Here is a 144,179-nt window from a genome sequence, read left to right as displayed (position 1 = left end):
GACAGGTTGAAACAAATAACTGATGTCGCTAACCAAGTCGTAAATATCGAGAACGAACGCTATGAGTCACAGCAAGTGAAAATTCGGAAACTTATTCTACTTTCCAACATAAATATGCTACAAGAAAAATTGGATGTCATAGAAGACGCTATACTGTTAGCTAAACACGGGATTCCGAGCAGTAACCCAAATAGCCAAATTATCTTAAGCAGCCAATTTCAGCACGCTAAAGATCGCTGATCTAGTACGTCTTTTGCAGTAGATAAGCAGCGTCATAGTTCGACGTACCTTTAACCGGGCCTTAAGTAGCTTTCGTATTTCAAACCGTTAAAGAAAGTTTTTATGTGCTTTTTATTTTCAAGCAAATCGTCTGTTTCGAGATAACCGCAAAAATAAAAACAAGCAAAATGGTAAAAAATGTGATTTTCTGGGTAGTTAGTTATGTTGCTTGTATGGTTGTGTGCTATCGTTGAGATGTTATCAGATATTTTTTATATCGTGTGTCAGGTAGTTCTGTTAGTAGTGTGAGTGACTGACTGTATTAGGGTACTGCATCTTTTATAAACGTCCCTATGATAGAGAATTGAACATGGTATTTCCTGCGTGAAGAGTGCTGCCTTTGTCGTTTGAACCAATTGTTATGTCGTTGCTCATTATGCTCTACCTAGATAAAAAGAAGTCAACCAGCAATCAACGAACATACGAAGCGGTTAGGTTTTGTTCCATGAGTAATTGTTGTACACTGCTGCTTTTTTTCTAATTTTTCTTTTCTGAGGGTTGCTCATCGATGTTATGCACATTTGTATCATGCGTACCGAAGCGACAGCGACAAAAAATCCAACAAACTTTATTTGGCCTTTGGAACCAGTCTTAGCATGCACAAACATGGTGTCGATCGCTGGATCAATAAGGAGTGAAGGGAAGCGAGCGGTGAGAATATAAGAGGAACACAGAATGAAATGGCACAACAATAGAGAATTTTGGCAAGTGGAGAAAATCGTAAACAAAAAAACCCGGATAGGAAAGCCTTTGCACCCAACACCATTAGATTGGGTGTACCGTACAAATAGAATTCTTCATTTCGCGACCAGCTCTTAATCCGAGTAGATGCAAAAAGTGTAAGGTATCTAATAATCGCAGATATATTTGAAAACCTTCGTTATTATTAATTTTTATAATTTATCTATATCTTACAGAAATTTCATTAGAAAACTTAAAAGATGCCGTTCAATATTGAAGAAACAGTAGAAAGCAGAGGGCATAAGGAGCTGTTAGCGGTTCCTGAACCTTGGGTCCAGGGAACGAGCAAAGGAACGACGAATTTGTTGTGGCCGAATATACAACAAAAGGATCGGTTGAATAAACTGAACATGTGTAGAGGAAATTCACGAAAACATTTACGACGTGTATAGAAGTGTCTTCAAAGAAAGGCCGGTAGAGTGTGTGGACAGTGAATGGATGGACGAACTGATTTGCATCATCTGGCTGGTGAATCTGCTATTATTGCTCGAGGGTTGATGCTTATGTTTGTTCCACAGATGTTTATTCCGGTATGCAATATAGATTTTATTTTGGATTGTTCGTTGTTTCATTTTGCTCATCATCTTCCGAACTGGAACTGTCGGATATTTGTAAACCGCACGATCAAAGTTTGTTGATTCTAAAAGAAGAAATAGAATATAAAAACATAGTCTCATAAAGTAAATTACTACACTGACGAACCTATATTATCGATTATTTCGCAGTCGTCTCCGTTCTCAAACAGCTCACGCATAATTTTAGCACGCTTTCTATATAAGTTTTCCGATTTTTTGTATGGAATACATCTTTCCACACAATGTTTTTTTTTTTCTTCTGATGACGCTTAATGACAGATAGCAATGTTCTATTGACATAATCCTGTAAACAAACAACTTGAAGGACCATCTTTAACTCTTAAATGGGCATAGAGTTCTATGAAGTACCGTATGCTTCTTAACAAGCCGCATAGTTCGGGTGAAGACTATTCGTCGTTTGTTAATAAGCCTCATAGTTCCATCGAGTTCCAAGTGAAGGTAGAAAAGCTTCATAGTTCCATCAAGTTCCACGGTCTTTTTAACTTGCTTCAAGGTTCAGCGCTGGTACGTTTTTTCCTTAAGCAGCCCTCAAGCAGCACGATAGTTCGATTTCTTTAATTTTGGCTATTTGAGAAGCTACTATTCCTTGAGGATCTGACATCAATAGAACAGTTTCTTGAGAAGAATAACATTAAATACAACACACCGGAAGAATTGCTAAGGCAATCAACTGCCCAAGTTGCAGTAAATGAACCTCATATACTATACATGCTAAAGTTTCCCAAACTATCTTCAAAAATCTACGAGTACGACTATATCGACTCGATAAAACAACACGATGCACGTATAATCGTCACACAAAACTTTATATTACAAAATCAAACCCACGTATATTCCATGACAGAGAAGTGTCAACAACAAGATGTTTATATATGTACGCAAATCGGCATACAACAACCCACAACATGCATTCAACAAATTGTGAAAAGAGAAGATTCACAATGTAACTACGAAAAGATTTACAGTCGATTCATAAAAAGAATCAAAGAAGACACAATACTAATCAACGACGTAATAGCAGAAATCGCATCAAACTGCAGCAAAATGAACCAAGTACTGAATGGTTTCTACGACATACAATTCGAAAATTGTAATATTATCATTAATGGAGAAATTTATTCAAACAACGAAGTCACCATTCCTGGTAAACCATTCAAATCAACAGCACGAATCAACATCGATAAGGGTGAAATCGAACATAAACCGCCTCTCCAACTCATACAAAAACTCACCATAGAACATAGAGAAAACTACAAAGTATTAACTTGCAGAATGAGTCTCTAAGATGGAAAATTAATGTATTCGGAGGAACTTTTGCATTCATATGCCTATGCGCATTTATAATCTGTTTATTCTTCCACTTCAAGAGCACGACGATAAAAGTAAACATGACTCAAGCGAAACGACCCGAAACCTTCGTTAGCAGACTTCAACTTCATTCCACGCGGCAACGAGACTTTGAGGGCAAAGTCATTTAAGAGGGGAGGAGTTACGACAGCGCAGCACGAGAAAAGCAACGCAGCAGAACGCGCCACCGATAAACAAACAAACCACAGAGCAGCGCACACAACATTATCTGCAACGCAGCATAATTCAGCACGGACCAGCGCACCAGCATCCATCCAAACCAGTTAGTTGATATTCAGAGGCTAATCCGAACGGTACCTAACTCCGCCGGTCAATGGTAATAAAGTTAAGTTTTTTTTTAAACACTTCTCCCGGACACCGTGTGTTAACTTTCGTGTTTTGATAAATTTTACCAGCATTACCTTTTGATCATTTGGAGTAATCCAAATTGTTAAGATTCTCTTTTGATCCATCATATGTTTGAACAAGTTCATGATGTTGCAATTTTAATATCGAAATGCGCCATTTTTTCTATTTGAGAATCGTTCAGTCTTGTCATTTGATAATTGTTCATACGAAACTCAATCGCGGAAAAGCATTCGTTGGTTTCACTGTTAATTTTGACCAAATTATTGATATTATAATATTATAATATTATAATATTATAATATTATAATATTATAATATTATTAATATTCTTCACTTATGGTTTCTTCGAGCTCTATCAAATCCGATTGTATGGATGTTAATAATTCTCTAGCCAAAATGTTATATTTACTTATAGTACATACTCTAAAATTCTTTGGTAAATACTCTAATTTATGTTCTATTAATCTTAACTGGAATACTCTGTCGTTTAAGTTACTCATTAAATTCGATCCTTGAAATAATAATGACAATCATAATAAATAACAAAAATAATTTTTATTAACCTTTAAGTCCAATAAAATTATTTCGCAAAAACTATAATTGTTCCCTTTTTTATTATTATTATTGTAAACTTTCCAAAAATAAACTAAATAACACAAGACGCCGAAATGTGCGTGTTTCTCCTTTGTCTTCTCTACGGAAAATTGAATTCTATATTTCATAATTCACCAGATTGCATCCCAACTGACATCTGTTATACAAAAAAGGCTAAATTTCAAAAAAAAATTGCCCGATCCTCGCCATAACTGCTCGCTTCATGCGCGAATGTTCGTTACGCTCTTAGAGCAGCTCAGCACCATACCAGTTTGCCGTAGGAACGAGCAGCACAGCACACAACCGTTCGCTCTCGCGTGCAGTGGCGCTCAAACATTTTCTCACTTCCCGCAATGTGCCGTGCACTGCTCGAACCATGATCCTCCGCTTGAGAGCCCCTGAGTGCGAGAGAGCGAACACACGTGTGCAGGGGCGCTCGAACTGTTTCTCGCGCGCCGTTTTGGTACTGGAATGCAGCGCGCATTTTAAAACCGTCTGGACACCCCTGCAAATTTCTGCTTCTCTCTTTCCTTATTCGCTCTGCCCTGAGCACGCTGAGCGACAGTCGTGTTCTGAATGTGATGGCGGGAGGATGTCGCACGCGCACGGATAAGCCGAAGCGCATGACCCGGTGTTTGAATGCAGATGGTGTTAGGATTAATCGTGTATTTGCGTGTAGGTGAGCTGCGGTAGCCTGGAGTTTCACTCGGTGATGATCGATTCGTGTTTGCCGCTTCCCGTAACATGTTTTCTGCGAGAGATGAGGTATGGTTCAGCATCTCATGTACGGCGAAGAGCATCATTTCTCAACTCACAGTCTTGTTTTTTCCCCCTAAAGGAACACTGGCGAACACGAGGAGTGCAACGGAGAGAAAGAAACATGACGGGTTTGTTGAATAAATAAAAAATCATCATTCATATCACAATCTAATCCGAGTGTTATTGTTTGTTTTGTTTTGATTTGCGCTGCCATACCCAAGTTATCTGTTGCCCCTGTTTTCGTAAATGTTTTGGTAAATACATTCGTTAACGAAATATCGTCGAAAAGATTTACGAAATTCCAAATTATTTCGAGGATAATTTGTTGTTGTTCTGATTCTGTTTGTTTACATTTTGAATGAACTCTGTCATAAAATGAACCGGAACATTAATGTTCATCGAATGTAAATAAACAAAAGTTCACTATCCTCGAAAAATCTATGTATTGATAAATTTTTCGAGGATAGCCATGCAAAATGTAAACTAATATTCGAGGATAAGTTTTTATCAATGTATTGTGTATTTGTCGTGTCTCGTCATGTGTGTTCGAGAGTTCCTCTATTCTTGTATTTACTCTTTTCTCTCCTGATTTTGCTTTGCTTCTCTTCATGTCCGTAGACTCTTCGCGTTGTGTGGTGGTATTATGTTTGTGTGTAACAACGGAACTTTCGCTGCAAGGTTGGAGGGAGGGGGTGGGCGTCGAGTGTGTTGTTTATCAGCTGTGATCTGTGCGTGTGAAACTTTTTCGGTGTGCTGAAACGGGTGAGTGAGAGTAAGATTATAAACAGAATGCCGTGTGCATGTATACCACAGCCTGAAGACTGAACCACCAGACTTGCTCAGAGCAGGAATGATGTACACGTAATATAAATTGGAGCGTGGTACGCTTGCGCGTCATGGTGTAGTTAAGAAGAAAAAAAGAAGCAGTGCTACAGTCGTACTAGACTCTGGAATGACTTGTATTGGTTGAACTTTTCTTATTTTTCAGATTCAAAAATCTGTTTGCTCTACAAAGTCGATGAGTGCAATCAGGTAAATATAATTATATGATTTTATCTCAGATATCTGGCTTATAGTTTTTTTTGCCTTTTAGTTCTGCAGCCCCATGGTGAACGTTGGGAGGTGTTGGCACGGAAGACGGAGCGGGAAAAGGTTCACGACAACTATGCGGTGAGGAGGATATCCAAAGTGAGTTGAGAGGAGGTGCCGTAAAAAGCCCGTTTTGACACATGGAAAGAAGTAGAAGACCAGCACCAGTTTGACGTTTACTTGACCGCATTGAATCAGCTGGTTATATGTGTTGTTTATCATTCTCGAAGCAATAACATCATTATATGATTTGTTTTCTTCCATTCTGCTGTTCAATATCGTTCGGAAAGCTTAGATCAAGTGAAGAAATCAGGATATTGTAGTGTGTCAGTGCTATCTGAGGTGATTCTGTAGTATATTTATAACTGTTTTTGGTGGTAACGATTCTGTGCCTATATGGACAGGGCAGCTGACTGTATCGGCGTCATAGACGGAGCCGGTTTGCATCCCCGAACTATTGGAAGATCCGAGATATAGGATCATTTCACACTTTTTTGCCGATCTGCAAGCAAAAAATCATCAAGAGCACAGCAGATCGAGCTTCATCAATGTATGCTAGAGATCGCTTGCTTGACCAACAAAGAATGCTTGACCGCAGATTGTTTACATTTCAGTCAAGTAAACGTCAAAATTTTTTTCAAGATGTCCGACCAAAAAATCGCTATTCCGACACCTCCTCTCAACTCACTTTGAGGATATCAATGGATTTTGCATTTACAGTTAGCGGGTGAGCCCACGCTGTACCTCGTAGGAGAACCTGGCCATGGGTATCGGAGAATGCATATCGTATGCCAGGAACGTGCTTGGCCTTGAACACTGACTCTGCTCGATCACGGGTTCCAAATTGGTCATTACGTTACCGGCGGCTTGCCAGCAATCAGCATTGGGTGTTCTTTTTCCGTTCAGTTCTTCCTACCGTCCTTCTGTGTATAAAGTGCCTTCCATTAACAGTAAGTTTGATCAATCATCATTCTACACAAATTTGTTTGCTTTTATTTAAGATCAATTTTGCATCTTTTAGTCTCCCGACAACAAGTTGGAGCTGCTTCTAGCACGGATTATGATGGTGCTGTTGCTGAAGAGGAATGTTGTGTTGCCTGGTTGCACTGGACAGGATGGTTCACACAGTGTAGTCGATCTCCTGTTGGTGTCGATTGTTCCCTTCGAGCCGGAGGCCCATCCCGACCGCTCAGTGCGATAGTGTTAGGTGCTAGAAATACAAGATGTAAATATAAAATGATTACTTTACATGTTAATACAGAAGAGGTGATTATATAGGTTATAGAATTACGGCTTTTACTTACTAATAAAAACATGAACGAGCGAAATGCATCACGTACATATTGCGCAGCTGAACCAGGCAAAGAAATGCTCCAGTGTCGTCCCCATTTTTGTCCGGAACATGGTCGTCGTGAAGGTTAATGTAGTAACGGTATTTGAAGGCATATCCTGAGCCGATCCCTGTGACGATCGAAAGATCCGCAGCATCCTTTCTTATTGACGAAATCATTGCCTGCATAAATTGCTCAAAACAAATCGCACGACTTGAAACCTAATAAAATTTTCCGCAACATTTATTGGCGGAAAAGAGATTTGGATCAACAATCACACAGTGAATAGAACGAAGACGATCGGCTTCGTTAACCTCTCCCTCTCTTCTAATCAAATCACGCATGAACTCTTACCCCTTCTCCATGAGCAGCCAGACCAAAAATCAGCGATCAAAGATACAGGGCTCGCCTATTCACTTTGCGATGCGAACGGCATATTTTGTACAAAGTGTTTCAATTTGTTATATACATTTTTTCGACAAAACCTACCGTCTTGACAAAAAATCATATCGAAAACCATGTGAAAGAGATCGATGAACTAAAAACACTCTGGGATTAAATGAAAATACTCAAACGAACTGTAAAAACAATAATGACGGTATAATATATACCGATCGTATCGTAAAGTAACGAGACTAACCCTGTACGAGTGCACACATGCCCATACACATATTCACCCAAACAAGGTGAATAGGCGTAAACGAGATGGGTATAATAATAAAAGGAGAGCAAAATGTAAACATTTAGGTCATCATGAACCAAACTCGAGTGTGTGACACATCATCCATGAGTGCGAACGGAAGAGGTGTATAAATAGAAAGAGAGGGGGATATTTATCCTCGAGAATTTCCCCTTGGGTAGCGCCTCTGGCCTATGACAGCTTGGATCCGAAGGAAATGGGTGAAAAAACTACGTGAAACCACGCGTTCGAACTGTTATAATTAGCTAAATCTGCTGCTCTCTAAGGCAAGATTAAGCATCGAGATTTAGCTAAAAGAACTCGAAAAACGCTATAAGCCTGCTATAAAATGTCAGTTGGGATCCCAACTGACATCTGTTATACAAAAAAGGCTAAATTTCAAAAAAAAATTGCCCGATCCTCGCCATAACTGCTCGCTTCATGCGCGAATGCTCGTTACGCTCTTAGAGCAGCTCAGCACCATACCAGTTCGCCGTTGGAACGAGCAGCACAGCACACACCCGTTTGCTCTCGCGTGCAGAGGCGCTCAAACATTTTCTCACTTCCCGCAATGTGCCGTGCACTGCTCGAACCATGATCTTCCGTTTGAGAGCCCCTGAGTGCGAGAGAGCGAACACACGTGTGCAGGGGCGCTCGAACTGTTTCTCGCGCCCCGTTTTGGTACTGGCATGCAGCGCGCATTATAAAACCGTCTGGACACCCCTGCAAATATCTGCTTCTCTCTTTCCTTATTGGCTCTGCCCTGAGCACGCTGAGCGACAGTCGTGTTATGAATGTGATGGGGGGAGGACGTCGCACGCGCACGGATAAGCCGAGGCGCATGACCCGGTGTTTCAATGCAGATGGTGTTAGGATTGTTCGTGTGTGAGCTGCGGTAGCCTGGAGCTTCACTTTGTGACCCGTAACATGTTTTCTGCGAGAGCGTAGGTATGGTGCAGCATCTCATGTACGACGAAGAGCACCATGAGTTGAGACTCACCGTCTTGTTTTTTCCCCCTAAAGGAACACTGGCGAACACGAGGAGTGCAACGGAGAGAAAGAAACATGAACGGGTTTGTTAAATAAATAAAAAATCATTCATTCATATCACAAACTAATCCGTGTGTTATTGTTTGCTTTGTTTTGATTTGCGCTGCCATAGCGCCTCTGGCCTATGACAGCTTGGATCCGAAGGAAATGGGTGAAAAAACTACGTGAAACCACGCGTTCGAACTGTTATAATTAGCTAAATCTGCTGCTCTCTAAGGCAAGATTAAGCATCGAGATTTAGCTAAAAGAACTCGAAAAACGCTATAAGCCTGCTATAAAATGTCAGTTGGGTCGAAAAGCTCAAATGTCAAAGTTTGACAGTTGGTGATGTGATCCCAACTGACATTTTATAGCAGGCTTATAGCGGTTTTCGAGTTCTTTTAGCTAAATCTCGATGCTTAATCTTGCCTTAGAGAGCAGCAGATTTAGCTAATTATAACAGTTCGAACGCGTGGTTTCACGTAGTTTTTTCACCCATTTCCTTCGGATCCAAGCTGTCATAGGCCAGAGGCGCTATGGCAGCGCAAATCAAAACAAAGCAAACAATAACACTCGGATTAGAATGTGATATGAATGAATGATTTTTTATTTATTCAACAAACCCGTTCATGTTTCTTTCTCTCCGTTGCACTCCTCGTGTTCGCCAGTGTTCCTTTAGGGGGAAAAAACAAGACGGTGAGTTGAGAAATGATGCTCTTCGCCGTACATGAGATGCTGAACCATACCTCATCTCTCGCAGAAAACATGTTTCGGGAAGCGGCAAACACGAATCGATCGTCAACTGAACTGAATCTCCAGGCTACCGCAGCTCACCTACACGCAAATACACGATTAATCCTAAAACCATCTGCATTCAAACACCGGGTCATGCGCCTCGGCTTATCCGTGCGCGTGCGACATCCTCCCCCCATCACATTCAGAACACGACTGTCGCTCAGCGTGCTCAGGGCAGAGCCAATAAGGAAAGAGAGAAGCAGAAATTTGCAGGGGTTTCCAGACGGTTTTAAAATGCGCGCTGCATGCCAGTACCAAAACGGCGCGCGAGAAACAGTTCGAGCGCCCCTGCACACGTGTGTTCGCTCTCTCGCACTCAGGGGCTCTCAAGCGAAAGATCATGGTTCGAGCAGTGAACGGCACATTGCGGGAAGTGAGAAAATGTTTGAGCGCCTCTGCACGCGAGAGCAAACGGGTGTGTGCTGTGCTGCTCGTTCCAACGGCAAACTGGCATGGTGCTGAGCTGCTCTAAGAGCGTAACGAGCATTCGCGCATGAAGCGAGCAGTTATGGCGAGGATCGGGCAATTTTTTTTTTGAAATTTTGCCTTTTATGTATAACAGATGTCAGTTGGGGAATAAATACACGTTTACAGCTCGGCCATCCTGACTATCTAATTGCCCTCAATTAGCTATCGCTATCGTCAAAGACAAGATCTGCTGCTGGTGAAATCCACTCCCTTAATTTGTCAGCTTCTAGCACACCGTCGTACGGGATTTGAGTGTGTTGCATACCGTCAATGTCCCGAACTACATATCTATCATTCGGAAGCCGTTTGTGGATTATGTACGGACCCTTTTATCTAGCTATCAATTTCTTATTTACATTTGTGCTATTGTCTACGTTGCGGATGACTACAAAATCCCCTACTTGGAACTGAATAGCTGGGCGATGTTTTTTACTAAATTGTTCCTCATTAATTATTTGTGATTGCAAGATATTATCTGACGCTTTTTGACGTATAATTGCTAGATTGGCCTGAACAGGATTTGTCTTTTCTTTGAGAAATTCCGTTAGCTCATCGACCTGGGGACCGCGTTGGTCTGTTCCGAAAAGCAGGGTTGAAGGAGTAAAACGTGTTGAAGAATGCACTGTGTTGTTTAACGCGTATTCTAATGAGCGGAGTTTCAAGCTCCAATCCGAGTGATCATTTGGATCGGTCGTTTTACTCAGCATTGGTCGTATTACCCGATTCACCCTTTCTACCTGTCCATTTGCTTGTGGTGATGAAGTTGCCGTAAATATATGATCAATACCACGACTCGACAAGAACTTGCTAAATTCGCTTGATGTGAAACACGTGCCTCTATCACTAATGATTCTTTTCGGGCGACTGTAGTACGAAAAGTACTGCTCTAGAGCGTTACATACACCTCTGCTACTGGTTGACGTTGCTGCATAAAGCTTTGTAAATTTGGTAAATGCATCTATCACGACCAAAATATACTTTTTCTGCGATGATATTGACGGCAGAGGTCCTAAGTGATCGATATGCACGGTGTCGAAAGGGAGTTCTTCTTTTGGTATGCGATGTAGATTTCGCTGGTTTTTACGTGCAGGCGCAGAATAAAATAAACATTTTAAACAGTTTCGTACAAAATTTTCAACGCGTGTCTTCATCGTTGGGAACAATACTGGTTCCCAACGATGAAGACACGTGTTGAAAATTGAAGTGCAACACTTGTCTACACCTAAATGACCGATTTTTTCATGTATGCTACGAATGACGTTATTTACCATTTCTCGGGGGACTAACAATTGTAATTTACCAGTAGAAGGTTGCCTGTATACTACGTTATCTTTTATCACATACCCATCGATCACGTTGGTTTCTATTTTTTCTTTCAAGTCTATTATATATGATTCGCGAGATTGGGCGATCTGTAATTGCCAGTCAATATCTTTGTCGTCTATTACTGTCGATATTTGTTTACGACTAAGCGCGTCGACATGGCTCATTGAACTACCTGGTCTATGTGTGATGGAATAGTCGTAGTTCTCTAAAAACAATGACCAACGTGCGATCTTCGCAGAAGTGTTCCTATTTTTTAGCGTTTCTACTAGAGAATTGCAGTCGGTGACACTCTTCAGTGGTATTCCATGAACATAGGTATGGAAACGTTTCAAAGCATAAATTATGGATAAAGTTTCTAGCTCATAGCTATGTAATTTTGCTTCGTCTGCAGATGCTGTCTTTGAGAAATACGCGATTGGGTGAGGTTTTCCATCTTCTTGCTTTTGTAGCAGAACTGCCCCAAAGCCTATTGAACAGGCGTCACAGTGCAGTTCTGTTTCTCTTGAAGGATCGTATATAGACAATAAAGGCGCCTCAACTAGTTTTTTCTTTAGAATCTCAAATGCTTCGATGCATTGTTTATCAAAATGAAAAATAGCTTTATCTTTCAGCAAGTTAGTTAGGGGTTTGGCCAGTATAGAAAATGAAGGAACAAATCTACGAAAAAAGGAAAATAATCCCAGGCACTGTTGCACTTGCTTCTTATTTTTTGTTTGTGGATAATTGGTTATAGCTTTGATATGTTGATCGCTAGGACGTATGCCGGAAGCATTTATTTGCACGATAACCTAAATAATCCAATTCACTATGTGCAAATTTACTATTGTCTAAACGTAGTTCTAAACCATTTCTTTGCAGTGTTTTTAGAACGTCTTTGATAATCTCGTAATGTTCATAAAAATCAGCTGAAGCTATAATTATATCGTCGATGTATACAACTAGTTTGCCCTTTTCGATAAAACCTCTCAATACATTGTTTATAAACCTTTTAAATTCCGCCGGTGCATTTTTCAGCCCGAATGGCATACGTAAATATTCATGTTGTCCGTCAGGCGTAACGAACGCTGTATATTGGATGGAATTCTCATCCATTTTAACCTGATGAAATCCGCTTTTCAAATCAAGTAAAGTGAAGTAACGCTTGTTCCCCAAATGTTCGAGACATGTTTCAATCAGTGGCAAAGGGTAGTTATCGCGAATCGTGATCTTGTTCAAAGGCCGATAATCTACACACTTTCAGATTTATTTATTTATTTATTTATTTATTTTCGATTATGACGGCTTGACGCCGTATGGTCAGTACCGCATGTGCTGACGAAGTACAAAATTCCATGACACAAAAAATTACCAAGGCATTTCCTCCCTGATATTTCGCCTTATCCCGGGCGTGCTCGGTTGTAGATGTGTGGAGGTTGTGGTGAGTTTGTCCAGTTCTATTGTTGGTCCGGGTCTATTGCTGTGTAGAGTGTGTTGGTGGTTGAGATGTGTACACACGGGACTCCATCCTTCCGTGTAACGGATCTGGACTGAAACAAAACAGAAGGAAAACAACAATTGTGACAGCACAAACATTTGCCTGTGAACAATGGACCTCAATCTGCCCAGCAGTGATAGCCCGAGCTCGATCAAGCCAGCACCGAATTCAGAAGCTATCGGCGAGTTCCATCCCGTAACAGCAGGGTCTCTGCTAATTACGAGGTTGAACCCGCCGACCACCTCCGAACCCAACGCCAGCAAGACCGCACTCGCTCCATCAAGGCTAGACAGAGATGAAGGACACTGTTACAGAAAAATTCTGCCTCTCTTCTTACGACAGTGACGTCTTTGACCCCGGATGCTGTTGCTTCGTCAGCGGATCACCCGTGGCACTACAACAAAAAAAAACTTAACACTTAAGACAAAGACAACACAACGAATAACAAAAAAGGAGTGGCGGATGTGGATTGGAAGGATAATAGGGATGCGGAATCAAAGGATGAGACCGTTGTCTCTGGCGAATCGAAAGATGAGCCTCATGTATGCGAGGTCTCTAGTCGCCAACATTTCCCTTATTTCTATACCCGGTCGTCTGCCGATGCTCTCGACTGCGCTTAACAAGGAGGTTCTTGCAGTTTCAAACTCCACGCAGGACCACAGAAGGTGATCCACATCGTGAAATCCGTCACCACAGCCACACACCTTCGTCTGAGCCAGAGTTATACGCTGCAGATGAGCGTTCAACGCGAAATGATTCGACATAAGTCGAGACATCATGCGTATGAACGCCCGGTCTACAGAGAGCCCACCGAACCAAGGCCGCAGGGACACTTGCGGAGAGATCGAGAAAAGGAATCGCCCGAGATCGTCCGCCTCCCACATGCTCTGCCAGCGAGACAGGAAAAGTTGCTGTGGTAGGCGAAGAAACTCTCGGGCCGAGATCGGACGGTCGTAAAATGCGCCTTGTTGGACGCCTGTTTTGGCCAGTGAGTCTGCCTTCTCGTTGCCGGGAATTCCACAATGAGCAGGTACCCAAATTAGCGAAATCCTGAACGCCTTGTCGAACATGGAGCCAAGCAATTCAATGATTTTAATGACAAGGAAATCCTGACTCTTAACAGCCTTCGGGGACCTTAGTGCTTCGATAGCGCTAAGGCTATCTGTAAAAATGAAGTACTGATCCGAAGGTCTCGCTGCTATAATCAATAGTGCGTACAAGATTGCGGCTAGTTCTGCGGTGTAGACACTACACGGCTCCCGCAATTTGAAAAATGCTTCGGCGGACTCACTAAAAACGCCGAAGCCGGTGCCTTCCTTAGAGGATGATCCGTCAGTGTAATACTGGCTACTTTGGTCTAAATGGCCATACTTATCCCTGAAAATGCCCGGATCTACCATCGGGCGAAGATCATTCGGTATGGTCTTAATTTCCTCGTGCAACGAGGAATCTGTTGTTAAAAGGGAACTGTAGGTCTCAGGAAGGGCAGCACGGTTTAATGCCTGTGGAGCGCTAGGATGCACTTGTAGGGCAACAAAATCTTCATAGATCTTCAAGATTTTGCTCTTAGAACCTGTCTCTAAAAGCGCTTTAAAATTTTCTTCGATCAAGGGATTTGATACTGAAGAACGGACTAGAAGGCGAAGCGACAGCATTTCAAAACGTAGTTTTAGCGGCATCACTCCGGTCATCACTTCTAGGGACATGTTGTGTGTTGATTTCATGCTCCCTAGTGCGAGTCTAAGACAACGATACTGTAGCCTCTCTAATTTGAGGATATGCGTGTTGGATGCCCAATGAAAACATATGCTTCCATATTCCAACACGGATAGTACCGTTGTCTTATACAGTCGTAGGACGTCTGATGGATGTGCGCCCCACCAGAATCCTGTGACTGTCCTTAGAAAGTTGATTCTTTTACTGCATTTTTGCGCCAGATGGGTGATATGTGTACTCCAGTTTAGCCTTGAATTGAACCAAACACCAAGGTATCGAAAATTGTCGGTAGTTGATATCTTTTCACCGTACAAAAAGACATCAATTTTCGGGTCAAATAGTCTTTTCTCCCTGTTTTTTGTCGTGTCGCTGAAGGGAGAAAAGACTACCATCTCAGTTTTCTTTGCAGAGAACTTGATACCAAGGTTTTCAGACCACTCGGCAAGGTTGTCCAAAGTGGTTTGTAAAGCCAGTTGGATTTCGACGTCGTCCCTGCTTGCAAAAGATATGACGCCGTCGTCTGCTAATTGTCTAATGCTGCAGTTCGGAGCTAGGCAAGAATCTATTTCACTGACATAGAAGTTATATAACAGGGGGCTCAAGCAGGACCCTTGCGCTAGTCCATGGAAACTGGTCCGCTTTAGTTGCACATGACCATTGTTGAAACTCATAGCTTTTTCCGACAAAAGGTTGAACAGAAAGTTGTTCAACTTTGGACCCAGCCCCACATTTTCTAATTTTTGACTCAGCTTGTATGGTGATACTGAGTCAAATCCAGGAAAATAGATCCCATGTTCTGCTTGCGTGCACGAGCAAGCTCTATTTCTGTTACCAGAAGGGCTAAGCAGTCATTAGTACCCCTGGCTTTACGAAAACCAAACTGGGTATTCGAGAGAAGGTTGTTTGATTCCAACCATTCTTCTAACCGAAAAAGAATCATTCTTTCAAGGAGTTTCCTCAGACACGACAGTAACGATGTTGGACGATAAGAATCGTGTCTTGATGGCGGTTTGCCAGGCTTCAAGATAGTGACAACTTTCACCTCTCTCCACTCTTGCGGAACGCTGTTGACCTCCACCATATTGTTGAAGATGCGTAACAGACGCTTCCTCCCTATGTCAGGCAGATTTTGAAGCAATTTGCTACCAATCTGATCCAGACCTGGGGAGGAATTTTTGCTTGATAGGAGAGCAAGTGACAGCTCTACCATTGTGAACGGTGAATCCATCCTAGGGTCACTACCAGGCGCATGTTGTGTAAAGCTTTGCGCAGGAACGAAATCGGGGCAAAGCTTGTGGGCAAATTCATACAGCCACTCGCCAGAAAAGCTTTCGCTCTCATTGATGTTGTTGCTGTTTCGCATCCTTCTAGCCATTCTCCAAAGCGAATTAAGTGAAGTGGTGGGGTTTAGATTATTGACGTATCTACGCCAATAACCCTTTTTCTTCGCCTTCAACAGGTTTTTGCACGTTCTCTCCAGTCCTTTATATTTTTCATATAAGGACCTCGAGCCCGTGTCCCGGAAGGCTTTAAATGCCTCACGCTTCTTGGTGAAAGCCGCTTGGCAATCCTTGTCCCACCAAGGAGTGGGAGGTTTTTTAAATGTCCTTGCTTGGTGGGAGCGCCTTGTTTGGGCCTCAAGGGCGCACTTGTTTATCAGTGAAACAAGTTTTTCATACTCCTTGACAGGAGACAAATCTTCCAAGTCAAGTGAAAGCGAAGCGGCTATTAATTCGCCGTATCTCGTCCAGTCGATGTTCCTCGTTAAGTCACATTTAACGGGGATTCCTTCTACTGGACATCCTCCCTTGATGTAGGAAATTTCTATCGGCAAGTGGTCACTGCCGATAGGGTCCTGGATCACCTTCCAACTAAAATCCAGGGCCATTGCTGATGGACTTAGAGACAGGTCCAGTGCACTCGCCCTACTTAGAGGTGTCTGCATCCTAGTTGCCTCTCCTGAGTTTAGAATCGAAAAACCAAATCTGTCGCAGAAATCTCGGATGATAGGAGTGCGAATGTCATACTTATCGCACCCCCAGTCGATTCCATGGGAGTTAAAGTCTCCCAGGATCAAAAGCGGTCCAGGCAAGACCGCTGCTAAATTTCCAAGATGCTCTTTGAACTTTTCAATTTTTTCTTTTTCATTATTGGCTATCGGGGGGATATAAATGGATGCAATTGTCACGTCCCAGTTTTGCCTTAACTGCGACAGTTTCTATCATTTCTTGTCTAGGGGTAGGTATTCTGGTGAAAGTGTGACTCTTTCGAACACCAATCAGTACCCCCCCACCCCTAGTAACGCGATCTTCACGGATTATATTATATCCCGGGAAGGTTAATTTAATTTCATCCGATAGCCAAGTTTCACAGAGGGCAAACACATCGCAGTTGTGTTCGCCCACTAATGCTTTAAAGGAGTTTAGCTTGCCAAGCAAACTCCTACAGTTCCACTGTATGATAGTAGCCGTAGGAGCCATTAATCATCCAAACGGACCATCATACTTAAGCATGGCCATTGAGCCAGCCACTGTTTGATCATTCCCTTCAGGAAAGGAAGGGCCCAAGTAGCGATCATGTGCAGATGCTGCGGGAGGTTAAGGGTCATTAGGAGGGACTCAAGGATCTCGGAAAGGGACGGGGTGGGAGTTCTCGGGAAGCTCGTGGGCTCCGTCGGAAAAGCCAGGCTTTCCACCGGAGCTACGGTCCGAGAAGATCGCTTCTTCTTGGGCTGCTTCCTGGCAATTTGGGGGGCTGGAGTTTTGGGATCAGCGTCACGTTTTGGACCGGGGGAAGAAACTTTAGCGTGGCGCTGTGGTGCCAAAGGTTTATTTTTCGTCTTTAAGACCTTCCGTTGTACCTTTTTGTAGGGCACTCTCATGATCTTTACCGATCTCAGTGGCACCTGTTCGGGTGCAGTCGGACTAGGCTCGCCATTTGCAGTTGTACCCAAAACTGCAAAAGGGTTCGATGCGTTTGCTCCCTTGAGAGCATCGCTGTACGAGCCGCGTGCCCGCTCGGCTACCGTTTTGGTCTGCTCCTTTTGCAGTTTCCGGTACACAGGGCACAATGCAACCTCATGCCACTCCTCCCGACAATGCGAACATTTTTGGGATGGGGCTTTGCACTCCTCGGTAGCGTGAGCCCCTCTGCATTTTCCGCAGCAAATCTTGCGAGTGCAGAACGGATCGGCATGTCCAATCCGGCTGCACTTCGAACAGGTGGCCACCCTTGGCACGTATGGCCGGTCGATGGGTATCCGGAGGCCTTCTAAAATGAGGGCCTGCGGAAGTACCGTTCCCTCAAACGTGATCCGGAGGGAGGTGGTCGGGATATATTTTTTTTCATTTTTCGATGAGGCATCAAGCTTAAAAAGCTTTTTTGCCTCAAGGACTCTTACCTTCGGCGTGTCTGGTGCATGAAATGCACCTACGCCGAATTTAATCACCTCCTCCTCCGGATAATCGAAGTCTTCGATCACGCCGGTAACTTCCACCAGACTACCGTGAATATAAACCCGGTAGTGCTCCGTATAATCTGGATCAGCCGCAATGACGTTGGCTTGAGCCCGGTCCTTTGCGGTTACCCTGATCTTGTTTGGGCGCATCCGAAACACATCGGCAACACCCGGGTATTTTTTAAACAAAACAGCCGCGATCGTCCTTACATCGAGCTGCTTGGTACGTGGCATAAAATAAACTAATGGCTTACCCTCCCACGACACCGGGTAAGCACGAGCTCGATGTTCAGATGGCTGATTAGTTTTTGTCAGCGGGGCACAAAAACTATTTGCCGGTGGGGCACTCGACGCCTTCGAGGAAGACGGTCTCTCTTCCAATGCCACCTTTTTAGTGGCAGGAGCGGCCTTAGGGCGACCTGGTTTACGCTTTACATTGGGCTCAATCTCCCTTTCCGAGTCAGAATTATCTGACCCCATGCCAGGACCGAAGACAACGGGAGAGGTGGGACAGGACAAAACTTACCGTCACACATGATAGACAGCACACGCGCAAAGGTACACACACAAACTCACACACACTGGACTGATCACGATCGATGCGACGATGCAGCGTGGATACGCTTGCTTATCGCAACGATCAACAGATACACACACTCACAGCACTAAGAACACACGTTGATCGGGGCTAGGCACCACTCGATCGATAAACACAAACTCCGAGCGAAAGCCGGAGAAAGGCGGAGACACCGATTAGTGCGATACGGGTAATCACGTTGATTACGCTATCGCACACGAGGACAATGACCACTATCTGCCGTACGCAAATGACCCGTTTGACGCTCCACAGCGAAACACGTCTTATCGCCACGGAAGCTGGAGGCAGAATGGCACTTTCAGATTTCCCCGTTCTTTTTTCTTACCAATACAAGTGGCGAGGCATAAGGTGAATTACAAGGACGGATTATGTTTTTCTCGAGCAAATTTCTAATAATTTCTCTAACTTGATTTCGTTCAGCGTAAGACAAACATCTCGGCTTGCAAAATATTGGAGTGTTGTGAATCAAACTTATTTTCATTCCTTGCTCCGGTGGTAATATTTGTTCTGAAGGAAATTTACAGTAACATTCTTCAACAGCTCTAGCTGCCAAAGAGATCTGTTCCTTTAGAAGATCCTTGCCTATATCAAATGAGGGATCGGTAATGGAAGAATTGTCTATAGCGCACATTTCCAGGAAAGTATTCATTGCGCAATTATCTTGAGGAAACGTCAATAATTTGGCTGGTTGTCCTTTATCTACCTGTACATCGCCCCGCGATTCTTTCAGAATGCCTAAATCTCTGAGCTTCTTCACCACGTGTGTTTTCAGGGAAGGTATTTTTGATTTCAATTTATGCTTTAATAAGGCGCTTTCATCGTAAGTGTGACGTTTGAATATGGCTAGAGAAATGTTTAGTTTCAGTATAAGGTCCCTACCTATAATAAAAGGCCATGACATACAATTTTTCGGTAAGATAATAAACTCATGTATTATTTCATTCTTTTGATGTTTAATTCGACAATCAGTTTGTCCAAGCGATAGTAGCCCACTGTTACCTAAACCGCAATATCCTGAATTTTCCGGTTGTTTCAAGAGGCATGGAGGAACCAAATTTTCATTTATAAAACTTCTGGGGCTTCCTGAATCGAAAAGAGATAACTCACGTGGAAGGAAACTGTTCGGCCCGCTTAAAGCTAAAAACGTAACACATACCTCCTGCATGGCTTGAATTTGTTGTAAATTGCCCGAGTCCTCGTTTGTTGGATTAACAGCGACGGCTGGCATTTTACTACGGCTTGGACATTCTCGATGTTAATGGCCCATCTGTGAACACCGAAGGCACGATCCATAGGGACGTTGAGGTCGTTGACATTGGCTCTGATAATGCCCTAGCTGCAGACAGTTGTAGCACTTTACAACAGGGTTTTCGAGAAGAACTAACGATGTGCTAACTAACATTTAGTATTGCTCGCTGTTACCCGATGCGTTGCGAACATATCGTTTATCCGTTGGTGCAGATGGTGATGGATGGCGTGATCGTATTTCTTCATATCTCTTAAGCATAGGTAGGAGATCATCCATTCGACGAGCGGCGAAACGCATAGCGGCAGTATTGACCGGATGTCAATCAGTTCACCTTCAGGGATTTTTGCTTTTCTAGCAATGCTCTTCATATCGATGAAGTATTTGATGATCGATTCTGATGTAGACAGGCGGCGGCAACGTAACTGGTGATACACACTTTCAACAGAGTATGTTTGTTGAAAAGTGTCGATGAGCGTTTGTTTCAGGGAGCTGTAGTCGAATAGTCCCGACGAACGAGCAATTTCTTGAGCTGTCCCAGAAAGCAGTCGAAGAGTTGTTACCAGCTTCTGTTTTTCGTCAACGCTGAGCAATCCAAAAACTCTTTCCAGTTCTTCAAACCACATCACAATATCGACGCCATTTTGTCCTCTGAACGGGGGAACCAAACTCTCGATCGTCTTAAAATCAGGTTCGTTTTTCTCTGCTTTGCTCTGTAGTTTCATCTCCGAAACTTCCTTTTGTAAGACCAGCAGCTTTTTCTCTAGCTCTAGCTGATCTATTTTTTCTTGAAGTGCGATATTTGCCACACTGTTGTCCTCGGCACGTTTTTCTTCACTACCGTTTGATGGTGTTTTCTTCGTATTCCCCGAATCCATTTCGATTTCTTCAGTTTTCGCCGGCATCACGGCTTCGTATAGGTTTCGGATTTGGCCAAGTGTAGCAGTAGCTGGGTATTCTACACCCGCATCAGATAACACACATATCATCTGATCCTTTGTAGGCATTTTAATGAGTAAATCCCACTTCTGAGTTGTAAACTTTCCAAAAATAAACTAAATAACACAAGACGCCGAAATGTGCGTGTTTCTCCTTTATCTTCTCAACGAAAAATTGAATTCTATATTTCATTGCATCACCAGATTGCATCCCAACTGACATCTGTTATACAAAAAAGGCTAAATTTCAAAAAAAAATTGCCCGATCCTCGCCATAACTGCTCGCTTCATGCGCGAATGCTCGTTACGCTCTTAGAGCAGCTCAGCACCATGCCAGTTTGCCGTTGGAACGAGCAGCACAGCACACACCCGTTCGCTCTCGCGTGCAGTGGCGCTCAAACATTTTCTCGCTTTCCCTCTAAAGGAACCCTGGCGGACACGAGGAGTGCAACGGAGTGAAAGAAACATGAACGGGTTTGTTGAATAAATAAAAAATCATTCATTCATATCATATTCTAATCCGAGTGTTATTGTTTGCTTTGTTTTGATTTGCGCTGCCATAGCGCCTCTGGCCTATGACAGCTTGGATCCGAAGAAAATGGAAGAAAAAACTACGTGAAACCACGCGTTCGAACTGTTATAATTACCTAAATCTGCTGCTCTCTAAGGCAAGATTTAGCATCGAGATTAAGGTAAAAGAACTCGAAAACCGCTATAAGCCTGCTATAAAATGTCAGTTGGGATCCCAACTGACATTTTATAGCAGGCTTATAGCGGTTTTCGAGTTCTTTTACCTTAATCTCGATGCTAAATCTTGCCTTAGAGAGCAGCAGATTTAGGTAATTATAACAGTTCGAACGCGTGGTTTCACGTAGTTTTTTCTTCCATTTTCTTCGGATCCAAGCTGTCATAGGCCAGAGGCGCTATGGCAGCGCAAATAAAAACAAAGCAAACAATAACACTCGGATTAGAATGTGATATGAATGAATGATTTTTTATTTATCCAACAAACCCGTTCATGTTTCTTTCTCTCCGTTGCACTCCTCGTGTTCGCCAGTGTTCCTTTAGGGGGAAAAAACAAGACGGTGAGTTGAGAAATGATGCTCTTCGCCGTACATGAGATGCTGAACCATACCTCATCTCTCGCAGAAAACATGTTTCGGGAAGCGGCAAACACGAATCGATCATCCCCGAGTGAAACTCCAGGCTACCGCAGCTCACCTACACGCAAATACACGAACAATCCTTGCACCATCTGCATTCAAACACCCGGTCATGCGCTTCGGCTTATCCGTGCGCGTGCGACATCCTCCCTCCATCACATTCAGAACACAACTGTCGCTCAGCGTGCTCAGGGCAGAGCGCGTAAAGAAAGAGAGAAGCAAAAATTTGCAGGGGTGCCAGACGGTTTTATAATGCGCGCTGCATGCCAGTACCAAAACGGCGCGCGAGAAGCAGTTCGAGCGCCCCTGCACACGTGTGTTCGCTCTCTTGCACTCAGGGGCTCTCGGGTGTGTGCTGTGCTGCTCGTTCCAACGGCAAACTGGTATGGTGCTGAGCTGCTCTAAGAGCGTAACGAGCATTCGCGCATGAAGCGAGCAGTTATGGTGAGGATCGGGCAATTTTTTTTGAAATTTAGCCTTTTTTGTATAACAGATGTCAGTTGGGATCCCAACCCAACTGACATTTTATAGCAGGCTTATAGCGGTTTTCGAGTTCTTTTAGCTAAATCTCGATGCTTAATCTTGCCTTAGAGAGCAGCAGATTTAGCTAATTATAACAGTTCGAACGCGTGGTTTCACGTAGTTTTTTCACCCATTTCCTTCGGATCCAAGCTGTCATAGGCCAGAGGCGCTATGGCAGCGCAAATCAAAACAAAGCAAACAATAACACTCGGATTAGAATGTGATATGAATGAATGATTTTTTATTTATTCAACAAACCCGTTCATGTTTCTTTCTCTCCGTTGCACTCCTCGTGTTCGCCAGGGTTCCTTTAGGGGGAAAAAACAAGACGGTGAGTCTCAACTCATGGTGCTCTTCGTCGTACATGAGATGCTGCACCATACCTACGCTCTCGCAGAAAACATGTTACGGGAAGCGGCAAACACGAATCGATCGTCACAAAGTGAAGAAACTCCAGGCTACCGCAGCTCACCTACACGCAAATACACGAACAATTCCAACACCATCTGCATTCAAACACCGGGTCATGCGCCTCGGCTTATCCGTGCGCGTGCGGCATCCTCCCTCCATCACATTCAGAACACGACTGTCGCTCAGCGTGCTCAGGGCAGAGCCAATAAGGAAAGAGAGAAGCAGAAATTTGCAGGGGTGTCCAGACGGTTTTAAAATGCGCGCTGCATGCCAGTACCAAAGCGGCGCGCGAGAAACAGTTCGAGCGCCCCTGCACACGTGTGTTCGCTCTCTCGCACTCAGGGGCTCTCAAGCGGAAGATCATGGTTCGAGCAGTGCACGGCACATTGCGGGAAGTGAGAAAATGTTTGAGCGCCTCTGCACGCGAGAGCAAACGGGTGTGTGCTGTGCTGCTCGTTCCAACGGCAAACTGGCATGGTGCTGAGCTGCTCTAAGAGCGTAACGAGCATTCGCGCATGAAGCGAGCAGTTATGGCGAGGATCGGGCAATTTTTTTTTGAAATTTAGCCTTTTTTGTATAACAGATGTCAGTTGGGAACTGACATCTGTTATACAAAAAAGGCTAAATTTCAAAAAAAATTTGCCCGATCCCCGCCATAACTGCTCGCTTCATGCGCGAATGCTCGTTACGCTCTTAGAGCAGCTCAGTACCATACCAGTTTGCCGTTGGAACGAGCAGCACAGCACACACCCGTTCGCTCTCGCGTGCAGTGGCGCTCAAACATTTTCTCGCTTTCCGCAATGTGCCGTGCACTGCTCGAACCATGATCCTCCGCTTCAGAGCCCCTGAGTGGGAGAGAGCGAACACACGTGTGCAGGGGCGCTCGAACTGTTTCTCGCGCGCCGTTTTAGTACTGGCATGCAGCGCGCATGTTAAAACCGTCTGGACACCCCTGCAAATTTTTGCTTCTCTCTTTCCTTATTCGCTCTGCCCTGAGCACGCTGAGCGACAGTCGTGTTCTGAATGTGATGAAGGAAGGATGTCGCACGTGCACGGATAAGCCGAAGCGCATGACCGGGTGTTTGAATGCAGATGGATTGTTCGTGTTTTGCGTGTAGGTGAGCTGCGGTAGCCTGGAGTTTCCCTTTGTGACGATCGATTCGTGTTTGCCGCTTCCCGAAACATGTTTTCTGCGAGAGATGATGGTTCAGCATATCATGTACGGCGAAGAGCATCATTTCTCAACTCACAGTCTTGTTTTTTCCCCCTAAAGGAACACTGGCGAACACGAGGAGTGCAACGGAGAGAAAGAAACATGAACGGGTTTGTTAAATAAATAAAAAATCATTCATTCATATCACAATCTAATCCGAGTGTTATTGTTTGTTTTGTTTTCATTTGCGCTGCCATAGCGCCTCTGGCCTATGACAGCTTGGATCCGAAGGAAATGGGTGAAAAAACTACGTGAAACCACGCGTTCGAACTGTTATAATTAGCTAAATCTGCTGCTCTCTAAGGCAAGATTAAGCATCGAGATTTAGCTAAAAGAACTCGAAAAACGCTATAAGCCTGCTATAAAATGTCAGTTGGGATCACATCACCAACTGTCAAACTTTGACATTTGAGCTTTTCGAATAAATGCACGTTTAAATTATTTTTTTTTACTTCATATAGGGTAACTGCTCCAGTTTTCGGCAATGTACCTATTTTCGGCAGGTGAACCAAAAGAGCATAATAATGTAATAAAGCCTGATAGAAATATTCTTTCAACAATTTTTATCGAAAGAAATCAATATTTACTCTCCTAATACAAATCTTGAGAGCATTTACATCGATATTTACAGAAATATTAAAATATTTGTGCACAGCTTCTAGCATTTCGTCAGATATGCTGTCAGTCAACAGTTCGGCAGATTTTGTGAATAAGCAAACTAAAGCATTTTAAAATGTTAAGTGTGATTTTTCTGACCAATCAAATTGTTTAATAATTTATTCAAAGCTCACTGAATTTTAAAAACCCCGATGAATAGTTTATTTTTCGTTTTAAAGACTGCCGAAAATAGGTACACGATAAATGTTGATTTTTGACAGCTCAATGCTGTGGGCAGTGCCAGCCTCAAATGTCAAATCGTGTAGGTGGAAATACCGAAGAAAAAGAAGAAGAATCATAAAAGCAAATTCAGCGCCGACGAGTTACAACAGTTTTAAAGTGATCTTCCTGAAGTTATCAAAAATGCCGAAAAAAACGAAACTTTACGACGAGAATGCGATTCGTGAATGTATTCATTTAATCGAGCATTCAAACGTGAAGTTATCTGATGCCTGCAAGCGATTTAAAGTGCCGTGAACAACAATTCAATATCGTTTAAGTTCTCGGTGGCAGTTAGGAACGTGTAATGGACCGAAAACTACTTAAGCTCCGAGGAGGAACATCTTATTTCAATGTGGATAGTGCAAATGCAACAAAGTGGTTTTCCAGTAACAAGAAACCATTTGTTGCGGAAAATAGCGGACTACATTGCGCTCAATGGAAAAACGACGCCATTCAAGGATAACCAACCAGGTAGTGCTTTTTGTTCAATGTGTTGTGTTTGTGCACTGGTACTTATTTTTATTTCACTTAAAACACAATTAAAACGAACATTAAAACAAAACGTAAAATACGAGGCCGCGCGCGAGCCACGTCTGTCCCGGAACCGTGATGAGCAGAGAGTCCCCCAGGATCCGCATGATCCTTACTCACGAACTTCTACGCTCTTAAAGCGCATCCCCGATCGTTGCTAGAGCGAGACAGCCATATCCGCTACACATCGGATGCTGTCAGTTCCCAGACGGCATAGAGCGTACGGTTAGGCTACGTTCTAATCAGGATGCAACACAATGGATAATGCATCGTATTTACAACTTATACATTTCTATTTCACAGGACGGAAATGGCTTGAGGCGTTTTTAAGGCAAAATTCTACAATTTCATTTCGCAAACCTGAATCAGTGTCATCTGCAAATAGTAGAGTTAGCGAATGTGATATTAGAGGATGGTTTACATCAGTTTATAAGTGGCTTAATGATAATGACTTGTGTGATATTTTAAAAGACCCGACAAGAGTGTTTAATGGAGATGAAACGTCGTTTTACATGCATTCAAAAACAAAAGAAGTGCTTGCCCAAAAAGGATCCCGTAATGTGTATGAAATCGAAAAAGCACTAGCCAAGCAAAACATTACCGTTATGATTTCCTTCAACGCCTGTGGATTTGTAGTGGATCCACATGTTATCTTTCCGGGACAGCGATTAAAACGAGACATTTTACAAGGATTTCCTTCAACATGGGGTGTGGGGCATAGTGAACGTGGATGGAAGGATTCTAAAAATTTCCGACTGTACATAGAAAAAGTGTTTCATCCGTGTTTAGTGAAGAAAGGTGTAACTTTTCCTGTTATTTTATTTGTAGATGGCCATATATCTCATAAGTCAATAGAAGTTGCCGATGTTTGCCAATCACTTTGAATTATTTTAATAGCTTTATATCCCAACACAACCCACATTACCCAACCGGCAGACGTTGCAGTTTTCAAACCACTGAAAGATGCATGGAGAGGTGCATTAGAGCAATGGCGTTTTGAAAATGCAAATCAAAATTTCACCTTTTTTTCGAAATGCTACAAAAAGCTTTGCAACAGGGCGTAAAAACAAATAGCATAAAAAGTGGATTCCGTGCTTGTGGGTTATATCCGTTTACCCCAGAAAACGTAGACTATACCAAATGTTTAAACAAATTGCCTTCCCACTCTAGTCAAAACAGTCATGAATCATCGGTTCAAAATGCTTCCCTTAATATAGAAGATTGCACCTCGGCAATACCTGTGCTCAATACCCCATTACCTGTAGAACGGCAACACGCTCCTAAATTAGATAAAAATGTGCATCAATTCCGTTGGACAAATTATGTCACGCATTAGACATGATTGGGGAAGAAACATTAAATAGGATTACCATAAAAGACATAACAAAACTGTCCCGCCTGGAAAGATGCATTAAATATTTTTACACGGAGTGCATCAAGCCATATGTATCGATAGAGTCCGAAATCAAAGATAATGGTTCAAATATATTAAATCCAGAAAATGTAACTCATTTTGAAATAGAATCATCTGAATCACAGAATCATTCACCAGATAATTTCATTACCTGTTCAATCGAAGAAGATTTTCCATGCGAACCAGTATCCAACTATCAAAACTTCCAATGCTTCGTAAGTGAAGATCTTATAATCGAACCCGTTGATGCAGATTGTCCCACCGAAGTAAGCACCCAACAAAACAGTCAACATTTAATAACAGAACACATCATCATCGATCCAAGTGAGCAGTAAAATCAGTACAACCTTTCAAATGAAGATTAAAGCATCGAGCGCCTGGAAGAAGAATATATTGCCGAACCTGATCTGGAAGAAAATGACGATACTAATAAGGAAAATGTGCAATTTACAAAAGTATTTGATTTACCATGTACACCTCATCGAAGCCAGAAACACCGAAACTACAAATCACGTTTCTACCCTGTTTTGACTGCCGGAGAACGATTGCAAGAAATGAATTTCAAAGAGGAGGAAAAAAATCGGCAGCAGGAAGAACGGAAACGAAAGGCTGTGGAACGTCAAGAAGCCAAAGAACTTCGTGAAACGGAACAAAAAGCTAAAAAAGAGGCCCGATTGAAGAAAAAACTCGAAAGTGATAAGAAAAAACTGTGCAATAAGCGTCTTAAATTACTTTAGTCAAGTGCAATAAATGTTATTATGTTCCTTATAAAATTTTTGGTTTTTATAAATTGGTAGTTGGAATGCTTTGTAATTTTACAGATAGGAGAGTGCCATCAATTCTACATGCGTTTTAGGCGCTCCAAAACATATTTTGTCGACTTGTTTGTTAAAATAGGTCAATGATTCATTTTGATATTAAATATTAACTTTTGAATTATTTTTTTATCTTGATCAAGTTTGATTTATCACATTTCGTCAGCCAATGAGGTTGACGAAAACGTGACCAATTTTTCATATCCATTAAGCTGTGAGTTTTGATGAATGACATACACTGACAGCACTCTGTCAAAATCTGCCAGCATTGACGACGAAATCAATCAACATAAAATTAATTATTTAACTACTTTCTATCAACAATTTTGGCAAAGTAAGAGTAGAAAATTGTTTAAAATATTTTTCTTTAACTAATTACACCTTTTCGAGTGTTATAAGAACACAGCCTGCCCAAAATAGGAGCATTCTGCCCAAAATAGGAGCAAAACCAATGTTTGCATTTTTGCTAATATTTATTAAAAACTGATTTAAATCAATAAATCATGTATGCTGAAACATACTTTGATAGTTTTACAACCAAAATAATACTACCTTCAATCAAAATTATTGAGTTTAATAATTGTATTTGTATTTTCTTATGATCAGCTGCAATAACGTGCCCAAAACTGGTACAGTTACCCTATATCCCTAAGTGTTAATTTTACAATACCTGACTTAACGAAACTTATCGTTTGCGTGTCATACGGCATACACGATGTGAAGTTTGCCAGCTACTTGATGTGTATACTGCGATGGCGTAGTTGACTGCTTTCTAGACGTTCTTAACGCTTTCCTCGTGTTGTTCGTTGTGGAAATGCTACTGCTGTTGCGATTATATCGGATTGTTCAGTTCAGTTTGGTTTCACTTAGTGCACTTAGTTTCACACTTTCTCGTGCACTATTCTGATTGGTATTCGTTTCGGTATTTATGTGTCCCTGCATGTGTAATTTTGTTGCTTTTTATTCACTTATGATTTTATTTTTAGCACTTTATTGGTGATTTTTCGGGATATTTTGCACTTACTTCTTTTTTTTTTTTGAGGTGAGTTTTTCACAGTAGTTTCCGAGCTGTATGACGGAACTAATTTGTATTGGTGTCACTGCACATTACTGCATCTCACTTTACGACGAGTTTCTGCATCTATGCCGAATTCTTTAGTGTTTGTGAGCTTAGTGTATATGTAATGTGCATAATAGTGTTTATGACGGATTTGCAATCGCGATTGTTGCGATATCTTTTACACATACTTTCGTCCGTTTTTCGCACTATGGTATTTTTGTTTTCGAAGTATAAATTTTACCATAGTGTTTACATACTTTGTCCTACGGGATTTTTGTAACCTGCAGTCTTTCGTTATGCTTACTTCAGTGTTTTGTTCGTATTCCTTTGCTTTGGCTCTGTGTCACGGTCGCCATGTAGTAAACTCGTCATCATGTAGTGCCATTCCTGAGACTTAGACGGGATGTATTTGCACTCTAGTATAAACTCACTTTATTTGCCACTTTTCTTATACTTAAACAGTGTGGTTGGCTTGAACCTATTTGGACGGCGCGGCAAGATTGAACTTTGTTATTTTATTTTATTTTTAACTGATACAAAAACTGATCTCTAGCTCTGCGCGTGCTCCTTTTATATGAAATAATTACATTGCGCTTATGAGCACATTTAGCTTATCCGCTCCGTTATGCATGATTACGATTAATTAACCTGCTCCATTTCCTGCATTATGCGTACGCGACTTTTTGCGTACATTAGGTAATATCGTCCTTCCATGTGTAATATCCTACTGCGCAATTGGATGAACTCTATTAAATTTTCCCTATTTAACCAGTTGGTTCGGATTAGAACATATTGCACTTTTATGTCTAATATTCGTGTGCATCTAATTACAGTAATTTATGTTCTGATAATGTTTTATCTAAAATTTTATGCTTGTAAAAACTATTTCTTTTGAGTGTGTTGGTGAATACGATCACCCACATAACCTCCCACATAACCTCCTTACGACCACAAAGTCTGATATAAGTCGGTAGGTTTTAGCTTGTACTGACTATCCGACTTTGTGGTCTTAAAGGAAAATTGGTTCCGAGACGTGCTATTTTATCTCATGTCGGTAAAAAAAAATTATGGGAGAAAAATAAATTGTTGAAATATTTCTGAAATGACTGGAAATGTTTCCCTTTTAACTGATTTGTGAATGATTTCATCAGCTTTGAGATTTTTTTCAAAATTCGTTCAGTTGCTTGCCATTTTGATTCATCGAAGAATGCTTTGACAAATTTTGCTTCGTCAATTGACAATTGTAGGCGTGCATTGGTGCATATTGCGTGGTGTAGGTTTTGTTGTTGAAAAAGAATGGCATTTTGTATAGAAGCAAAAGGCAATTAGCAGCACTCGGAGAACAGTGCGATTCTGTCGGAGTGTCAACCTTTGACCACACTGTTCATGGGAAGTTTTAGTCCTTCTTCTATTTGTCCTCTAGGATTAGATGAAATTGTGATTCATGTGCTGATATTCTCATTAATTTTTAGATGTGGTTGAATCTGCCATCGACGATACATCTGCCATCGACGTAGAAGACCATATCGCTTCTTCTTCTAGTTCTAGTCGGTGAAAATTACCATGAAATGTAGGTAATGTTTTTTATTCTTTCGACGGTGTCTTGCCCGCGCAACGAGTGTAAGAAGGAGAAAAAGCATAGCTTCGATGTGTTCGATGGTTGTGTCAAAAAACTTATCGAAAGTCAACGAATAAAAGTCAAAAAAAATTTGAACGAATAATTTAAATTGTTGATTTATTTCATTTAAAAAGTGGTTGGTTGAAACGTTTCAAAACTCCGCTGAAAATTTTCAGGACCGTGAATGAAACATTTCACATTTATGGATTGTTTGTTATAATTATGGCACGCTTTTTTTTTCATCCACGAAGTCTGTTAATTACTGCTGTAAGTGTACATATAAGTCTACATATACGACTCCGTATATAGGTCGTAGTAAGGTCGGATATCGCTTTTTGGTTATGTGGGCTCCTTACGACCACAAAGTCTGATATAAGTCGGTAGGTTTTAGCTTGTACTGACTATCCGACTTTGTGGTCTTAAAGGTCTTAAATTGGTTCCGAGACGTGCTATTTTATCTCATGTCGGTAAAAAAAAATTATGGGAGGAAAATAAATTGTTGAAATATTTCTGAAATTACTGGAAATGTTTCACCTTTTAACTGATTTGTGAATGATTTCATCAGCTTTGAGATTTTTTTCAAAATTCGTTCAGTTGCTTGCCATTTTGATTCATCGAAGAATGCTTTGACAAATTTTGCTTCGTCAATTGACAATTGTAGGCGTGCATTGGTGCATATTGCGTGGTGTAGGTTTTGTTGTTGAAAAAGAATGGCATTTTGTATAGAAGCAAAAGGCAATTAGCAGCACTCGGAGAACAGTGCGATTCTGTCGGAGTGTCAACCTTTGACCACACTGTTCATGGGAAGTTTTAGTCTTTCTTCTATTTGTCCTCTAGGATTAGATGAAATTGTGATTCATGTGCTGATATTCTCATTAATTTTTAGATGTGGTTGAATCTGCTATCGACGATACATCTGCCATCGACGTAGAAGACCATATCGCTTCTTCTTCTAGTTCTAGTCGGTGAAAATTACCATGAAATGTAGGTATTGTTTTTATTCTTTCGACGGTGTCTTGCCCGCGCAACGAGTGTAAGAAGGAGAAAAAGCATAGCTTCGATGTGTTCGATTGTTGTGTCAAAAAACTTATCGAAAGTCAACGAATAAAAGTCAAAAAAAATTTGAACGAATAATTTAAATTGTTGATTTATTTCATTTAAAAAGTGGTTGGTTGAAACGTTTCAAAACTCCGCTGAAAATTGTCAGGACCGTGAATGAAACATTTCACATTTATGGTTTGTTTGTTATAATTATGGCACGCTTTTTTTCATCCACGAAGTCTGTTAATTACTGCTGTAAGTGTACATATAAGTCTACATATACGACTCCGTATATAGGTCGTAGTAAGGTCGGATATCGCTTTTTGGTTAAGTGGGCACGCTACTTTTCATGCTATTTCATTACCCAACTGACATTTTATAGCAGGCTTATAGCGGTTTTCGAGTTCTTTTATCTAAATCTCTTACCTTTATCTTGCCTTAGCGAGCAGCAGATTTAGGTAATTATAACAGTTCGAACGCGTGGTTTCACGTAGTTTTTTCTTCCATTTTCTTCGGATCCAAGCTGTCATAGGCCAGAGGCGCTATGGCAGCGCAAATCAAAACAAAGCAAACAATAAAACTCAGATTAGATTGTGATATGAATTAATGATTTTTTATTTATTTCACAAACCCGTTCATGTTTCTCACTCTCCGTTGTACTCCTCGTGTTCGCCAATGTTCCTTTAGGGGAAAAAACAAGACGGTGAGTTGAGAAATGGTGCTCTTGGTCGTACATGAGATGCTGAACCATACCTCAACTCTCGCCGAAAACATGTTTCGGGAAGCGGCAAACACGAATCGATCGTCACAAAGGCAAACTCCAGACTACCGTAGCTCACCTACACGCAAATACACGAACAATCATAACACCATCTGCATTCAAACACCGGGTCATGCGCTTCGGCTTGTCCGTGCGCGTGCGGCATCCTCCCTCCATCACATTCAGAACACGACTGTCGCTCAGCGTGCTCAGGGCAGAGCGAATAAAGAAAGAGAGAAGCAAAAATTTGCAGGGGTGTTCACACGGTTTTATAATGCGCGCTGCATGCCAGTACCAAAACGGCGCGCGAGGAACAGTTCGAGCGCCCCTGCACACGTGTGTTCGCTCTCTCGCACTCAGGGGCTCTCAAGCGGAAGATCATGGTACGAGCAGTGCACGGCACATTGCGGAAAGCGAGAAAATGTTTGAGCGCCACTGCACGCGAGAGCGAACGGATGTGTGCTGTGCTGCTCGTTCCAACGGCAAACTGGTATGGTGCTGAGCTGCTCTAAGAGCTTAACGAGCATTCGCGCATGAAGCGAGCAGTTATGGCGAAGATCGCGCAATTTTTTTAAATTTAAGTGTTTTTGTATTACAAATGTCAGTTGGGCATCGAATCAGCTGGTTATATGTGTTGTTTATTATTCTCGATGCAATAACATTATTTTATGATTTGTTTTCTTCTATTCTGCTGGTCAATATCGTTCGGAAAGCTTATATAAAGTGACGAAATCAGGATATTGTAGTGTGTCAGTGCTATCTGAGGTGATTCTGTTTTATATTTATTACTGTTTGTGGTGGTAACGATTCAGCACCTCTATGAACAGCGTAGCTTTGACTGTATCGGCGTCACAGGCGGTGCCGGCTTGCATCCCCGAACTATTGGTTGATCCGAGATATAGGACCGTTACACTTTTATGCCGATCTGCAAGCAAAAAACAATTCCAGATTTTGCTGCAAAGGATGCCATATGTGCTGGATATCTCGCACGCGGAATGGGTGCAGCTGTTCATGAAGTTTGTGCAGAACGAATAAAGCAGTACTGGATTTGACGGAATCGTTTTGTGCATCACCGTGCTCCGTCTTGGTCACTATCCAATGGGATTGTGTGTGTTATATGTTCGATTAAACACATTAATGATTAATTGTCATCAAGAGCACAGCAGATCGAGCTCAAGGTGTATGTATTTAGAAGGTGAATTTTTGTCGATTTGACAGGGCGACATTTTAGTCGAGTTATGTTAGAGTTTGTTTACAAAAACATATGGTATGGTGCTACAAACATGAACAAACAGCCTCGATTCTCAGTCGCTAATTTATGGGTCATCTTCGCATATTAAGTTAAGAGTTGTCCCACAGAGGATTGACGATATTTGGTTGCATTTTTCGTCAAAAAATCGCAAGCGATACCTCCACCGGCACCTTCTACGACGCTTCTATCACTCTTCTCAATACCCTTCCCCTTGATGACCAAGGAACTGTTATGTCAGGTCGCGAAATGTCAATTTGCTCTAAACAACTCTACCTCCTATATCCATATACCTTGTGTCCGACCGAGAAATCGCTACTCCGACACCTCCTCTCAACTCACTTTGTAAATACTGATCGAGAAGTTACGCTATCTGTCAAATTGGCTGTCAAATCTCTGGTTTGTTTGCAAATAGCAACACAAGATTGTTACTGCTAGAGGGAAAAGTTTGTTTAAAAACGCTGAATGCATTATTTTTCACGGATGATGGTATGATGATCATACAAATCTTGCAGCATACAGAAGGGGCATTTGTTACCAGGCATTTTGAATTACCAGATAAAGCGTAAGTGAAAACATGTGTGGTGGAAGTGACCATCGATTGCATTAATACGTGGAAGGATGCTAAGAGGTGTACACCCTGAAGACGGGCAGTGGTTTACAGTATGGCTAGTCAGGTGGTTGCTGGCTCTAGTTGCCGGAGAAGCGCATACTGCACTTTGATGAAGAGCCTTCCGAAGGGTGTCGCAGAGAGCGTGTCGCATGTCGGCTTCGCGCGTGGCCCGGTATTAGGAGATTGAGTGTTCCGTTGGTCATAACTTAAATTATGCGTGTTGTGTACTAATCCTTGTTAGATCAACAGCCGTTGCCTATTTTTATAGGTTTTCATGATTTTAAGTTGTCCAATATTATTACATTACATGTTGATTGTTTAGATTTATTCAAAATTCGAAATTCATTTTGAAATTCTCTTCAAAATCATGATAAATATAATTTTCAGACAATTTTTGTTTCTTTTACGGCCTAATAAAATCGTTAGATTTACTTGAAATGGTTTGAGTTTTTTTGAATTATATGTAAAACAAGTTAAGAAATATGTTTATATTTTGATTTGTAACGGGCATGACAGTTGTTACCATCATTTTACGGGTTGACAAATTTGTTGCGTTGCGATACCATTCCGCCATGATAGTCGGTACATCGATCGATATATTTATCGACTGATGGTTAATTTGGTTCACGATAGGTGTCAATTATTGGTAAAGTGCATGTAACAACGGTGGTTTTGTCGGTGCTAGCAGAAACACCTGCACACTCCTGACAACGAACACCTACCGCACACTCGACCAAGTCAACATTCCAGATCGAGCAATAGTGCTGCTCGTGATGGTCCCGGAAGCACGGTGAAATATTATTTGTTTATTTAAAACATTATAATTCAAGCAATTATTTAATTTCAGCTTCAAGCACCGCTGTTCATTGCAGCATGTCGACGCAGAAAAAACAAAACAAATCTTGAAAAGCAACTATCGGCTGATGTACTTTGTGCCGGATCACCATTCCACGTCGGAAAACGTTGCTAGAACTATTCAACAAAGCACACGGACGTGATCTCAGGGATCAACAAGCAGCAAGGGGAAGGAGGGTGTCCATCTAGAGTCTTTTACCGATAATATTATTTAAAAAAAAATTATTTCTTGCTTTTCTTTGTGATTATTTATTCAAGTTTGCCTAAGTTTATATTTTTATTGCATCGCAAGAAATCAAAAATAGAAGAGTTGCACAATTGGTTAAATTAGTTTTTTTGCAATGAAGTACCGTCTCAAATATAACACTTGCCATGTAGCGAGACCTAATAGGCAACTCATACTAAAAATGCTAAAGAAAAGCACCCGACTGTTCGTTGATTCTGTAAAATGGTAATAAAAATTACGAAACATGAAATTTAAAAAAGCAGCAAAAAACATAATTCTAGTTCGTTACTCACCATTCGTATCACGCATTTCTTCCTCCCGTTTTCGCATTAACGCAAAATCCTGCACAATAGCATCCGACAGATCCTCAAGCCGTTTTAGGTCAACTTCCAAAGGTTTTAATTTTGCTGCCTCGCCGATCTAAAAATAAACGACGAATGTCAATATATTAACATCACTCCATAATGTAATTACATTAATGTTAGTCCATTTATTTGAATTGCCAAGAGTGACATAAATGTGCTAGAATTAAGGGGGTATCTTCTAGCAATACGGCCAGGCCGTTCTTTATGAATAAAAAAAGGGGGTATCTTCCAGTATTACGTTTGGTTATGATACGAGGGGTTTTTTTTACACGCAATCTCGTACAGCCTAAAATAGATAAATATCATTAATGGACACAAATATGCAAACCGAGTGGATGAATCATTCCTTCAAGCATAACGAGTGAAGTGGAATAAGCTTCGAAGAAATTTAGCTGTACAAAATTTGAAGAACATTCTAATCTTGGAAGCAATCCTGTGCTTAAAAAATGTTGAGCACAGTCTGGTCTTCTTCTTACTCTTGGCGAAGCTTAGACAATGCCTACCATTTCTGACTTACTACACTTATTGATACCATATAGTTAGATAGCCAGTCCTCATTAAGTAGGTAAACCCATATGACATTTGAGCCCTGCTCCTGCCGTGTGAAGACTGGCCCGTCCTATAAAAAGTACGGGTTATTATTAAAGAAATAGGGAAGCAATGATGCTGTTTACACATAAATGAACATATGTGTGTAATCCGTCTGTTCCGTTGCGGGCGGAAGAAAATAAGCAAGAAGGTGGGAAAAAAGACAGTCTGCATCAGTAGGAGTGTAATGAGAGTAAAGGATCATTCGTTTTTTCAATAGTGTTGGTAAGAGCGATCGGCTGAAGGAAGAGACGAAGATCACTGCTCTAGGAGAACGGGCAAGCTTATAAAAGCGACTCAAGGAGGAATTTGATTGTAAAAATAAAGTGTATGAAAAAAGGAGATTAATCTAACCAGTCCACTACTCGTCCTGTGCAACATATCCACCGGCCGTATTCGGATTCTGTAAAAATAAGTACAAACTCTCTGCCGTGTGTAGTCAATCTCAGGTAATGCGTTTACTTCATTAAGACTTTAAGTATAAGAATCAAGATAGCGAATCTTACGGACAACAGGGTAAAGAAGCAAATAATATTATAATTCTACACCAGAACATTTCTTTAGAACAACGTTAACAAAGTGTTGTACCGGATCAATGACGTATAATTCAACATCAAAAAAGAATTTTGCCTTTGTTAATATAAGCTATTTAACGTCTAGCTCATTCTTTGGCTATCCCAGATCATGCCCGTACGAATTGATGTATGCTGGTGCATGCAGCATTGGTACAACATTTTGAAGAGGAGTGCTAAATTTATAGACTTACAATTTCGATTTAAAAAATAAACCAATATAGGCATAGTAGTAATTCAATGTTCCGGAATTACAAAAAATCAGTTAACATCAACGAATGGAATGATCAAATATGAGCAATATTATTGCAGTTAGGGGTTTTTTTTTACGTTTAGGATTGTGGATTGTTATTCGGGTCTTCTAAACTTTACTCCTGAAAACAGTCGAACTTGGTTTTGTTCTTTTTTTTGTTTAATATTCTTCTACATGTATAAACGACGGGTTTTTTTCTGGATTTGCTAGGGATTGGATAAGAGTGACTGGTTTGGAAAAGTACCGTTGTTTACTTTCAACATTCTTGGTGGAGACTTGGTTAAGGTTGAATTTGTCAGTTGAGCTAAGTGGTGGACAAAAAGTAAAGGAACAAGGAAAATAGAAATGCAAATGCAAATAGAGAATGCTTGGAAAAACGTTTGTCCATCACTTTGAGTCAGTGCATTCGTACAATGACGATGATGGAGTTGTTTTCCTCGTTGATATCGATTATTCAGATTACTGTGTATTATCATTAAAAAAATCTTTTATTTTCCCGGGTCATCTGAACGAAATGCTTCACTTCGTTTCCATCTGGGGCAGATTTAATCGTCCTATGAGTGCCCATCCCGAAGGTGACACCAAGCGTGCACGCGAAAATCAGTTCAATCCAAAATCGTGAGAGTGGCAGACGTATTGTACCGTACTTACACCGAATAATTTGAGCCCAATCAAAAATGGAACATAATTGTCCTTTGAATAAAGTAGTGAAACTTCCTAACAAGGTACGATATAATTAATTGTTTGCTTTTGCTTTGATATAATGCAACTATACTGGTGACATTATAAATGATTAAAAAACATTATGCACCATACCATCTGAGCTACGTTTTCACGGCTGGAAAATCGCACTGTTAAAGTCCATGCAGGCTATAGGAATTTTTCCCACCACGTCAGTAGTCCAGTTGGTAAAAGATTCGAGAAGGCCCCCCCCCCCCCCCTGACAAAATTTGGGTAAAAGACTCGAGAAGGCCCCCCCTAGAATCTTTTGTGTGCAGCACTGTGGCCAGTCATTTTTATAGCACAAAGGGATTTTTGTATGGTCAAAACTCGTTTGATAACAACATTGTGCATTGTTCCTTAATACTGTTACTGGCCAGCGAGTAGAGCATGATAATATACATTGTAAGAAGTGATTTGAAATGTTATTATTCTTATTTTTCCTCCTTTTCTGAATATCTATGCCCGTGACAAGTATCCATCGAACCTATGTTCCGCTACAGTCCGGGAACACCGTATATGTTTTAAGCCTGCTTGGTCACTCCTAGCGTGACAAAAAATTATTACGTAGCTCCTGTAATCCAATATAAATGGTCAGGATAGAGGGAGGGGGATTTAATCGAATAATAAGCAATATTTCATTCGAATTTTTTCAACCATTTTTGACCACACTGAAAGCACATGGTGAAGCTTTCGCAACGTGTACTGCGGTTTGCATACTGTTAGGCGTAAAACGTATAGTGACGAACAAATTTTGTCAGGGGGGGGCCTTCTCGAGTCTTTTACCAAAATTTGTTAGGCACTATCGGATATACGCCTAAAGGTATGCAATCCGCAGTACACGTTGCGAGAGCTTCACAGTGTGCTTTCAGTGTGCTTTCAGTGTGGTCAAAATTGGTTGAAGAAAGTCGAATAAAATATCTTATTATTTGATTAAAACCCCCTCTCCGCTAACCCTACCATTCATTTTGGCTTACAGGGGCTTCGTACTAAATTTCGGTTGCACTAGGGGTGAACAATCGGGCCTAAAACATGCACGACGTTCTCGGACGGTAACGGAACAGTAAAACGATGAATACTTGTTACCGGGCATAGATATTCAGGAAAGGATGAAAAATAAGATTATCAGCATTTCAAATCGCATGGTACAATGTATATTATCATGTTCTACTCGCTGTCTATTATCAGTATTAAGGAACAATGCACAATGTTTACATCAAGTGGGTTTTGACCATATAGAAATCCCACTGTACAACAAAAATGACAGGCCACAGTGCTGCACACAAAAGATTCTAGGGGGGGGCCTTCTCGAGTCTTTTACCATTTTATAATTACATACAAGCTAAGTTGTAATTTAAGCATTCTCTTTCAATTAATATCCTTAAAAAAAATTGGTAAAAGACTCGAGAAGCCCCCCCCCCCTGACAAAATTTGTTCGTCACTATACGTTTTACGCCTAACAGTATGCAAACCGCAGTACACGTTGCAAAAGTTTCACCATGTGCTTTCAGTGTGGTCAAAAATGGTTGAATAAAGTCGAATGACATATTGCTTATTATTCGATTAAATCCCCCTCCCTCTATCCTGAACATTTATATTGGCTTAGAGGAGCTACGTAATAATTTTTGGTCACGCTGGGAGGGATCAATCAGGCTTACAACATACACAGTGTTCCCGGACTGTAGCGGAACATTGGTTCGATGGATACTTGTTAACGGGCATAGATATTCAGAAAAGGAGGAAATATAAGAATAATAACATTTCAAAACACTTCTTACAATGTATATTATCTTGCTCTACTCGCTGTCCAGTAACAGTATTAGGGAACAATGCACAATGTTTATATGAAACTTGTTATGACCATACCAAAACCCCACTGTGCAATAAAAATGACAGGCCACAGTGCTGCGCACAAAAGATTCTAGGGGGGCCTTCCCTAGTCTTTTACCCATTAATTACAAAAAAATATGTTTTTTATCGGTTATTTTTTAATATTTTTCAAGCGTTACCCCAAACCTTTGCGAACGCTTCAGCAATCGTTTCAAATTTGACATTTCAGTTCAACCTGGCCATCCTCCACATCAACCTAGCCTGTGCCTAGCTCAACTTGACCATAGTCCAGAAAGGGCAACAGATTGCCAGTTCTTCCTGGCAATGGTTTACTTCATCCTGACCATTGCCCAGAAATGGCTCGCACATCGTTAGTTCTTCTCAGAAACCCTGTAATGTAAATAATGGATATTACCAAAAAAAAACAATTCCACCATCTTCAATATTCCTGCGTCCAGAAAGTGACCATGTTTGGTTGGGCCGTATTGCCCGTCGAACCATTTGTTCTGCACGTACGACCGCGAAAATATTCATTAATACTGAAATGATTGATAAATAATCACAAAATGGATAAAACTCGAAAATCAAAGAATTTATAGCGTATTTTGCTTGAAGCTAAAAGCTTTGTTGGTCAATACGGCGACAAGCCGTCATACTAGAAATATAAGAAAATAAAATATTTGTTTTCCTTCACTAACTCCCCCGTTGACTCCGCTCCTGGTATGGAATCAAATGCGTTTGACTCGGAAAGGGAGATTGAGCCACATGTGAAGCGTAAACCTGGTTGCCCTAGGGCCGCTCTTGCCCGCTTTGCCGATCCGTTCTGCACTCGCAAGATTTGCTGCGGAAAATGCAGAGGTGCTCACGCTACCGAGGAGTGCAAAGCCCCATCCCTAAAATGTTCGCATTGTCGGGAGGAGTGGCATGAGGTTGCATTGTGCCCTGTGTACCGGAAACTGCAAAAGGAGCAGACCAAAACGGTAGCCGAGCGGGCACGCGACTCATACAGCGGTGCTCTCATGGGAGCAAACGCAACGAATCCTTTTGCAGTTTTGGGTACAACTGAAAATGGCGAGCCTAATTCGACTGCACCTGAACAGGGGCCACTGGGATCGTCAAAGATCACGAGAGTGCCTTACAAGAAGGTAAAAACGAAGATAAAAAAAATAACCTTTGGCACCACAGCGCCACACTAAAGATTCTAATCCCGTCCCGAGACTCTACGCTGATCCCTCAACTTCCACTCCACAAATTGCCAGGAAGCAGCTCAAGAAGAAGCGATCTTCTCGGACCGAAACTCGCTACATCACACAGTGGAGCTGTAGGAGTTGGCATGCTAAACTCATTCAAAGCATTAGTGGGCGAACACAACTGCGATGTGTTTGCCCTCTGTGAAACTTGGCTATCGAATGACATTAAACTAACCTTCTCGGGATATAACATAATCCGTGAAAATTGCGTTACTATGGGTGGGAGGGGGGGGGGTACTGATTGGTGTTCGAAAGAGTCACACTTTCACCAGAATACCCACCCCTAGACAAGAAATTGTTGAAACTGTCGCAGTTAAGGTAAAACTGGGCATCCTTCACGTGACAATTGCATCTATTCATATCCCCCCGATAGCCAACAATGAAAAGGAAAAAATTGAAAAGTTCAAAGAGGATCTTGGAAATTTAGCAGTGGTTTTGCCTGGACCGCTTTTCATCCTGGGAGACTTTAACTCCCATGGAATCGACTGGGGGTGCGATAAGGATGACTTTTGAACTCTTATCATCTGAGATATCTGCGACAGATTTGGTTTTTCGATTCTCAACTCAGGAGAGGTAACTAGGAGCAGTGACCACTTGCCGATAGAAATTTCCTACATCAAGGGAGGATGTCCAGTAGAAGGAATCCCCGTTAAATGTGACTTAACGAGGAACATCGACTGGACGAGATACGGCGAATTAATAGCCGCTTCGCTTTCACTTGACTTGGAAGATTTGTCTCCTGTCAAGGAGTACAAAAAACTTGTTTCATTTATAAACAAGTGCGCCCCTAAGGCCCAAACAAGGCGCTCCCACCAAGCAAGGACATTTAAAAAACCTCCCACTCCTTGGTGGGACAAGGATTGCCAAGCGGTTTTTTCCAAGAAGCGTGAGGCATTTAAAGCCTTCCGGGACACGGGCTCGAGGTCCTCATATGAAAAATATAAAGTACAAGAGAGAACGTGCAAAAACCTGTGGAAGGCGAAGAAAAAGGGTTATTGGCGTAAATACGTCAATAATCTAGACCCTGCCACTTCACTTAATTCGCTTTGGAGAAGGGCTAGAAGCATGCGAAACAGCAACAACATCAATAAGAGCGAAAGCTTTTCTGGCGAGTGGCTGTATGAATTTGCTCACAAGCTTTGCCCCGATTTCGTTCCTGCGCAAAGCTTTACACAACATGCGCCTGGTAGTAACCCTAGGATGGATTCACCGTTCACAATGGTAGAGCTGTCACTTGCTCTCCTATCAAGCAAAATTCCTCCCCAGGTCTGGATCAGATTGGTAGCAAATTGCTTCAAAATTTGCCCGACATAGGGAGGAAATGTCTGTTAAGCATCTTTAACAATATGTTGGAGGTCAACAGCGTCCCGCAAGAGTGGAGAGGAGTGAAGGTTGTCACTATCTTGAAGCCTGGCAAACCGCCATCAAGACACGACTCGTATCGGCCAATATCGTTACTGTCGTGTCTGAGGAAACTCCTTGAAAGGATGATTCTTTTTCGGTTAGAAGAATGGTTGGAATCAAACAACCTTCTCTAGAATACCCAGTTTGGTTTTCGTAAAGCCAGGGGTACTAATGACTGCTTAGCCCTTCTGGTTACAGAAATAGAGCTTGCTCGTGCACGCAAGCAGAACATGGGATCTATTTTCCTAGATATACAGGGGGCATTTGACACAGTATTACCATACAAGCTGAGTCAAAAAAAAAAGCTAAGGGCTTGGTCCAAAGTTGAATAACTTTCTATTCAACCTTTAGTCGGAGAAAGCTATGTATTTCAACAATGGTCATGTTCAGCTAAAGCGGACTAGTTTCCATGGACTAGCACAAGGGTCCTGCTTGAGCCCCCTGTTATATAACTTCTATGTCAGTGAAATAGATGCTTGTCTAGCACCCAACTGCGGCATTAGACAATGGGCTGACGACGGCGTAATATCATTTGCAAGCAGGGACGCCGTCGAAATGCAACTGGCTTTACAAAGCACTTTGGACAACCTTGCCGAGTGGTCTGAAAACCTTGGTTTCAAGTTCTCTGCAACGAAAACTGAGATGGTAGTCTTTTCTCCTTTTAGCGACACGACAAAAAACAGAGAGAAAAGACTATTTGACACGAAAATTGATGTCTTTTTGTACGGTGAAAAGATATCAACTTTCGACCATTTTCGATACCTTGGTGTTTTGTTCAATTCAAGGCTAAACTGGAGAACACATATCACCCACCTGGTGTAAAAATGCAGTAAAAGAATCAATTTTCTAAGTTCAGTCACAGGTTCTGGTGGGGCGCACATCCATCAGACGTCCTGCGACTGTATAAGACAACGGTACTATCCGTGTTGGAATATGGAAGCATATGCTTCCATTGGGCATCCAACACGCATATCCTCAAACTAGAGAGGCTACCGTATCGTTGTCTTAGACTCGCACTAGGGAGCATGAAATCAACACACAACATGTCCCTAGAAGTGATGACCGGAGTGATGCCGCTGAAACTACGTTTTGAAATGCTGTCGCTTCGCCTTCTAGTCCGTTCTTCGGTATCAAATCCACTGATCGAAGAAAATTTTAAAGCGCTTCTAGAGACAGGTTCTAAGAGCAAGATCTTGAAAATCTACGAAGATTTTGTTGCCCTACAAGTGCATCCTAGCGCTCCACAGGCATTAAACCGTGCTGCCCTTCCTGAGACCTACAGTTCCCTTTTAACACAACAGATTCCTCGTTGCACGAGGAAATTAAGACCATACCGAATGATCTTCGCCCGATGGTAGATCCGGGCATTTTCAGGGATAAGTATGGTTATTTAGACCAATTGAGCCAGTATTATACTGATGGATCATCCTCTAAGGAGGGCACCGGCTTCGGCGTTTTTATTGAGTCCGCCGAAGCATTTTTCAAATTGCGGGAGCCGTGTAATGTCTACACCGCAGAACTAGCCGCAATCTTGTACGCACTATTGATTATAGCAGCGAGACCTTCGGATCATTACTTCATTTTTACAGATAACCTTAGCGCTATCGAAGCACTACGATCCCCGAAGGCTGTTAAGAGTCAGGATTACCTTACCATCAAAATCATAGAACTGCTTGACTCCATGTTTGACAAGGCGTTCAGGATTTCGCTAATTTGGGTACTTTCTCATTGTGGAATTCCCGGCAACGAGAAGACAGACTCACTGGCCAAAACAGGCGTCCAACAAGGCGCATTTTACGACCGTCCAATCTCGGCCCGAGAGTTTCTTCGCCTACCACAGCAACTTTTCCTGTCTCACTGGCAGAGCATGTGGGAGGCGGATGATCTCGGGCGATTCCTTTTCTCGATCTCTCCGCAAGTGTCCCTGCGGCCTTGGTAAGGTGGGCTCTCTGTAGACCGGGCATTCATACGCATGATGTCTCGACTTATGTCGAATCATTTCGCGTTGAATGCACATCTGCAGCGTATAACTCTGGCTCAGACGAAGGTGTGTGACTGCGGTGACGGATTTCACGATGTGGATCACCTTCTGTGGTCCTGCGTGGAGTTTGAAACTGCAAGACCCTCCTTGATGGGCGCAGTCGAGAGCATCGGCAGACGATCGGGTATAGAAATAAGAGAAGTGTTGGCGACCAGAGACCTCGCATACATCTTCCAATTCGCCAGAGACAACGCTCTTATCCTTTGATTCCGCATCCTCATTATCCTTCCAATCCATATCCGCCATTCCTTTTTTGTTATTTGTTGTGTTGTCTCTGTCTTGTGTCTTGTTTTATGTTGTGCAACGTGGAATACGTTAATGGAGCAATTGCATTCGAGGGCAATTTTCATACTGCCGTTAAAAGGAGGCAGGTTTGTGTTTTTTTTTTTTTTTTGTCTGTAGTCGTTACTCTGTTAATGGGGTAGGAACCGAGGCTCCTCTCGAGGTTACATAGGCTCTCCTACCCAACTCGTATTCCGTCGCGTCCTCGTCGTACAGAGTGGTAACTTTCCCCACCACATATCCAAGCTAGGGTACACGGGCCTGTCTCAACCCCTTGGGCGGATGGTGGAGAAAGGCTAAACAGGAGGGGGTGGGCAGGCCAGGCAACTGGTCTATCTGTACGTCGGGGGGGTAACCAGACGTAAAAACCGAACTGCCACGAGGCCCTCCAGAGGTACCTGGGGGCTTGAGCGCAGGGCCAGTCACCCTGCCTCAAGTAACCTACCGACTAGAGAAAGCTTAAGCAATTATACGATATCCGGATTTCACGATAACATACCCCCGCACCGTCCAAAAAATAATATTCTTATGGGCTCATGGAACGTACGCACTCTCTACAGAGCCGGAGCCTTGAAGCAACTTGATGACGCCCTAGCCATACTGAACATGGACCTCGTAGCTCTACAAGAGATCCGTTGGTTAGGGAATGGTGTGCATAACAGGTGTGGCAGTAACCGCTACGACATTTAATTCAGCTGCCACGACCGCCACCATATGCTCGGAACGGGTTTCGCCGTCGGTCCGCGGCTGAAATCCGAAATCATCGGCTTCAAGGCTATCAATGATAGGCTATGCACCCTGCGCATGCGAGGCAGATTCTTTAACATCAGCCTCATCAACGTTCACGCCCCTACCGAAGACAAGGATGAAGAGGAGAAGGACCTGTTCTACGGCCGCCTCACAAAAATCATTGACCAGTGTACCAGGCACGATGTTAAAATCCTCCTGGGGGACTTCAATGCAAAAGTCGGTAGGGAGCCAATGTACCGCCAATACATTGGAAGTCACAGACTACATGAGCACAGTAACGACAATGGTAGTAGATTGGTCCAGTTTGCAGCTGCAAACAATCTGGTTGTGGGAAGTACCAAGTTTGCGCGCCGAGACTTTCACAAAGCTTCGTGGGTGTCTCCGGATGGAGCCACTTCCAATCAGATAGACCATGTGTTGATTAGCCGCCGAAGACAGTCGAGCTTGTTGAACGTCAGAATGTATCGAGGGGCCAACATCGATTCCGATCACTTGTTGGTTGGCTTAGTGATTTGTTGCAGAATCGCCCGTCCCCGCGTCAATGGGGGCGAAGTTAACACTCAGGCTCGGTTCAACACGGACTCCCTAAAGGACAGTCACGTCCAACAGGCATTCAAATCCGCTTTAGGTGAGGCTCTACTACCAGAAAACGAATATGAAAATACGAGCGAACTGTGAAGCAACACCAGATCTGACTGGTTCGACGAAGAATGTAGACAAGTGACAGAACGTAAAAACTGCGCATACTTAGTAATGCAGCAGCGGCATAGAACGCGGGCATGCGCAGAGGAATACTCACGGCTCAGGAGAGAAGAGAAAAGAGTTCACCGCATCAAAAAACAACTTTGGGAAGAGCAGCAGGTGCGGGAACTACAAGATATCAGAGTGCGTTACGGACCAGGAAGAAAGTTTTACCAGGAGATAGCAGGTCGCCGAAATAACTTTAGACCTAAGGTGACCTGCGGTCGGAATAAGGATGGGGATCTGGTCAGTTACCAGCCAGAGGTCCTCTCGCGATGGGCTCAGTACTTTGATGAATTGATAAATGATCAGTTCGACGAACAGCTAGAGGCTCCACTAGCAGATGATATCATGCCACTGCCACCTATCATTGATGAAACATGAATGGCCATCCGACGGCTCAAGAACAACAAGGCACCAGGCACCGACGGAATAGTAGCCGAACTGATCAAAAACGGTGGTGCAGCACTCGAACAGGAAATTCATCAAATTATTACTTAGGTATGGTACGGTAGGTACGGTGTTGAATACCGTCTACAAGATCTCCTCCCTAATCTTACAAGATCGACTTGTCCCATTCGTCGAAGAGATAGCCGAAAAGTATCAGAGGATTCCGAAACAGAAAATCAACCACTGCCCAGATCTTCACGATGCTGCAAATCTTGGAGAAGATGGCGGAGCAGCGGCTCTACTCCTACCATCTCTTCATTGATTTTAAAGCCGCATATGACAGCATAGCCAGGGTAAAACTGTACCAAGCAATGAGCTCCTTTGGAACCCAGGCCAAGCTTACCAGGCTTGTAAGAATGATAATGGCCAACATCACATGCCAGGTGAAGGTGGATGGAAAACTCTCAGGACCCTTTGCTACCACCAAGGGCTTGCGCCAGGGAGATGGGCTTGCCAGTCTCCTCTTCAATCTGGCGCTAGAGAGAGCCATCCGCGAATCGGAGGTGGTAACTTCGGGGATCATCTTCTATAAGTCAATGCAGAACATGGCATACGCTGATGACGTAGACATCATTGGTTTGAGGCTCTCATATGTAGCAGAAGCTTATCAAAGGATCGAGCGTGCGGCACAGAACCTCGGGTTGGAGAATAACGAGACGAAAACCAAAACGATGGTGGCACCACCAGCGGCCCTTCTAACAAACACTGATTTACGCAGGGTGATGTACAGATAGGTGACCGCACTTTCGAAGTCGTCCAAAACTTCACCTATCTGGGGTCAAAAGTCAGCACCGACAACAACATTCATGTTGAGTTACGCGCAAGGGTGCTGGCTGCCAATCGGTCATACTACAGCCTGAGGAAACTTCTCTACTCTAAATACCTGTCGCGACGGACGAAGCTGGGACTGTACAGAACATTTCACATACGCCTCTGAGACATGGACTCTGTCCAAAACTGACTAAGCCCGCGTTGGCGTTGATGCGTCCGCCAGAACGGCCGGAATAACGGATTGGCAGACGACAGCGGTAAACCGTGCGCGGGATCGAGGATTGTTGCAGAAGGCCAAGACCGCAAAGCGGTTGTAGCGCCTGATAAGTAAGTTGTCTTTGTCTTAAGGGTTTTTTGTAGCACCATGAGTGATCCGTTTGACGGAGCAACAGTAACTGGGGCCAAAGTCGACACTGTCGTAAGAAGGGAGGCAGACTTTTCTGTAGCAGAGTTCTTCATCTCTGCCTGTGTCTTGCTGGCGTTGGGTTGGGAGGTTGTCGGCGGGTCCAACCCCGTGATTAGCAGAGACCCTGCAGTTGCGGGATAGAACTCGCCGATAGCTTTTAGTTCGGTGCTGGCCTGGTCGAGCTTGGGCTATCAGTGCTGAGCATTTTGAGAAACACTGTGCTCTGGCAAAGGTTTGTGCTGTCCATATCGCTGTTTGTTTGTTTGGTTTTTTTTTTTTCATCACATTCCAGAACCGATACACGGAAGCAAGTTCCGCTCCATACACTATACTACCATCAACAAATCAATAGAAATCAATAGACCCGGATCAAATCATTGATACAATTTTTACAATAGAGCTTGATATCCACACTGCAATCGCCACACACCCACAACCGAGCATGCCCGGGATAAAGCAAAATAACAGGGAGGAAATGCCTTGTTAACGTTTGTGAACTTGTTGTCGTAAACATATTCGGTGTTGACAATACGGCGTCAAGCCGTCTTATTAAAATTATAACTAAAATAAAAAAACCTTTTTTACTTAACACTAACTACTGAATTGGTCTAATTGCAAAAATCCCGTCACGATTATCTTTCAATATCAGTCATTTTTCTGTTCTGTTTTCAGTCTCGTTCTGTTTAGTCTTTTTTTTTGTGCGTTTAGTAGGATACATAAATTTTGTTCCATAAAATGTTCCGTCTCGAGGTGTCAAAAGTGAAGCATGCAATAATTAAAAATCAACAAAAATTTGACTTACCCCTTCATAGCTTTTGGTCTCGATTCCTTTCTTTACATCTAGAGCAACCTCTTGTTCTATTCCTCGATAGCCTGTAAAGTAAAGATTTGTCGTAGAATAAGATTCATAATCGATTCAAAAATATGCAATGCGTAACACTCGTATTGGATATTGTCCGGTGGTATATATATTGGCACCACGATATTTTAATTCAACAATTAATATTTATTGTTTGTCTGATTTGTTTTGCTAATTCCTGCTTGAAAATCAATCCCCCAAAAGCAAAAGCAGTTTGTAGCTCTCGTAGATACCATTGCCAACTAGTTGAGGCACACTGATTATAAAATTCAGCAAAAAAATTCTTGCTGAGCATCATCAAAGAAGTGAATAACTATTTGACAAAATGAACTATGATCAACGTCTCGCACCGTTCGAAGTCGCGGGGGAACGGTCCGGGAGCGATATTACATCGATCCTGTCGTATGAAGATCCTCGCCATTGTCGTCTTCACCAACGGGCCGCCCTGGTTAATATAAGCTTTGCCAGTGCCAGTGTAACAAAATTTATAGCACATTTCCTCCTTGCTATTTTTGCCATATCCCGGACATGCTCGGTTGCGAATGGTTAATGCGTGCTTATTGTCCAGATCTATTGTGGTTGTATTACGTATTGTCAGGTTTTTGGTTCGGTGCAATCGTTATATAGCGTCGATGGTAGGTCTCGCTTGACAGAGAATCACCCATTTTGATGCCTTCCGCCAGTCCTGACCCACACTTTCGAGCGATCGTGCGACAAACTCGCGCTCTACTCTCCCACTCCATGCCTGAACGCTTCCACCATTTTGATGTTAGTTTGTGCTGAAATTAAGCTACACGCACACTTCACCATGGTACCACCTTCCCCCACCGTTCCAGAACGCTTCATCGCTTGAGCTGTTTGTAAATTTCGCCTTGCACACAGTACACTCATTCGCACTCTCACATAGTCCATCACCCTACCCTACGCCTAAATGTTCTGTCGTTCTAAGTGTTGGTAGAAATTCCCTCGAAGTGTGAAGCGCCATTTCACAGATTGCGTTTGCTCAAACGCTTGTATAAAAATGAAAATACCGACTTCGCCATAAGTATAAAACAAATTTGTTTTCATTAACTATATAATTAAACTAAACTAAAACCAAAATATTTCATCTTTTAATCTCACGTGTTCTGAGAAATAAGCCTTTAAAGTATAAACTTTTTTTCTGTTCACCAAAATATGTGATGATTTTGACAAAATTTATACTACTGTATTTAACTAACTAGGATCCTACATTTGAAAATAATACATTTTTTGCGAACTTGAAACTTGTAACTCAAAATAATCAAAAAATATTATTACTATATTTTAAAAAAATATGACGAAGTGGAACTTTCTATAATTTGTTTTAATAATTTGATTTTGCCTTTGAATCAAATATGTTTTGGACTCGAGATAACTCCGGAGGTACAGGTTGCAGCAGTTCGGATTAACACTTGTTTTTTTTTTTTTATTCATAAAGAACGGCCTGGCCGTATTGCTCGGATTAACACTTATGTGTTATGATTTCGAACTGTGGTACATGTCAACAACAAAGTTTGTTTATGCGGATATTTTGTCGAGGCTGATCAATACTACCATCAAGGTAGAAGAAGAATACGTAATCGCTTCAGTCCAACTGGAAGAAGAGATCACAGCAGTACTTCAACATTCTACCGACAAACTACTAATTACATTCAACAGGGTAGCTCGAGCAACAAAACATGACCAAGTTTTAAAGCGTATTACATCATATATACGAAACGGATGGCCAAACAGCGCTAAAGAATGCCAACAGCAAGAAGATGCTGCCTTTTACCGTCGTTAAGAAAGCCTGTCTTTAGTACAAGCAACAGTCAGGAACGGTAGTAACAGCACCTCAACCAGAATTGATTCAAATTCCGATACGACAGTGGACATCCCATTCGCGAACCATCCGAATACCAGCACGATTCCAGCTCTACGTGCTGTCTTAAAGGAGGGAGCTGTTAGATCCGCAGTTGTCAGTCTTAGATCCGCAGATCCGCAACACAACCGTGCAGGGTATCAAGCACGGACGACGCGAACGAGACGAAAGTGTTAGAATAGTAATCTATGCATTGTAGTAACTTTTGATTGATCATACATGTTCATTCAATGTTCTGTTATTGAATATATCAGACGTACTTTTCAATAGGTTATGGGCCCAGGATACGGCTCTGTTAGTTTGAAATTAAAAGATTGAGAGCAGTTTTGTGAAGAATAGCGAATTCGAAACTAGCAGCATCTTTTTCCCTGCCTTTGCGAGAAATTCTTCGAGGATCAGAAAACTACAGCTGTTGGTTTTTCGTCATCAAGATGGTTTTGATTAAGCAGAAAGTCTGGTGTGCAGTGATGGAACCAGCTGAAGGTGAACCGGCAGTGAGCTAAGAAACATCCATGCAAAAGCATTGGCGACGATATGTTTGAGTATAGATTCTAGCATATACGGACTCGTGAGAGATGCCAAAAATGCGAAAGAGACGTGGGATAACCTTCGAAATACGTACGAGCATAGTGGATCAACCAGGAAAATTGGTCTGCTGCGACGGCTGACAGGTATTCCTTTGGTTGGAGCTGAACGAGACGAAGATATCATTTGCCAGACGACTCAACAGTATGTGAACGACTTATTCACAACAAATCATTGGTTAGCAAAAGTTGGGTTCAAAGTCGATGACGCTTGGTTGGCCAATTTACTTATTAAAGGTCTACCGAAGCAGTATGACCCAATGATCCTTGGTTTGGAATCATCTGGAATCCAGTTGACTGCGGATAAAGTGAAAGCGAAAATTTTGCAAAATTTTGCAGTGTCAAGCGAGAATCAAGCTGTGGAAGCGTTCCTTGGCAATTCAATGCTACCGGTGCAAAAAAATGGGTCACTTTGCTTCTCAATGTTTGAATCAGTTTTCTGACAAGAAACAGGAGAAAAGCAAGAACAGTGGTCACGCTACATTTTTCGCGATTTTCAATGCATCAATGCAGACATCAACAGCGACAGAAGAAGAATGGATTTTTGATTCCGGAGCAACTTCTCATTTGTGCTGAAACACAAATTCCTTCCGTCATCAGCGTCCGTCATACGGACGCTGTTAAAATGGTCGGTTGGGTTACTATCACTCGAATAAATTAAATACATAAAGTATTTTTTTTATTCATATAGAACGGCTTGGCCGTATTGCTGAGTATTTATTATAATCCAATAGCATTGAAAGTTGTATTGCAAAAACAAAAAAAGAAATAATCATATTAAATCTAATTCTGTTAATTGATGCCTTAACAGATCATGCGTCATAGTGTATCTTATTTACACAATAATTTAAATACAGTTATTAAACTTGCACGAAATATTCCCATATACAAGTTACAAATTTCAACCAACGCCAGCAACTCGAGTAAAATATGCTGATATAAACCATATTTAGTATTTTAAAGGATAGGCCTACTTTAATAAAATACTTTATTGTAATGCATTTTGAATTGAGTGACAAAATCGCTTCCATTTACGATATTAAAGCATTGCGATTTTACTGACAGATGATGATGCCAGTTCATGAGCCGTAACAAGAAGCTTTGCAGCAAGCCAAGACCTCGGTACGCCTTACATCTTCGTGACTGAACGACCGTATGGTCATACCAGCCATCTAATGGCTTAATACCACGTAGTTGGTCAGTCAATCTTCGCTACGAGTTAACGACCCGGATGGGATTAGAGGCCTGGTTCGGCCGTGTGAAGACTTGCACCGTCATCGCCTTGGCCACCGGACAGCCCATAGATATGCCGTTAGGCATTTGACACACTTGTTCCGGAAACGACCCGATGTTATACAAAACGGCCATAATTTTGTTTCTGCCTAAGAGAGCAGAACAGAACCGACATTAGTGAACACATCTAACACTCTTAATCTGTCTTTCACGGGTTCGCTTTCGCAGCGCTCCATTAAATTAGAAGTAGAGCGGGGTTCAAATCCCATCCAGAGTGCCTCCCTCCCGGTAAGTAGGGCTGACTACTTTACTGCGGGTAAAATTAAGTCACTGAAGCCATAAATGGCAGGCCGAGACATCTCGAGGTTGTAGTGCCAAGGAAGAAGAAAAATAAGTAAATAGTTCGATAGTAAATAGATTGATGCACTCGTTCTGATAAGCCATTTCAGTTGCGCTCATGATTGGTTCGACTGAAATCGGTTCTTCAGAACAACGCCAATTTCCCATATCACAAGTGTGTCATTTGCCTTCCAGCGCTATGTATCTATAACAGGCCATTATAGAATAAGCCACTAACATTACAAATAAGCAACATGATTTTTTTTAAAAATGTGTAAAGCGTTGATTGAAGTGGATTCGTGGCTTAAAAAGGCTTAAAATTCTATCTTTCTAAAGGAGTTTCTAAATTAAAACCAAATAACGATTGGAAATGTGACTGCAACAAATTAAAAAAAAACATAACAGAGTTGAAATGCGTCTCTCTTGAACCCCTTAAAGCCGGCGTGGCATTTAATATGTATAGGTGTATACACAAAAGATAGAAAAAAAATATTTTATGTTGCTATTATTTCACCGAAATATTTGCATAACTTATATGTGTAGTGTAATTTACTTACTTGGTGGTACTTGAGAAATAAAGCATATCTCAAATGTGTCGTAAACTTCCGAAGTAAATGAGAATTTTCCTTTAGAGATGTCTTCTTTTTGTGCCAAAATGTGTCCTTTCGTGTCTCTCACCTGTATTATTCACTATTAGTATTGAACTTTATATTCAATAAACTATACATACCACATAGTCAATCTTTTGTCCCGGTGCGTTTGTTATTTCATATTCACCAGCTACAATTTGATTGCCTTGCATTTCATCTCTCAAACATTTTTGCGTATTTGGTGCTAACCGGAACATGATTGCGTTTGTACGAGGAAACGATAATCCAACTATTATGGTTAAAATCCCTAACAACAACATTTTGAAACCGTTATAACTGTTATTTCAACAATAAATCGTGATCTGGATGTATCGTATGGCGTAGATGAAAGTATTTTTTTTTTGGAAAATGAAGAACAAAATACTTTAGCGACACCTAAACAAATAACACTTTCTCGCCGAAAGATGTCACGAAATTCGTTGAATCGATGAGCTGGCCAGAAAAATGACACATATAGCCTATGAAAAAACTACATATAGTATTTGTATGCCATAATCAAGGTATATGGATATACGAGGTAGAGTTGTTTAGAGAAAATTGACATTTCCCAACCTGACATAAAAGCCAGGCTACATGATGCGAGATGCCAAAAAGATTTCGTTATGCGAAATCTATCCGTTAAAAAGATTTCGCCTCCTCGAGCAGAAATCTCGGAAAGATTTCGCTTCTCTCTAGCCCTCTCTGTCAATTGCCCTGCGTTGCCATGGTAGCTTTCGGTTGAAGAGAGAGATAGCATGAAGTGCTCTAAACAACGTGGTTAGATGAACCAAGATGATTTTGACGGAAAAAATCTGATCGGACCAAGGTATATGGATATAGGAGGTAGAGTTGTTTAGAGCAAATTGACATTTCTCGACCTGACAAAACAGTTCTCTGGTCATCGAGGGGAAGGGTTTTGATAAGAGTGATGCAAGCGTTGGAGAAAGCGCCGGTGGTGGTATCACTTGCGATTTTTTTAAGAAAAATGCAACCAAATGTTTTCAATCCTCTGTGGGACTACATGTGATATGCGAAGATGACCCATAAACTAGCGAAATTGCTCAAGGGACTGAGAATCGAGGCTGTTTGTTCGTGATGGTAGCCCCATACCATATGATATTGTAAACAAACTTCGAAATATCTCGAATAAAATGGTGGGCTGTCAAATCGACAAAAAATCACCTTCTAAATATATACACCTTGGGCAAGTGAGGCTTCCTCCTATTTCCATAAACCTTGATCGAGCGCGCGCGATTTCCGTGTGACCAGAAAGTAAACAATCAATGATATTGTAAGTAATGTAAACTCGATATATGCCATTTTGACAGATACCCCTTGACGTGTCGTGCTGATTATTCAACAGAAAATTAGGTTGTGTGATGAGATAGAATAACATGCACTGAATCGAAGAGTGTAAATCACGCATTGCACTAAACCGAGACAAAATGAGCTGGTTTGATACAACAGGCATAGCCAATTTAGCCAAAAATGCGTTGAAAGAAGCTCAAAAACAGATTGATAAAGCGCTTGATATCAAAGATGAAGATGAAACGGCAATTTTTAATGTATCAAACGAACCTGCAGGAAAAAGTGTTAATGAAATGGTAAGAAACAGCATAACCCTGCCCGACTTTTCTACCCCTCCCTCGGTTGCAATCAACAACACAATAAGCTCCAACACGTTAAATGCGTCTTTTGAGGCTTGTGACGGTAAGCCATTGAACATATATGCGTGATAACAATAATGCTTCTAGCCTTTGGTTTTTTTTTTTACAGATTCGTTTTTTGACCAACCAATAAACAATTCTAGCACCGTTACTAAACCACCATCCAGCTTAAAGCCCTTGAGGAGTTTTGAAAAATCGAAAAATGAAAATATTGTAGATTTGCCGGGTGCTGAAGTAGATAGTTCTGAATCAATAGAGGTGCTTACGCCTGTTACGATTTCCGGTTCAACCGTCACGTCGCTCAGCCAACGATCGTCTTCTTTGGTCATGATACAAGACGATGAAGAATCTGAATCAGTTGACGTTCTTGGTATCATCAGAACCGTGCCTGATTCTACAACAGTATGCAATGAATTACCAAAGCATGGTGAAAAAAACGAAGATGAAATTAGTGTCGTAGATGATTGTATTGCCAACACGTTGGCGGAACAGCCGATAACTATTCTGGAAACAGAGCTATTACCAATTACGGTGGCACCAAGCCGCAGTAAGCATAAGTATTCAGTGTCCAGTGCTCCGTCCGTAAACTTCATAAATGATGGTTGTAAAGCACTAAAGAAATCGGTAGAAGAAAGTAAAGATGTGGTTGTTCCTTCGAGATCATCATCTAACAATATACATATTGTTTCGGAACTTACTACAAGTTATTCAGTTGAAAGGCCTGTTACGGAAATATACCACTATAAATATTCTGGCGATGGATTTCATTTGAAACAAGCAACGAAACCAGAAGAGGAATTGGATCAAAGCTATGAAAGTATAGAATTGCAAACACAAACATCTGACATGGCGCACAGTTTTGTGGAAATAAAGCCTGGAAGCAACGATACATCAGATCATTTAACTACAAAAAATGCCACTGAAAAAATTGAATATTCTGCGAAATTTTCTGATACAGTTTTTGGATCCCCAGTTGGTCCAGGAGGCAGTCAAAGTTTATTTCAGAGTTTAGGTGATGATGAGATTGAAACAACCACTTCGTCAGATATAGAAATTATCTCCAGTCCGAATGGAGGCGATTCGAGTAGTACTCATAGTGGTGTATATCGTACAAGTCCAATGAAAATTACCGATGGAAAAAGTGCAAATTTTGATATGCTTCTCACTAAAAAACGACGTGGACATACGCGCGAATCATCTGAAATTTCAATGAATAGTGGTAATAGTGACGATTCGGTACATTTGTCTGAAACGGAACGCCTGATGCGACGATTAGTAGAGGTATCAGAAAAGCTTGAACAACGAGATTATCGGTTGGTGGAACTTGGGAGACAAAACGCAGAACTTAATGAACAAATTGTTCAGTTGACTGCTCAGCTTGAAAATAAAGCTAAGCGTGAGGGAGCATCTGATCTAGATGGATATATGCAACGACTATCTGCATTAGAGCGAAAGTTTCAGCAATCGATTCGAGAGAAAGAGGATCTTAAAGGCAAACTTGAAGCCCTTATAGCAGAGGCCCAAGAAAAAGTTGCCAAAAGCGATATGGAGAAAGCATTAGTCGAGCGTGATTTTATGATAAATGAACTACAAAAGGAAGGTGAAAGTCTATCGAAACAAATATTGCAACACTCAAACATAATAAAAAAATTACGCGTAAAAGAAAAGGAAAGTGATGCGTTAATAAGAAGACAGTGCAATGAAATTAACGAATTAACCCAAGAGACGGAACGACTGAAGCGGTCGTTATCAGCAAAGGATGAAGTTGAGCATGCACAAATAGTGGCCGTGCACAAATTAACATCTGAAAAGAGTAAACTAGAACGTGAATGTGCTACTCTCAACAGCAATTTAGATGATCAAACACAAAAATATGAAAGTCTCCGCAAGTCTTTCGAATTTGCTCGTAAAGAGCTTAATGAAAAGGCAGAATTATGTGAAGATTTACAGAATCGCTTGACTAAGCTACAAAATTGTGAATCAGATTTTCAATCTTTTCAAAAAACAAATAAAATGCTTATGGATCAGATAGAAGAGTTACGTGGACAACTACGCCGATCCGAGCATGATAACGGGCAACGGTTGATTCGTGTGAAGAATGAACATGTTGAACTTTTGCGACGTTTAGAAGCATCAGAAACTCGAGCTGAAGAAGAAAAAAATGCATCTGTTCTTCTAACAGCACCATTGATGAAGCAACTTGAATCACTGCAGTGCATTATAAGGCATAAAGAAAGACTTTGGGAACAACGAGATACTTCTTTTACACAACAATTGGTAGAAACTTTAGAACGAGTCAAGATTATTACCGAGAAAGAAGCGGCACAAAAAAATATGATAACTACAATGCAGGATCGTATCACTACTCTAGAAGAGCGTTTAACAGCTGCCCTTGTCCAAACGGAAGAAACATTGATAAACATAAAACAGAAAACTCAAGAAACTGAAAATCTTGAACGGAAATATCAAAAAAGTTTGACAGAACATGAAAGTTTACAAAATTACAAAACTTCTGAATTCCAACGAGCATCATCGTTATCAAATAGCGATTGTATAGATAAACCTACATCTTGCGAAAACAAAATACTAGAAATTCCTAATGATATGAAATTACAAGTAGATATTAATACTACGTTACTGACTGAATTTGACACGAGACTTTCAGGAATCTCGCCTACTCATAGCATTGGAAACCTATCTCTGCCTGAATCACTTAACAGTATTCCATGGAATGCATCCGAGGATAACCTCGGTGTAAACTCCGTTGGAAAGAATACAGCACCTGCTGATAGTTTAAGTGATGTCGGTTATAATTTATCAATAATGTTCAACAATACATCACTCTTGGAAACTTTACAATCAACGCTAAAGCAACGGGATGGCGAGGTGTACCAACTGCAATGGGAAGTTTCTCGATTTCAACAAGAACGCAATATACTTAGTTCGGAAATTTCAAATCTTACAATGGAACTAGACAATGTATGTCTAATTGGAAGATATTTTACGAATGCATTTTTAATCACATTTTTTCATCCTACGCAGGTTCGGGAACGTTTTGAGCGGAGCATCCGTTTGGAGGCGGAACATAAAGATTTGCAAAATCGGTACGATGCACTGCTACAAATGTACGGAGAATCAGTAGAAAAAACTGAAGAATTGCAGCTTGACCTGGCAGACGTAAAAGAAATGTATAAAATACAGATCGATGATCTGCTCCAACGACAGCGTGATTTAATTGCTTCTATGAGCCATCACTCTTCACTATTATCATCACCTGGGAACAATTGCTGAGTTGAAAAAATTCTTCATTCCTTTATTTTAAAATGATTGTTTTTACTTATAGAGATAATTTTAAATCTTGTCCTTACTCGTCTTTATTCATGGCAGTTTTGCCCAAGCGTGGATTAACAATCGTTAACAACAATACATGAAAAATTTGTGTAAATTACATTAAAAGATATAGTATACCATGACTTAATGTTCAAATGTTCGTGAAATACAGCTGCAATTGAGATTAAAAGATGTGTAATTTTTCTTTGTAGCTTCAAAGCAATTTCTTAGTCAAAATAAACAAGTATAAAATCTTAAGAGTTTCTGTTCATTTTACGCATATTCGTCTTCTTGGTTTTACGACCTTCTAGGTCATGGCTGGCTTACTAGAATTATTGATACCACGTAGCCAGAAAGTCAGTCGTTGCTTCGGGGGGACGTTCCGAAGGGGAATTTATTTCCGGTCCTGTCGTGTGAAAACCGGCACTGAAACCAGATCTGCACAAGATCACCTTGAGCTGTTATTTAAAAAAAAATATTACAATTAAGAAAACATGAAATAAACTGTTGATGCGTTTTGTTTTTAAGTGGGTTGGGTATACAGTACCGATTTAAACCCCAATGGGTTACTTTTAAGTGTCATTAAAAATTATTACGTTATTGCTTATTTTTGCGGGATGGAACATTGGTGCATGGTGCATTAAACTATATCATTTCAGTAAGATTTGTTATCTCGTACCATGCGAAGGGTAAGGGTATCTAAACTCGATGCAACGTAAACTTGAAATTCATTAGAAATTTACCGGTAAAGTGAGAGCAGTAACTAAAATATTGCTCTTTATTACTATACTTGTATTTTGTATCTCTTTATTCAATCAAGTTGACAATCACAATCTTAGTTTGTTTACTACACATGAATAAAATTAACAAAATGCCGATCCCGGAGAGAAATTATTCATTATTTAAAACTGTGTGTTGATTTGTGCTTACGAAAATACATCATAAATGTGAAGTTTGATACTCGCATGGTTAACTATGAAGTCATGTTCTGATGCATTTCATGAGCCATGGAACTATCTAGCCATCAATTTGATAATATAATGTTTGTTTTATTAGAGTTCGTTTTTCAAACGCAGTTTAAGTGTTTTCCTTATGATAGCAATTCAATTAAGGAAATTCGCAAAACAAAACAGTTTTTTCAAGTCAAAAATTATGCGTTTACTGTCATTTACACTTACGCATAAAAACAAGCTTTTTTGTTTTTATTTTTTTATAGGAATGATTATAATCCAACAAAAAATATTTAATGTTTTGTCTTCCGTCTGTGAACTTCAATACAGAAATAATATTATCAGAGCAGCAGAAGATGTAATTCAAATTGATGCTATTGGTTTCCTGCTAAAGTGTACGTGTGTCTGTTTACCATTTTTTTTTATGCTCATCCATCGAAACGCCACCCGGCCCGAGCGAGACAATCATTAATAAGCCACCAATGACAGAGAGCGTCTGAAAGAAATCGTACTTCAAAAAATCGCGCAGAGGTTTATATGCTGGTATGGTCCACCATGCATTATGGTAAAGATTTAGGATTGTTAACAATGCAACTAAAATAAGAGATGAGAGCTTAGTTTTATAACCAATCGTTACTAAAACCATTAATATGGATCCGACGATATCTTGTAGGATTTGCAAGAAACTTAATTCAAAGCGTATTAGTGTAATGAACATGAAAGCAAGAAGAACACGCCCGGCCAGCTGCATGAAACTCTTCGGTTTGTTCTCTCCGAGCGATGGAACGCCTGCGAAAAGTGATCGTGCTTCTCCCCGGGATTCCGCAAGAACGAGTAGAAGAGCGCCAATAAGGGCAAGATTACGTAACAGGAACTGTATATCCCACAGGACCGAATACGCGATGGTTTGCAGAACGACTATGCCAAACAATATCCAACAAGCGATGCTCACTTTCAAACGTCCTAACACCATGACACAACCTCCTATCTGCCCTAATAGATTGATAAGAACGAAAGTCGTGGCCAAAAATTTGCCACATCCCCAGTTCATATCCATATATTCACGTTGTTCATTCCATTGCACCCACATGCGGATACCATCCTCCAGAAATGTTGCTATCAGGCACAATCGCGCGACGTGTGGTAGGACATATTTTCCCTTTCTTATTACCTAAAATATAGAAAAAAGTAGAGTAAACTTTTTCTTACCGTTCAACAAGTAACCAACATTAAAGCGTATATTCAGCTAATATAATCAGATTTAAAACAAGTTCAAAATAAAAAGCGATTCCATATTGTTAAATTAAGTATATGGCCTGATAAAAGAGCATGAGAAAATTAACAATAAAGTAGCAGTACGGCAAAGCTGTTCTGTTTTGTCAGAAAAAATAGCAATAACAATATACTTAAATTCTTCCTAATGCTAGATTTGATGGTGTATGAAGATAAACAGTCACAACAATATTGTATGTATTAAAAATATATTCAATATTGTTTCCACACTGCAACACATATTATTTAAGTACCTCACTCATATATTAAATCATTTTAAGTATGCCAGACCTTTTTTTTATTTCGTATTTGGTTCGTTGAATTTTCTTTGTTTGGCATTGCAGTCTAAAAAGCGCGCTGTCTACTATTGCTGGCTAGCTTGAATTAATTTAACCGTAACAGGATACGAAAACGATTCCCGTATTTCTATTGAATATCAAAAATCAAGGATTTTTAGACCTGGTTTTCTTTTATCGAACAAATACAGAATGCAAATATTAGGTACCTAGCATTATGTTAAAACTACGATGATGACGTTGTCAAAATATGTTGGAATTGCTATTCTTCTAGTTTTATAGTAGATCATACAAAACATACCTGATCAGCAACTTCTTCTGTTTTTTCTAGATATTGATTGGGTATATTCATAGTTGATGGTCGTTAAGCTATAAATATTCCTTTAATAAAAAAAATACAATTAGAGATCAGTTATGGAAAGGCTACGAATGTAGACTGACAATCAATTACTTTTGTTGATGATATAGCACGAAACAACGCCAATGAGTTTGAAGATGATCGATCCTTGTATAAAGAAGCTATTCTATTGAATTTTACCAGCATAAGTTAGTTTTGGGGCTATATTGGAAGAAATCCGGAAAACATATTAACGCATTGCAACAGCAATATGAACATATCTGGTTATTTCATGTTTCAGATGTATGTGTAACTTACCAACACGAGGCAAAAATAACGAGAACCAAGCCTAAGAACAGACGTGCATTACATGAAAACCTTTTCTATTTGTGTACAAACCAAAAGATTGAAATTAAATTAAAACGCGGTATGAACAAATCTCCGCTAATGCTTAAGTTGCACGAACTTTAGTAGAAAAAACGAGAATTGCGGATAGGGATGTGTGGCCAAAAGAGTGTTGATGTGTAATTATTGCAGTTGTAGCAGATTATAAACAGTTTTTGACGTTCCCCGAAAACAGCTAAAAAACTAAGTCCACGGCTACACTCCCAGAAGTCATAATTACCACAGCCTGGTGAGAAAAATAATCTTATATTACCCTTAATTTACCCTTAATTTACCGGCTAAATAAATGAATAAATTAGTATTTCTGGTAAAAGACTCGAGAAGCCCCCTACCCCCTTGACGAAATTTGTTAAGCACTATAAGATATAAAACTAAATGTATGCAATGCGCTGTACTCGTTACGAAAGCTGCATAGTGTGCTTTCAGTGTAGTCAAAAATGGATTAATAAAGACGAATAAAATATAGCTTACTTTTCGATTAAAACCGCCTCCCCCTATCTTGACCATTAATTTTGGCTTACAAGGGCTACGTTATAATTTTCGGTCGCACTAGGGGTGGCAGTCGGGCTTATAACATACAAGACGTTCCCGCCCAAATAGCCAAAAATAATGAAATCGATCTATCGTGCTGCTTGAGGGCTACTTACCCAGCCTGCAATCGACACGCGAACGTGCAGCTCTATTTTAATAAAATAGTCAAAGTCTATTTACACTACTAGGTTGACGAGTTCACTAGCTTTTTAATCATATTTCTTATTGAAAATAAGTTAAAAATCCATCAGAAACTAATTTAAATACCAACTTATTAATTTATTACGTACGGTTTTATAACATTCTTTTGTTTATTCCTTAGTTTTATGGTTTGTATCAAAAACCGTGTTCATTAATATTGTTATAGTTGGTACCAAAGTGAGTTGAGAGGAGGTGTCGTAAAAAGCCCGTTTTGACACATGGAAAGAAGTAGAAGACCAGCACCAGTTTGTCGTTTACTTGACCGCATCGAATCAGCTGGTTATATGTGTTGTTTATTATTCTCGACGCAATAACATTATTTTATGATTTGTTTTCTTCTATTTTGCTGTTCAATATCGTTCGGAAAGCTTAGATCAAGTGAAGAAATCTGGATTGTAGCATGTCAGTTCTATCTGAGGTGATTCTGTATTATATTTATTACTGTTTGAGGTGGTAACGATTCAGCGCCTATATGGACAGAGTAGCTTTGACTGTATTGGCGTCACAGGCGGTGCCGGCTTGCATCCCCGAACTATTGGTTGATCCGAGATATAAGATCGTTCCACTTTTTTGCCAATCTGCAAGCAAAAAATAGAATCCAGATACATGCTGGATATCTCGCACGCGGAATGGGTGCAGCTGTTCATGAAGTTTGTGCAGAACGAATAAAGCCGTACTGGATTTGACGGAATCGTTTTGTGCATCACCGTGCTCCGTCTTGGTCACTATCTATTGGGATTGTGAGTGTTGTATGTTCGATTAAACACATTAATGATTAATTTCCATCAAGAGGACAGCAGATCGAGCTTCATCAATGTATGCTAGAGCTCGCTTGACCAACAAAGAATGCTTGACCGCAGCTTGTTTACATTTCAGTCAACTAAACGTCAATTTTTTTTCAAGATGTCCGACCGAGAAATCGCTATTCCGACATCTCCTCTCAACTCACTTTGCCCGCATACATCGGGTTACGTCCCACATAACCAAAAAGCGATATCTGACCTTACTACGACCTATATACGAAGTCGTATATGTAGACTTATATATATACTTACAGCAGTAATTAACAGACTTCGTGGATGAAAAAAAAGCGGGCCATAATTATAACAAACAAACCATAAATATTAAATGTTTCATTCACGGTCCTGAAAATTTTCAGCGGAGTTTTGAAAAGTTTCAACCCACCACTTTTGAAATGAAATAAATCAACAATTAAAATTATTCGTTCAAAATTTTTTAGACTTTTATTCGTTGACTTTCGATAAGTTTTTTGACACAACAATCGAACACATCGAAGCTATGCTTTTTCTCCTTCTTACATACGTTGCGCGGGCAAGACACCGTCGAAAGAATAAAAATCAATACCTACATTTCATGGTAATTTTCACCGACTAGAACTAGAAGAAGAAGCGATATGGTCTTCCACGTCGATGGCAGATTCAACCACTTCTGCCACATTTACCACATCTAAAAATTAATGAGAATATCAGCACATGAATCACAATTTCATCTAATCCTAGAGGAAAAATAGAAGAAGGACTAAAACTTCCCATGAACAGTGTGGTCAAAGGTTGACACTCCTACAGAATCGCACTGTTCCCTGAGTGCTGCTAATTGCCTTTTCCTTCTATAAAAAAACCACTTTATTTCAAGTAACGTGCCTTATTTTCGTGTGACATTTCACTACAACAAATTGAAAAACAAGATCATAGTTAATTAAGTCAAAAATGCGCTTTGATAAACAACAAAACCTACACCACGCAATATGCACCCCCAAGTTATCTGTTCCCCCTGTTTTCGTAAATGTTTTGGTAAATACATTCGTTAACGAAATTTCCTCGAAAAGATTTACGAAATTCCAAATTATTTCGAGGATAATTTGTTTTTGTCTTGATTCTGTTTGATTACATTTTGCATGAACCCTGTCATAAAATGAACCGGAACCATGTTCATCGAATGTAAATAAACAAAAGTTCACTATACTCGAAAAAGCTATGTTTCGATAAATTTTTCGAGGATAGCCATGCAAAATGTAAACAAAGATTCGAGGATAACTTTTTGTCAATATATTGTGTATTGTCGTGTCTCGTCATGTGTTTTCGGGAGTTCCTCTATTCCTGTATTTGCTCTTTTCTCTCTTGATTTTGCTTTGCTTCTCTACATGTCCGTAGACTCTTCGCGTTGTGTGGTGGTATTATGTTTGTGTGTAACAACGGAACTTTCGCTGCAAGGTTGGAGGGAGGGGGTGGGCGTCGAGTGTGTTGTTTATCAGCTGTGATCTGTGCGTGTGAAACTTTTTCATTGTGCTGAAACGGGTGAGTAAGAGTAAGATTAGAAACAGAATGCCGTGTGCATGTATACCACAGCCTGAAGACTGAACCACCAGACTTGCTCAGAGCAGGAATGAAGTACACGTAATATAAATTGGAGCGTGGTACGCTTGCGCGTAGCAGATCATGGTGTAGTTAAGAAGAAAAAAAAAGCAATGCTACAGTCGTACTAGACACTGGAATGGCTTGTATTGGTTGAACTTTTCTTATTTTTCAGATTCAAAAATCTGTTTGCTCTACAAAGTCGATGAGTGCATCTAATCAGGTAAATATAATTATATGCTTTTATCCCAGATATCTGGCTTATAGTTTTTTGCCTTTTAGTTCTGCAGCGCCATGGTGAACGTTGGGAGGTGTTGGCACGGAAGACGGAGCGGGAAAAGGATCACGATAACTATGAGGTGAGGAGGATATCAACGGATTGTGCATTTACAGTTAGCGGGTGAGCCCACGCTGTATCTCGTAGGAGAACCTGGCCATGGGTATCGGAGAATGCATATCATATGCCGGAGACGTGCTTGGCCTTAAACACTGACTCTGCTCGATCACGGATTCCAAATTGGTCATTACGTTACCGGCGGCTTGTCAGCAATCAGCATTGGGTGTTCTTTTTCCGTTCAGTTCTTCCTGCCGTCCTTCTGTGTATAAAGTGCCTTCCATTAACAGTAAGTTTGATCAATCATCATTCTACACAAATTTGTTTGCTTTTTTTTTTAAATCAATTTTGCATCTTTTAGTCTCCCGACAACAAGTTGGAGTTGCTTCTAGCACGGATTATGATGGTGCTGTTGCTGAAGAGGAATGTTTTGTTGCCTGGTTGCACTGGACAAGATGGTTCACACAGTGTAGTCGATCTCCTGTTGGTGTCGATTGTATACCGTTTCAGAGGTTTGAAGAGGAGTGAGGAGCTTCCTTACTACAAAGTTCTTTATATAAGGTGAAAAAGTGTACAAGGGCCAACCATTTGGTGTTTGTACTCGATGATCCCTTCGAGCCGGAGGCCCATCCCGACCGCTCAGTGCGATAGTGTTAGGTGCTAGAAATACAAGATGTAAATATAAAATGGTTACTTTACATGTTAATACAGAAGAGGTATTATTTATTTATTTATTTATTTTCGATTATGACGGCTTGACGCCGTATGGTCAGAAGAGGTATTATATAGGTTATAAAATTACGGCTTTTACTTACCAATAAAAACATGAACGAGCGCAATGCATCACGTACATATTGCCCAGCTGAACCAGGCAAAGAAATGCTCCAGTGTCGTCCCCATTTATGTCCGGAACATGGTCGTCGTGAAGGTTAATGTAGTAACGGTATTTGAAGGCATATCCTGAGCCGATCCCTATGACGATCGAAAGATCCGCAGCATCCTTTCTTATTGACGAAAACACTGCCTGCACAAATTGCTCAAAACAAATCGCACGACTTGAAACCGAATAAAATTTTCCGCAACATTTATTGGCGGAGAAGATAGAACGAAGACGATCGGCTTTGTCAACCTCTCCCTCTCTTCTAATCAAATCACGCATGAACTCTTACCCCTTCTCCATGAGCAGCCAGACCAAAAATCAGCGATCAAAGATACAGGGCTCGCCTATTCACTTTGCGATGCGAACGGCATATTTTGTACAAAGTGTTTCAATTTGTTATATACATATTTTCGACAAAAGCTACCGTCTTGACAATAAAATCATATCGTAAACCATGTGAAAGAAATTGAAGAACTAAAAACACTTCAGGATTGAATGAAAATACTCGAACGAATTGAAAAAACAATAATGACGGTATAATATATGCCGCTCATATCGTAAGGTAACGAGACAAACCCTGTACGAGTGCACACATGCCCATACACATATTCAACCAAACAAGGTGAATCTATAGGCGTAAGCGAGATGGGTATAATAATAAAAGGAGAGCAAAATGTAAACATTTAGGTCATCATGAACCAAACTCGAGTGTGTGACAAATCATCCATGAGTGCGAGCGGAAGAGGTGTATAAATAGAAAGAGAGGGAGATATTTATCCTCTAAAATTTCCCCTTGGGATGGGGCTACAAACATGAACAAACAGCCTCGATTCTCAGTCCCTTGAGCAATTTCGCTAATTTATGGGTCATCTTCACATATCAAATGTTGTCCTACAGAGGATTTACGATATTTGGTTGCATTTTTCGTCAAAAAATCGCAAGCGATACCACCACCGGCGCCTCCTTCGACGCTTCCATCACTCTTCTCAATACCCTTCCCCTCGATGACCACAGAACTGTTATGTCAGGTCGAGAAATGTCAATTTGCTCTTAACAACTCTACCTTCTATATCCATATACCTTGACTGGTGCGGAGCAGTTACCCTAGTTGTCAAGCACTAAAAACAAACATGGAGCTGCTTTGCCATTGTGAACTGAACTTTTCACACGCTACTGTCAAATTGGTGTGCTATCATGCATAAATGGGTATGCGTTCTCAAATTGTCCGTAGAAAAACTCAGTGAAATTTATGCTGTGTTTCTACTTGAAACTAGTAGATTATTTCTTTTCGAGTGTAATTCAATCCATAACCATAAAGTGAATTATAGTGGTGTTTGTTGTTTGGCTCAAGCAAATTTCGGGAAATAAAAATAACACACAACACTCTCAACTCAGCAATACGATTGCTAGAAACAAAGCAACGATGCGCCGTCAACAAAATGCCGTACTTCATTGGTTTGGTTTTGCATTATTGCTTGCTACAATTTGCTTAAGTTTATGCGCCTCCAATGATCCCTACACAATCCTAGGTGTACATAAACGAGCATCTATGCAGGATATTCGTCGTGCTTATAAACAATTGGCCAAGGAATGGTAAGTGTCATTGAAAAATCGATTCTTTCCTAGAACTGTGTCAGCTTAATAATATTTTTATACATTATTTGTTAAATTTATTAATGTTTCCCACAGGCATCCTGATAAATCTAAACACCCAGAAGCAGAAACCAAATTTGTAGAAATCAAGCAAGCCTACGAATTATTGTCTGATACCGACCGTAGGCGAGCTTACGATCAGTACGGAATAACGAATGAAGATGCAGTACTGGATCGAAACCGGCCTGATAATAGCAATTATGGTCGTTTTCAAGATCCATTTGAACATTTTTACGGTGCACATAACTTCAACTTTCACGATCAAGATATAGGCTTGTATCACCGTCTTTCCATCACTACAAAATATTATGAAACGAATATTATGCCTAAAAGTCGTTTAACACCGCAAATATTAATGTTTTATGCTGATTGGTGCTTTGCATGCATGAAAGCGGCTAATTCTTTCAAAAAATTGATTGATACCCTTGAGCCGTATGGCGTGGTATTTGCTACAGTTAATGCCGGTCATGAAGAACAACTTGTACGGAAAGTCGGAGTACACTCACTACCATGTGTGATTATGGTGTTAGATGGTCACAATTACGTGTACAAAGACAGTGTTTTTAACGCACAGCATGTTGTGGATTTTATACGACAAAAACTGCCATATAAACTGTTGATCCCAGTAACAGACAATACACTTGACACGTTTTTGGGAGGATGGGCTGATAATCGTGTTCGTGCGCTCATTCTTGAACCAAGAGTTCAGCCACGATTGCGTTACCTAATAATTGCTTATTATTTTCGTGAGCGTGTTGCATTTGGCTTCGTTCAATTGAACTCCAAAAACACTATGAACATCCAAGCGAAGTTTAAAGCTCATTCCAATCTAGATACCTTGCTTATATTCAACGAATTTCCACCTCAACCAATTGCTACAGTTACTATGTCGGATATACCTACCACTACCTTGAATAATATTATATCACACAACAAATTTCTCATACTTCCACGTTTGTCATCTCAAGACATGCTGGATAATGTTTGTCCTGCAGAATGGAATCGACCCCGAAAGAGATTATGTGTGGTACTAGTCACTGAAAATACCAGCATGCATGATGGGGCTCGTACAGTCATGCGTAAAATTGCACTTGAATCTCTTTTCAATCGAGAAAGAGTTCGTTTTGCTTATATATACCAAGAAAAACAAAATGATTTTATATGCGCACTATCAAAGCACAATCAATCTAAAGATACTCTCCTGCAAATTGTCATATTTTGGCGCCGAGATACTAAGCAAATTCGTTATGAATGGGTGCATGAAGTTGTTCTAGAAGTTGATAAAGCTCTAGAAAATGACACACAGGACCAATACTTCAATTACACTAAACAAAAAATGGATATTGTAATTCATCGTTTGCTACGTTCTTCGGAATCACTTAGCTATGAAACGGAAGTAAAGGTAACCGAAAAATCATTATATCTATAAGTAATGTAATGTAAATTAATTTTGTTTTTCTTATAGGCCCTTTTAGATGAGCATGCTGAAAATGCAGTAATGCGAATTTTAAATCGTATATTGTTGGCAGTAGAATATATGGCTGACAATTTAGGACAGGAGCACATTTTACCAGCGATATCCGTTATCGGTACTATAGGTTTTATACTCATTATTGGATATTTAATGTCATATCTGCTACACTTGGAAGAGGAAGATATTCAACTGAAGAAGAGCAAAAACGTGGACAATTGCAATGGTAAGTACTTATACCAAATCAAATTTTATAATTATGTGCTTTAAGATACAAATAATTACATCACTTATACGTAAGCAATATGATTTGAATTTAAATGGATTGGAATATGTTAAGGATACGCTCCATGACCATGATTGATTTTGCATTTTTTTTTATTCATAAAGAACGGCCTGGCCGTATTGCTTAAAGCTAAATTACAAATATTAGTACAATTCACGATGGTTTGAAGACATTTCCTTCTCCAAACCGTGAAAGGGCACCTTATCCCGGTGATTTTGCAATTGATGTGATTGACTTTTTGTGCAGTTTATTTTTAAACCGTCTGAAGATTTATTCTAATAGAACGGCCTGGCCGTATTGCTGCTTAGTTCCATTAGTCAAATATGATTTTCCTCGCTCAAATTTTGAATAAATCAACACATTAATTTATAAATTCTCATACCTTTCTATTTTTTTTATTTACAAAATTTCAAAACAAAAAACGACCGTTACTATTGAATAAAGGCCGTAACCATTGAGTAAAAATAAGTAAATAAAATACAGTGTATCGAATTGTATCGAATCCCGACCCGAACGTCTCCCTGTGCGCAGCTCCAGGTAAACTAAGTCAAGGAATCCAGTAAAAGCAGACCATGACAAGACATATTATGGTTGTAGAGCCAAATAACAATAAGAAGATGTTTTGGACTGGGTTTTGTCTGGTGGTCGGTTTTAGTCTATCCATTATAACTTTTTATATTGTATGCGTATTTGCGTTGCATTAGACTAGGTGTTCATAAGCTTGCTAGATGGTTGGTATACAAAAACATATCTTGGCCGATTGATTGCTTGTTGGAGTTTTGAAATATTAGCGCACTACTTATTCGCGAATATCGAGTAAAACAAATATCGGGGAATACATGTTATTTTGTCATGAAAGGCTTTGCGCGAATGTACTGTGTTTCTTGATTTGATTGGTATCATAGGAGAATATTTAGAATATTTATCGATGCTTGAGAGGAAATGTTGAACTTCGATTTGGTAAATGACTAAGTGAATTATTTCAAACGGGAAATTCGGGATAGGAGTTTCTTTGAGTTGGATTTTAAACGGTTTTCTGTCGTATTTGGATGATTTATTCTCCTCTATTCCACGATGTGCTCTATCGTGAGTCTTTTGGATGATTTCTTCTTGTTCATTTTCATCCGTCACAACAGTCAACATGGTTTGCGTATTTCGAATTCGTAAAAGCTTCGATTGGCTAAAATATTTTTCCCATAATTTCCTTGGAGGATATTAGTCCGATGGATTTACTTGGTTAAAAAAACTCTTTCATGAGAGACGTTAACATCTGCTCATCGAAATATGTTCGTTTTATAACAATTCGGGTGTTGTTTGGGAACGGTTTGGTAACTATCGTTTCCGGATTCGTGGTTGTCTGTTCTAAGATGATTTGCAACTTGAAGACATTTAAAGATGTTTCTGTTGGTATAATGTAAAACGAATCATCATTTTCAGTAGAATGTTGAGTGGGAGTTAATGAATCAATCTGTATTCTTCTTAGTGCGTCGGCTGCTATGTTTATTCTTCCTGGTTAAGCTTTGCGTTAACATTCTTTGACAAAGTTAAGTTATGTTAAGGGGTAGAGAATAAAGGGTGGTATGTCAATAGAATAGTGACCGTATATGTAATTCCTAAATACTTTCAGAGCCCAAAAATGGCAAGCATTTCTTTTTCTGTAGCTGAAAAGTGTTCTTCCGTTTTATTCAAAGTACGGGAGGCAAAGTGTATCGGTCTATCTTTGCCGATAACACCTTGACTCAATACTGCACCTATTGCATGATTGGATGCATCGGTAGTTATTATTAAACTTTTCATAAATTCTGGATAAATTAGAACGTCACTTGAAGTTCAAATTTATTTCATTTTTTCAAAAGGTTTGTTTTTCCACTTGATTTAACGTGATTGATTTGTTTTTTTTTTACCGTGAATGCACTCTCTTATATCCCTTTGATTTATCTTAGTCTGATGGAACCCTGATACTAAATCGAGGGCAATAAAATATTTATTCCCTCCTAGCTGATCAAACAGGACAGAGGACGAACAGAGGACGAGTTGCAGAGCCGGTACCCCCACCCCGCTCAAACATACCACAACGTCCGCCAAAACCGTTTGGCAATAATTTCAACCATAAACAGAAACCAGAAGCAAGCAACAATAATGCAAATAGAACGGTGACACAACAAAATGGGTTTGCACCGAACCGAACATTTAGGCTGATGGCACAACTCCATCGTACGGGTTTTCACGCTAGGTTTTATATGGAATTTAACAGTTGAACTTATCGTACGATATTTCCATACAATGGAATCAAAAAAAAAGTTTCTATCGTACGGTTTTATCTGTCAAATTGAACTCGCTCATGTACATCCAGAAATTGAACGATGATGATTGATTGTTAGATTGATTGCTGATGAACGATGACGTTGATTGTTCGAGATTGCATCATAATTTCGAAATCAATGCACCCAGATATAAACACAGCGTCTCAATAATGTAGAATACAAATATGTTTTGTTTGAAACCATGTATACCCACCTCAACACCTTCTCTTGTAAGAAAAAAAAAACAAATTCCAATTAATCCAAAGGTCCAATTAATAATTGTAATGCAATTTTTAAGCACAGGACGGAATGATTACAGCCGATTTATTTATGCCGGTGTGAGTAAACATAACGTTACAAATCTGATGATGCAAATGTGTTGTTTATGTTCATCTGTCAAATTCAGCCTGAAATCGTAAGGTAAAATCAGAAGTGCTGTGCCAGACCTTGCGTAGCGCATGACGACAAAAACGCATTCGATGGAGCTGTGCTACCAGCCTTATAACAAGGCAAAGAATTGAGCCAATAGAAGTGGATCACTCTATACGGTCAAGACTAATCGACGTGTATCGTAGCAACTGACGTCGTTTGGTCGTAGCAACCGACTCAAAGCAGCTAGACCTAGCTCTTCGTTGATGCAGCATAATATGCCACGATTCAAGAGAATGGCTTATACCTTAGAAGACAATAACGGATACGAATTGAATGAACCACGTGAGCAAAATGAAATAGAAAGTACACACCAAAAGGACTATGAGGAAAAAGCGATTAATGTTTTAGAAGAGACGACGGTGTGGCAGAACACGTGGGAAAATTAAATCCAAAGGTATATAACAGTACCCACTACTAAAGGAAACATAATTTTTGACCATGGCTAATGCTATTCTTTATTCTGATGGAACGGCATGGCCATATTGTTTTACGATCCAATGGACGGAAAAACATATGAAATCAATACTGATGATGTGTACTGATAATGATGTGGAACGTCAAGCCGTACACAGGGCTAACTTCTTTGCTAAGGTTAAAATCAAGTCACAGATAGCCAGGAATGGCAGGCCGACTTGATTTTAACCGGAAGACCTTCCGTCCTTCCCCCTTTGGGTACGGGGAGGCGATTTCTGATGGGATTTCAACCCCGGTCCTGCCGTGTGACGCCCGGCGCCACTTAATTTAAGTTTAATAATAGTAAAAAACATCGATTACGTGGTAGAAACAACGAGCGTTCTGGAGAGTCTTCTGGTAAAATTGCAAGTTAAAAAAGTCGATTGCTCCGAAGATAGACCCCGCGAAGTCTTGCATGCCATTCGATTTTAGTTCTATTTATTTTGTCGCGTTCTTAACTCCCGTGATTAACTTTTCTTTGATAATCAATATGATTTCACCGATAAAACGAATTTAAACGAATTTTTTCACAATCTTATTCTTTACATAGAGATCCAAGAACCAAGGATTGGAATAGGTTTACCACATTTAAGGGTAGCTTTCATAACTTATCTGGAATTAGACACGTAATTTATTGATAATATAATAATAATAATAATAATAATAATTGTTTTATTGAAATTATCTAGGGTAGCTTAAGCATCTTTCTTAGTGCTAACAAGTTACATTAGAGTATTGCGTAGAAAAATGGACGAGTGTAACGTTGGCTCAAATATTTTCACTGTGTACGGAACAGAAGGAACGTAATGCAAGGCGATGATCGAACAAATGGTCATATACAATGAACAAACGCACTGCACGCAAAAAAGGCTCTTTAATTTCGACAGTTGTACGCCGGGTAGGAATAGAAAGGGTAGGAGGACGGGAACGGTGTAAACGAGTTGGAGATAAAAAAATGTTGGAAAGCCTAAAGCTTAGGGGCATCAACAGCGTTCGACATAAGGGCAGCAACAAACTTGATTTGGGATACACTTCGGAGTTTCGCTGAGGCATCGACTCCTAACAGCTGGAATGTTTGCTTATATTGTTGACAGCGTATATCGTGAAGGATCGTTGTACTGCGGTCGGTCGTTTTAGTGGAAGTTGGACACCATACAACAAGGCAATATTCGAGTATGGGCCTGTTAAGAGCGAGTTAAAAAATTTTATTTTCGGATGAATATAGACGCGAAAAATAGGTCTTGTCTCTGTGTTGATCAAATTAAGAATGATTTATTTGAACTATCAATACATCACTCATTTTTTATTACTATTATTAAGGCCTTAAACATTTGATTTTATGAAAATTTTCAAATTTAACAAATTAAAGTTTTGTCCGATTACTATAGGGAACCATCAGCAATGTAGCAAAATATTAATTATTAATTATTTTTAATTCATTCTGATTAAGCTTTATTCCTTATCTTGTGATAACTGTACTTTTGTTTACTTGTTCAATGTCAATGCTTTTTAAATCTTCGTTTAGTTTTTGTAAATGCCTGGGCCTTTTATATTTACTTAATTTTTTATTTTTGTTGTGATAGAATAAATCTTTATCTTGTTTAATTTTCAATGTGTCTGCAACTATTTTTATAATCGGAAAGCTGTTTAATGAAGGAGTTATAATTTCGTAAGGTGTGAATTTTGTACATGAATGTATTGTGTTATTGTATTTATTAAGTACCACATAGAAGTCACGATGATTCGGATTTTCGGTTTTTGTCAACCTATATAATTTTTTTTATTCTTAAAGAACGGCCCGGCCGTATTGCTAACCTATATAATTCTAGAATATGAAATCTCTCTACGATTCCGTTCATTTTACTATGTCCGGTAGCCTAAATATAGTTTGAATTTATATTTATTGAAAAAATCTAATACTTCCCCAAAGTTAAAGGATTTTTCTCCGTCCATAACAATAATGTCGGGAGATTTATGTTTCAATGGAATCTCCTTCAAGGTTGGAAACACATCTATGGTTGCTACAGATTACATCATTTTAATCTGCTCATATTTCGAAAATTGATCAACACATGTTAAAAAGTGATATTTTTCATAGAAAAGAATATCAATGTGTTGTATTTCAAATGGCGTTTTGGGTAATGGTGTATCCTGTAATGGTTTCCTTATCGGTTTCCTGATATTTTTGCATTCATTGCAAATTAAACACATTAAGCAAATTAAAGTTTTTATCATATTTCCTTTTTTTTGCAGTCATTTTTGGAAAATAATTGTTAAGGCTTATGTATATCTTTAACGGCATAGGTTCCTCTTTTTACTGCCATTCCCATTTTATACCCTCAATCCAACCAACCGCCTGGAAAGTTCCATATCGTCCTTCTTGCTTTCCTCGGTTCCACTGCCTCTATCATAACATCCGATCTGCAAATATCGGAATATATGAAGATCGGATGCAAGGAAGAACAAAAGATTACCCGGACCGATGGTAAACAATTCGCGAGAATTGGATTGTGTACGCATCGATCAGGGTACGTAACTAGTTATTCTGTCTCTTATTCAAAAAAGGGTATTCCCTTTTTTTGGAAAGGGTATTGCAACCCTAATTAGCCAGTAGTTGTCTTCAAACCTTCTTACATCAGAGTAGTCTTCAAACCTTCCTACATCAGAGTTGTCTTCTAACCTTCTTACACCAAAGTTGTGTTCTAACCATCGAAAAGATCAGTTGCTAACCATATCTATAAGTTACGCGTCACACCAGCAAATAAAGTGTTATAGTTAAAACAATCCATATTGCTTCAATTCTTGTGTCGAAATAATAATAATCTCTTAGAATATGTTGTTTATTTTCTTCGATACCTCTATGGGTTCGCATATGTTCTCTACTAATAATGTTCATTTGTGTAGACATTGATTCCACATCTTTCAATATTTTCTGGGTGAAACGAATCTTTAAAATATTTTATCGACCATAGTGTTTTTTTATAAACTTCTTGAATCTTCCCCTAGTTGAATTGAATGATTGAATGATTCACTAGTTTTAAGTCCATTTAACTTTGATGGATCGAAATATGTTTTCAATATTATAAGTAAGTAAGTTAATATTAAGTATATTCTCATCATTAGTATCGTTCGTATTCGTATCGGCATTGTATGTCTATATTCGATTTACCTTCTTTTATTATGACCTGATGTCGAAATGCATTCAAAGGTCCTTCTGTAGAAGGTATTAGAAATAAATTATACTCACTTGTTCTGTAGCTGCTACTGACAAACACATTCTAATTAAGGTATCTGCGACGACGTTTGTTTTCTCTGGTTTATATATTATGTCAAAATCATGCTCTTCGAGGCACGATTTACATCTTTTGAGCTCAGCGTTTGTATTTTTTTCTTTGAGTGTAAATGTGTGTGTCTGATGGTCCGTTAAAATTATAAATTTATTCCGTTAAATATAATTTCTAAAGAAATTTAATGACCAAAAGATATTTTATTTGTTTATTTTTAATTATGATGGCTTGAAGCCGTATTGTCAGCACCGCAAGTGTTGACGAAGCACAAATTTCCAAAAAAAACACAAAAAATTACTGAGGCATTTCCTCCCTAAATGTTTCACCTTATCCCGGGCGTGCTCGGTTGTAGGTGTCTGAAGATTGCGGTGTGGTTGTTCGGGTCTATTGTGGAGGTTGTATCGATGATTTGGTCCAGGTCTATTGCTTTATGTTGAAATGTTGGTGGTAGTGTGGAGTTTGAAACGGAACATCCTTCCGTGTAGCGGATCTGGACTGTTACAATAAAAGAAGAAAACAATAATCTGGACATTACAAACATTTGCCTGCGTACGGTGTTCTTCAAACTGCCCAGCAGTGATAGCCCAGCTCGACCAAGCCAGCACCGAACTCAGAAACTATCGAGCGAGTTCCATCCCGGTAAGGCAGGGTCGCTGCTAATGACGGGACTGAACTCGCCGACCACCTCCAAACCCAACGCTAGCAAGGCCGAACTCACTTCACCAAGGCTAGACAGAGATGGAGATCACTGTTACAGAAAATCCTCCCTTCTTACGACAGAGTCGACTTTGACCCCGGATGCTGTTGCTTCGTCAACGTATCACACGTTGCACTGCAAAAAAAAAAACACTTAAGACAAAGACAGCACAACTAATAACAAAAAAGGAATGGCGGATATGGATTGGAAGGATAATAGGGATGCGGAATCAAAGGATAAGACCGTTGTCTCTGGCGAATCGGAAGATGAGCCTCATGTAAGCAAGGTCTCTAGTCGCCAACACTTCTCTAATTTCTACACCCGGTCGTCTGCCGATGCTCTCGACTACGCCCAACAAGGAGGGTCTTGCGGTTTCAATCTCCACGCAGGACCACAGAAGGTGATCCACATCATGAAATCCGTCACCGCAGCCACCTTCGTCTGAGCTAGAGTTATACGCTGCAGATGAGCATTCAACGCGAAATGATTCGACATAAGTCGAGACATCATGCTTATGAATGCCCGGTCCACAGAGAGCCCACCGAACCAAGGCAGCAGGGACACTTGCGGAGAGATCGAAAAAAGGAATCGCTCGAGTTCGTCCGCCTCCCACATGCTCTGCCAGCGAGACAGGAAGAGTTGCTGTGGTAGGCGAAGAAACTCTCGAGCCGAGATTGGACGGTCGTAAAATGCGCCTTGTTGGACGCCTGTTTTGGCCAGTGAGTCTGCCTTCTCGTTGCCGGGAATTCCACAATGAGAAGGTACCCAAATTAGCGAAATCCTGAACGCCTTGTCGAACATTGAGCCAAGCAATTCTATAATTTTGATGGTAAGGAAATCCTGACTCTTAACAGCCTTCAGGGATCGTAGTGCTTCAATAGCGCTAAGGCTTTCTGTAAAAATGAAGTACTGATCCGAAGGTCTCGCTGCTATCATCAATAGTGCGTACAAGATTGCGGCTAGTTCTGCGGTGTAGACACTACTCCCGCAATTGAAAGAATTCTTCGGCGGACTCACTAAAAACGCCGAAGCCGGTGCCTTCCTTAGAGGACGATCCATCAGTTTAATACTGGCTTGTTTGGTCTAAAACACCATACTTATCCCTGAAAATGCCCGGAACTACTATCGGGCGTCTTTCGGCATGGTCTTAATTTCCTCGTGCAACGAGGAATCTGTTGTTAGAAGGGAACTGTAGTACCGTTGTCTTATACAGTCGCAGGACGTCTGTTGGATGTGCGCCCCACCAGAATCCTGTGACTGTGAATGCCCTTGCTTGGTGGGAACGCCTTGTTTGGGCCTCAAGGGCGCACTTGTTTATAATTGAAACAAGTTTTTCGTACTCCTTGACAGGAGAGTCAAGTCAAGTGAATGATCGATGTTCCTCGTTAAGTCACAATTAACGGGTGTTTCATCTACTACATCCTCCCTTGATGTAGGAAATAATTTCTCGGCAAGTGGTCACTGCCGATAGGGTCCTCGATCACCTTCCAACTAAAATCCAGGGCCATAGCTTATGGACATAGAGACAGGTCCAGTGCACTCGCCCTACCTTGAGGTGTCTGCATCCTAGTTGCCTCTCCTGAGTTGAGAATCGAAAAACCAAATCTGTAGCATAAATCTGGGATGATAGGTGTGCGAATGTCATCCTTATCGCACGCCTAGTCGATTCCATGAGAGTTTAGGTCTCCCAGGATCAAAAGCGGTCCAGGCAAGACCACTGCTAAATTTCCAAGATCCTCGTTGAATTTTTCATTTTTTTCCTTTTCATTATTGGCTATCAGGGGGATATAAATAGATGCAATTGTCACGTGAAGAACACCTAGTTTTGCCTTAATTGCGACAGTTTCTATTATTTCTTGTCTAGAGGTAGGTATTCTGGTGAAAGTGTGACTCTTTCGAACACCAATCAGTACCCCCCACTCCTAGAAGCGCGATCTTCACGGATTATACTATATCCCGGGAAGGTTAATTTAATATCATCCGATAGCCAAGTTTCACAGAGGGCAAACACATCGCACACCGGGGTTCAAATCCCATCCAGACCGCCTCCCCATACGCAGGGCTGACTACTTTACTACGGGTAAAATTAAGTCACAGAAAGCCAGAAATTGCAGACCGAGACCTCTCGAGGTTGTAGTGCCAAGGAAGAAGAAGAAGAAGACGGTGACACCGACTAGCATGCTACTAGAAATAGCGTTGTCTAAGCAAACGCACCGGAGAACAATGACCAATATCCCCCTTTACAAACTGTTCGTAAAGACGCTCCTGAGCGAAACACATCCTGCCACTACTGAAGCTGGAGGCAGACTGAGAAAATTAATTACATATTAAGATAATATTTGAATTTCCAGTATTTGTTTTATGTGCTATATATTTATGCCTTTGTTTTTTTTGTATTTTGAATAAAATATAAAAGCAATGTCGTTTTGATGTCCGTATACTAATGATATGTTTTTATATGTTTTAGGAAAATCTTTGGGTTACGTGCCCGAGCTGCGATTACATGAATTACGTGCTGAAAAATATAACGGTTTAGTTCGTCTACTTAAACCCGGATGCCGTACGATAGTATTACTCACTGATTTACAATCAAGATCGAAATTAATTCCTTCATTTCATAAAGCAGTGTGGCCGTATCGGAAGTATGATTTATCAAAAATGTTTTATTCTTGTGATATATACGCTTTTTTCTATTATACAGGAACAAAACATTAATGTTTGCCCACATGCTTATTGAAAAAGGTATTGGATGGTATGCAGAGCTACTACGCTTGTCATTGTCCGAATCACGTGAAATGAAGATAAATCCTCGAAACTGTATCGGCACAGTCATAGCTTTAAATGGACACCGAAAATATTTTTGCATGTATCATGCTAAGCATCCAGAATCAAACCGAGGAGCAAAGGTAAAGATGTAGAATTATCTTGCATACTATAGGCAATATAATTCAATTGTGTTATTACTAAACACGTTTACCGCCTTACCGATTTGCTTAACTTTCCATTCACGATACATAGTTACTAATTTCAACTCATATCACTTAAACTGGACAAATAGACTACGTAGGAAAAATATTACCAAAAATGGTAACCCACAACCTTTGGGCTGGTGTTATTGCTCGGTTTGATCGTGCAACCAAAATTGTGGCACGATTATACAAAATATGTACGAATAGCCGTATACGATCGAGCAACGACACCAGCATTTGCCATCAATAACAAATAATGATAATGAAGAATGTAATGGAATCTATCTATTGATGATTTATTCACTGTCAATCACTGGTAGCTTATACGGAAAGCTTATTGTCAGTCATCGTTGACTGAAGTGGTGGTAGACGTGTTAATTTTATTTACAAATTTATTTTGTTTTATTTTATTTTAATGGCTACAAAATAGTCGTAATTGAGAGAAATATTTTTCAACTGTTTAATTGTATTTTCCTTTTTCAGCGCATGATAAAAATAACTCGTCATCTTAGTTCCATGCCAACTGATCCCGAAGCTGGCGCATTCCTTGGTATGGATAGTTCTGACTCAGAAACATCTATGTCTGATACATACGAACCAAAGATTCTCCTCGAAGAAAACCTACTTGATGGTTTGCCAAACTGGCTGGATCGTTTATTTGAAGGGACCACGCATCGATATTACATCAACTATTGGCCAGATTTTACTTCAAAATGAGACATCCTAAAAATGAGAAAATCCTAAGCCTTAAATGTATTGAAGATCACAATTTCTTTACTTCTATGTGTTTCTCCTCGTCCGATTAACTCCATTTGTTTATTTATATATTTTTGAAACATTTTCTTCAAAATCTTTAGTACAATGGTCGGATGTATGACGCTCCATTTTTATCTAATAGAAGAAAGCTTATAGACGTTATATTTTACCAAAACCCACGTTTTTGTTATATTTATTGTTCTATCTTCCTTAATTCAAACAACATTACCTAGCAACACTAGAAAAACATTATCTATGTTCATTTGTTTATAGTGCTAAATATATGACTTTATCAAGTAGGAAATACTCCATAGGAATGGTACTTGATGAAACATAGCAGAACATAGTGTCTATCAAAATGAAATATATTAAATATATAAGGAGTAAGTGCTAAGCTTTACATATTTGATAGTTTGGTGCACGTTCAACCTCATCACTGAAAAAAAGTCAAAACTATACACTTAAGCGGTTCTTTGCTGATCTAGTCAATATTTTCTTTTATACTTAATGTAAATAGTCGGCGTATTTAACACTTTGACGGTCGCGCTTTGCACGATGGATATTTTCTAGACGCCGGCAGCTTTTGTTAAATTCTATTTGCTTATCGCCGGCCTGCTGTCTTACATTTCCTATACAGTGACGAACAATATAATAAGACAACTTTTACAATCGATTTTCAAACGAATGCTTTCGATATTTCTACAAGGTATAATCAAACAAAACTTTGGCAAAAGCATCCTTAGCATCTTGATTTTTCGTTTCATTTTTAGTTTTTTTTTACAAAAATTCAAAAATCATTGAGTAAAAAAATTTTAATAAAGTTATAAAAGAATATGACTCAAAAAATCTAACTTTTTTGATAACATACCTAGACTATGTGAAGTTTGAAAAATAAAAAGAGCGGTTTATGTTTAAAACCATAACAAAAAGTTTGTACGATTTTTAAGTTTGATGAATAGGCTTATTTGATTGTATAATATGTTTTGGCCATACTTTTATGAGAGTAACAAAAAGATACTTTAAACCCATAACTCGTTTGATCCAATGATAGAATCGTTTTGCCATCAAACTAAATTTTACAATAAAAAACTGAATTCGATCCGTTAAAAATTTACACCATAACCCCAGTTCTACGATTTTAAAACATCAAGTGGTCTTATTCTATTGTCCGTGACTGCATAAACGGTGCATGTACATGATTTATTGTTATATGATATTCTGATGAAAAACTCAATAAAATTTGATTTCCGAAAAATCACACTACCCTACGATCGGCTGTCAACCAAAATTCGCATCATCATAGTGATGTGATCAACCGTCAAATTGTTAATATCGTATGCATTTCTATAACAAACATCTGCCATTCAAAATTGTTTTTAGAATCGAGCTTTTTTTATTTTACAATATTACGTTCATTGAGAAACAAATGTAATGCAAAAATATGAATGAATGGAATGTTCTTTTACGAAGCTATTTTTGAGTTAATTATTATGAAACAACAATAAAACTCTGTAAAAAGCGTGTAAGCCAAAGCCACGCAAGATGATATTTAAGTATAAACTATAAGATGTCATTGCTATTTTGTTTGCCAGATCCCTTGAATAAGACCAGGTGGAATTTGTTATAGCTTTCCTATAACATCGGTAAACTTTAAAATTTTAGGAAATGAATTAACATTCAGATCATCCAATTTAAGAGAATTAATTTTTTGTTTTGTATCGTACTCTCTGGAAGGCATATTCTATTTTTCGATCAAATGGACTAATAATTTGTTTCGTTTTAAGGATTTCAATTGATAATATCGTATTAAATTTTAGACTGTGTACTAAATCAATACTACTTCTTCTTCTTCCTTGGCCCTACAACCTCGAGAGGTCTCGGCCTGCCATTTCTGGCATGCAGTGACTTGATTTTACCCGTATAGCAAAGTAGTTAGCCCTGCGTACGGGAAGGCAAATGGGATTTGAACCCCGGTCCTGCCGTGTGAAGACCGGCGCCGTTATCGCCTCGGCCACCGGACCGGCCCATCAATACTATTAAAACAATAAATGAATACTATCTACATGATAATTTGAGGAGAAATCTCCCGCGCAATCCGAACAATATTGACTTAGAATGAAAGTGGTATCTAATAAAATGAACACAAAATCAGTTGCAATTCCGATCTAAATCTAATAAAATTATCTAACGATAACAATACATTCTATACAAGTGTACTGTACAACCAATTGACAATTATGCGATTTTTTGCAGAATCCAATAAAATGCGAATTTAAATCAAAATGTTAAAAAATATCAGGCAATTTGTATTGAAGTTTGTTTTGTTTCAGTATAGTAATTAAACTATGGAAAAAACTGAATTAAAATCCGCTATTGCAGCAAATTGAGATCGTCGAAAAAATTGAATAAAGTTAATTCAAATTTAAAGCTCTTATACTTCATAGAACTTTATTTATTAAACAAATGTAAGCCATGACGCTTTTACAAGTTTTGTTAAGATATAGCGACTTTTTAGACTTTTTCGATCATAAGCAACAAAATTGTTTGCCATACGTGTTGAAGGCAAATGCTATAAATAGACAAATACAATTCTTAGGATTCAACTACATTATCTGGGATAAACGATTACCATCCCTACACCCTGGAACCATAAAAAAATGAACTTAAAAAAATATAACTGTAGCGTGAAATTAATACCAGTTAAGCGACTTCCTGAACAAAAATAAAGTATTTAATTGTTTATTTTAATCGAAGAATTTTGAATATCAATGATTGTTCTTCAATGACATAATCTTATTGCAATCACTATTCGCAACGACTATTACAAGAAAACATGTTGATTTGAAATCCTGGCAAAAAAGCGGCAAGTTAATTATTGGTTTATTTATTTAAACACCATGCGAAAAGCCCAGAAATACTTCAAAGTTAGTAATAGTTTTGATTCTATATTTGTTTGAACTAGAAACTAGTAATAATTAAAATTTAGTAATCGTTTTGATTCTATATATCAACTCAATTATAAATCGTACACTCGCAAGGGTGTAGGCTGCCAATCTCATACTACAGCCTGAGGAAATTTGCCTTCTCATAATGCCTGCTCTGCTGCGAAGTTAACCATTGAAGGTCACTGTTATTCTTCAAATATTTAAAGATTGTATAACATATATACGCCAGTGAGACATGAACTCTGCTTTTTTTATTCATAAAGAACGTCCTGGCCGTATTGCTACATGAACTCTGTTAAAAACTGTCGAAATCCTGTTAGTCGAGTATGTTCGGGAAAAAGATTCTCAGAAGGAGTTTTGGGCATGTGTGGAACCCATATAGCCAATAATGATGAAACCGAACTATCGTGCTGCTTGAGGACTGCTTAAAGAAAAAACGTACCATCGCCGAACTTTGCGGCAAGTTAAAAAGAGCCTGGAACTTGATGGAACTATGAAGATTTTCTACTTGCACTTGGAATTCGAGGGAACTATGAGGCTTATTTATAAACCATGCATAGTGTTCATCCGAACTATGCGACTTGTTAAAAAGCATGCGGTACTTTATTGGAACTTCATGCCCATTTAAGAATGAAAGATGGCCCTTCAAGTTGTTTGTTTACATGATTATGTCAATAGTACATTGCTATTTGCCATGCGTCGTCAGAAAAACATTGTGTGGAAAGATGTGTTGAAAGTGTGTAAACAATCGGGAAAATTTTATATAAAGCGTGCTAAAATTGTACGTGAAATATTTAAGAACCAGTACGACTGCGAGATAATCGATATTCGGATCTATTTATCCGACAATTCTAGTTCGGAAGATGATCAGCAGATTGAAATTCCGAAACAGATGCCTTGCATGACAAATAAATAGAGCATAAAAACTTTCTTTAACAGCTCGATATACAAAAGCAGCTTAAGGTCCGGTTAAAAGTTCGAGGAACTATGACGCTGCTTATCTACTGCAAAAGACGTATCACATTTGTATCATGCGTACCGAAGTGACAGCGACAAAAAATTTCCAACAAACTGTATTGGGCCTTTGGAACCAGTCTTAGCATGCACAAACATGGTGTCGATCGGTGGTCGGGGAGAAGAGGAGCGAGTGGTGAGAATATAAGAGGAACACAGAATGAAATGGCACAACGGTAGAGAATTTTGGCAAGTCGAGGAAATCGTAAACAAAAAACCCGGTCAGGAAAGCCTTTGCACCCAAACACCATTAGATTGGGTGTACCGTACAAATAGAATTCTTCATTTCGCGATCAGCTCTTAATCCGAGTAGATGCAAAAAGTGTAAGGTATCTAATAATCGCAGATATATTTGAAAACCTTCGTTATTATTAATTTTTATAATTTATCTATATCTTACAGAAATTTCATTAGAAAACTTAAAAGATGCCGTTCAATATCGAAGAAACAGTGGATAGCAGAGAGCATAAGGAGCTGTTAGCGGTTCCTGAACCTTGAATCCAAGGAACGAGCAAGGGAAAGACGAATTTGTTGTGGCCGAATATACGACAAAAGGATCGGTTGAATAAACTAATCATGTGTAGAGGAAAATCACGAAAACATTTACGACGTGTATAGAAGTGTCTTCAAAGAGAGGCCGGTAGAGTGTGTGGACAGTGAATGGATGGACGAACTGATTTGTATATATTCCGGTATGCGATATAGATTTTAGTTTGGATTGTTCGTTGTTTCATTTTGCTCATCATCTTCCGAACTGGAACTGTCGGATATTTGTTGTTATTTGCATGATCAAAGTTTGTTGATTCTAAAAGAAGAAATAGAATATAAAAACATAGTCTCAGACACTAAATTACTACACTGACGAACATGTATTATCGATTATTTCGCAGTCGCCTCTGTTCTCAAATAGCTCACGCATAATTTTAGCACGCTTTCTATATAAGTTTCCCGATTTTTCCACACACTTGGAATACATCTTTCCACACAATGTTTTTTTTTTCTTCTGATGACGCTTAATGGCAGATAGCAATGTTCTATTGACATAATCCTGTAAACAAACAACTTGAGGGATTATATTTCACTCTTAAATCGGCATAGAGTTCCATGAAGTACCGTATGCTTCTTAACAAGCCGCATAGCTCGGGTGAAGACTTTTCGTCGTTTGTTAATAAGCCTCATAGTAGTTCCATCGAGTTCCAAGTGCAAGTAGAAAAGATTCATAGTTCCATCAAGTTCTACGCTCTTTTTAACTTGCCTCAAAGTTCGGCGGTGGTAAGTTTTTTCCTTAAGCAGCCCTCAAGCAGCACAATAGTTCGATTTATTTAATTTTGGCTATTTGGGAAGTAAGTAGTACTAGCAGTATTTAGGTAGAACGCAAAACTTTTAGTATGATGAACTAGGTTTATTTACAGTTTTATTAAATATATTGATAAAAGAACTCATTTTCGAGTACGACTGTGCAATGCAACAATGCAATTGCAATGAATATCATGCAGGTGCTTGCAACCGAGCCATCGGTGTTTCCTTTTATATGTAAACGGTATAATGTTTCATCTAGTAGGAGTTGAAAACAACAGGACATGTGTTAATTGAATATCAACAGGAACAGGATAGGAAACAAGAAGTTTGGTTCAGATATGGTAACCTAACGTCCATCCAGCTATAGCAATATGAATGCAAGCATTACGACAGTGCATCAGAAGCTTCTGTAGTATCAACAATTTCTCTCATCAGGCAATATAACTGTAACTGCAAAGTATGTAACTTAGATGATGTGACTAACAACGGTTGTCGGAGATTTGACTACAGCATTAAAAAATAGGCCCATTTTTCCAGTGGTTTGGATCACTTATCATTCATAGCATGTATTTTTTTATGAAAAACCATGTTTTACAATTTCGGACATATGACAGTATTATTTTAAGAGAAACAAACACTGTTTATAATTGCCTTGCTATTGCTGAGCCATATTGTCGTGTAATTCGATATGTCTTAAGTTATTTGCCAGAATTCATAGCTCGTTCACAATTGTTATATGCTACACCAATGCCGAACCCAGATCCTATAATGATTGGCCAAGTGCGACGTTTGAACAACAATACCGAAAAAATACTACCCAAAGCCAATCCACCACCTATAAGAAAAAGGATTTTGTTATGCCGCATCGAATGGTATATTATCTACAGGAACGCGATATAGTTATGTAATTTGATGGCGTACACATCATTCCGCAAAAATATTTGACTTACCAAATTTGAGAATAGTGTCTGTTAAACAATGATCAACTTTCTTTCCATATTGATCTTCTGCAAATGTGTGGGCCATTTTAGTTAGTAACTATCAACTCCACCAATCTGATGAAATCTACACAAGTTGGAACACAGCGTCTTACTCAGAACTAGAAGAAGATAGAAAAGCGAGATAAAGCCTGCCTCAAGGACAGCAAAGTCTATATAGGACAGAGGTCGACGCATCGCATACAAACTGACAGAATGCTGTGGGAACGTTCTGGAAGTTTAGGTAGGAAATGTTCACTGTTTTTTTAGCTGATGCTTCTATTGGTACCGGATCCTTGAGCACCTCCAGCTGCTAGTGTGAAATTTTGATGATCCTTGAAGTCTTGTTAACACTTTTTTAGATAAAATTTATCGTTTTGCACCGTGAAAACATCCGGGGAACCTTATTGTGTGATGCAGCTGCTTCTGTTGTTTGTAAACAGTTTTCGACCTAAACGTCAAAAATCGGGTGCACAATGCCAGACATGACATTTGCTAAGATTCGACCTCTGTCCTATATAGACTTTGGATTCGACCAAGGTATATGGATATAAAAGGTAGAGTTGTTTAGAGCAAATTGACATTTCTCGACCTGACATAACAGTTCTGCGGTCATCAAGGGGAAGGGTATTGAAAAGAGTACCCAACCAACCATACTGACAGCGTCCGGAATAACATTGCCTGCGAGAGCGAGATCACCATGACCGAAACACTGTCTTTCTTTCTCACGCTGCCTATGCTCAGAAGAACTGACGAACGATATGCCGGACGGTGCAAAGATCAGTCGAATGTTTGTGAGTCCGTGTTGGTTGTCAGCGCTTTTCTTTCAATCAAAACATAACCGATCAGACCGTTATTGTGAGTTAACGAAATAAAGAGTTTTAAAAAAATTGATAATGTCTCGTAGAACGTTTTTTAATCGACATCGGCGTACGGGAAACCTGTACAAGTTGAATGCTAAAAGGCTGAACCGACTGAGCAACTTTGATGAATCCTCTGGTAGGTATAAATAAGTGATTAAAATTGTGGATGAGGTATACGTAACGAAAGTTTAAAAGTGTTTATGCCACGGATAAACCATTATTGTTGTGCTTAATTAGAAAATTTCATTGTATTTTAGATGATGTTGATACTATTGACGATGGAGCAGGATTCAGTGCGTGGAATGCTCCTTCAGCAAATTTACAATCATCCGGCGAGGAGGCGAATTCCGAGGATCCTGAGGAAGCAACAGCTCGGCACGGAAAATATGGGGACATGTCGCTGAAAGAATGTCTTCGATACTGTGCTTTGGTGAAAGGGATCCCTCATGAAACCATGAATTTAATTCTGGACGTTCTCCGAGAAAAAACTCCTTATAATTTACCTAAGGACGCTCGGACACTATTAAAAACGAGCCGAACAGCTGCATCAAACATCATCAACGTTGAAGGAGGGTTGTATTGGTACAAAGGCGTAAAACAGTGCCTTTTAAATCGTTTCCGGTAAGTAAACATTGTATTTAATTAGTTTTAAATGCTAATGCTTTATTTTCTTTCAGCAATACGACTTTACCGGCAGAGTTGTCGCTCAACGTATCAATCGATGGGTTGCCGCTGCATAATAGTAGCCCAGCTACATTTTGGCCTATACTGATTTCCGTACATGAAATGCCCTTGGCTCCTCCAATGACGGTGGCTATCTTCCACGGGATAACAAAGCCCCCTAGTATCGAGGAGTTCTTGCGACCTTTTGTGACCGAGCTAAACGAATTAGAGGAATTTGGATTGACTATCAATAATATGCAGCACGAAATCAAAGTTCGGGCTGTAATAGCAGATGCCCCGGCAAGGGCGTTTTTGAAAGGTATATTTAATATAAAAAATGGTTGATGGTAATTTAGCCTCTTTAATACATACATTTTTTTTCCAATGTTAAATTAATTCTTTTCCAGGTGTTGCTAACTTTAATGCCAAGCATGGATGCTTGAAGTGCACCTGTGTCGGTGAGCATAATTCTAGCTCGCGTACGGTTGTCTTCACTGATTGCGATGCACCGCTGAGGACAGACTCCTTATTTCGACAATTTGCGTACGGGATACATCATAAGGAACCATCCCCTTTCCTAGATTTACTATACATAGACATGATAGAAGATATAATAATATCGGATCGGTTACATTTATTAGATCTAGGAATTATGCGGAAACTTTTAAAAGGATGGGTTTTAGGGCGGTTAGGGCAACCCAAATGGTCTACTGCCACGTGCATCGCATTTTCCAAAGCTCTGAAAGCGATAAAATTGCCTAACGAAATACACCGTTCCTTCCGTAACATTCAGGACATAAATTATTGGAAGGCGTCGGAGTATAGTTCCTTCTTGCACTATGCTAGTGTAGGAGTTTTGAAGGACTACATTGCTGACGACCAATACAAGCATTTTATGTTATTTTTTTGCGCAATAACAATTTTTTCTTCCAATGCTTACAGATCGTACTGGGAGTATGGTGGGCAGCTTTTAAAAAGTTTTGTCACCCAATTCCCTCAAATTTATGGGACCAGGTACATGACTAGCAATGTGCATAATCTGCTGCATGTGGTTGAGGAGATAAAAAAGTTTGGCCCTCTGAATACTCTATCTGCGTATCCATTTGAAAATGAGCTTCAACATTTAAAGCGCCTATTGAGAAATGGATGGAAAAGCTTACATCAAATTGTAAATCGATTATCTGAGCTTGAAGATTTTCAAAGTCGAATGAATCAAGATGCTGTTCCTTCGCAAGTCAATTTGACAAAGCATGGCAGTGAAGTAATAATCGAATGTAATGGATTCAAGTTAAAAAAAAAGTTTCAAGACTCGTGGTTCCTCACGGTTGAAAATCAGGTAGTACAGTATAGCAGAGCTTTATATACATCAAGTACATCAGTGGTAATCATTGGAAAGCGTTTCAACGACCATTCACATTACTTTGAAGAACCTTGCAATTCCACCGGGCTTAACATCTGCCATGTAAATATAAACAGTAAAAATATAAGTAAAAATGTCGAGTGTCATCCAGAGCATATAAAATGCAAGTTAGTATTAAATAGATTAGATGTTGAAGGGAATGCTGTACTAATTCCTTTACTTCATACTTTAATGTAATAGTTTTAGATGTAAATATAATTAGGTTAAACATATGTTTAGTTGTTATGTATTTTTGTTGCTTTATTATATTAGGTGTATGTTGAAAATAAAACCGAAATACGTAACCTGTAATAGATTTGATTAAATATGCATACTATATTTTTTATTTCATTTCTAGGCATTTATTTCAGTAAATTCAGGCATTTCTTTCAGTAAGCAAAATTTAATTAGTAGTGCAACGAGTTAAACAAAACGAAACACATGAAAAACTTACGTTTGTCGAAGATGGCAAGATGTCCTCACAGCACCTTTTAAATTTAAGCGATCCTTCGCATATTTTAATTTCCGTTGCATAAACCTCTTAAAAAAAACATCAGAAATTCACTAGACTATAAGACACTTTCTCAGTCTTGCCATGTCCGGTCCAGCTACATTGTGCAAGAAAGACCGGCTGAAAATGAGATCAATGGCCTCGTGCAATCTATTGCTTGCATCCCTGCCAATGATTTTCATTTTCAGCCAGTTTTCGAAAGCAACTCTGTCATCCACATCGCTCCCAAGTCGGCTATTCAATTCCGCAAGCTCTTGGGCGGTCTCAATTTGTTTGAATTCCTTCAAAGGATGCTGCTCCGTTGCCGGTCGAGCACCACCTAGCATCTCCAACATTGTTCGTTGGAGCGCTATTTGTTTTGTATTTATTTTATCCTGTTTTCGCAGTTGATCGATTTCCCGTTGCATAGCTTCTAATATTATGCATTGTTCCGGAGAAAACGCGCGAGCTACCGCCTTCTTTCTTTCCATTTCAGTAAGATTCCGCCGACCAACCGCACCCGTTGCAGCCGATGTGGATGGATGCGAAGGATCCGGCACGACACTCGCTGATGCAACAACAGCAGTGGGAGCAAACTTCCGACCAACCGCACCCGCTGCAGCCGATGTGGATGGATGCGAAGGATCCGGCACGACACTCGCTGATGCAACAACAGCAGTGGGAGCAAGCTTCCGACCCGCTGCAACCGATGTGGATGGACGCGGAGGATTTTTCACGGCACTTGCGGATTCGGCAAGTGCAATGGGAACCGGCTGCTTAATAACCACACTTGCTGCAGCAGATGTGGATGGGCACGGATTCTGCACTGATGGTGAAGCAGCAGACGACCACGGAACTGGAACCAGTATCGGCGTAACAGTGTTATCATTGCACTGTTTAGAACAGTACATATGCTCATCCAAAATAATAGACGCATTCATTTTGCACGATCCTAAAAATTTATGTAGAACGTTTAACACCGTCAATTGCAACAGCACTGTTAGTCTAATGTTTACACTCACGTCTCTTTATCTTACAGATCCACGGTTCAAATCTTCTTCAGCAGCATCGGCAGACAAATGCAACCTAGGTAAAGAAAAAGAATATAATCATAGATACCACGCAAAACATATGAAACACCACGACAAAAAAATAACCAGAATACCACAAGTAAACGACGCCACATGATGGTGTTGTGTCATTTTTTTTGTGCAGTTACACACACATACGTAGATTTCTATCCGCCATGATATGCCGGACCATCTGACGGTAGAGATGGGCGTCCGTCATACGTCTGACGTCTATCGCCGCCATGACATGCCGGACCGTCCATGGGGAGAGCTTCCTTTCGTCATAAGCGTCCGGTATACGAACGGTATGACGGACGATGTCAAAATGGTCGGTTGGGTAATGGAAGCGTCGGAGGAGGGGCCGGTGGTGGTATCGCTTGCGATTTTTTGACGAAAAATGCAACCAAATATCTTCAATCTTCTGTGGGACAACATTTGATATGCGAAGATGACCCATAAATTAGCGAAATTGCTCAAGGAACTGAGAATCGAGGCTGTTTGTTTATGTTGGTAGCCTTTTACCATATGTTTTTGTAAACAAACTCTGACATAACTCGACTAAAATGGTGGTCTGTCAAATCGACAAAAATTCCCACTGGTCATGTCGAGCAGTTTCTGTACAAGGTCATCAGCTTTGTACCCAATTTTGTGCTCGCGTACAACATTCCATATTGCTATCGCGCTTTACCAGTATGGCAATGATCTTCTGTGCTGCTCTGCCAAATCTTCCACAGCCTTTGTCGATGTGTATGCCTGTGCATGCCTCTACTCGACCGTGTAAACACGCGGTATTCGTATGTTTTGTCGCGTCGGTACGGAAACAAACCATTGGCCGCAGTTGCTGCTTTGTATTAGAATTGTATTAAGGAAAGCAATTTTGCTAGCCAAAACATCCGCGTCGCGTCGAGATCGTTCCTGTATCGGAGTGGCTGTTGCATTCATCAAGAAGTGGAAAGAAATATGCGGAAAGAACGTAATGCAATGAAGGCTTTCGGCTCTGTTTAGGAAGCTTCCGGATGTATTTCGGAGCCGGCATCGGAGACCATCGGAGTGTTAAAAGAGGCGGATGAGGGCCAAAACCTTATTCAATAAACGATTTAAAAAAATGCGAGCTGTTTTTTTTTTAGAAACAAATAGTGGCAAGCCGAAAGAAAACACATAGCACAAAACATACATACACCGTGATCACACACATACAAATGTACCCCTGGAGCGCAAACGCTCACGCACACTACCCCGTAACCCCGAAACCAAACGTCTTCAGTTTGTCGTCAGCCAATGTAAAAACGTCCTCAATTTTGTATGACTGGCGGGCTTGTAGCACAAAATTAAGACGTTGCATGCGAATTCGAGCAGTTTTGCGATGAGGGGGATGCTGTGCGACTAGTAGTATGCCACCGAGCAATGACACCAGCCTTAAGATTCGATCTGCATCCTGTATAGCCAAAGTGAGTTGAGAGGAGGTGTCGGAATAGCGATTTCTCGGTCGGACATCTTGAAAAAAAATTTGACGTTTACTTGACTAAAATGTAAACAAACTGCGGTCAAGCATTCTTTGTTGGTCAAGCAAGCGATCTCTAGCATACATTGATGAAGCTCGATCTGCTGTGCTCTTGATGATTTTTTGCTTGCAGATCGGCAAAAAAGTGGAATGATCCTATATCTCGGATCTTCCAATAGTTCGGGGATGCAAACCGGCACCGCCTGTGACGCCGACACAGTCAGCTGCCCTGTCCATATAGGCGCAGAATCGTTACCACCAAAAACAGTTATAAATATAATACAGAATCATCTCAGATAGCACTGACACACTACAATATCCTGATTTCTTCACTTGATCTAGGCTTTCCGAATGATATTGAACAGCAGAATGGAAGAAAACAAATCATATAATGATGTTATTGCTTCGAGAATGATAAACAACACATATAACCAGCTGATTCAATGCGGTCAAGTAAACGTCAAACTGGTGCTGGTCTTCTACTTCTTTCCATGTGTCAAAACGGGCTTTTTACGGCACCTCCTCTCAACTCACTTTGCTGTATAGCAGATCTCCATGGTAACAAAAACGTAATATATATATATATATATATATATATATATATATATATATATATATATATATATATATATATATATATATATATATATATATATATATATATATATATATATACAAATCATATAACCCCTTCAAAAGTGTTGTCAGGTTTGAAACTGGATGATTCGTTGTAGTCCTATTGATCGGGCACGGATAATCGAATATTTTATTTATTGTCTCCGCTTACAGGTTTCATTGTATATGTCCGAATAGCTGAAATCCGTGGTGATTATTTTTTCAACATACTGCGATTTTCAAGATATAATTAGAAGACACAATTGTAATTCCTTTGTTATCTTTGTTTTTATAGTGTTGCAGAGCAGTACATCTATATTTGACCCCTTTTAATTCATTGCCGAAACCAAAAAAAGGATTTTAATGTACTCGCACAGTTGTGGTAGCTAAATCGTAAAAGGTAAATATAGCCATTGTTAATAACATTAATTGAAAAATATGTGAGCTTTTTCCATGTTTTTTTTAACTTGCACATTGTATGTTCATTAAATTTAAAAGTTTTGGTGTCGTGAACGTGAAATGCTAGACAATGAAATTCTTATCTTATATGTATATATATATATATATATATATATATATATATATATATATATATATATATATATATATATATATATATATATATATATATATATATATATATATATATATATATATATATATATATATATACACATACGATTATTTGTGTTCATTGAAAATGAACAGTAAATAAGCTGAATTCGTGCCAAGTGTGGGGATTCACCGATATCTCATTGTATAACGTATCTTGTACCTATCTTTAGTATGAACAACTCGTTAAATCGGAATTCCCGAAAACTGCCTTAAATGTATCACTCACATCAAACCTATGATTGTTGGAAAAAAATGTTTATAGTTGAATGAAATACACGTAGTGATCGCCGAAAGATTACAGAAATGTTTGGTGATGTCATTCCGCTAGGGGCCTCAACATATCTTGACCCACCACTGTATTGATATTACTTTTTTGGCTAACAATATTGAAAGGTATCGGCCTAACATTTCAGGCTTTCTGTGACTTGAATTTACCCGTGGCTGGATAGTCAGTCTTGTGTATGGGGAGGTGGTCTGTGATTTGTTTTGATCCCGATCCTGCCGTTATCACCTCAGTCACCGGCCCGCCCCAATATTCAGCCGCTCTTCCAGAATAAAAAAAACGCCTTGTGCATTGGATATTTTAGATATTTTATCCATCTAATTTTACAGGGTTTTATGGATATACATTATTAAAAGAAAAACCCTATATCTTTTTGATAAAGAGACTAATCCTGCAATTACTGTAGAAATTGCTTTATGCTGGGTTTTTCTGTTGATAATATAAAAGCATCGATCTTTTTTGAGCTAAACTATTTACATGAAATGATAAACAAAGCTAGGTGGCATTGGAAGGGCTCCAGATGACAGGGGAATCAATAACCTTTTACTGCGAAACATCATATGAATTGTGAAGTTATCATTGTAGCCGATGGTATTGTACACGGCATGTCAACGCTCGGATAAGTGTGTAACCTACAGTTAAAAATGCGGACTTTGCGATTGTCACATGGTCTTGTTTTGAAGTTCATTTCGTTGTAAAAAACAAGTTCGCTTACTGAATAAGTGAATATCTAAAAACTGATTCCTAGAGTGAAATTAAAATTCGTATACCACCGATTTTCTGTGATCCCGAATCTGTAAAGATCCTCCCCATGAAACTCACAAGCTTGTCTGTACATGTCTGAATTACAAGTCAAATTTATTAACAGAAATCCTGTGTTATATACTCAAAACAATCCCGAAAGTACGGTTTTTAGCATGAAAAGGAAGGCTTCCAATGAGATAGGCCCTCTTTCGGTTTGATTGAACATAAACCTACAGTGTCGGGCGTATCCCGAAACGACCTTCTTTATCTGTTTATGTTCCCGGACCGTGAGATCACTTGGCGATTCCTTGATTTATGACCCTACGTAATGCATCGTCCTGTGAATATTTGATAGGCGAAATCTGTGTATGTACCTAAACTGTGTATGTTTATTTTTCTATCTTTTGCCTATGCGTTGTTTACCCTGTTCGCGCAGGGCAAAACACCCTGTGGCTTTTTGAATATGCATATTATCACTTACGGTGTGTACGTACATGTGGTCGTTGTGTTGTACCATTCTTCGACACGCATTTTCATTCTGTTTTTTTTTATTTAAGCGTAATTTAATAAAAAAATGAACTGCACTGTTTTTAAAGTCCTCGTCTGTATGGAGAGAAATTCCGCCAGGATTTTTTTCAACATTATTTTTAGTGACAAGAGAGAATTCTTATTTAGTTTTTTAATTGAAATGAGTTGTTTTTACAATTTAGTAGTCAAAGAATGATATTTAATTTAATTTGGTAAGAGTAGTTAGAAAACATTTAAAAAAATTCAAATCTTTTTTTTTGTAAATTTGTTTATGATATTTCTTAAAAAACTTACTTCCTTATTAGTTGCTATCAGGGCTACTACAACATTCCTCGATACCGCTCATGGTTAGCGCCTTCGTCTACCTATTCATTATACCGGCCGTTTTGGACGACGAATTCACGTCATTACTCCATCTCAGTTTGGACCTTACCCGCCACATCTGTCCACATTAGACGGCCTTATTTACGGTTTGGGTCGTTCGCTGCTATTCTCATGACATGACCACCTCACCAAAACTTGACGAGTCTAATTCGCTACTCGATGGTGAGATCGCCGCACAGCGTGTAGAGTTCGTAATTGTCTTTGTTGTTGCCTTAGCAAACATACGGAGCCAGGAATCCTCCTGAGCATCTTTCTAATAAACGCTGATAAAAGGATTTCGTCGGTTTTGGATAGAGTCCATGTCTGAGAGTTGTAGGTTAGTACTACACTGCGTAAGAGAACAATAGGGCCACTAGCTTTTTGAGAATAAATAGAAAAGTTGGAGACATAGGTAAAAACGATGTTCTGCAAAGTTGTAGAGATTAAAAAAATACATTTTCTCATATTTTTTGCATAGTTTTTACGCACACTAATACATATATTTTTATTGGATTGAAAATTGCTTCATGTATCATAACTATAGGGCCACTTAAGTAAAAACCTTTTGATACTTAAAATCCAAAGCTTTTGATACAAATTTTCATTTGAAAATTTGGTAAAAATACGGTTAGTAAGAGTAAGTCCCAAATAATGTAAAAACATTTTTTAACAATGTTTTATAAAGTTTAGTTAACCATGGGATGCAATTATTTGAGCTTTTATGAAAAATACCAATTATTATGATTGATAACTTTTTTTAGTTGAGCGTTTGATGGTCGTATGGACGAGATAACTATAAAAAAAACATTGCAGCAGAATCGCTAGTTTCGCTAGTCTTGTTCGTAAACAGTAAAACGCGCTTCTGTTGCAGTAAAAGAGGGGTGTGCGTAACAGCCGTTGACCACAGGAAAAATCTGAAAAAAATATTTCTGATATTCTTTGGTGTTCCACATTATGTCCAAATTTTTGCATAATTTTATCTTTTGTTTTCGAAATTCACGACGCTCTTAAAGCAATTTATCTCGCAAAAAGACCCATTTTTCTCTATTTGTTTTTAGTTCCCGCTCGTGTTATACGAACTGTACCAGGGATATTTATTTTGAAAGGAAATTTTAATAGCTTTATTTTAAAAAAATGGGACCATCACACGCCCAACTAAAAAAAGTTGTCAATTATAATAACTTATATTTTGCATAATTCCCAGGTAAAAATATGCAAAAAATATGAGAAAACGTATTTTTTATTTTCTACAACTTTGCAGAACATCATTTTTACCTGTCTCCAACTTTTCTAGTTATGCTCAAAAAACTAGTGGCCCTATTGTTCTGTTACGCACTGTATAAATGTTCTATACTTTCTTACTTACTTACTTATCAGGCGCTACAACCGCTCTGCGGTCTTGGCCTGCCGCAACAATCCTCGATACCGCTCACGGTTTAGCGCCGTCGTCTGCCAATCCGTTATCCCGGCCATTCTGGCGGACGCATCAACGTCATCACTCCATCTCAATTTGAGCCTTTCACGCCTCCTCTGTTTGTGTGGACGGCCTAAAAGGGCTTTACGGGCTGGGTCGTGCGGTGTCATTCTCATGACGTGACCAGCCCACCGGAGCCTGGCGAGTTAAATTCGCTGCATGATGGTAAGATCATCGTACAGCTCGTAGAGCTCGTCATTGTAGCGGCTCCTCCATTGTCCTTCCACACATACGGGGCCAAAAATCTCTCTGAGCATCTTCCTCTCGAACGCGGCTAAGAGGGCTTAGTCAGTTTTGAACAGAGTCCATGTCTCAGAGGCGTATATGAATACTGGGACTTAAAATGTTCTGTACAATCCTTGTTCTGTTCCCTGTTCCTGTTGAAAATGTTCTTTACAATATGTAGGTAATTTGAATTACCTAGTAAAAAAATAATTTTAAGAATCGTCTAACACGATAACAAAGCATGGCCGGGATAAGGCTAATAACAGGGAGGAAATGCATTGTAAAGTTTTGTGAATTTGTAAACGTCAGCACATGCGGTGTTGAAAATACGGCGTCAAGCTGTCACATTCAATCAATAATTGTCTAACATATACTAATTTGGTAGTCCGGTGGTAGAGACATACGCCTGGACCGAGGATCAAATCCTATCTAGATCGTCTTCTCGAAGTGGTGACTTGACTATCCTACTACGTAGTATCATGAAGCCTAGTGAGCCAGAAATAGCAAGGCATTACCTAAGGGGTCGTTACACCAAGAAAGAGAGGTACAAATAAACGAATTTCCTGGACAAACCAAGATGAAACATTTTCTATTAACGTGCTAATCGAAACCACATTTAATCTCTTAACAAATGAAGTAATTTTATCAAACTTTTAGGACATATTTAGAGTGATTTTTACAGGGTCAAAATCATTTTTACAATCCATGTTTTTAAGCTTTTTGTTGGAATGAAGCGACGACATAAGATGATCATAGTAAAGCAAGAGTATTTGAGGAGTATATAAGTTAATGTAGTTGCAGGAACTGATTGGTGTTGTGTGTTGTGTTACCAGTTGAACTAACTATTACAACGAGGCAATAGAGCTTAAACCATCCTCTGTCCTATAGTTTATGGGCCCAGGACAAAAGGCTTTGAAGGTTTAATCGAATCGTAAATTGTTCCGGTAATTGTGAAAATATCCAGATGGAGGAGGATCAAACCTCACGAGTATATCTGTTCGATGGAACAAATTTCTCGAACAAGCTTATCTTTAAGAGCTGGGGCTAATGAAATGTATACATAAAACCTTAGAAGATTAGAATTTTTTCGTTGTTAATTCGGCGGATTCGGCGACTGTCAAACGTCAAAAGGAAGAACAATTAGAAAAACGTAAGCACAAGATGCGAAGTATAAGTCCATGATAATTCAAAAGATAGCGGATTTTCAGTTGTCCGAGGAAAATATGTCCGAGGAAAATCGACTTCACGATACATTTGGATTACTTTGAAGGATACGTTTGAGAAGATGGGCGTTTCTGGAGTGTTCTATCTACTGAAGCAACTGGCAACTGAAATATAATGATAAAAATACAATGGAAGAAAATATCTTGGATTTTGAAAAAATCGTCCGATAATTGGCATAAGTAAATGTGAATTTGTTGGAATTCAGAACTTTTGGGTTTCTGGCAGTACTGCCAAACGTACGATGCATTTGACGTTTGGAATGTCATTTTGCGGTATGCGTTAGTTCAGTCGCGCCAAAACTCTCCGTTGAGTTTTTCTAGAACAGAATAGACAATTTCCATTAATTGACGGCATTAATTTCGATAATTTGGACGGGCGGTCCATCTTCTCGACATGGGAAAAGAAAATGGCTGCATTTCTACGTACAAGAGATTTGTAAAAGTGCGTATTTCCAGCACCACAAACGGAAACAGATGAAGATAAGCTGTCGCGAGCTGCAGGATGGATATTCCTTGCGTGTGAAGACCATATCACGCATCATTTCGGAAAGGATGACTCGTCGCTGCAAATATGGGAAGCACTTCGAAAAACTTTTGCAGAAACCGGTCAAGGGCTACAGGCGGTGATGACACTCTGAGTGATTTTCGTGCTTCGGAGAAGCAAACAATCACTGTTGCCGACGACAGGAAGCTAAAAGTGGAAGGTTGTGGATCAGCCGTCGTAACGATTGGTGGGAAACAATTGCTTCTTGGAGGCGTTTTGTTTGTTCCTCAACTTAAAGCTAATTTGATTTCGCTTGATGTGGCATCGCGCATGGGCCTTCGGATTATTATTGAAAATGGCGTTTTGAAAGTGATCAAAAACTGTTTTTGATCCGTCCTGATTGAAACGCCGTCGAGTGGATGTGCTTCAAAATAGAAGCAAAGCACGTGAAATCTTTGCTTGTTAAGGACGACGGAGTAATCGAATGGCACAGGAAGATGGGTCACATGAGCTACCAAGGTTTGAATAACCTTAAGAAAGTGTGTAGTGACGTTCAGTTCGAGGGTACGCAGGAAGACATTCGTGGTTGCATCAGCTGTGCTGAAGGAAAGCAGACCAGAGCGTCGTTTTGCAAGAAAGATGTCATCATCAAAACAACGAGGATTTTGGGCCTAGTGCATACTGACGTTTGCGGACCAATGAGCACATCATTAGGTGGATCCAGGTATTTTGTTGTTTTTATTGAGGATTTTTCTCGAAAAGTATTTGTTTACTTCTTGAAGGAAAAATCAGCAGTGGTTGAGACGTTCCGCAGGTTTAAGGCGGAAGTAGAAAACCAAACAGGCGTATATATAAAGCGGCTTCGATCGGACAACGGCACAGAGTTCGTGAACAAAAAAATGTTGAAGATTTACCAGGCATCCGGAATCATCCACGAGAAGGCTCCGCCATACACACCAGAGCTGAACGGTGTATTTGAGCGGATGAATCGGACATTAATTGAATGAGCACGTTGCTTGATATCGGATGGTAATCTTGATCGAGCACTTTGGGCTGAGGCTGTACAACACGCGGCGTTCATAGTAAACAGATCGGTGAATCATTCCCTAGTTAATCGGTGTCCGGAAGAAATTTGGACGGGAGAGAAACCAGACCTCGCATCACTGAAGATTTTCGGAAATCCGGCAATGGTTCTTTTGCCCAAAGTAATGCGTAGAAAATGGGACCCGAAAGCTGTGGAAATGCAGTTCGTAGGTTATTCCGATAAAGTATTTCGATTCTATTGGCCGAAAACCAAACGAGTATACACCAGTAGGGATGCAACGTTTCTGCCTCAAACACCTATGAAGACTGGTTATTTGTTTAAAGTAGATGAGGACGATGATGTTGAAAGTGGAACAACTTCAGTTGAGGCATCTAGTCGTGCAAAGACTGAAACAAAGACAGATTCCGTAATCAAGACTGAAACAGTAAATCAGCTTGATTCTTCTTATGATGAGGAATATGAAGATGCTGAAGGCGCTGATAATCACGATTGCAGTGAAAATAGGATTGAAGGTCAATATATATTAAGACGATCGCCGCGGACAGCTCGTCGTATCGTGCGCGAAGATTTCGTCTCCTATTTCGCTAGAGATTGTAGCCCAGAGGATCCATTATATCGTGAAGATGAATTGAAGACGCATGATGCTCGATTCTGGGAAAGGGAAGTGCGAGAAGAGTTGTCTTCTTTTGAAAGCAATTAGAGCTGGACATTAGTGGATCCTCTACCGGGTCGTAAAGCCATAAGAACGAAATGGGTGTTAAAGAGAAAGTGCGCAGAAGACGGTAGCGTTATGCTACATAAAGCGCGCCTGGTCGTCAAGAATTGTAGTCAAAGGTACGGCGTTGATTATGCTGAAACCTTTTCACCGGTTGTGCGATACGGCTCGCTACGGCTATTGATTGCTATGGCTGCCCAAAAAGGTATGAATATTGACCAGATGGGCGCAGTTACCGCGTACCTTCAAGGAAGGTTGAAGGAGGAAATCTACGTAATGCAGCCGGAAGGGTTTGAAGACGAATAGTTTGCAAGCTGAACAAGGCAATGTAACAAAGCGGACGTTGCTGGAACAAATGCCTAGATGCAGCATTATTATCATTCGACCTGAGAAGATCTGCCGAAGACCCTTTTGTCTATTACAATACCAACAGTAGTTTGGTAGTGGCTATATATGTCGATGATATACTGATATTTTGGTCCGACGTAAAGGTACGCGATTAGCTCAAGGCTAAACTGTCGAAAACTTTCTTAATGAAAGATTTGGGTCGAGCTCGTACATGTGTAGGTATGACAATAACCTATGGTGACGATATGATCAGTATCGATCAGACCAAATACGAAACAGAGATAGTCCATCGCTTTGGCATGCAAGATTGTAAGCCAGTGTCTTCACCGTGTGATGTTTCACACAAGTTAGATGCAGCCTCTGGAGATACTAATGATGACGTGCCGTATCGTGAAGCTGTTGGAGCTTTACTTTACCTGGTACAGGGTACCAGACCGGATTTGGCCTTTGCAGTCGGTAATGTTAGCCGCTACAACGATGGCCATGGCAGTACACATTGGATTGCGGTGAAGGGAATTTTGCTGTATCTCAAAGGGACTGTTGATTATAAGATCAGTTATCGTCGTGGATAGGGTGAATATGTCAGCGGCTACGTCGACGCAGATTGGGCCAGTGAACGAGATGGTTGCAGATCGTATTCTGGTTACGTCTTCAAGTTAGCAGAGGGAGCTGTGTCGTGGTCGTGTAAACGGCAGACATCGGTCGCGGTTTCCAGCACAGTAGCGGAGTACATCGCAATGACTCATGCAACCAAGGAGGCGATTTAGATGCTTCGCTTTATGAACCAATTCAAAAAGCAGAAGAGGATTGAGCTGCTCTGTGACAATCAGAGTGCGATGGTAATGGCTAGTAGAGAAGCGTATAGTTCCCGTGCTAAGCACATTGATGTAAGCTATCATTTCATTCGTGAGCATATATGTAGCGGTTTTTTACATCTTCAATACGTTCCATCAGCAAATAATATTGCAGGCGGGCTAACGAAGAGTGTGAACGGGATTAAAATGAAGTTTTGTGTAGAAGGATTCGGGATGTACGCTTCCTAGTGAATAAGGGACAGAAATGGTATGGTCCGAGTTGGGGTGTTGGAATTCAGACGCATCCATACCATCTCCTTTTGGGTTTCTAGCAGCACTGCCATTACGATGCGTTTGACGTTTGGAATATCATTTTTCGGTATGCGTTAGTTCAGTCGCGCCAAAACTCTCCATATGAAAAGTCCAATAAAAGGCAGTTCCAAATGTACGCAGAGTGTTTTCGTCAGAGCTTTTTTCCGAAATTACAACAGAATTGGATAACCCTGTGGAGACATTCTTATTGCTACTGTCAATGCCAATAATGTTTGAACCTTTGATTACTGTGCTAGAAACTTTACCTGTGTACAATCTAAATTCGACTATGTGGACTAGACTAGATTGCTGAGTGAAGATGTTAAAAGAGAGTTCAACGGGAATCACGTTGCATGGTTAGAATAGAGCGTCATCGCCCTGGGCTGCTTTCATAACGAACAGAAAACATCCCACATTTACGAAGGAAAGCGAAACAATGGATTTTAAGCGTTCAAATTCTAAAAGTACGAGATGTCGTAAACGCAACAGATTTATTCATATATCTTTTAGTTTAGTTTAGTTAGAGAGTGTGCGATAAAACTATAAAAGCAACCCGCGAAGAATTGTTGGTGTACCGTTATATCTAAAATAAAAGTACACCATGAAGATTGGTATTTCGATTCCGGTGCATCAAATCATTTCACGGAATACATCTTCTTGCTAATCCTCATAAGTGTGAGGTTGTCGTTATTGCCACTAATTGTGGAAAAATGAAGGTCATGAAACTAAGGGGCTAAGGGTAGAATGAAACTGAATCCTGTTGTTGTTGTCCACATAAACCAGCTATTCTAGTAAATGATGTTCATATAGTTCCGGAGTTGTCAATGAATTTACTATCGGTAAATCTAATAGAACAATAGAATACTGTTACGTTTACGAAGTACGGAGTGCAAGTTTACGATTTGGGGAAAGGTGGAAAGGGAGCCAAAAATTCAGCTAAGGCTCAAGAGCTTGTCGGGGAACGCTAGAAAGTGTCTTTAATCGGCTATCCGTCAGTTACCTTTTAAAGATTTAACAGCTAGGCATTTCTCGGGATATGGAAAGAATTCGACTCCAAAGCCTGGGTTTTTCACAACTCCCCGTATATATTTTCTCCATGTGTAGCTGCTGTCAGTCGCAGTGCTCCACTAGCGATGCATTACTCCGTGCACGGAACCGAACAATCCTTTACGTGTCGCTGGCGACAAATCACGCATAGCCTTCTTCTAGTACCTATCCGCGACTCCTAGATGGCGCTAAACTTCACACGTTCTAATTTCCAACAGAGTTCTTAAAGACCCAAAGCCTCTATAAATAAACAATACAAAAAGAAAGCAATGAACAGTTCTTCGAAAATAGGCGAGGAACTATGGCTCAGAAGAATGGGGCATATTAACTAGGAAAGTTTGCAGAAGATGAAACATGGCTTAGTTTTTGGCTTAGATTACTTGGAGGCACCAAAAACAAGTGTAGGAATATGAGGCTGGTACGTCCGTTCGGTTTGGTGCTTCTTAACGACCATTTTATTATAATTGATCTCTTAACCTATGTCACTAATACTATCGCATATTTTACAATCGAACACCACATTTTACAAGTTGTCCTCAACTTCCGAATCTTCTATATCGACTATGTTATCCCATTTTTTCATTCGTCTGCTAAATAAACCGACGAAAACGGTCGCATATTTATACTTGGTTCGTTTACAATTTTTTAGCTCTCATAATCTTATATTTGAGTAACAATAAACGCTTGTTTAAATTTCGGATTTCCGACTTCCTTATGTTGATCTTTACCTACAAGTACTAAATGATTAACGTTATGAGCTTCCGCTGCTTTACGTTTTGTATCGAAATGCTTTTTCTGTGTTTTTTGTTTTTTTTTCTTATGTTCTCGTGCGCCTATTTTGTTCCTCCATTAAAGACGCAAATGAGGTCTCAAAGACCCAAAGCCTCTATAAATAAAAGTTAAAAAAAAGTCCCTCCGTCGGCACAGATACTTCTGATTCATTGGTTGCAATCGCCGAAAAAATAACTTTTTTAAGCATGTCCCTAGGTTCATACGTTAAAACCAACCTGTGTACCAACCAACCACCAACCAACCAGGGTGTAACCTTTGTCGTGAATTTGAATTTGGCATTGTATTCATCGCATTTTAAACAATTTTTACTTTCTCATTCCTCAGTGGCCTAGCATTATAAATCCAGTAGAGTTTTTTTTATTTCGTAATAAGTTGGCTCTTGATAATTGCAGTAAGTCTATGGATTTGTTTTGTGGTCGAAAGGCTTGGTTGGAAATCATATTGATAGTCTGGAATTATTTTGTGAGCTTTAAAGTAATTTAGTATTTTCTGCAACTTTCCACATGCAGCTAAGAAGATTTACGGGCCTGTAGTTTTTGGAGTCTTTATGATCCCTTTTGGGTTTTGGAATTGGTATGATTTTTGCAATTTTTCGGGCATAGGGGAAATAGTTGTGTTTGATAGAACCGTTTACGGTACACGTGAAATTTTATGATAACGTTATAAGGAAAATTCTTTAATTAACGATTACTGGTCAAAACCTTATGATTTTTTTGTTTTTAAGTTTTTAATGATTTTTTTAACTTGCTTTAGTTTTATCCAAAACTTAAAATTGGAGTTTGTACTTGGGTGAGTTTTATGGTAAACGAAAAATCGATCGTTAGTGGTTTGGACATGCTGTTCTAGAGGGATTTGATCAATAAATATCGCATTTTCTCTATTTATTTATTTATTTTTTATTTATTTTATTTATATTTATAGTTAGACGGCTTGGCGCCGTATTGACAACACCGCGTGTGTTGACGAATACAAGTACAAATAAATTAACAAGGCATTTCCTCCCTGTTATTCTGCCTTATCCCGGGCATGCTCGGTTGTCGGTGTGTGGAGATTGCAGTGTGGTATCATGTCTATTGTGGAGGTTGTGTTGATGGTTTGGTCCGGGTCTATTGCTTTCTGTTGCTATGTTGGTGGTAGTGTGGTGTGTGGAACAGAACATCCTTCCGTGTAGCGGATCTGGACTGTAACAATACAAAAAGAAAACAGTAATATGTACAGTACAAACATTTGCCTGCGCACAGTGTTCCTCAAACTGCCCAGCAGTGATAGCCCAAGCTCGATCAAGCCAGCACCGAACTCAGAAGCTATCGGCGAGTTCCATCCCGTAACAGCAGGGTCTCTGCAAATTACGGGGTTGAACCCGCCGACCACCTCCGAACCCAACGCCAGCCAGGCCAGGCTCGCCCCATCAAGGCTAGACAGAGATGAAGAACACTGTTACAGAAATTCTGCCTCCCTTCTTACGACAGTGCCGACTTTGACCCCGGATGCTGTTGCTTCGTCAACGGATCACCCGTGGCACTACAAAAAAAAAAACTTAACACTTAAGACAAAGACAAGACAACGAATAACAAAAAAGGAATGGCGGATATGGTTTGGTAGGATAATGGGGATGTGGAATCAAAGGATAAGACCGTTGTCTCTGGCGAATCGAAAGATGAGCCTCATGTATGCGAGGTCTCTGGTCGCCAACACTTCTCTAATTTCTGTGCCCGGTCGTCTGCCGATGCTCTCGACTGCGCCCAACAAGGAGGGTCTTGCGGTTTCAAACTCCACGCAGGACCACAAAAGGTGATCCACATCGTGAAATCCGTCACCGCAGCCACACACCTTCGTCTGAGCCAGAGTTATACGCTGCAGATGAGCGTTCAACGCGAAATGATTCGACATAAGTCGAGACATCATGCGTATGAACGCCCGGTCTACAGAGAGCCCACCGAACCAAGGCCGCAGGGACACTTGCGGAGAGATCGAGAAAAGGAATCGCCCGAGATCGTCCGCCTCCCACATGCTCTGCCAGCGAGACAGGAAAAGTTGCTGTGGTAGGCGAAGAAACTCTCGGGCCGAGATTGGACGATCGTAAAATGCGCCTTGTTGGACGCCTGTTTTGGCCAGTGAGTCTGCCTTCTCGTTGCCGGGAATTCCACAATGAGAAGGTACCCAAATTAGCGAAATCCTGAACGCCTTGTCGAACATGGAGCCAAGCAATTCTATGATTTTAATGACAAGGAAATCCTGGCTCTTAACAGCCTTCGGGGATCTTAGTGCTTCGATAGCGCTAAGGCTATCTGTGAAGATGAAGTACTGATCCGAAGGTCTCGCTGCTATAATCAATAGTGCGTACAAGATTGCGGCTAGTTCTGCGGTGTAGACACTACACGGCTCCCGCAATTTGAAAAATGCTTCGGCGGACTCACTAAAAACGCTGAAGCCGGTGCCCTCCTTAGAAGATGATCCATCAGTATAATACTGGCTCAATTGGTCTAAATGGCCATACTTATCCCTGAAAATGCCCGGAACTACCATCGGGCGAAGATCGTTCGGTATGGTCTTAATTTCCTCGTGCAACGAGGAATCCGTTGTTAAAAGGGAACTGTAGGTCTCAGGAAGGGCAGCACGGTTTAATGCCTGTGGGGCGCTAGGATGCACTTGTAGGGCAACAAAATCTTGGTAGATTTTCAAGATCTTGCTCTTAGAACCTGTCTCTAGAAGCGCTTTAAAATTGTCTTCGATCAAGGGATTTGATACTGAAGAACGGACTAGAAGGCGAAGCGACAGCATTTCAAAACGAAGTTTTAGCGGCATCACTCCGGTCATCACTGCTAGGGACATGTTGTGTGTTGATTTCATGCTCCCTAGTGCGAGTCTAAGACAACGATACTGTAGCCTCTCCAGTTTGAGGATATGCGTGTTGGATGCCCAATGGAAGCATATGCTTCCATATTCCAATACGGATAGTACCGTTGTCTTATACAGTCGCAGGACGTCTGATGGATGTGCGCCCCACCAGAATCCTGTGACTGTCCTTGGAAAGTTGATTCTTTTACTGCATTTTTGCACCAGATGGGTGATGTGTGTACTCCAGTTTAGCCTTGAATTGAACCAAATACCAAGGTATCGAAAATTGTCGGTAGTTGATATCTTTTCACCGTACAAAAAGACATCAATTTTCGGGTCAAATAGTCTTTTCTCCCTGTTTTTCGTCGTGTCGCTGAAAGGAGAAAAGACTACCATCTCAGTTTTCTTTGCAGAGAACTTGATACCAAGGTTTTCAGACCACTCGGCAAGGTTGTCCAAAGTGGTTTGTGAAGCCAGTTGGATTTCGGCGGCGTCCCTGCTTGCAAAAGATATGACGCCGTCGTCTGCTAATTGTCTAATGCTGCAGTTCGGAGCTAGACAAGAATCTATTTCACTGACATAGAAGTTATATAGCAGGGGGCTCAAGCAGGACCCTTGTGCTAGTCCATGGAAACTGGTCCGCTTTAGTTGCACATGACCATTGTTGAAACTCATAGCTTTCTCCGACAAAAGGTTGAACAGAAAGTTGTTCAACTTTGGACCCAGCCCCACATTTTCTAATTTTTGACTCAGCTTGTATGGTGATACTGAGTCAAATGCCCCCTGTATATCCAGGAAAATAGATCCCATGTTCTGCTTGCGTGCACGAGCAAGCTCTATTTCTGTTACCAGAAGGGCTAAGCAGTCATTAGTACCCCTGGCTTTACGAAAACCAAACTGGGTATTCGAGAGAAGGTTGTTTGATTCCAACCATTCTTCTAACCGGAAAAGAATCATCCTTTCAAGGAGTTTCCTCAGACACGACAGTAACGATATTGGCTGATACGAATCGTGTCTTGATGGCGGTTTGCCAGGCTTCAAGATAGTGACAACTTTCACTTCTCTCCACTCTTGCGGGACGCTGTTGACCTCCAACATATTGTTGAAAATACTTAACAGACGTTTCCTCCCTATGTCAGGAAGATTTTGAAGCAATTTGCTACCAATCTGATCCAGACCTGGGGAGGAGTTTTTGCTTGATAGGAGAGCAAGTGATAGCTCTACCATTGTGAACGGTGAATCCATCCTAGAGTCACTACTAGGCGCATGTTGTGTAAAGCTTTGCGCAGGAACGAAATCGGGACAAAGCTTGTGGGCAAATTTATACAGCCACTCGCCAGAAAAGCTTTCGCTCTCATTGATGTTGTTGCTGTTTCGCATCCTTCTAGCCATTCTCCAAAGCGAATTAAGTGAAGTGGCGGGGTCTAGATTATTGACGTATCTACGCCAATAACCCTTTTTCTTCGTCTTCAACAGGTTTTTGCACGTTCTCTCTAGTCCTTTATATTTTTCATATAAGGACCTCGAGCTCGTGTCCCGGAAGGCTTTAAATGCCTCACGCTTCTTGGTGAAAGACGCTTGGCAATCCTTGTCCCACCAAGGAGAGGGAGGTTTTTTAAATGTCCTTGCTTGGTGGGAGCGCCTTGTTTGGGCCTTAGGGGCGCACTTGTTTATAATTGAAACAAGTTTTTTGTACTCCTTGACAGGAGACAAATTTTCCAAGTCAAGTGAAAGCGAAGCGGCTATTAATTCGCCGTATCTCGTCCAGTCGATGTTCCTCGTTAAGTCACATTTAACGGGTGTTACATCTACTGGACATCCTCCCTTGATGTAGGAAATTTCTATCGGCAAGTGGTCACTGCCGATAGGGTCCTCGATCACCTTTCAACTAAAATCCAGGGCCATTGCTGTTAGACATAGAGATAGGTCCAGTGCACTCGCCTTACTTTGAGGTGTCTGCATCCTAGTTTCCTCTCCTGAGTTGAGAATGGAAAAACCAAATCTGTCGCATAAATCTGGGATGATAGGTGTGCGAATGTCATCCTTATCGCACCCCCAGTCGATTCCATGGGAGTTAAAGTCTCCCAGGATCAAAAGCGGTCCAGGCAAGACCGCTGCTAAATTTCCAAGATCCTCTTTGAACTTTTCAATTTTTTCTTTTTCATTATTGGCTATCGGGGAGACATAAACGGATGCAATTTTCACGTGAAGAACGCCCAGTTTTGCCTTAACTGCGACAGTTTCTGTCATTGCTTGCCTAGGGGTAGGTATTCTGGTGAAAGTGTGACTCTTTCGGACACCAATCAGTACCCCCCCCACCCCTAGTAACGCGATCTTCACGGATTATATTATATCCCGGGAAAGTTAATTTAATTTCATCCGATAGCCAAGTTTCACAGAGGGCAAACACATCGCAGTTGTGTTCACCCACTAGTGCTTTAAAGGAGTTTAGCTTGCCAAGCAAACTCCTACAGTTCCACTGTATGATAGTAGCCGTAGGAGCCATTAATCGTCCAAACGGACCATCATACTTAAGCATGGCCATTGAGCCAGCCACTGTTTGAGCCAGGAAAGGAAGGGCCCAAGTAGCGATCATGTGCAGATGCTGCGAGAGGTTTAGGGTCAAAAGAAGGGACTCAAGGATCTCGGACAGGGACGGGGTGGGAGTTCTCGGGAAGCTCATGGGCTCCGTCGGAAAAGCCAGGCTTTCCACTGGAGCTTCAGTCCGAGAAGATCGCTTCTTCTTGGGCTGTTTCCTGGCAATTTGGGGGGCGGGAGTTTTGGGATCAGCGTCACGTTTTGGACCGGGGGAAGAAACTTTAGCGTGGCGCTGTGGTGCCAAAGGTCTATTTTTTGTTTTAAGGACCTTCCGCTGTACCTTTTTATAAGGCACTCTCGCGGTCTTTACCGATCTCAGTGGCACCTGTTCGGGTGCAGTTGGACTAGGCTCGCCATTTGCAGTTATACCCAAAACTGCAAAAGGGTTTTGTTGCGTTTGCTCCCTTGAGAGCATCGCTGTACGAGCCGCGTGCCCGCTCGGCTACAGTTTTTGTCTGCTCCTTCTGGAGTTTCCGGTACACAGGGCACAAGGCTACCTCATGCCACTCCTCCCGACAATGCGAGCATGTTTAGGACGGGGCTTTGCATTCCTCAGTAGTATGCGCCCCTCTGCATTTACCGCAGCAAGTTTTGCGAGTGCAAAACGGATCGGCATGCCCAATCCGGCTGCACTTCGAACAGGTGGCCACCCTTGGCACGTATGGCCGGTCAATGGGTATCCGGAGGCCTTCTAGGATGAGGGCCTGCGGAAGTACCGTTCCCTCAAACGTGATCCGGAGGGAGACATTTTCTCTATTATTGATATGATTTTTTCCGCTAAAAGTTAGTGGCGGAACTGTTTTAGAACCCCCTATGATGATGTTAACATATCTCCATAGCCTACTCTTGTTTGGATCATTGTTATTTTTTTTTCAAGTTATTGTACCAGTAGTTATTTTTTAATTGCTGAATATCTAGCTTTATTTCATTTTTTAATCTTTTGCTTGTTAATTTAAGTTGATTATCTCGCCTGTCACATTGCCACAATCGTCTTGCGACTTTTCTTGGAAGTGGAAGATTTTCTTTTTAATTATTAGAACTTACAAATGGAACGGATTTTATATGAGGGTGTTCATATATATTTTTTTAAATAGATTGTCATGAGGTCAATTCTATTTATCATTTGAATATTGAGATTTGTTGTATTTAGGGAGGAGATTTAAAGTTTCTTGAAATAAAGTGCAGTTTGTCTGTGATTAGTTAGGGGCATTATAGTTATGGTTGTTTTTAATTTGGAATATATTTCATTTGACGTATACAGGTAAATGATCGGAAACATTTTTTTTTCAAACATTCTACATTACTGATTTGTACCAGGGTATAACCCTATTAAAACTATGTGTATTTTACTAGTAGTAGTGTTTATAGTTAACCAAATTGCTTAAAAAACTTAAATTAAAATCGGGCATCACTTCGGGGTTAATCTTTTACATCCTTTTCGCCATGTGATCTATCTAATCAATATGTAGAAAAATTAGGATGTGAATATCTTGGACCGTTCTCCGTAAGTGGACCGTAAGTGGAAAAATTTCACTTATGGCAGCAATATGTATGTTATTTTGTAAAAGAAAGTAAAAAAAATCTTTTTTATTTGCGATGTCATTGGCATCCTAGTGTATAATGTTTAATGTTTTATTTAAGATTAGGAAAGTAATACTTAATAATACTTAATAATAAATTAGGAAAGTAATACTTAGTAATACTTGGTTGAAATTTGCACAATGACAGCGATCAGGTCTTTTTTTGAGCTGCAATGGCTCAGGTTTGGGAAAACATCTTCTACAATTTGCCATATCTCAGTTAGGTCAAAATCTACATTAGGATTGGAGTGTCTTTGTTCTTGATTTAAAAGGTTTGAGTATGTTTGTTTTGGAGACGGTTTGGTTTGGAGAAACGCGAAAATGATGCATCGTTGTATTTAAATTCCCTAGCATGTGATGGTGTTAGTGTTACCTTGTTGAGTCGTAATCTAGCTGGACAGCCTGAGAAGTTTGCCGTATGGTATTCACTACAATTCGCACATTTTAATTAGATTGGGGCTATTTTGCCATCTGGACATGTAGTAGATTGACTTAGGGGACACATTTTGTGTGTTTACCGGTACATTTCACGCACACAGGCAAGAGTTAACAGTTTGCACTACCGTGGCCGTGCAGTTAGTCGTACGGTCGCTAACAGTCGCTGGCAGTGAGTAATGGAGTAGTACTCAAAGTAAACACGATTATGGTCTACTGCTCTGTCTTGTTTCAACTCGCTGAGGGTTATTGATCCTCGCGGGAAGTGGAGGAGATACATACATTGGTTATCGTAACGTGTTTTCTTTATCTCTAGCTTTTTAATCAAGCTAGGTGTTATATTTACTTTAGCGAGCGCAGTTTTGAGAGATTCTATCTCTTGTACGGGAAACCCGAAGATAACCACCTTTTTTGTATTATCTTCTGGTAGTTGGTGAGTGTAGAACGAATGGTTGTGTCGTTTTAAGACGTCCACTACTAGCTTGAACTCGTTGGGTGTGGTCGTGTTCACCGCGATACCTTTGCGTGTGCTGTTGGTGGTGTAATTTACTACTTCAACGGAGAAGATTTTTTATGCGCGTCTTCTACTTGTGTTGACAATAATAATTCTACTTGTGGTGATAATAATTGGAGAAATTTTCGATTTGGTCTGTTTTGATGGAATCGATATAGCCAGCGTTGATGGAGCATCTTCGTCCTCACTGAGGATGTCGTAGTTATTACTCGTGGTAATACCCGACGGAACTTTGAAATATGAGCACGAGAGGACCCCCCTGGTACTATTTTTTTTCTTGCTTCGGCTATGGCTGAGGGCCGAGCAAGCTTTCTCTTTTCCTTCACTATTATTGTTGTTTGTAAGTGTGATGTCTCTATACTTATCGCAGATCACGATTATATGCGTCCGATCGAATCGGAGGCTGATAGACAACTGAAATGTCGCTTTAAATAGTACAATTTGTAAACGAATTTTCTAATGTACGATTTGCAGGTTATATACCAGCAAAAGTCAACGATCTACGCTCAGGTATATTTTCCATGGCTTAATTTAAGCGATTGTTGGATTGTCAGTTTTGTGTACATGGAGACGGTACCGATAAGATTCGATACATGGTTCTACCGTTTGAAGATTGACGTCGCTATTTTCTCAGCCATCGATTCAGAGTAAAGAAATTGTCTAACAGGGTTGAACTACAACAGCTTGTTGTTGAGCTCGTCATCGTTTTTTTTTGTTCATAAAGAACGGCCTGGCCGTATCGCTAGTTCTCCATCGTTTTCATGCGATGAATGACTTCGTCATCGTTTTCATGCGAGACAATTTTTGTCAATCAACAAATAGTTTCGTTGATTTCATTGTGCAGCGTCATCGCTTTTTAGCGGTATAACCCCAAAATGCACACAAAATAATAACTTTCTGGAGATACCTCGCGACTTTGTGAATCTAATGTAGATTTCGCTTGTTAAACTAAACTTTAGCAATACGGCAATGTTGCAATAGCATAGCAATCTTGATGAATATAAAAAAAAACTAAGCTTTTCATAAAGAAATTAACTTTGTCGTTGAAATTAAGCAGGTTTGAAGAATGTTTCCAAAAACTGCCCAAATCTTAATCAGCAAACACATAACGATGTGCAGTATCAACAATTAACGCATCGACGTAAACAACTGTTAGTTTTGATGAGTCAAAAAGCTTATAAAAAAAACAAAAAAAAACTTCTAATAAAAACTCCGTTGACAATACGGCATCGGACCGTCATATTCAATAAATAAATAAATAATAAAAAACTCCGTAGTAGTAATTTTTTTTAACATTCCTTTGCGAGTTGGAATGAAAGGTCTCGAGATCCACATCCGGCTAGGTGCCTTATGTATGACTTGTCTGGCCTAGATGGATTATCGCCAAAGGTTGTATGTTTTATTTACGAGGCTTTTTTCATTCGCCTCTATCGCCAAAGGTGGTTTTTACATTTTTGTTGTTGAATATATGTGAAAAATCTACATTTTACAACGAAAATAAAGGATGTAAGCTACCTTCATCGTGCTTTTGCTCAACAGTTCCACAATTCTACAAAAATGTGTTTTCACTTTCATCTGGAAACGATAAGCGTGATTTTCGTATTCAGTAAAGACAAAATAAATATTACTTGCATTGATTTTAATGTAATTTTAATGTTTAATGTTTTTTTTTGTATTTGTCACTAATTATATATAATGTTATTATTTTTCTTTCAGGTGTAGCAGAACACATCGTCTACTGATATAATTTTTCGTGCACGATAAATTTTTCTATTCATAACCATAAGACAAATAAAATGTCTTCTCCAAGCGCAGGCAAGCGTCGTATGGACACAGATGTCATAAAATTAATTGAAAGTAAACACGAAGTCACAATTCTCGGCGGATTAAATGAATTTTGCGTGAAATTTTTCGGCCCACAAGGAACACCTTACGAAGGTGGCGTTTGGAAAGTTCGTGTTCATCTACCGGAGCATTATCCATTTAAATCACCTAGTATAGGATTTATCAACAAAATTTATCATCCTAATATTGATGAAGTATCAGGCACAGTTTGTCTCGATGTGATAAATCAGGCTTGGACAGCATTGTATGATCTGTCAAACATATTCGAGTCTTTTTTGCCCCAGCTACTTACGTATCCAAATCCAGTCGATCCTCTTAACGGAGATGCAGCTGCCATGTACCTACACAAACCGGAAGAATATCGTAAGAAGGTGGCTGATTACGTTCGCAGATACGCCACTGAAGAAGCACTCCGGGAACAAGACCCAACGGAAAGTTCTGATAGTGAAAGCAGCATGTCGGATTTCAGCGAAGACGAGGCACAAGATATGGAATTATAACGACGGCTAATTTTAAATCGGAAGAATAGATCTGTTAGAAACATAAATTTCCTTATGATTTGGCAATTTCTTTCATAGCAGACAACCACCCTATATCTTTGAGTCTAATGGTTCTTCTTTACAATATTATCATTACTTCAATTTTATTTTGTTTCAAAAAAATAATGCTGGAAATTGTCAAAACTGAAATTCTTTCAGATTTTCCGATATAAAGGTTTGCATAAAATTCCAGATAATAAATTAATAAATAAAAATATATAAATATATGTATATATATATATATATATATATATATATATATATATATATATATATATATATATATATATATATATATATATATATATATATATATATCGTCAAAATTAGCATAAAATCGAATTTATAGTTTTTTTTAAACTATTACCTACTGTCTTTGGGTGATACAAAATATAGCAAAGCACTATGTATGACGATTTATGGCATATGGTCTTAAGTAAAATAAATTAAAAGATAATATAAATTATTTTTTATAAATAAATTAAATAGATACTGCTACGTTAATTTTCAATGTTCACAACTACACCAACATAATTTAAAAAATGTTTTAATAGTTGTTTATCAAAACTATGACTTACACCATCGCAATAATATTATTATAGAAAAATAATCAGAAAACACATTAGCATGTATGTACAACACATAAAATTGAAGCTTTCTTCAAATGATTACCGTAAACTTATCGTCCTCAGACTACTTTGAAACAGCGTGTTCACTCTGACAAAACAATCATGTATCTGAAACTTATTCAGATTTATAATTTCGTTCATTTTTATTGAGTGTATGTACTATTGTTAACTATTGTTAATATTGTTTTTTTTTATAATTTTTAGCACAACGATTTTATTTTGCTTCATTTTTGAAATTGTGCCTTTATTTTTTTATTCATGAGGAACGGTCAGGCCGTATTGCTGAAATTTTTCCTATAGAAAAACGCAAAAACAGCTTGAACACGTCGTCACTAAGGGCAACCAGCTGATGGCTTCCATTAAACAAATTGCTCGTGACTTCTCGGATACGGTTTCCATCAATTTGCTCTACTGCTCCTTGGTTCGATCGATAATGGAGTACGCCTCCATTGGTACCGGTGGCTCCATTGGTATGGTGGCCTTCTGCTGCTCGCCTCCTGACCCACTTGGAATCTGTCCAGCGCAAATTCAACCGGTTTGCTTTGCGCTTTTAGATGGTTCAAGTGAACTACGGCGTTCGCTGTGCGCTTTTGGGCATTGCGTCGTTGAACCAGCGTTATTGCAACGCTCAGAGACTATTTTTTGCGGAACTTTTGGACTGCCGGAACGACTCCCCAACGATTCTCCCTAGGTTCAACATATACGCATAACAACCACAAAACAACAAGGCCGCTTCGCCCGAGGTCGTTACTGGATGTATAGGATCGTATGACCCGATTTGGCGTTTTTAATCCCATTATTTATATGCGCCGTGAATACAACTATATTATTAATCGTCACCAATTGGACAGGCCCAGCGCTTCACTTTTGAATTGTACACGAACCGTCCGCCTTTCTAACTGTTAAGTGTTTTAACTATTAAGTGCGTAATGTAGGCTTCAAGGGGGCCCTAAGCGGCCCGTTGAATTTCAATGTAATAAACGATGTTACAACATTACATCATCATTACATCATCAGTTTTTATTGACCGATTTACAGTTACATTCATTTAAAGTTTTACATTGGTTCCGATCAATTGACCTCTACTCAATATAGAATAATTTTATAACGCTTTGCGATAGTGGACGTTTTGCTAGTTCAGATGGGACCTAATCCGGGAAAAATTTGAAAAAAACCCTATGATTGCTTCCTTAAATATATGCCCTAAAATCTATTTTTATAACCTATCTTACTATCTAATTATGTACAAATGCATTTGTGTGTTCGTTCTAGAAATTAAGTATTGCATAGAAAGTTTTTAACTGCACGAATTCCAGAAATTCTATGAATATCATTTGTACTGTGCCATGGAGGTAAGTTAAGTATTCTTTTAAAGTACTGATTTTGAAATATTTGTAGTTTCTTAATATGGACATTTTCACTCCAAGCAATGTCCCAATAATTTATTTTCAATTTGCTACTAGGAAGTTTTCTTGCACTTGTGCAGCGGGAAAAATAGATGGCTTCAGATTTGTCGCGATTGATTTTTAATTTCCAAGTATTGCAAAAATTTTCGTAATGTTTAATTCCGTCATTGAGGTTTTCGATGATTTTTTTAATCTGAATCTGAACAGCTCATGGCAAAATCATCTGCAAAGCAACACTTTTGTACTGACTTTGTTTTCGCTAAGTCGCTTGAGAAAATATTGAACAGGACGGGTGACAAAACACTTCCTTGAGGCAATTCAGCAAGCGGTAGAAAGGAATCAGATTTTGCGCTATTTAATTGTACAAAGCAACTTAGATCGGATAAAAATGATTCAATGAGGAGAATAATAAATGGTGGAAAATTGAATCTGATGAGTTTATGTAAAAGTCCCTCAGGCCAAACCGTATCAAACGCTTTTTCTAGGTCTAGCCTCACAAATCCAGTAGATTTTTTTTATTTGACGTTGTCTTTTGATAATTGTAGTAAGTTTACGGATTTTTTTGTGGTCGGAAGGCCAGGTTGGAAGCCATATTGATAGTTTTATTTTTATTTATTAAATAAATAAATTAAATTATGACGGCTTGAAGCCGTAATTTTAGCACCGCATGTGCTGACAAAGTATAAATTTCAAAAAAAAAACACACAAATTCACAAAAAAAAAAAAAAATTACCAAGTCATTTCCTCCCTGATATTTCGCCTTATCACGGGCATGCTCGGTTGTAGATTTGTGGAGGTTGTGGTGTGTTTGTCCAGTTCTATTGTTTGTCCGGGTCTATTGCTGTGTTGAGTGTGTTGGTGGTCTAGATGTCTAAACACGGAACTCCATCCTTCCGTGTAGCGGATCTGGACTGAAACAAAACAGAAAGAAACCAACAATTGTGACAGCACAAACATTTTCCTGTGAATAGTGGATAACAAACTGCCCAGCAGTGATAGCCAAAGCTCGATCAAGCCAGTACTGTACTCAGAAGCTATCAGCGAGTTCCATCCCGTAACTGCAGGGTCTCTGCTAATCACGGGGTTGGACCCGCCGACAACCTCCGAACCCAACGCCAGCAAGACACAGGCAGAGATGAAGAACTCTGCTACAGAAAAGTCTGCCTCCCTTCTTACGACAGTGTCGACTTTGGCCCCAGTTACTGTTGCTCTGTCAAACGGATCACTCATGGTGCTACAAAAAACACTTAAGACAAAGACAACTTACTTTATCAGGCGCTACAACCGCTTTGCGGTTTTGGCCTTCTGCAACAATCCTCGATCCCGCGCACGGTTTACCGCTGTCGTCTGCCAATCCGTTATTCCGGCCGTTCTGGCGGACGCATCAACGCCATCACTCCATCTCAATTTGGGCCTACCATGCCTCCTCTGTCCGTGTGGACGGCCTAAAAGGACTTTACACATACTGGGCTAAAAATCCTTCTGAGCATCTTCCTCTCGAATGCGGCTAAGAGGGCTTAGTCAGTTTTGGACAGAGTCCATGTCTCAGAGGCGTATGTGAAATGTTCTGTACAGTCCCAGCCCAGATGTCTACGTCATCAGCGTATGCCATGTTCTGGATTGACTTATAGAAGATGATCCCCGAAGTTACCACCTCCGATTCGCGGATGGCTCTCTCTAGCGCCAGATTGAAGAGGAGACTGGCAAGCCCATCTCCCTGGCGCAAGCCCTTGGTGGTAGCAAAGGGTCCTGAGAGTTTTCCATCCACCTTCACCTGGCATGTGATGTTGGCCATTATCATTCTTTCGGAATCCTCTCTGATACTTTCCGACTATCTCTTCAACGAATGGGACAAGTCAATCTTGTAAGATTAGGGAGAAAATCTTGTAGGCAGTATTCAACACCGTAATACCCCTGTAGTTACTGCACTCTAGCCTATCTCCCTTCTTGTATATGGGATAGATGATGCCAAGATTCCAATCACAAGGCATCGATTCGCTATCCCATACCTCAGTAATAATTTGATGAATTTCCTGTTCGAGTGCTGCACCACCGTTTTTGATCAGTTCGGCTACTATTCCGTCGGTGCCTGGTGCCTTGTTGTTCTTGAGCCGACGGATGGCCATTCGTGTTTCATCTATACTAGGTGGCAGTAGCATGATATCATCTGCTAGTGGAGCCTCTAGCCGTTCGTTGAACTGATCATTTAGCAATTCATCAAAGTACTGAACCCATCGCGAGAGGACCTCTGGCTGGTAACTGACCAGATCCCCATCCTTATTCCGACAGCAGGTCACCTTACGTCTGAAGTTATTTCGGTGACCTGCTATCTCCTGGTAAAACATTTTTCCTGGTCCGTAACGCACTCTGATTTCTTGAAGTTCTCGTACCTGCTGCTCTTCCGAAAGTTGTTTTTTGGTGCGGTGAACTCTTTTCTCTTCTCTCCTGAGCCGTGAGTATTCCTCTACGCATGCCCACGTTCTATGCTGCTGCTGCATCACTCAGTATGCGCAGTTTTTACGTTCTGTCACTTGTCTACATTCTTCGTCGAACCAGTCAGATCTGGTGTTGCTTCACAGTTCGCTCGTAGTTTCATATTCGTTTTCTGGTAGTAGAGCCTCACCTAAAGCGGATTTGAATGCCTGTTGGACGTGACTGTCCTTTAGGGAGTCCGTGTTGAGCCGAGCCTGAGTGTTAACTTCGCCCCCATTGACGCGGGGACGGGCGATTCTGCAACAAATCACTAAGCCAACCAACAAGTGATCGGAATCGATGTTGGCCCCTCGATACATTCTGACGTTCAACAAGCTCGACTGTCTTCGGCGGCTAATCAACACATGGTCTATCTGATTGGAAGTGGCTCCATCCGGAGACACCCACGAAGCTTTGTGAATGTCTCGGCGCGCAAACTTGGTACTTCCCACAACCAGATTGTTTGCAGCTGCAAACTGGACCAATCTACTACCATTGTCGTTACTGTGCTCATGTAGTCTGTGACTTCCAATGTATTGGCGGTACATTGGCTCCCTACCGACTTTTGCATTGAAGTCCCCCAGGAGGATTTTAACATCGTGCCTGGGACACTGGTCAATGATTTTTGTGAGGCGGCCGTAGAACAGGTCCTTCTCCTCTTCATCCTTGTCTTCGGTAGGGGCGTGAACGTTGATGAGGCTGATGTTAAAGAATCTGCCTCGCATGCGCAGGGTGCATAGCCTATCATTGATAGCCTTGAAGCCGATGATTTCGGATTTTAGCCGCGGACCGACGGCGAAACCCGTTCCGAGCATATGGTGGCGGTCGTGGCAGCTGAATTAAATGTCGTAGCGGTTACTGCCACACCTGTTATGCACACCATTCCCTAACCAACGGATCTCTTGTAGAGCTACGAGGTCCATGTTCAGTATGGCTAGGGCGTCATCAAGTTGCTTCAAGGCTCCGGCTCTGTAGAGAGTGCGTACGTTCCATGAGCCCATAAGAATATTATTTTTTGGACGGTGCGGGGGTATGTTATCGTGAAATCCGGATATCGTATAATTGCTTAAGCTTTCTCTAGTCGGTAGGTTACTTGAGGCAGGGTGACTGGCCCTGCGCTCAAGCCCCCAGGTACCTCTGGAGGGCCTCGTGGCAGTTCGGTTTTTACGTCTGGTTACCCCCCCGACGTACAGATAGACCAGTTGCCTGGCCTGCCCACCCCCCTCCTGTTTAGCCTTTCTCCACCATCCGCCCAAGGGGTTGAGACAGGCCCGTGTACCCTAGCTTGGATATGTGGTGGGGAAAGTTACCACTCTGTACGACGAGGACGCGACGGAATACGAGTTGGGTAGGAGAGCCTATGTAACCCCGAGAGGAGCCTCGGTTCCTACCCCATTAACAGAGTAACGACTACAGACAAAAAAAAAAAACACAAACCTGCCTCCTTTTAACGGCAGTATGAAAATTGCCCTCGAATGCAATTGCTCCATTAACGTATTCCACGTTGCACAACATAAAACACTTAAGACAGAGACAACACAACAAATAACAAAAAAGGAATGGCGGATATGGATTGGAAGGATAATGAGGATGCGGAATCAAAGGATAAGAGCGTTGTCTCTGGCGAATCGGAAGATGTATGCGAGGCCTCTGGTCGCCAACACTTCTCTAATTTCTATACCCGATCGTCTGCCGATGCTCTCGACTGCGCCCAACAAGGAGGGTCTTGCGGGTTCAAACTCCACGCAAGACCACAGAAGGTGATCCACATCGTGAAATCCGTCTTCGTCTGGGGACACTTGCGGAGAGATCGAGAAAAGGAATCGCCCGAGATCGTCCGCCTCCCACATGCTCTGCCAGTGAGACAGGAAAAGTTTCTGTGGTAGGCGAAGAAACTCTCGGGCCGAGATTGAACGGTCGTAAAATGCGCCTTGTTGGACGCCTGTTTTGGCCAGTGAGTCTGCCTTCTCGTTGCCGGGAATTCCACAATGAGAAGGTACCCAAATTAGCGAAATCCTGAACGCCTTGTCAAACATGGAGCCAAGCAATTCTATGATTTTGATGGTAAGGAAATCCTGACTCTTAACAGCCTTCGGGGATCGTAGTGCTTCGATAGCGCTAAGGCTTTCTGTAAAAATGAAGTACTGATCCGAAGGTCTCGCTGCTATAATCAATAGTGCGTACAAGATTGCGGCTAGTTCTGCTGTGTAGACACTACACGGCTCCCGCAATTTGAAAAATGCTTCGGCGGACTCACTAAAAACGCTGAAGCCGGTGCCCTCCTTAGAAGATGATCCATCAGTATAATACTGGCTCAATTGGTCTAAATGGCCATACTTATCCCTGAAAATGCCCGGAACTACCATCGGGCGAAGAACATTCCGTGTGGTCTTTATTTCCTCGTGCAACGAGGAATCTGTTGTTAGAAGGGAACTGTAGGTCTCAGGAAGGGCGGCACGGTTTAATGTCTGTGGAGCGCTAGGATGCAATGTAGGGCAACAAAATATTCATAGATCTTCAAGATCTTGCTCTTAGAACCTGTCTCTAGAAGCGCTTTAAAATTGTCTTCGATCAAGGGATTTGATACTGAAGAACGGACTAGAAGGCGAAGCGACAGCATTTCAAAACGTAGTTTCAGCGGCATCACTCCGGTCATCACTTCTGGATGGAATGGAAACCAATGGAAACATATGCTTCCATATTCCAACACGGATAGCACCGTTGCCGTATACAGTCGCAGGACGTCTGATGGATGTGCGCCCCACCAGAATCCTGTGACTGTCCTTAGAAAATTGATTCTTTTAGTGCATTTTTGCACCAGATGGGTGATTTTTGTACTCCAGTTTAGCCTTGAGTTGAACCAAACACCAAGGTATCGAAAATTGTCGGTAGTTCATATCTTTTCACCGTACAAAAAGACATCAATTTTCGGGTCAAATAGTTTTTTCTCCCTGACAATACGGCATCGGACCGTAATACTCAATAAATAAAATAAAATAAATAGTTTTTTCTCCCTTTTTTTCGTCGTGTCGCTAAAAGGGGAAAAGACTACCATCTAAGTTTTCGTTGCAGAGAACTTGATACCAAGGTTTTCAGACCACTCGGCAAGGTTGTCCAAAGTGCTTTGTAAAGCCAGTTGCATTTCGACGGCGTCCCTGCTTGCAAATGATATGACGCTGTCGTCAGCCCATTGTCTAATGCTGTAGTTTGGTGCTAGACAAGCATCTATTTCACTGACATAGAAGTTATATAACAGGGGGCTCAAGCAGGACCCTTGTGCTAGTCCATGGAAACTGGCCCGCTTTAGCTGAACATGACCATTGTTGAAATACATAGCTTTTTCCGACTAAAGGTTGAACAGAAAGTTATTCAACTTTGGACCAAGCCCTTTGCTTTTTTTTTGACTTAGCTTGTATGGTAATACTGAGTCAAATGCCCCCTGTATATCCAGGAAAATAGATCCCATGTTCTGCTTGCGTGCACGAGCAAGCTCTATTTCTGTAACCAGAAGGGCTAAGCAGTCATTAGTACCCCTGGCTTTACGAAAACCAAACTGGGTATTCTAGAGAAGGTTGTTTGATTCCAACCATTCTTCTAACCGAAAAAAGAATCATCCTTTCAAGGAGTTTCCTCAGACACGACAGTAACGATATTGGCCGATACGAGTCGTGTCTTGATGACGGTTTCCCAGGCTTCAAGATAAAGACAACCTTCACTTCTCTCCACTCTTGCGGGACGCTGTTGACCTCCAACATATTGTTGAAGATGTTTAACAGACATTTCCTCCCTATGTCGGGCAGATTTTGAAGCAATTTGCTACCAATCTGATCCAGACCTGGAGAGGAATTATTGCTTGATAGCTCTACCATTGTGAACGGTGAATCCATCCTAGGGTCACTACCAGGCGCATGTTGTATAAAGCTTTGCGCAGGAACGAAATCGGGGCAAAGCTTGTGGGCAAATTCATACAGCCACTCGCCAGAAAAACTTTCGCTCTCATTGATGTTATTGCTGTTTCGCATGCTTCTAGCCCTTCTCCAAAGCGAATTAAGTGAAGTGGCGGGGTCTAGATTATTGACGTATTTACGCCAATAACCCTTTTTCTTCGCCTTCCACAGGTTTTTGCACGTTCTCTCCAGTCCTTTATATTGTTCATATAAGGACCTCGAGCTCGTGTCCCGGAAGGCTTTAAATGCCTCACGCTTCTTGGTGAAAGACGCTTGGCAATCCTTGTCCCACCAAGGAGAGGGAGGTTTTTTAAATGTCCTTGCTTGGTGGGAGCGCCTTGTTTGGGCCTTAGGGGCGCACTTGTTTATAATTGAAACAAGTTTTTTGTACTCCTTGACAGGAGACAAATCTTCCAAGTCAAGTGAAAGCGAAGCGGCTATTAATTCGCCGTATCTCGTCCAGTCGATGTTCCTCGTTAAGTCACATTTAACGGGTGTTACATCTACTGGACATCCTCCCTTGATGTAGGAAATTTCTATCGGCAAGTGGTCACTGCCGATAGGGTCCTCGATCACCTTTCAACTAAAATCCAGGGCCATTGCTGTTAGACATAGAGATAGGTCCAGTGCACTCGCCTTACTTTGAGGTGTCTGCATCCTAGTTTCCTCTCCTGAGTTGAGAATGGAAAAACCAAATCTGTCGCATAAATCTGGGATGATAGGTGTGCGAATGTCATCCTTATCGCACCCCCAGTCGATTCCATGGGAGTTAAAGTCTCCCAGGATCAAAAGCGGTCCAGGCAAGACCGCTGCTAAATTTCCAAGATCCTCTTTGAACTTTTCAATTTTTTCTTTTTCATTATTGGCTATCGGGGAGACATAAACGGATGCAATTTTCACGTGAAGAACGCCCAGTTTTGCCTTAACTGCGACAGTTTCTATCATTTCTTGCCTAGGGGTAGGTATTCTGGTGAAAGTGTGACTCTTTCGGACACCAATCAGTACCCCCCCCACCCCTAGTAACGCGATCTTCACGGATTATGTTATATCCCGGGAAGGTTAATTTAATTTCATCCGATAGCCAAGTTTCACAGAGGGCAAACACATCGCAGTTGTGTTCACCCACTAGTGCTTTAAAGGAGCTTAGCTTGCCAAGCAAACTCCTACAGCTCCACTGTATGATAGTAGCCGTAGGAGCCATTAATCGTCCAAACGGACCATCATACTTAAGCATGGCCATTGAGCCAGCCACTGTTTGATCATTCCTTTCAGGAAGGGAAGCGCCCAAGTAGCGATCATATGCAGATGCTGCGGGTGGTTAATGGTCAAGAGATTCGTTGTGTTCCGCGTTAAATAGTAATGATTGTTTTGTGTTTCGTGCCGTATCACTTTTTAAACTGTTCTATTTGACGACTAGGCTCATTTCTAACATTGTGCCGTATTCGTGTATTGTTCCGTTTCACCGCGACTGTGTTTTACGACTTTTTATATGGTGCTGTGATCTAAGCCGCGTAGGATTCCGCGATGGCGTCCATCTGCTTCTCGTGTGCTGAATCGCTGAATGCTGCTGACGACATCATCGGGTACGCTTTTTGCGATGCAACTTTTCACCGCGGATACTGCAGACTACCGTCCGAGCTGATAGATGCAGTTTTGTCCTGCGTTGATGTGCATTGGAGTTGCACTGGATGCACTAACGTCCTCAAAAATCCGCGCTGCCGCTCGGTCAAGGAAATAAGTGCTCAGGTCGGTTTCCAAGCGGCTCTTACCTCAGCTGTCACAGCTATGGGTAAGCTTGTCGACCCAATTATTGCCGAGATGCGCAGTGGATTTAGTCTATTGCAAACTGCATCCACGCCTCATAGTCGTAAACCTAATCCGCGACCCTTCACGACTGGAAAGCGGAGACGCATTATATCGGAGACGCATTCTCCCGATGTCAACAAAAATGTAAACATTCGTGATGAAAACTTTTGTTGTGCGTCAGTGCCGAGTGTTTACACCAACACTACCGTTGGTATCCCACCGGCACCTGCGCTCCCTAGCGTATTGGTGGGAACTGATCCGCAATCATCGCCGCTGCGAGCTGTGCCTCCAGAGCCTTCCACGAACCGGATTTGGATCCGGCTATCCCGCTTGTCTACCGCCGTCACCGTGGAACAAGTGGTCGCTTCAGTGAAGCGGCGGCTTGGCACCTAGGACATTTTGGCATTCTGCTTGCCGAGGAAGGGAGCCAGTGTGGACAGCATGAACTGGCTGTCTTTTAAAGTGAAAATCCCGGCAATCCTTCGAGACACAGCACTCACACTATCGACCTGGCCCGTCGGTGTTGGTGTTCGCGAGTTTCTTCAAACTCGGCAACAGGACCGACAACAAACAACCACCGGCCGCCGTATCACTACTCACACACCAGCAGTAAGCGTTCACCGTTCCACGGCACGCACACCGGCAGCTACTGATCACCGCTCCGTGGCACAAACATCCACACACACTGCTTATCCCGTCCCGACACACGCATCCCTGGAGCACAAATATACGAACACGTGCTAAATGACACCACTGATGGTCCTAATTCGACGCTTGTTGACGGCCCGTCCTTAAATCGCCGCACTTCCAACGCGAATTTGCACCAGACAACACTCGATCACTTTTTTCACTAATAGGCGGACCACCGCCCAATTTGCGCAAGCACTTACCTTTGTTAATCCTGCTCCCGATGCGTACCGCTCTACTCGCTCTTCTGCTTCTATTTACTACCAAAACGTGCGGGGATTACGCACGAAGGTAGACGAGTTCCGGCTGTCGGTGTTGGAATCCGTCCATGATGTGATTGTCCTCACGGAAACCTGGCTCGATCCAAGTTTGCCATCGTCTCTGTTGTTTGACGACAACTTCAGAGTGTACCGCTGCGATCGTAGTGTTGACAATAGTGCGTGCTCTCGTGGTGGGGGTGTGCTGATCGCTTGCTCTCACTCTCTGACGTCACGGGAACACATAACGGTACACCCATCGCTTGAGCTTGTGTGCGTTGTCATCCAACTAGGCAATACACGACTCTATATTGCTGCTGCTTATCTACCACCTAGACGTGCCGCAAATATTGTTACGCTCCATGAATTCGAGGACTGCATTATCTCGGTATGCTCGGTTATGCATCCTGGTGATGGTATTCTACTGCTAGGCGACTTTAACCAGCCATCAGTCTCCTGGTCTGCTGTTCTTCAGGAATTATCCTCCCTGTAGTTTGAGCCGCGAACACGCTACGCCCTCTCTGCTCAGTTTGCTGATAGTATGCATCGCTCTGGTCGTTTCCAGCTTAACGGTCACTAATGAAAGTTGGCGCATTTTGGACCTGATATTTGCGAATAGTGGCGTTGCTTCCGTCTGTGTACCACCAGCCGTTTGCTACACCCCTACGAGCCATTGATTCATATCACCCAGCGCTAGAGATGGCCCTTCCAATTCCACGTGTGAACATTGCGACATCCGCGCCACCTTGCCTCGATTACGCACGGACAAATCTCAACAGGCTTTTACCGTTGATTTCTTCATTCGCTGCTGGCTTCAAGTGTTCCAGTTACGCCTCTCTCGACCTCGCCGTTGATGATTTTACGCGGTTTATGTCACACGCGTTGATCGAGTGCACTCCGGTAAAGCGTCCGAGACGAGGTCCACCGTGGAGTGACAGGACCCTGCGTAGGCTTAAAACAGCCAAGGCTGCTGCTTACCGTCAATATCGGGCGCGTAGGTGTCCCGCTTCAAGAAGCAACTACAATGCGGTACACTCTATTTATCGGCGCTATAATAAAAACCGTTATCTGGCATACGTACCGTGCATAGGTTCGCGTTCGCGCAGTGACCCTCGCGCCCTTTGGAAGTTCGTCAACGCTAGGCGAAAATCATCTGGTTTTCCAAGCTGCATCAGCTACAATGGACTCCATAGCACCTCTCCATCTGCAGTTTGTGAAATTTTTACCTCACGCTTCGCCGCCACTTTCCTACCGGACGTCACTAATGAGGAGCAAATAACGGACGTGCTTGCAAACATACCTTTGGGTGCCATGAGCCCTAATATGCCGATGATCGATGTGTCAGGAGTGGTGAAAGCGATCGATCGTCTCAAACCATCCTTTGCTCCGGGGCCGGACGGGATCCCACCTTCGATACTGAAGCGTTGTGCTGTCACCGTTGCTCCCATTCTAGTCTCGATCTTTCGAGACTCGTTGAGCTTGGGTGTTTTTCCTGCTTGCTGGAAAGCCTCGGGGCTTGTCCCCGTGCACAAAAAGGGGGACAAGTCAAACGCCTGCAACTACCGCGGCGTTACCTCGCTTTGTGCCTGCGCTAAGGTTTTCGAGCTGTTGGTGTACGAACCTCTTCTCGCTGCTGCTTCGAACTACATCAGTGCTAGTCAACATGGGTTCGTCCCTAAGCGCTCAACCACCACCAACCTGGTTGAATTCGTCAGCCTCTGCCACAGAACCATCGATGCCGGATTCTAAATCGACGCGGTTTACCCGGACATCAAAGCTGCCTTTGACTGCGTCCCACACGCATTGCTGCTCGCCAAGCTCCAGACGCTTGGTTTACCCGGTCAGCTGCTGGGCTGGATGCGATCATACCTTGCCGGTCGATCATATCGCGTTAAAGTGGGATTGCATATCTCTCGCCGCATCGATGCTTCTTCGGAGGTGCCTCAAGGAAGTAATCTTGGACCGCTGTTGTTCGTCATCTTCATCAACGACGTAACCCGGGTGCTCCCTGCTGGCAGCTACCTACTATACGCGGACGATGCTAAGCTATTCCTACCAATCCACAACCGGTCAGATCAACTCCGCCTTCAAGCCACTCTGTGCACGTTCCAGTCCTGGTGCTCGAGGAATGGTCTTGAATTGTGCGTCGAGAAGTGTGTCGTCATTACGTTCGCGAGAAAGCGGTGCCCTTTAGTGTACGATTATGCGTTAAATGGTGCTACCATTGAGCGCAATAGCTGTGTCAGGGACTTGGGAGTGTTCCTTGACGAGAAGTTGAGCTTCCACGACCAGCTGGAGCATGTCGTCACTAAGGGCAACCAACTGATCGGTTTACTAAAACAAATAGCTCGCGACTTCACTGATCCGGTTTGCATCAAAATGCTATATTGTTCTTTGATTCGGTCGGTTTTAGAATACGCTTCAGTAGTTTGGTGGCCATCCGCTGCTCGTCCGCTGGCCCGCCTGTAATCCATCCAGCGCAAACTCACTCGGTTCGCTCTGCGCTTCTGGAGAGTGGAGGTGGATTACGCTGCACGCTGTGTGCTACTGGGCCTCGAATCGCTGGACCAACGGAAATGCAACGCCCAGAGGCTGTTTGTTGCGGGATTACTAAACAACCGGATGGACTCGCCGGGGCTTCTTGCTGACCTCAACTTACACGTCCCGCCGAGATCGCTCCGGGCTAGATCGTTGCTCGACGTGGATGATCGCCGTACCTGATTTGGCGCCTCTGATCCGTTTTTATGTATGTGCCGTGAATTTAACGTCGTGTGTGATCGTCACCAACCGGACATGTCGCGCACCGCGTTTTTAAACTGCAATCGTGGTGTGCGATCCACTCATTGTTAATTTATTTTGTCCGCGTTTATTCATGTAATGTGCACTTTGTAATTTTATGTTAAATCCCGCTTCAAGAGGGCCTCATGCGGTCCGTTTAAATAAATAATAATAATAATAATACTAAGAGGAGGGACTCAAGGATCTCGGAAAGGGACGGAGTAGGGATCCTCGGGAAACCCTTGGGATCAGTCGGAAAAGCTAGGTTTTCCAAAGGAACTTCGGCCCGAGGTGATCGCTTCTTCTTGGGCTGCTTCCTGGCAATTTGGGGGGCAGGAGTTTTGGGATCAGCGTCGCGTTTTGGGACGGGAGGTGAATCTTTAGCGTGGCGCTGTGAAAAGGTTTACTTTTCGTCTTTAAAACCTTCCGCTGTACCTTTTAGTAAGGCACTCTCATGATCTTTACCGATCTCAGTGGCACCTGTTCAGGTGCAGTTGGATTAGGCTCGCCATTTGCAGTTGTACCCAAAACTGCAAAAGGATTCGTTGCGTTTGCTCCCTTGAGAGCATCGCTGTATGAGCCTCGTGCCCGCTCGGCTACCGTTTTGGTCTGCTCCTTTTGCAGTTTCCGGTACACAGGGCACAATGCAACCTCATGCCACTCCTCCCGACAATACGAACATTTTTGGGACGGGGCTTTGCACTCCTCGGTAGCGTGAGCCCCTCTGCACTTTCCGCAGCAAATCTTGCGAGTGCAGAACGGATCGGCATGCCAAATCCGGCTGCACTTAGAACAGGTGGCCATCCTTGGCACGTATGGCCGGTCGATGGGTATCCGGAGGCCTTCTAGAATAAAGGCCTGCGGAAGTACCGTTTCCTCAAACGTAATCCGGATTGAGGAGGTCGGGACATACTTTTTCTCGTACTTCGTCGAGGCGTCTAGCTTGAAGAGCTTTTTGGCTTCAAGCACTTTTTCTTTTGGGGTGTCTGGTGCTAGAAAAGCTCCCACCCCAAAGTTCAAAATTTCCTCCTCCGGGTAATCGAAATCCTCGATCACGCCGGTAACTTCCACCAGACTACCAGGGATGTAAACCAGGTAGTGCTCCGTATAATCTGGATCAGCCGCAATGATATTGGCTTGAGCCCGGTCCTTTGCGGTGACCCTGATCTTGTTCGGACGCATCCGAAACACATCAGCAACGCCCGGGTATTTTTTAAACAAAACAGCCGCGATCGTCCTTACATCGAGCTGCTTGGTACGTGGCATAAAATAAACTAACGGCTTACCCTCCCACGACACCGGGTAAGCACGAGCTCGATGTTCAGATGGCTGATCATTACTTTTTGTCAGCGGGGCACAAAAACTATTTGCCGGTTGGGCACTCGACGCCTTCGAGGAAGACGGTCTCTCTTCCAATGCCACCTTTTAAGTGGCAGGAGCGGGCTTAGGGCGACCAGGCTTACGCTTCACATTCGGCTCTATCTCTCTCTGCGAATCCGATAAGTCGGTCCCCATGTAAGGACTGGAGACAACGGGGGAAGTAGGGGAAGACAAACTTACCGATATACACGATAAGCAAACACGCGCGCACGAGCACACACACTCACACACACACAAGACAGTTCACGATCGATGCGACGATGCAGCGTCGATACGCTTGCTTATCGCAACGATCGGCAGATACACACACTCACAACACTAAAAACACACGTTGATCGGGGCTAGGCGCCACTCGATCGATAAACACAAACTCCGAGCGAAAGCCGGAGAAAGGCGGAGACACCGATTAGTGCGATACGGGTAATCACGTTGATTACGCAATCGCACACGAGGACAATGACCACTATCTGCCGTACGCAAATGATCCGTTTGACGCTCCACAGCGAAACACGTCTAATCGCCACGGAAGCTGGAGGCAGAATGTACTTAAACTAACATACATAAGATTAAAAAACGAAGTACAACTATATCCAGCAATTTAGAAATAACTGCTGGTCGAATAATTTGGAAAAAATGAACAATGATCCAAACAAGAGTAGGCTATGGAGATTTGTTAAAAGGGATCAAAGGGGGTTCTAAGACAGTTCCTCCACTAACTTCCAATGGCAAAAGGCATATAACAAGTAGAGAAAAATGCGAGGTACTGAAATCACACTTTGAAGCAGCTTACAAAACAACCCTCCATATCATAGCCCTTTAGAACAACATGTCCAAACCACAAATGATCGATTTTTTGCTTATCATAAAACTCACCCAAGTACAAACTCCAATTTGAAGTTTTGGACAAAACCAAAGCAAATTAAAAAAATCATTAAAAACCTACGGCCTAAACTAAACTAAAAAATCACAAGGTTTTTACCGAATCAATAATCGCACATTAAAGAATTTGCCTAATAAAGCCATCATATATTTCACGTTTATTGTAAACGCGTGTAACTATTTCCCCTATGCCTGGAAAATTGCAAAAATTATACCAATTCCAAAACCTAAAAAGGACCATAAAGATCCCAAAAACTACAGGCATATAAGTCTCCTTAGCTGCATGGGGAAAGTTTTTGAAAAAATCATACTGCAGAAAATATTAAATCAGCTTAAAGTTCACGAAATAATTCCAGACTATCTATATGGTTTCCAACCTGGCATTTCAACCACAAAACAAATCCGTAAACTTACTACAATTATCAAAACACAACGTGAAATAAAAAAAATCTACTGGATTTGTGATGCTAGACCTAGAAAAAGCGTTTGATACGGTTTGGCACCAAGGACTTGTACATAAACTCATCAGATTCAATTTTCCACCATTTATTATCCTCCTTATTCAGTCATTTTTAACCGATCGAAGTTGCTTTGTCGAATGAAATAGCGCAAAATCAGATTTCTTTTTACCGCTTGCTGGATTGCCACAAGGAAGTGTTTTGTCACCCGTCCTGTTCAATATTTTCTCAAGCGACTTAGCGAAAACAAAGTCTGTTAAAAAGTATTGCTTTGCGGATGATTTCGCTATGAGCTGTTCAGATTCAGATCCACAAAAAATCATCGAAAACCTCAATGACGGAATTAAACATTACGAAAATTTTTGCAATACTTGGAAATTAAAAATCAATCGCGACAAATCTGAAGCCATCTATTTTTCCCGCTGCACAAGTGCAAGAAAACTTCCTAGTAGCAAATTGAAAATAAATGATTGGGACATTGCTTGGAGTGAAAATGTCAAATATTTAGGAATATGTTTAGACAGAAGGCTAACATACAAACACCATATTGATGAAAAACTGATTAGCGGATCTAAAGTGCTTAAAATATTGTACAGCTTCATTAACAAAAAATCAAAATTAAATTTGAAAAACAAAATTTTGTTATACATGTAAACTGAAAATTGCGAGGTGCATAGAGAATGAATGAGAGGTAGAGAGGGAAAGAGAGAGAGAGCGAGTGCGACAGTAGAAAAGCAAGCGGACACGAGGTCCTACGTTGTGAGAGGGCAGTCGGCAATTAGAGCTCAAGGTGTAAGAACGTGTGTCGAGAGAAAATAAATCGGTAAAAGACTCGAGAAGGCCCCCCCTAGAATCTTTTGTGTGTAGCACTGTGGCCTGTCATTTATGTTGTACAGTGGGATTTCTGTATGGTCAAAACCCATTTGATGTAAACATTGTGCATTGTTCCTTAATACTGTTAATAGACAGCGAGTAGAACTTGATAAAATACATTGTAACAAGTGGTTTGAGATTATGATATTCTTATGTTTCCTCCTTTGCTGAATATCAATGCAAGGTTACAAGTATTCATCGAATTACTGTTCCGTTACCGTCCGAGAACGCCGTGCATGTTTTAGGCCCGATTGTTCACCACAAGTGCGACTGAAAACTAGTACGAAGCCCCTGTAACCCAAAATGAATGGTAGGGTTAGCGGAGAGGGGATTTTAATCAAATAATAACAATATTTTATTCGACTTTCTTCAACCAATTTTGACCACACTGAAAGCACACTGAAAGCTCACTGTGAAGCTCTCGCAACGTGTACTGCGGATTGCATACCTTTAGGCGTAAATCCTACAGCGCCTAACAAATTTTGTCAGGGGGGGGTCTTCTCGAGTCTTTTACCAATAAATCCTTACATTTGGTGTCAGAAGTGGGATTTGCCGATTGGACCACGTGGAAAGAATTGATTGAGACAGTTATTTGAGCAGACATTGTTAAAACTGAGGAGTTAACAATGAGTGAAGAGGACATAAAAATGTTGACCGAGGAGTACACGCGGCCGGGACTAATTAAACAGTGCGAGAAACGTGGTCTGGAAGCGACGGGAACGAAGGAGGAGCTGGCGGCGCGGATAGTGCATAGTAAGTCGGATGCGCATGACAGGACCGTGTACGGAGACGCGGAGGAGGGCATGGATCCGAGGGCACCAATAGAGACGCCGTACAACTTCCGTGATGTCGAGGAAGGCATCGATTCGTTCGCCGGTGATCGCTCCCAGTCTATCACAACGTGGATAACCGACCTAGAGGACATCGGTTTGATGGCGGGATGGAACGAGAAGCAGCTGTTTGTAATGTGCCGTAGAAGGCTGACGGGCATCGCACGTAGCTTCCTCTCAACATTGTCGGGTGTGACGACGTACGGCAAGTTAAAAAAAGAACTAATAAGTGAATTCGGTGTATTAGTGCGACCTGGTGACGTTCACCGCGAACTTTCATCACGCCGAATAAAAAGGGACGAAGGTATGTTAGAATTTGTGAATGCGATGCAACGAGTGGCTAAGACGATAGATTTGGATGAACGCAGTGTTTGCGAACATATCGCCGATGGTGTAACTACCGATAAACACGTGCGGGCATCTCTATACGAAGCACAGACCATACAGGAGCTGAAAACGAAACTTAACTTGTTAGAACGTGCTGCGCAGAAGGCGAAAGTTCCCGGAACGAAAGACAGCAGTGCGGAGCTAAAACCAACAACAATAGTTGTGTTTACTGTCGGACAGAGCGAGACGAAACATCGGTGGACTATTGCTTTTAGAGTCTGATATGTGGTTTAACGGTTTTGGTGGAAATAGAGTCAAGGCATTGGGGCGTGTTTTAGCAGAAGTGCAAATCGACAACCAGAAATATCCAGTGTTGTGTTTCTATGTAGTCCTCGACGGTAGTATGAACTACGACGCAATTTTGGGAAGAGATGTGCTGAGTGCTATGGACGCAAAAGTCACAAAGGACGGTGTCGAACTACAACCCCGAGTGAAAGAAGAAGAGAACCATAGTGAAGTGTTGTGTGCCAATACTTTTAAGTTAACCGATGTTAGAGGAATCACGGTGCATCCAAAATACAAGGAAGAAATAGAGGAGTTAATTGTCAACTTCGATAAGAAGAAAAAGGACAACCTGACAAACGAAGAAATCTGCCCCGTTCTGTTGGAAATAGTTCCAGACGGTCCGATAATACCGTTTCGACAATCGCCTAGTAGGCTAGCATTCCCAGAACAACAAGCAGTAAACGAACAGGTAGACGAGTGGATTAAAAGCGGAATCGTGCGCGTGTCAACCTCAAACTTCGCTAGTCGGGTGGTGGTGGTCACGAAAAAGGATGGTACGAAAAGAGTATGCGTGGACTTCCGTAAGCTAAACGCTATGGTTCTCAAAGACGTTTTCCCAATTCCCGTGATCGACGATGTTTTGCTGAGACTTCAGGCGGCAAAGTGGTTTTCAGTGATGGATCTAAAGAACGGTTTCTTCCACGTATCAATAAAGGAAGAGAGTAAAAAATAAACGGCCTTTATAACAAGTAAGGGGCTGTTTGAATTCAATCGAGCGCCATTCGGCTTTTGTAATTCGCCTGCAGTTTTTATCCGTTTCATAAACTATGTGTTTCAGCAGTTGATAAACGAGAACGTATTAGAGTTGTACATGGACGATATGATAGTGCACGGGGTGACGCCAGAAGAGTGTATAGCGAAAACTAACACGGCAGCGGCCTACGGACTTCAGATAAACTGGAAAAAGTGTGTGTTCATGCAGCGTTCAGTGAATTTCTTGGGACATCTTATCGAGAACGGAACAATAACACCCGGGGAGGAGAAAACTAGAGCGGTAAGGGATTTTAAAACACCGCAAAACATCAAAGGCGTACAGGCATTTTTGGGTCTCACCGGATTTTTTAGAAAATTCATTAAATCTTATGCGACAATAGCCAGACCTCTAACGGATTTGTTGAAGAACGATACAATATTCAAAATCGGGCAAAGTGAATTGAACGCGATAAAAGTGCTAAAAGAAGCTTTAGTGTGCGAGCCAGTATTGAGATTGTTTCAGAGAGGAGCGGAAACAGAACTCCATACGGATGCTTCTAAAAAAGGCTTCGGTGCAGCCTTATTGCAACGTTTCGATGGTAAACTACACCCTGTTTGGTTCTGGAGTAAAAAGACATCTGAATCAGAAGCCAATCAACATAGTTACGTGCTGGAAGCAAAAGCGGTGTATTTGGCAGTGAGAAAGTTCAGGCAACACTTGTTAGGAATACGTTTTAAGCTGGTGACGGATTGCATTGCTTTTAAGCAAACGCTTCAGAAAACGGAGGTTCCAAGAACAGTGTTACCGTGGGTGATGTTCTTGCAGGATTTTGACTTTAGTGTCGAGCATAGAACGGGTACTAAAATGCAGCATGTAGATTGTCTCAGTCTTTATCCCTCGCGAGTGTACATAATAACAGACGACATAACGGCGCGCATATTAGAAAATCAGCGAAAGGATGAGACAACTAAAGCGATATGTAAGGCATTAGAAAACGGTCCTTACGGGTGCTATAAGATCAAGGGTGGAGTGTTGTACGTAAATGACAGTGGTATAGATCTGTTGGTGATTCCTCGGGGAATGGAACGGCAAATTATTGCGGAAGCGCATAACAGTGGACATTTTGGAGCCGAAAAGACAATCCACAGAGTAAAGCAAAGGTTTTGGATTCCTCACGTGGAATCAAAGGTGAAACAGATGATAGCGAACTGCGTGAAATGCATCGTTTATAATAAAAAACTTGGGCGTAAAGAGGGTTTTCTGCATCCAATAGGTAAGGGGAATGTGCCCCTGGACACGTTGCATGTTGATCACGTCGGTCCTATGGATGCAACCTCTAAGCAGTACAAGTACGTACTTACGATCGTCGACGCATTCACAAAGTTCGTGTGGCTATACCCGACGAAGACAACCGGTGCAGAGGAAATGGTGAAGAAAATCGAAAGCTGGTCAGCGGGTTTTTGGAAATTCGTTACGTATTGTGAGCGATCGCGGTGCGGCCTTCACCTCGCATTTTTTCCAGGAACACGTGAAGAGGAATGGAATCGAGCTGGTGGTGAGCACTACGGGGGTACCGTGAGGAAACGGTCAGGCTGAGCGGGTTAACCGTACGGTATTAGCGGCGTTGGCGAAATTGTCTTGCGATGAACCATCTAAGTGGTTTAGGTGGGTTGCGGAAGTCCAGCGGGCTATCAATGCGCACGTGCATGCGTCTACACGAAGAACTCCGTTTGAATTGTTATTTGGGGTACCAATGCGATAGGACACCATAGACATTTTAAACGAGCTGATAGAACAAGAGATGTACGCGGGATTTGATGAGGAAAGAAGGGAGTTGAGAGAAGAAGCAAAACAAGCGATCGTAAGAGCTCAAGCGGAATACAAAAAGCAATACGATAAAAACCGTAAGAAAGAACGGGAATACGAAGTAGGAAACTGGGTAGCAATAAAAAGGACACAATTCACAGCCGGTCGGAAACTAGCGAGCGAGTTTCTTGGACCTTATGAAATTACGCAAGTAAATAGGCACGGTCGATATAAGGTCAGAAAAGCGGCGGAAGTAGAAGGTCCAAATGTTACGACAACTAGCGTTGATAACATGAAACCATGGACAATTATAAACCAAGAATACGATTTGACGGATGACGAAAATAGTAGAGAGACATAGGCCTTACAGTGGGCTGTAGGCAGTCAGGAAAGGCCGAATGTAAACTGAAAATTGCGAGGTGCATAGAGAATGAATGAGAGGTAGAGAGGGAAAGAGAGAGAGAGCGAGTGCGACAGTAGAAAAGCAAGCGGACACGAGGTCCTACGTTGTGAGAGGGCAGTCGGCAATTAGAGCTCAAGGTGTAAGAACGTGTGTCGAGAGAAAATAAATCCTTACATACATCACCGTCGTTAGACCAACAATAATGCATTCTTCTAAGATATGGGAAAATTGTGCCATATCTGTACTTCAAAAGAATACTTAACTTTCCTCCATGGCACAGTACGTATGATATTCATAGAATTTCTGGAATTTGCTCAGTAAAAAACATTCTTTGCAATTCTTAATTTCTGAAACGCACCCACAACTGCACATGTACATAGTTAGATAGTAAGATAGGTTAATATATTAGGCCATAGGATATAAATAAGGAAACAAACATAGGGTTTTTTCAAATTTTTCCCGAGATAGGTCCCATTCGTATTTACAAAACATCCACCATCGCAAAGCGTAAATTTTTTTTTCTATATTGAGTAGAGGTCAATTGATCGGAACTAATGTAAAACTTAAAATGAATGTAACTGTAAATCGTATCAATAAAAACTAATGTAATGTAATGTAATGTAATCACGAATTCGTATATAATACAACCATTCACACAGCAACAAAATTTACACCATATGAACTAGTCTTTGGAAGACAAGCAAATTTACCACACGATATATACAATTCAAAGCAATACGGCCAGGCCGTTCTTCATGAATAAAAAAAAAAATAAAAAAAAATATACAAATCAAAAGTTGATCCACTGTATAACATAGAGCAATACTATTATGAAATGAAATATAAACTTCAAAAATAATACGAAATAGCCAGGAAAAATCTCATTGCAGCTAAGGAAAAGGAACAAGCTATACTTAACAAAAAAACCAACCCAATAATTATCAAGCCTGGAGACCAAGTATATTTAACAAATGAAAACCGAAGCAAGCTAGATCCAGTCTACATAGGACCTTTCACAGTAATAGAAGTAGGAAATTTAAACTGCAAAATCAAACACAACATTTCTAACAAAACATCAGTAGTACACAAAAATCGTTTAAAACCGACATAGGTGAATAATATTATTCTTTCGCCAGACCATGCTCAATCATAACATTATTCAACAAAAGAAGGGAGGTGTAGCTGCTATACATCTTAAATATATTTTATGAAAACATACATTTTATAAACACGTACGTAGGAACGGTCAATCACACCAGAACCTTACGCAACAACTGTTTAAACTCACGCACCCCGTACCCCACCAAGAACAGCATATTCAGCAAATTTGACTAAACACCCGTTGCAATAAGAACATTAAAAACCGACTAGCGCACTCGGCTAGCGAGTTGCGCAATGCAATACGAAACCAAACCAGCCAATGCAACAAACATCGTGCGGTGCAGACAGTGGTCAGCAACTAAGCGTAAAACTTTATCCACTCCGAACCATCGCAAACAAATAGAACAAAACAGACATAATGATAACGACACATTTTATGCGAGCGTAGCAATCGATCGCACCGCGACCAACTCATCCATAGCGACACATTTTATGCAAGCGCAGCAATCGATCGCATCGCGTTCGATCGCCCCGAAACAAGCAAATCAATGAATGATAATTTCATATCAGCAGGTTAACGAATAAAGAAACGGAAACGACTTAAAACAAAACCACCCTAAGGAAAATTCCATAAGTAACTTGATTCTTTTGTTTACAACGAAGCGCTATGCTCTTGCCGTCAACCAAGAAGTTACTCAATAACTTAAAAAGTTTTAACCTAATTTAAGGCGAATGAACCAATCATAAACTAAGAAATTTTTGGTATAAATAAAGCTGTCTTTCCCAACCAAAGAGAGAGTTGGTTCTGGGCTGAGACTTGACGCAACTCAAATCTGACGTCCAAATCCTTTCAAGAGCTTTGAGAGTCCCCCTACCCAAGGTAAGGCCTGAAAGGCTCCAGCGAGCCAGTAAGGGATGTTCCTTCTGAATATCTAGAGTCGCCTGGCCGACTCAACGCCGATGAGCTTCGAGTGTCCCCCTACCAAAGGTAAGGCCTCGATGTCTCCACCAACCCAGTAAGGAAGATTCTCATCTAAAATCTTCACGATTGCCTGGACAGTCGATAAAGCGAAGAATTAGTTCGCTCGGCAAGTTGCTGTTTGTCACTCTCGTCAAAACCCAAATGAACCACGGCGCGACTCAATGGCATATGCGCAAAGCCCCGTCGTCCGATCCCGCGTATTACATGGCGACCGTTTTTCCTCCATAATACACCTTGGTACATTGCGAAGGGTATCCATCATTTTCCCTTCGATCACAGCACCCTGAAGAAAAGTTGCAGCAAATCGTACAACGAAAATGTCACACGCTTCGAATGGTTTGTCAGCTAATACATGTTGGCAAACTGCTACTCTTCTGTTTAGTGTTGACGAAATTCCGAAGTGCGTGAGGATTGCGACGTGAGCGTGAGCCAAGGCGCCGCACATATGTAAGGTAGCGGATCCTATTGTAGCGTCGATACAGCATATACGTTGCGTTATAGTTGCGCTGAGATAGATTATTCCTTCGCTGCCGGTGTGCGCGAAAAGCGGCTGCCTTAGCTGTTTTCAGCTTACGAAGGGTTCGGTCACTCCAGGGAGAACCACGTTCACTAGGCTTAAGCGGATTCTACTTTTCAAGCGCGTTAGAAACAAATGCAATGAAGGCATCGACAGCAAGATCGAATGAGCCGTATTTTGTAAGCTCGAAATTGGCCGCAAACGATGAAATCATTGTTCCGTTCGTATCTGTTTAATTGGGGACGCGGTTTAATTGGGGAGGGGAAATCCTCGCACGTTAGAACGAGAGGCAACGATGAAAAAGGAAGAGGTCAATGTAAAAACTTCGGCTTTTGTCATCTGGGCGGTTCATTTTATGAACAGGGAAATTTCGTTTACGAAATTATTTGCTAAAACAATAACAAAAATATGAGTGCCAGATAGCTTGGATTGTTAAAAAATAACAATAGTCATAACAGGTTTTATTCTATGTTTTTCACACTTCAACAATAATTTGTACATTTATAAGATTAAATCTAAATAAAATCTATTTCTGTTGTAGTGTTTCAGGCTACCACAAATATTTTGAAGATATCCACATATTATCAATATTTATTTCTGAATTTTTGTACCAGGTTTTTTTCATTGCGGTTATAAAAATTCATAACATAAAATTATTTCTATCATCGATGTTCAATAAAAATATGAACATAGACGTAATACAGTCCTTAACACAACTGTACGAAAACTTTTTATTCAAGAATAAAATGAAAACTAGCAGAGTTAGCTAAAACTGATGTGCAAATAAGTTGTAGAGAATAAAAAAACACACATTTTGAAGAAAAAAGTATAAGTTTACACACACTTTAACAATTTATTTTGGCACCTGCAAAATTGCGTAATAAAACATAACTATAGGAACACCTACGGAAAATATTTTCCTCCGCTATTGTAATGATTTTTAAAATCGTTCAAAAATACAAGTAGCTTAAGACAACCAGTTGTGTATTTTTTAATTCTCTACAACTTACTTGTACATCAGTTTTAGCTACTCTTCTAGTTTTTAGTTTATTCTTAAAAACAGGTGTTCGTACAGTTGTGTTAAGGACTGTATGTGAATAGCGAACCGAACTTCTAGTGCAGTGCCAATAGTTATACCCCAATAGTTTTTTATTTATTTGAAACTGATAATTCAAAGCATTCATCTTCAAATGAAATTGAGCATTCAACTTTCGTGACTACTCATCTTTATTTTACTTTTATTTCAAAGAATATAAGATATTTCGAATGGTGATTAATACTATCATAATTGTTTTATTATAGATTTCAATAGTTTACAAATTTTTTGCTTTAATTTTTCTCTGGAATATGTTAGCACTCGTGCGTAAAGTTACAATCACGTATTGAATTAAGGGTTTCCAATTTTGGATAATTACAAATCGATAAAAAGATATTTTGATAAAGAATATAGTTTCAGCCATATTATGGTTTTTTAATAAGATAATACAATCATATTTGTTCTATTTTTTATTTTTAAATCCATTTGTTGCAGGTTGTTGCAGACGCTGTCTTACATACACATACACAGTAATTTTATTTGGGATAATTTAGACATTGAAAGGATTTAATCATCATTTTTACGGTTCAGAAATTTAGTCGGTCTTCGTCATCCATTCTATAATCAACAAGACTGTTCTCTTATGCCACCTTAGTTGTACGCAGGATTGGTTAATTAAAACGACCAGAAATTTTAAAAGAAAGAACAAAAGATTTCCTCATGATCAGAAGATTTTCCTTTGATTGACGTTTTCAGTTTATTCTCTTGTTCTGCGTTATATATGAAATCCTGTTTTATTTCCGTTCTGTACAATTCATTTCATTTTTGACTTCATTTATAGACCTTAAAAAGCAATCTGTTTCAAGGTACCATCTGTTTTCAAGGTAGTAAAGCAGGTTTTGGTTACCAACTATAAAAAAGTTTTACATGTTTATTAATTGTTTAAAAGATATTACTAAATTGTATAGCAATACAGCCAGGCCACCCTTACCAATAAAAAAAAAAACTAAATTGTACGCTGTATACATAGCAATGTTCGTACACATTTTGAAGTTATTAAACGTCCGTGATATTTTACCTAATCAGTATGCTGTTAACTTTTTTAACAATTTTTTAATTATAGCTTTGTCAACCTAGTACTAAAGAAATTGTTTAAATTTGAAAATATTTTCTGCGTACATATTTTGCTCTATTGTTTTATTACGAAGAATGCTCTGTTTTTCTGCGTATATATTTTTGAATATATTAAGGTTCTAGTTAATTTGTGTTATAGTATTAAACCAAAAATATAATACAAAACGGCTAACGTTTATGCTATCATACCCATCATATGCAATAATATATTTATCTCCTTTTTTGCTACAATTAGGCCATTGCTTATTATATTTCTTTATTTATTCAAGAATATAAAGTTTTAATACTTGTTTCCTATACATCTATTACGTGAAATCTTTCATTGACCAGTTCCTTGGCTTGCGATTTTTTTATCCCTTAAAGTGCAGTCAATTTCCGGATCTAACATTACGAGGAATGGGAGATGTACAGCATTTCAAAGGTTATATTATCTTGAGTGTATAAGGTGAGTTTTGATACCACACTTGTTAACAATCTTTTTTATCACCAGGCAGGTTGTCCTGCTATTTCTGCCTTGATTTAATTACTCGTAATTAAAAAGTCGGTTTTGTGTACGGGAGAAAATAGGATTTAATGTCGTGTCGTAACAAAACCCATTCAACCACTATAAAACACAACAGTGGACTATTTCTACGACAAACAACAAGATTGGCTCGTATATGCCTTCTAGGTCAAATCACCCAGAACAAGCGATTTAAGAGTCAACCTAACGAAAACCTAGTTTTTGTATTTTGAACCGAAGTATCAAAATTACTTGTTACCGGTTTTTCTTGTCCTTTTTCTAATGTTCACTACCTAAACATTTATCAAACAACAAATTTGTGTGCCTGTCCAATAATATAACAACTTTCTGATGAACTGGTATCTTCTTCTTCTTCTTCTTCTTTGGCACTACAATCTCGAGAGGTCTTGGCCTGCCATTTCTGGCTTTCTGTGACTTAATTTTACCCGTAGAAAAGTAGTCAGCCTTTCGTACGGGGAGGCGGTCTGGATGGGATATGAACCCCGGCCCTGCCGTGTGAAGACCGGCGACGCTGTCGCCTCGGCCACCGGACCACCCCTTACTGGGGCTAACATAAAATACTGGTATAACATAAAATAAAATAAAGAATTTTAATACGGAATGAACGACCTTCACCACAGATGTGGAACCACAGTGGAACGCATCTGTACAGGGTGTCCCATTACTATTATGAAAGAAGAAATAAAGAAGCAGGACAGCATAAAACGCTACAAGACACGAACGAAGTAGGACGCAAACAAATACGCCGTGAGAGAATAAAAAAAATACACAGAACTTCAATACTGTTTCTTCTTCTTTGGCACAACAACCTCGAATGTCCTCGGCCTGCCATTTATGGCTTTCTGTAACTTGATTTTACACGTAGCTCGGCCGCACAAGGGGGAGACAATTTGGCCTACAACTTGCATGGCGTTCTCGGACGGTAACGGAACGGATTCGATACAAATTTGTTGTAAGTTCAACTATCGAGGACAGCCAGTTGGTATATTAATGAACAAAACAACGGCCAAAAAAATATGGGACACTCTGTGAATGGTACATGAAGCTTTTACTCCCGGTGGACTCCTATCGATTCTGTATGTTTAGCGTAAGTTGTGCATGTTAAGGTTGAGTAATGGTGCAATCTTCCTGCTCATCTTATTGAGATGGTAAAATTCCACATCTGAAGCCGCAAATAGTTGGTGAAGGGCTGAAAGATCGAGTATTTATAACGATGATCTTGTCTAACTTCCCGCCTTCGTATGGTAGCTTGATAGTTGTAACTTTTAATAGTCTGATGGTTGAATTGACGTCCGAATCCGCGATGGACAAGTTACACAAAGAATACAAATGACGAATTTAAAGTGCAATTGGCAGTGCGTTATCAGAAGGTCGGACCCTTCATGTAAGGTGCCCAAAACAACAAAGACCGGTTGCTACCACTGCCAAAAACCAAGTCATTTTTGGAAGGACTGTTTCTTTGTTAAGAAAAGCAAAATAGGGCCAAAGGCCGTTGCCAATTTTTTGTCAATAAAATGCGAAAATAGAGGGGTTATCGATATCTTTAGGCAGGTTTAGAAATAAGAAAAAAAAGAACTTCTTCTTCTTCGGTGGCACTACAACCTCGAAAGGTCTTGGCCTGCCAATTTCTGGCTTTCTGTGACTGGTTTTACCCATAGCAAAGTAGTCAGCCCTGCGTACGGGGAGGCGGTCTGATGGGATTTGAACTCCGGTCCTGCCGTGTGAAGACCGGCGCCGCTGTCGCCTCGACCACCGAACCGCCCCACAATTAAGGTTAATATTGAAAAAGTATTGTATTTTGCGTCAGTGTATACAAAATAATGAAGGAAAATCATAGCAGATAGCACGTTTTTGTGATTTGAAAGTGAACAATCGAATTTCCGAGGCATTTAAATGCCAAATCTTATGGTTTAGTTTCAGTACCACGCAGCCTCCTTTGCAAAGACATTGGAGATGGCAACGCTACTCGAAACGCTGGGTGTATTATGCGGATGCCAACAAAGCACTTGTTATCACCTGACAGAGCGTTCTAACCGCAGATGCCCTGAGGTAAAGAGGCGAAGGAGGTCTCAAAGACTCAAAACCTCTATAAATAAACGATAAAAAAGATGCCATGAGAAAACACAAAATATTGTAAACCTGTCGTGTATGTGACATTAACTGTCAGTTTGGCAGATGACGTTTCTTTAGGCGATTTGGTAGCGTCTCTTTTTCAGTATGATTTTGTGCGAGACATAAAAAAGTTAAGGAAGTGAATAAAGTGTAAATTCTCAAATTAAGCCTAAAACGAAACATTACCACTCTTTCATTGTATTCTTGGGCCCTTACAGAGGTGTTATGCGAGCTATTTGACGACAATGATTTCAAATTTCAAACAATAAACTAAAGGAACATTGATTTCCACATTCGCATTTATGTATTTAGAAGATGAATTTTATCGATTTGACAGGGCGCCATTTTAGTCGAGTTTTGTCAGAGTTTGTTTACAAAAACATAAGGTATGGGGCTACAAACATGAACAAACAGCCTCGATTCTCAGTCCCTTGAGCGATTTCGCTAATTTATGGGTCATCTTCGCATATCAAATGTTGTCCCACAGAGGATTAAAGATATTTGGTTGCATTTTTCGTCAAAAAATCGCAAGCGATACCACCACCGGCCCCTCCTCCGACGCTTCCATTACTCTTTTCAATACCCTTC

The 144,179-nt window shown here is 40.8% G+C and overlaps 7 protein-coding genes and 3 long non-coding RNA genes across 18 annotated transcripts; 4 read left to right on the top strand and 6 right to left on the bottom strand.

Moving 5' to 3' along the window:
- Positions 1–34,430: 34,430 nt before the first annotated feature.
- Positions 34,431–53,615, bottom strand: LOC118512878 (transmembrane emp24 domain-containing protein bai-like). The gene is made up of 5 exons (XM_036057976.1): positions 53,252–53,615; positions 53,079–53,199; positions 48,427–48,497; positions 35,495–35,621; positions 34,431–35,416 (listed from the first exon to the last, which is right to left on the bottom strand). Exons 1-5 carry the CDS (start codon positions 53,429–53,431, stop codon positions 35,298–35,300), a joined length of 618 nt encoding a protein of 205 aa, XP_035913869.1. The 5' UTR covers positions 53,432–53,615; the 3' UTR covers positions 34,431–35,297.
- Positions 53,616–54,473: 858 nt separating this feature from the next.
- Positions 54,474–58,405, top strand: LOC118512257 (TATA element modulatory factor-like). Its single transcript, XM_036056424.1, has 3 exons — positions 54,474–54,860; positions 54,927–57,796; positions 57,860–58,405. Exons 1-3 carry the CDS (start codon positions 54,596–54,598, stop codon positions 58,106–58,108), a joined length of 3,384 nt encoding a protein of 1,127 aa, XP_035912317.1. The 5' UTR covers positions 54,474–54,595; the 3' UTR covers positions 58,109–58,405.
- Positions 58,406–58,503: 98 nt separating this feature from the next.
- Positions 58,504–61,543, bottom strand: LOC118512744 (surfeit locus protein 4 homolog). 3 transcript variants are annotated; one of them, XM_036057642.1, is made up of 4 exons: positions 61,321–61,543; positions 61,107–61,224; positions 60,967–61,046; positions 58,504–60,268 (listed from the first exon to the last, which is right to left on the bottom strand). In XM_036057642.1, the coding sequence occupies exons 3-4, from the start codon at positions 61,015–61,017 to the stop codon at positions 59,507–59,509; spliced, it is 813 nt and encodes a 270-aa protein (XP_035913535.1). In that variant the 5' UTR covers positions 61,018–61,046; positions 61,107–61,224; positions 61,321–61,543; the 3' UTR covers positions 58,504–59,506. The 3 variants fall into 3 exon arrangements, with proteins under 3 accessions (XP_035913535.1, XP_035913527.1, XP_035913543.1); XM_036057634.1 differs by having other exon boundaries at positions 61,117–61,224; XM_036057650.1 differs by lacking the exon at positions 61,107–61,224.
- A 1,814-nt stretch (positions 61,544–63,357) lies between these two features.
- On the bottom strand, positions 63,358–63,973 carry LOC118513168. Its single transcript, XR_004906425.1, has 2 exons — positions 63,895–63,973; positions 63,358–63,822 (listed from the first exon to the last, which is right to left on the bottom strand). It is a non-coding gene; the product is annotated as an uncharacterized LOC118513168 (long non-coding RNA).
- Positions 63,974–64,190: 217 nt separating this feature from the next.
- On the bottom strand, positions 64,191–66,038 carry LOC118513124. The gene is made up of 2 exons (XR_004906414.1): positions 65,661–66,038; positions 64,191–65,505 (listed from the first exon to the last, which is right to left on the bottom strand). It is a non-coding gene; the product is annotated as an uncharacterized LOC118513124 (long non-coding RNA).
- An 882-nt stretch (positions 66,039–66,920) lies between these two features.
- LOC118512460 (dnaJ homolog subfamily C member 16) lies at positions 66,921–82,315 on the top strand. Its single transcript, XM_036056934.1, has 6 exons — positions 66,921–67,318; positions 67,415–68,780; positions 68,844–69,075; positions 78,775–78,949; positions 79,009–79,213; positions 79,760–82,315. Exons 1-6 carry the CDS (start codon positions 67,149–67,151, stop codon positions 79,991–79,993), a joined length of 2,382 nt encoding a protein of 793 aa, XP_035912827.1. The 5' UTR covers positions 66,921–67,148; the 3' UTR covers positions 79,994–82,315.
- On the bottom strand, positions 73,885–86,743 carry LOC118512980 (MICOS complex subunit Mic10-like). 6 transcript variants are annotated; one of them, XR_004906384.1, is made up of 4 exons: positions 86,473–86,743; positions 86,241–86,389; positions 83,420–86,125; positions 73,885–76,105 (listed from the first exon to the last, which is right to left on the bottom strand). XR_004906384.1 is itself a non-coding variant. In XM_036058252.1 (3 exons), exons 2-3 carry the CDS (start codon positions 86,314–86,316, stop codon positions 85,989–85,991), a joined length of 213 nt encoding a protein of 70 aa, XP_035914145.1. In that variant the 5' UTR covers positions 86,317–86,389; positions 86,557–86,727; the 3' UTR covers positions 85,931–85,988. The 6 variants fall into 6 exon arrangements, 3 of the variants coding, with proteins under 3 accessions (XP_035914145.1, XP_035914130.1, XP_035914138.1); XR_004906386.1 differs by lacking the exon at positions 73,885–76,105 and having other exon boundaries at positions 84,001–84,796; positions 84,859–86,125; positions 86,473–86,732; XR_004906387.1 differs by lacking the exon at positions 73,885–76,105 and having other exon boundaries at positions 84,001–85,039; positions 85,105–86,125; positions 86,473–86,730.
- Positions 86,744–86,890: 147 nt separating this feature from the next.
- Positions 86,891–90,376, top strand: LOC118512502. Of its 2 annotated transcripts, XM_036057016.1 has the most exons (4): positions 86,891–87,266; positions 87,388–87,751; positions 87,808–88,112; positions 88,201–90,376. In XM_036057016.1, the coding sequence occupies exons 1-4, from the start codon at positions 87,164–87,166 to the stop codon at positions 89,388–89,390; spliced, it is 1,962 nt and encodes a 653-aa protein (XP_035912909.1). In that variant the 5' UTR covers positions 86,891–87,163; the 3' UTR covers positions 89,391–90,376. The 2 variants fall into 2 exon arrangements, with proteins under 2 accessions (XP_035912909.1, XP_035912918.1); XM_036057025.1 differs by lacking the exon at positions 88,201–90,376 and having other exon boundaries at positions 87,808–88,170.
- On the bottom strand, positions 89,509–91,158 carry LOC118513088. The gene is made up of 3 exons (XR_004906401.1): positions 90,848–91,158; positions 90,705–90,768; positions 89,509–90,634 (listed from the first exon to the last, which is right to left on the bottom strand). It is a non-coding gene; the product is annotated as an uncharacterized LOC118513088 (long non-coding RNA).
- Positions 91,159–92,958: 1,800 nt separating this feature from the next.
- Positions 92,959–114,397, top strand: LOC118512884 (ubiquitin-conjugating enzyme E2 H). Its single transcript, XM_036057989.1, has 3 exons — positions 92,959–93,078; positions 93,164–93,268; positions 113,542–114,397. Exon 3 carries the CDS (start codon positions 113,622–113,624, stop codon positions 114,168–114,170), a length of 549 nt encoding a protein of 182 aa, XP_035913882.1. The 5' UTR covers positions 92,959–93,078; positions 93,164–93,268; positions 113,542–113,621; the 3' UTR covers positions 114,171–114,397.
- The last annotated feature ends 29,782 nt before the right edge of the window (positions 114,398–144,179 follow it).

Source organism: Anopheles stephensi, chromosome X (assembly GCF_013141755.1).
Source record: "Anopheles stephensi strain Indian chromosome X, UCI_ANSTEP_V1.0, whole genome shotgun sequence".
NCBI classification, from domain to species: Eukaryota; Metazoa; Arthropoda; class Insecta; order Diptera; family Culicidae; genus Anopheles; species Anopheles stephensi.
Note: the sequence above shows the minus strand (reverse complement) of the source record. Positions and strands in the feature narration are given on the sequence as shown.

Bases quoted from the DNA above. Each gene is read 5' to 3' on its own strand.
- LOC118512878 (XM_036057976.1), bottom strand. From the start codon at position 53,431: ATGTTGTTGTTAGGGATTTTAACCATAATAGTTGGATTATCGTTTCCT. The intron at 48,498-53,078 runs GTAAGTAAATTA...TTTACTTTACAG, and splicing joins TATTTCTCAAGTACCACCAA to GCTATCGAGGAATAGAACAA. The intron at 35,622-48,426 runs GTAAGTCAAATT...GTTTATTTTTAG, and splicing joins AGACCAAAAGCTATGAAGGG to ATCGGCGAGGCAGCAAAATT.
- LOC118512257 (XM_036056424.1), top strand. From the start codon at position 54,596: ATGAGCTGGTTTGATACAACAGGCATAGCCAATTTAGCCAAAAATGCG. The intron at 54,861-54,926 runs GTAAGCCATTGA...TTTTTTTTACAG, and splicing joins GTCTTTTGAGGCTTGTGACG to ATTCGTTTTTTGACCAACCA. The intron at 57,797-57,859 runs GTATGTCTAATT...CATCCTACGCAG, and splicing joins TTACAATGGAACTAGACAAT to GTTCGGGAACGTTTTGAGCG.
- LOC118512744 (XM_036057642.1), bottom strand. From the start codon at position 61,017: ATGAATATACCCAATCAATATCTAGAAAAAACAGAAGAAGTTGCTGAT. The intron at 60,269-60,966 runs GTATGTTTTGTA...TCTATATTTTAG, and splicing joins CAGAAGAAGTTGCTGATCAG to GTAATAAGAAAGGGAAAATA.
- LOC118512460 (XM_036056934.1), top strand. From the start codon at position 67,149: ATGCGCCGTCAACAAAATGCCGTACTTCATTGGTTTGGTTTTGCATTA. The intron at 67,319-67,414 runs GTAAGTGTCATT...TGTTTCCCACAG, and splicing joins AAACAATTGGCCAAGGAATG to GCATCCTGATAAATCTAAAC. The intron at 69,076-78,774 runs GTAAGTACTTAT...TATATGTTTTAG, and splicing joins AAACGTGGACAATTGCAATG to GAAAATCTTTGGGTTACGTG.
- LOC118512980 (XM_036058252.1), bottom strand. From the start codon at position 86,316: ATGGCCCACACATTTGCAGAAGATCAATATGGAAAGAAAGTTGATCAT. The intron at 86,126-86,240 runs GTAAGTCAAATA...TTTTTCTTATAG, and splicing joins AGACACTATTCTCAAATTTG to GTGGTGGATTGGCTTTGGGT.
- LOC118512502 (XM_036057016.1), top strand. From the start codon at position 87,164: ATGTCTCGTAGAACGTTTTTTAATCGACATCGGCGTACGGGAAACCTG. The intron at 87,267-87,387 runs GTAGGTATAAAT...ATTGTATTTTAG, and splicing joins CAACTTTGATGAATCCTCTG to ATGATGTTGATACTATTGAC. The intron at 88,113-88,200 runs GTATATTTAATA...ATTCTTTTCCAG, and splicing joins GGCAAGGGCGTTTTTGAAAG to GTGTTGCTAACTTTAATGCC.
- LOC118512884 (XM_036057989.1), top strand. From the start codon at position 113,622: ATGTCTTCTCCAAGCGCAGGCAAGCGTCGTATGGACACAGATGTCATA.